The 109,579-nt window shown below is 39.6% G+C and overlaps 1 protein-coding gene across 2 annotated transcripts; it reads right to left on the bottom strand.

Annotated features, from left to right (window-relative positions):
- Nucleotides 1-291: 291 nt before the first annotated feature.
- SLC7A2 (solute carrier family 7 member 2) lies at nt 292-70,789 on the bottom strand. 2 transcript variants are annotated; one of them, XM_082863810.1, is made up of 12 exons: nt 70,683-70,789; nt 27,007-27,397; nt 26,371-26,526; nt 22,782-22,947; nt 21,489-21,622; nt 19,996-20,218; nt 17,590-17,726; nt 8,700-8,802; nt 6,092-6,297; nt 4,901-5,067; nt 4,062-4,170; nt 292-1,934 (listed from the first exon to the last, which is right to left on the bottom strand). In XM_082863810.1, exons 2-12 carry the CDS (start codon nt 27,380-27,382, stop codon nt 1,738-1,740), a joined length of 1,974 nt encoding a protein of 657 aa, XP_082719936.1. In that variant the 5' UTR covers nt 27,383-27,397; nt 70,683-70,789; the 3' UTR covers nt 292-1,737. The 2 variants fall into 2 exon arrangements, with proteins under 2 accessions (XP_082719936.1, XP_082719937.1); XM_082863811.1 differs by lacking the exons at nt 17,590-17,726; nt 70,683-70,789 and adding an exon at nt 17,983-18,122.
- Between the last annotated feature and the right edge of the window lie 38,790 nt (nt 70,790-109,579).

Genomic DNA, 109,579 nt, shown 5'->3' on the forward strand with positions numbered 1-109,579 from the left:
AAAAGCTGTCAGAAAATAAATGTTTTCCTTGCCTTTGGAGTAAGCTGGTCACCTGGGCTTGATAATGTTCTTCCTGGAAATAGAACCCATACATATGTAAGTGTTTAGACTCAGTCTCATCTAGTGAACCATATAATTATTTGTAAGAAAAATAATTAATGAGAAGCAAAACACACTGCAGATAAGTAGTCCACTATTGGAGAACCCTATAAAGTAAAATACAGTAATTATAGAATCTTACATTTAAAAACAAACTATTTACTCATACAAAGGTTATTGTGTTTCTATGGCTTTAATTCAATTTGGTTAATTTTTCAGCTTGACGTTTTAAACGATCATGTATTTTACCAAAATATTCTATTCCCCGACCACTGATGGGTTTTTGTAGAATACTAGAGCTTGTATCAATAGGTTTAGTGTGGTCATTTAAAAATAAATGAAATAAAAAGTGCTAAACAATTTATGGGATGGGGGAAGAAAAACATCCCTGTTTCCAAAAGAAACATCAGAGGCAAATTAGATCTGAACCCCTAAAATTGGGTCAAATGCACTTTAATAACCGAATAGGCACTTTAAAATCAGAATAGGGGAATTTTCGTTCCTTGTATCCCTTCACTTTTTCCTTCTTTTTTGCATATAGTAGAAAGAGAATTTGCTACTGAGTTAGAAATAAAAGTTGAACTGTGATTGTTTATTAAGTAATGGAAAAAAGTATGAACCATTCCACCAATTGTGTGATCTGGGAGATTCTACTGGCTTATTTTAACTGACTTTTAAAACAGGGGTGTTTGGGGTCTACTTGTCCAAGCACAAGTCTACTCTGATCTTCAAACATATCCTCATCTCTGCCACTTACATGAGCTTCCTGCCCATGGGGACCGCGCTCACTCTCTAGCACAAAGGGTCCCAAGTGGATCACACTACCTCTCCCAAGCCTCTGACTGGACTGGGACAGGGCAGGGGGGAATATATCATTCACAGAAGGTGAAGGCCTCACATTTAAGGACCACTGTTCCCAAAGAGGACAGTAGTTCAAAGGGGTGCCTGACATCTGATGACACAGAGGGCCACTCCTGCCCTGCGCAGCCCGGCAGACACGAACACTCCTATTGGCGAAGGTTTTAGCAAACTGTCACACCTCACGGAAGAAAAATCTGTACTAAACCCACTGCTGGCATTTGTAAGTTGTAGAAAAGGCTCATTTCCTATCCCCTCCTCTTACTCCAGACCAATGACAGACACTGTGATGGGTAAATGCATTTTTAGCATGCTCTAACTTGACATTAATAAAGCCTAATAAGGAAAAGCAACAGCTATTTCCCCAACCACACCCAGCACATACAAAATATTTTTCTATTCCGTGATTATCTCCATTTCAGTATGTGCAGTATATGCTACCGATTAATGACAACACTGGAAAAATGCAATACAATAATAGTAAAACACCAACAACTTTTAACATTGATATTCCCCAACATATACAAACATACACACACACACTCCCACAATCCCACTATCTGGGGGACATTCATCACCGAGGAGCGAGCTCAGGGTGTTTTCCCTGGATGCATAATTCACCATCTGAGGAGGTGCTGTCCAGGCGAGTAAGTATAAATTAGGGTGAACTGTGTCTGCAGCAAACCGATGACAACCTAGCATGACGATGACGTCCGTCATGGTTCACTCCATGTAGGATATGTACGTGAAGACTGTGGACCAGCTCTGCTCGTGCAGGTACTAGCATTCACTTGTCTTTTCATGGAATATGAAAGGTAAACTCAGGTTTCTTTGGTGATGGTCATTTGCTTGAATGGCAGATTTTTCTTCTGTCGCTGCATTAATGCTGTCTGAATAAATATCTTCATCGTCATCGTCATCCCTCGAATTACCCTCCAGGCTGTGTCTAATGCCATAAGCGAAGTAAATCAGGAAACCTTTTAGAGGAAAAAATCAGTGTCTTAGGTGTGTCAGAAAATGGCTGTTTGTATGTGGAAAATTCAATACAGAACTTAATAGCGCCTTTTGCCTTCTCTTTCTGTGCTGTTTTAGAAGGACGGAATGCAAGTACAGGATATCCCATAAAAGGTCCCTGGCAAACATCTTCCCAATAGAATGTGCTTCTTCCTTTTTAACCTGCAATCTTTATATGCGTGTTTTTTTCAATAAATATTTTTCAGATGTTTATGTAGAAAAAAATTTTTTTTACTTTCTCAACACTCAACACTACACTAAACAAAAGGATCTGTGGGGAAAAATCTCATATACATCCCCCCAAACAAGTGGCGGGTTAACAAAGACACAGTCAGATATTTTGGAAAGCACGCCCTGTGTGAACAGGGGACATGGGTGTGCCTTACACACGTTACTGTCACCAGGAGAGGATGGAAAACTGTGTACTAGGCCAACTGTTTATTATCAGCCATGCTGACCGGGGATCAGAGGGAAATGTTTGAAGTATTCTCGCAAGATATGTAGGCATTTTGCTGTATTGTAGCTATATTTTAAAAAATTGGTTGAGCGTTTTGGGTTGATGTGAAATGCATTATAATTTTCCCATGTAAAATCATGGGAAGCAGGCTACCAATGAGTATTTTGGTAAGTCCAGTTATTAGGAGTGATTCTATTTCCTCTCGTGTCCTTCGAGGTTTGAAGATCCAACCCTCCTTGTCCTCAAATAAAGGTACTGTTATCACCATTTTACAAAGAAACTGAGGTACAGAAGCAGGGGTATAACATGGCCTAGGTGACACAGCTAATACATGGCAGGGGTGGATTGAAACGTGGAGAGTCTGGCTCTGTAGTTCATGCTCTTCACCAAGGCCAAGTACATGATTAAACCTCAGTGAGCTACGACTTGAAGAAAGAAGCAGTGGCTTTTGGAAAGGCAGGAAGGGTAGAGAAGCTCTCCACCAGGTTACAAAGAGATTCTTCTGGACTCAGAGTAGGGGAGAGAGTTCTAGGGTCCTGTTCCCCGGGGCTTTGGGCTCAGCTTCCTGGCAGCACCTGGGGAGGTGGCGAGATCACAAAGGAATGGCTTTGTGGTACATTATGGAGGGCAGAGCCGACGGGCAAGTGATTACCGTCAGGATCCCGGCCCTGATGCAACAGAGCCACCTATCAGAAGTGGCCACAGTGACAGAGAGAATACTCCAGAGTAACCTGCATGGAGGGATAGCCTTTGATGCACCCCAATTCCTTGACACAGTGTCAGATCCCCCAAATATGGGCAAAACTCTAGTGTGGGGATGGGTGGGGATGGGCAAAACTGACTAGGTTAAATCTCCTATCAACTCAAGTGGGTTGGTAGCTTGAGACTGAAAGTAAGTTAAGTTACAGCCACAAAAGAGATTCATTCGTTCATAATAAGAGATTCATTCTTATTAAGCCAATGGGAGGACTGTCAAAAAGCATCAACTCTCAAACTCCTCAGCCCACCAAAACCAATGCAGACTTAGCTCTCATTTCTCACTGCTGCACCTTTCAGCCACTTCAGTTCATATTTTGAAAGACAGTTGGTGCTCAGTGCTTTAGTTACAACAAAGTTAAACTCTTCATTTCTAAGTCAATTTTCACATAGGAAACTGAAGAAGTCATGATGGAGAACAGTGCAGAATAGATATAAATAAGCTCACTCTTGTTATTTAATGCCAAATTCCACCCCAAGGCATTCTGATATCAGAAAAGAAATTTCTTGATATAAGCACATTCAAATTGTTGCCAGAAATCCACTGGTACTCTGGAAGGAACTGGCTTTGGAATCAGACTCTAGGGCTGCCATTTGCAATTTAGATCCCTTGACTTTTAGGGGCTTCATTTTTCTCACTCAAGAAGTTAGAAAAAATAGGACCTATAGAGTTTTACAGGGCTACTGGGAGAACTGAATTTTCCAAAAGTATCTGGAAAAGTAAGCACTCAGATGTTCTAAAAATTGGGAAAGGAAGAAACTGAAAAAAAAGTCTTTATTTCTAGGAAGGGGGAGTGGATGCATTTCTCTAATCACAGTGCATGACATTGGAAAAAGAGAGCCCACGTTCAGAAAGCAAAAACATTAAAAGACCTACCAAGCGCCATCCAAATGCTAAATCTGATCCAGGTGTCTGCACTCAACTGGACCATCAAGTAAATGTTCACCAGGATGCTGAAGGCTGGCAAAAATGGTAAGAATGGAACCTAAGGGGGGAAATATCTTCTTAAATATACTCAAATTTTGAAAGCACATTCCCCAAATTATTTCGACATGGTGGCAACTAATTTGACATACATGCTTTCACACTGTGTCAGTAAGTTTATATTCTCACAAAAAAGACAACCTGAATAAAGGCCACTCATCTTGAGAATACTAAAAGGAGCACCATATTTCACATTGTTTACTGCGGCCCAAAGCAACAGAGGATTTATCCAGCCCGCTAACACCTGCATCATCACCAAGATGCGACTGGTTTCAAGGTTTCGTTTACTTTAGGGTTTACCGGTTTAGTTCAGATATCAACAGGGCATGCCTCTGGAACTGGCTACTCATGGTATCTCAGGGGGATCCTACTCTTAGTTCAAATGGGACAAGATAATTTCACTTGCAGTGGAAGGGCTTTTGGTGGAAATAATCTTCCTGGGAGGGTACTGAATTTCCAAAATAAAATATTCTAGTTATTCTTCTGATACTTCAGAATATCGGACAAGAAATTTGTTTACTATTATATAGAATAATGTGATAGGGGCACATTCAAGTTTTTGAAAAGAATACTTTAGACAAAAAGGAGCATCTCAAAGAATTGTGACACTCTTGTTCATTGGTTAACGTCATCAGAAGTGCTTTTTTTTTTTAAAGAAACAATTCACAAAAACTAACGTACAAGAGAAAATGTGCATAATATTTAGGATCTCCAGTCCTCATGACACGTACCATAAAGGCTACTTTTTGCTGATTCTGAGGCTGCCTCCAAATGATGAGCACGATGGCAACGCAGAGAACAAGCAACAGCACAAGAAGAGCGAGGCTCCACGCTTCCAGCCTGGCAATCGTGTGGACTCCGTGCGTGGTCAAAATACTCAGGCCCAAAATGAGAAATGCTGCAGAGGTGACATGTTCGGGAAACAAAATCAGCACACGCCCTTCACTCAGACTCCTATGTTCAAAGAGTCTATTTTGATAAGACATCAAGTTCTTTCTAGATCTGCTCTGCCAAATACTAAAATTCTTCATTTTTATTCTGGGAAGAAATGGCTAATTTCCATTCTGATTTAAGAAACACGGCTCGCTTACTCATGACTGTCTCCCCTTAGAAGCCAGCCTCCCCTCTGGGCACTACCATCTTGCCTTTCGGCTCATGGGCTACAGTCTCAGATGAGATCACGTGGATTGATGGGATGTTGTCCGGGGTGGCTACTTCCCTTTTTTCAAATGGGAAAAGCAGGTCTGTTCATGTTCAGCTGTTGTAAACACTGACTGTTTATGTAAACAAATAATATATGATCTGCACCTTTTCTCCCTGTTTCAGAGAGTGACATCACCGCCCACCCACCCTTCTCTGACCATCAAGTCTGCATTAGGGGTCCCTCCTATGTGCTCTCAGAGAAACCTGTACTGCTCTTAGCTTGCCGCCAACAGTCCTGTTCTGCAAAACCCAGTGAGAGCAAGGACCATCCCTCTTGATATCCCAAGTAGCCAGCAGAGTTCTGGCCACACTAATGATGCTCAATAAGTGTTTCTGAAAATATGCATGATTACGTAACTGTGGGTGAGCAAACAGGATCTGCTATATTGCCTCGCAGTCTCCTTGGGTCTCCGTTCAGTTATTGCCAGGTGTACTTTGCTTCACACAGGAAGCACCCTCGCAGCTGACAAAATGGACCAATTTTGTACTTCTGCCACTCTCGCCTTAGGGAATTTCTTCCTTTCTTCTTCAATTACCAAGATATAAGCAATTTATCCTGCTAATATAGAGATGAGCTCAATGACCAGTGACCAGTTAGGTTCAAATTTCAGGACTGAGGATAGTGCTAACATATTCTTTCATCCTTTTTCACATCATACCTGCTCTACCTACATATACCTGCTGGGTCTTTATAATGTACACAGTTGAAGGGGACTTACCAAGGAATCCTACCAGAAAGCTCACGAGAGAAGCCGACCGTTTTGTGGGCAGAAGCGAGGGGCTGAAGAGGGTTCGCAGGCTGAAGCCCTGTCCTGGCGGCACAGTGACCTGGGACTCGCTTTTGGAGGCAGTGTTGGCACACGATCCCAGACCTTCTTTCTCAGGACAATATTTGGGCTGCTCGTAAGATAAGCCAGGCTGGTACCTATTCCAAAATAAAGGCACGTGTCTTTATTCTCAACGGACACTTGGTCCAAATGAAACGAGCATCTGAAACTCTAAGAGAGACATTTCCATTCACAGCTGGTGCTGTAAATCCACACGTCTTGTGGCTGCAGCCCCAGAATGCACTGAAGCAAGCCACACACCTGCTCAGCAGAATATCTGCAGCAACTCTGACTTTCCTCTGATAGCCACTTGATTAGAAAGTTATGTACATTAGATGCCGAAGAGAGTTACATTTTATTTTATTTTATTTTTTTAAACATCTTTATTGGGGTATAATTGCTTTACAATGGTGTGTTAGTTTCTGCTTTATAACAAAGTGAATCAGTTATACATATACATATGTTCCCATATCTCTTCCCTCTTGAGTCTCCCTCCCTCCCACCCTCCCTATCCCACCCCTCCAGGCAGTCACGAAGCACCGAGCTGATATCCCTGTGCTATGCGGCTGCTTCCCACTAGCTATCTACCTTACGTTTGTTAGTGTATATATGTCCATGCCTCTCTCTCGCTTTGTCACAGCTCACCCTTCCCCCTCCCCATATCCTCAAGTCCGTTCTCCAGTAGGTCTGTGTCTTTATTCCTGTCTTACCCCTAGGTTCTTCATGACATTTTTTTTTCTTAAATCCCATACAGAAGTGTTAGTATACGGTATTTGTCTTGCTCTTTCTGACTTACTTCACTCTGTATGACAGACTCTAGGTCTATCCACCTCATTACAAATAGCTCAATTTTGTTTCTTTTTATGGCTGAGTAATATTCCATTGTATATATGTGCCACTCTTCTTTATCCATTCATCCGATGATGGGCACTTAGGTTGTTTCCATCTCCTGGCTATTGTAAATAGAGCTGCAATGAACATTTTGGTACATGACTCTTTTTGAATTTTGGTTTTCTCAGGGTATATGCCCAGTAGTGGGATTGCTGGGTCATATGGTAGTTCTATTTATAGTTTTTTAAGGGACCTCCATACTGTTCTCCATAGTGGCTGAACCAATTCACATTCCCACCAGCAGTGCAAGAGTGTTCCCTTTTCACCACATCCTTTCCAGCATTTATTGTTTCTAGATTTTTTGATGATGGCCATTCTGACTGGTGTGAGATGATATCTCGTTGAGAGTTACATTTTAAAGTGAGGCAAGTGTGACAACAGGATGATTATTCTGGAAATATCTATGTCCAAAGGAGATGCAGTTCACAAAAACAGCACAGAAACTCTGGTTAAATATCAGCTACAGAGTAACATACAGCCTTCGGTTTGGCCTTCAAAGGCCTCACTGCAACCTGTCTCTCTGGCCTCATCTCCCTCATCTCATACAGCCACCTCCCACCCATTCTCCCCTATCACTGATCCCCTTCCCCTTTAGCTGGCATCAAGATATCAGCCTGCTTCAATTCCTAGTATCTGCCCAGTCTCCCCAGTGTGGTCTTTTCCCTCTGAGCAGCCTTTGGTTAAACTTAAAAGTAACATTTGTCCCCCATCCAAAGAAGAAATACGCTCACTGAGAAGAAAATACACAAAAAGGGGGGTACGCAGAAGAAAACTGAAGCCACCCATTACACCACTACTCATGAATCACTGCTAGCATTTTGGTACAATTTCAGCCAGGTATAAATGCAAATATGTGTATATATATGCAAAAATCATTTCTTCGTGTAAATGTATGTTACTATTTAAATAAATTCAGATGCTACATATAGCTTTGCATCCAGAAACTGATATATTTCTCCATATAATTAAATATCATTTTATTTGCTGTTAGAAGAGTCAAATGATAAATGTACCCTTCTTTATTTAACTATTCTTTTTTTTTTATTGAAGTGTAGTTGATTTACAATGTTGTGTTAGTTTCTGGTATACAGCAAAGTGTCTGTGTGTGTATATATATATATATTCTCTTTTTCATATTCTTTTCCATTATGGTTATTTTAGGAGATTGAATATAGTTCCCTGTGCTACACAGTAGGACCTTGTCGATTATCTATTTTATTAACTATTCTACTATTGATATTCAGCTTAGTTCAATTTTTTCACTATTGCATATATCTGTGTGTGCCTCTTTGATTAAATCTTTAGCATAAAAGCTTAGCAGCTGGATCACTGGGATTAAAAATATAGTATTCTTAAGTGTTTTTATACATTACGAGGACTTGTTGTTCACATAGATTAGGCCTACCTTTGGTAATTCTCAATTTTAGTTGATTCTTTGCTTACGGACCAAGTATGCTAATTATGCTTTGTACTCACGTTTGTATGTCTACGGCCTCTCACCTCTGTGAGACAGCTAGCTCCTTGAAAGCAAGGTCAGTGAGCCCTAATTTTCCCCGGGCCCCACATGACACACACTCTTCAGAACCATCCGGCAATGAGGACAACTCACCTGAGGATGAGAACACAGGCTGCGACCAGAGAGTAGGCCAGAAGGGTGCCGATGGACATCATGTCCACGAGGGCCTTCAGGTCAAAGAGAAATGCCATCACAGCTATTGGGAAAAGAGAGAACAGGGAAGAAAACAGCCTGTGAGAAAACTCCACACAGCTGATAACTTCCAAGTCAGGGATAAGTGATGGGCACTTTTTTGTTTTAGTGCCAATGGTAAGTCAAAGTGTAGTAAGCGTATTTCTCACAGTTAATGAGATGTTCTTGAGGTCATACAAACTGCTAATAGAACTTCAAAAACCCTCGGCTGTCTATCTAACAAAACACATCTACTTTGATTACTTAAAAAATATTGGCCTGACAAAGAGTGAAAATATTATATGACAGAATACTCTCCTTTGATGTTTCAGAAGGAAAACACTGCTAGGAAATACTGGCTGGCTCCTTTTTAAAAAAACATAAAAGAATGCGAACAGAAGAGCTTTCATTATAGATGTTAATCATTTTAATTCCCATCTGCACTCTGAGTTATATCTTCTACAGAATAAAATAATGTCCAATTAAATTATGTTTCTGATAGTAGCTAAATTCTACTCGGATTAAAACCACACAATCTGACTAAATTTGAGCGATCTGTGACCCATCCCCAGGCCCCAATAATGTTAAGAGGCAAAGTATAATTTATACAGTTGAATAGTCAACTTGCACTTAGCAACGTTTTTTCTCCATTGAAACATCAAAATAGTGATGATATTAACTTGAATTTACCAAATAGTTGTCCCTATCATAATAAGTAGAAAACACCACTTTCCACTCATGGGGTGTTCCAGACACCTCAGCAAGCTTTCTATCTCTATGATCTCCATTTGTCTTCAATTCAATAATCCTGTGAGACAGGGGAAATTATTTAGATTCAGCTTCATAGCTCAGTATTTGACTGTTTTTAAACAAAACCCCAGCAATTTCACATGGTTTAACTTAACCAGATTATTATCCTCTTTTTTATAGACAGGCTGACTTAACAAGGTTACAACTAGTAGGTAGAAGCGGGGTTCCAGCTAAACCAACATGCCCGTGCCCCTTCTATAATAGCACACTGTTTCTTTAAATACACCCCATGCCTTACTTTGAAAAATCTCCATTGCTAGTATAGTTATACATCAGATTAAAATTTTAATATGTTTTGTAAGAACCACAGATACCCAAAACAAGGTAGCCAAAACAGAAGAAAATGATTAATTATCCATACAAGCTCTCTGATTTAAGTTAAAAACAAGCAAAGCAAGATGTGGGACTACAGAATAACAAACTATAATATTTTAGAGCATTAAAAATGCTACAATTATCTTATTTTAATTATTAATTTCAATATCTTATTATGCTGGCAAATTAAATTCTTCCTGAAGGAAGAAGAGTACATTTAAAAAAATTCTGAATACATAGTAGAGAATTAATGGGCAAGATTTTACTGGGAAAAAAAAGCTTTTATGGAGTAAATAAAATATGTTGTTCTTTGTCAAGATTTATGAACTATCTTTAATATCATAATGCACTGTTTAATCATAAAGTGGACCTTAAATCATCTAGTGCAACCTTCATTTTATGGGGGCAGAAATCTAAGCACTGAGAAAATAAGTGATTTGACCTCCCAACCTCCCAACAAATTTGGCCCCAAAGTGCCAAATTTATTACAAAACATTATAAAGTGCAGTTGTTTAGGCAAATACTTTCTGACTCTGAAAGAATCCCATTTCATACATAATTAAGCATTAGTGTTCTCTAATCTAATTTCCCCAAAATTCAGAGCCTCAACAAAATTATCATTTTTTGGTTTGAATTTCTACTACCAAGAGTGTTTATTTATTTATTTCATCTATAAAGCTGGCTAAAGTCTTTCTCTTCCTCCATATAACAGGGGCTTTAGGCCATTCTCTTGATCTGTGAAATCTCTTTGAAAATTTCCACATGGAATAAGAATCTGGACAACTAGGGTGCCTGCTGGTTGCTGGTGGGAGACCTTGACGCCCAAGGAGATGGGTGGAACCCCCACGTGAACCGGTAGGACGTAGGGGGACTGAGGGGGGAAGAGAAGTGGAGGCCGGACAGGACCAGTGCCCTGGAGGGGTGGCTGGAAGGGGGTGGGGTTCCCACACCTGGAGGGACCCTCAGGGACTCGGATCAAGGGGGAATGTGCTAAGCATTTCCCCTGCCCAATTGGCCCGGCTCTCAGGCAGGTCCTACACCCTCAGAGGGCCCCTCCAGGCCGTGTTGCTCCTGGGGGCTAGGAGGGAGGTTGTGGGAGAACAGGAGAGGCAGGCGGGAAGGGCCCTCCAGGACCAGAGGAGCAGGAGAGGAGCGGAGGGTGTCTGCCCCTCCGACTCAGACCAAGAAGCCTGCTGTGCTCTCAGGCTGGGTCCCCCACCCTCTGAGACCAGAGGCACAGCCAGGACCTCTTCTGTTGAGCCTAAGCCCCACCCCCACAAGGGCCTTTTCCAGCTCTGTGGGTCCTAAGCATAGGCCCCATCCACTGCCAAAACCCAGCCCCTGCCTAAGTCCCGTCCCCACAGCCAAGGCCTTTTCCACCTTTTTTTTCCTCCTCTTTTTTACTATTGTGGTTCTGTTTTACCTTCCAAAAGTTGTTTCACCTATATTTTTATATTCTTTCTAACATATCTGTTAGTTTCCTAGTCTAATTTTATTTTTTACTCTTTGTTATTGTTCTCCTTTTTCTTTTTATTGCCACCCCATGCAGCTTGTGGGATCTTGGTTCATGAGCGGGGGTTGGGCTGAAGCTCCTGTGGTGGGAGCTCCAAGTCCGAACCACTGAACTAACAGAGAACCTCAGACCCCAGGGAATATTCATCAGAGTGAGGTCTCCCGGAGGTCCTCATCTCAGCACCAAGACCCAGCTCTACCCAACAGCCTACAAACGCCAGTGTTGGAAGCCTCAGGCCAAACAACCAGTAAGACAAGAACACAATCCCACCCATCAAAAAAAAAAAAAAAAAATGAGACAGCAAAAAAATATGTCACAGATGAAGGAGCAAGGTAAAAACCTACAGGACCAAATAAATGAAGAGGAAATAGGCAATCTACTTGAAAAAGAATTCAGAGTAATGAGAGTAAAGATGATCCAGAATCTCGGAAATAGAATGGAGGCACGGATTGAGAAAATACAAGAAAGGTTTCACAAAGATCTAGAAGAACTAAAGAACAAACAAACAGCGATGAACAATACAATAACTGAAATGAAAAATACACTGAAGGAATCAATAACAGAATAACTGAGGCAAAAGAATGAATAAGTGAGCTTGAAGACAGAATGGTAGAAATAACTGCTGAGGAGCAGAATCAAGAAAAAAGAATGAAAAGAATTGAAGACAATCTCAGAGACTTCTGGGACAACACTAAACGCATGAATGTTCAAATTATAGGGGTCCCAGAAGAAGAGGAAAAAAAAGGGTCTGAGAAAGTATTTGAAGAGATTATAGTGGAAAACTTCCCTAATGTAGGAAAGGAAATAGTCACCCAAGTCCAGGAAGCACAGAGAGTCCCATACAGGATAAACCCTAGGAGAAACACACCAAAACACATATTAATCAAACTGACAAAAATTAAATTCAAAGAGGAAAATATTAAAATCAGCAAGGGAAAAGCAAAAAATAACATAAAAAGGAATCCCCATAAGGTTATCAGCTGATTTTTCAGCAGAAACTCTGCAGGCCAGAAGGGAGTGGCAGGATATACTTAAAGTGATGAAACAGAAAAATCTACAACCAAGATTACTCTACCCAGCAATCATTCAGATTGAATGGAGAAATCAAAAGCTTTTCAGACAAGCAAAAGCTAAGAGAATTCAGCACCACCAAACCAGCTTTACAACAAATGCTAAAGAAACTTCTCCAGGTGGGAAAGAAAAGAGAAGAAAAAGACCCACAAAAACAAACCCAAAACAATTAAGAAAATGTAATAGGAACATACATATCGATAATAACCTTGAATGTAAATGGATTAAATGCCCTAACCAAAAGACACAGACTGGCTGAATGGATACAAAAACAAGACCCATATATATGCTGTCTACAAGAGACCCATTTCAGACCTAGGGACACACATAGACTGAAAGTGAAGGGATGGAAAAAGATATCCCATGCAAATGGAAATCAAATGAAAGCTGGAGTAGCAATACTCATAGCAGATAAAATACACTTTAAAATAAAGACTGTTATAAGAGATAAGGAAGGACACTGCACAATGATCAAGGGATCAATCCAAGAAGAAGATATAACAATTATAAATGTTTATGCACCCAACATAGGACCACCTCAATACATAAGGCAAATGCTAACAACCATGAAAGAGGAAATCGACAGTAACACAATAATAGTAGGGGACTTTAACACCTCCCACTTACACCAATGGACAGATCATCCAAACAGAAAATAACTAAGGAAACACAAGCTTTAAATGACACAACAGAGCGGATAGATTGAATTGATATTTATAGAACATTCCACCCCAAAGTGGCAGAATACATTTTCTTCTCAAGTGTACATGGAATGTTCTCCAGGATAGATCATATCTTGGGTAACAAATCAAGCCTTGGAAAATTTAAGAAAATTGAAATCATATCAAGCATCTTTTCTGACCATAATACTATGAGATTGGAAATCAATTACAGGAAAAAAACTGTAAACTACATGGAGGCTAAACAGTGCACTACTAAATCACCAAGAGAGCACTGAAGAAATCAAAGAAATGAAAAATACATAGAAACAAATGACAACAAAAACACAATGACTCAAAACCTACGGAACACAGCAAACGCAGTTCTGAGAGGAAGTTTATAGCAGTTCAATCTCACCTCAAGAAACAAGGAAAATCTCAAATAAGCAATCTAACCCTACACCTAAAGCGACTAGAGAAAGAAGAACAAAGAAAACGCAAAGTCAGTAGAAGGAAAGAAATCATAAAGATCAGAGCAGAAATAAATGGAATAGAAATGAAGGAAACAATAACAAAGATCAATAAACCTGAAAGTTGGTTCTTTGAGAAGATAAACAAAATTGATAAACCCTTAGTAGAGCTATCAAGAAAAAAAGGGAGAAGACACAATTCAATAAAATTAGAAATGAAAAAGGAGAAATCACAACTGACACCGCAGAAATACAAAGGACTATAAGAGACTGCTACAAACAACTATATGCCAATAAAATGGGCAATCATGAAGAAATGGACAAGTTCTTGGAAAGGTACTGAACCAGGAAGACTGAACCAGGAAGAATTAGAAACTATAAACAGACCTATCACAAGTAATGAAATTGAAACTGTAATTAAAAATCTTCCAACAAACAAAAGTCCAGGACCAGATGGCTTCACGGGTGAATTCTATGAAACATTTAGAGAAGAGCTAACACCGATCCTTCTCAAACTCTTCCAAAAAATTGCAGAGGAAGGAACACTCCTAAATTCTTTCTATGAAGCCACCATAACCCTGATACCAAAACCAGAAAAAGATATCACAAAAAAAAGAAAATTATAGAGCAATATCACTGATGAACATAGATGCAAAAATCTGGAACAAAATACTAGCAAACAGAATCCAACAACATATTAAAAGGATCATATACCATGATCAAGTGGGATTTATCCCAGAAATGCAAGGATTCTTCAATAAACACAAATCAATCAATGGGATAGACCACATTAACAAATTAAGGAACAAAAACCATATGATCATTTCAATAGATGCAGAAAAAGCTTTTGACAAAATTCAACACCCATTTATGATAAAAACTCTCCAGAAAATGGGCATAGAGGGAACCTACCTCAACATAATAAAGGCCATATAGGACAAACACACAGCAAACATCACACTCAATGGTGAAAAACTGAAAACATTTCCACTAAGATCAGGAACAAGACAAGGATGTCCATTCTTGCCACTCTTAGTCAACACAGTTTTGGAAGTCCTAGCCACAGCAATCAGAGAAGAAAAACAAATAAAAGGAATACAAATTGGAAAAGAAGAAGCAAAACTGTCACTGTTTGCAGGTGACATGATACTATACATAGAGAATCCTAAAGATGCCACCAGAAAACTACAAGAGCTAATCAATGAATTTTGTAAAGTTGCAGGATACAAAATTAATGCACAGAAATCTCTTGCATTCCTATACACTAATAGTGAAAAATCTGAAAGAGAAATTAAGGAAACACTCCCATTTACCACTGCAACAAAAAGAATAAAATACCTAGGAATAAACCTACCTAGGGAGACAAAAGACATGTATGCAGAAAACTATAAGACACTGATGAAAGAAATTAAAGATGATACAAATAGATGGAGAGATATAACATGTTCTTGGATTGGAAGAATCAATATTGTGAAAATGACTATACTACCCAAAGCAACCTACAGATTCAATGCAATCCCTATCAAACTACCAATGGCATTCTTTGCAGAATTAGAACAAAAAAATTTTACAATTTGTATGGAAACACAAAAGACCCCAAATAGCTAAAGCAATCTTGGGAAAGAAAACTGAGTTGGAGGAATCAGGCTCCCTGACTTAAAACTATACTACAAAGCTACAGTAATCAAGACAATATGGTACAGGCACAAAAACAGAAATATAGATCAGGATAGAAAGCCCAGAGGTAAACCCATGCAAATGTGGTCACCTAATTTACAACAAAGGAGACAAGACCATACAATGGAGGGAAGGCAGCCTCTTCAATAAGTGATGCTTGGAAAACTGGACAGCCACATGTAAAAGAATGAAATTAGAATGCTCCCTAACACCATACACAAAAATAAACTCAAAATGGATTAAAGACTTAAATGTAAGACCAGACACTATAAAACTCTTAGAGGAAAACATAGGAAAAACACTCTTTGACATAAACCACAGCAAGATCTTTTTTGACCCACCTCCTAGAATAATGGAAATAAAAACAAAAATAAACAAATGGGACCTAATGAAACTTAAAAGCTTTTGCACAGCAAAGGAAATGATAAACAAGACAAAAGGACAACCCTCAGATTGGGAGAAAATATTTGCAAATGAAACAACAGAAAAAGGATTAATCTCCAAAATATACAAACAGTTCATGGAGTTCAATATCAAAAAAACAACAACCCAATCAAAAAATGGGAAGAAGACCTAAATAGACATTTCATCAAAGAAGACATACAGATGGCCAAGAGGAATGTGAAAAGATGCTCAACATTGCTAATTATTAGAGAAATATCAAAACTACAATGAGGTATCACCTCACACCAGTCAGAATGGCCATTATCAAAAAATCTAGAAACAATAAATGCTGGAAAGGATGTGGTGAAAAGGGAACCCTCCTGCGCTGTTGGTGGGAATGTAAATTGATAAAATCACTATGGAGAACAGTATGGAGGTTCCTTAAAAAACTAAAAATAGAACTACCATATGACCCAGCAATCCCACTACTGGGCATATACCCTGAGAAAACCATAATTCAAAAAGAGTCATGTATCACAATGTTCATCGCAGCACTATTTACAATAACCAGGACATGGAAGCAACCTAAATGTCCATCAACAGATGAATGGATAAAGAATATGGGGCACATATATACAATGGAATATTACTCAGCTATAAAAATAAACGAAATTGAGTTATTTGTAGTGAGGTGGATGGATCTAGAGTCTGTCATACAGAGTGAAGTAAGTCAGAAAGAGAAAAACATATACCTTATGCTAACGCACGTATATGGAATCTAAAAAAAAATGGTGCTGATGAACCTAGTGGCAGGGCAGGAATAAAGACACAGACATAGAGAATGGACTTGAGGACACGGGGAGTGGGGGAAACTGGGGTGAAGTGAGAGAAGCATCAACATATATACACTACCAAATGTAAAATAGATAGCTAGTGGGAAGCAGTGGCATAGCACAGAGAGATCAGCTCCGTGCTTTGCGAGTACCTAGAGGGGTGGGATAGGGAGGGTGCGAAGGAAGCTCAAGAGGGAGGGGATATGGGGATATATGTATGCATATGGCTGACTCACTCTGTTGTACAACAGAAACTAACACAGCATTGTGAAGTAATTATACTCCAATAAAGACATACTAAAAAAATTTAAAAAGAACTGTGAGAAAAAAAAAGGATCTGTCCAAAAGCATTTTACGTGGATATTATGACATGCCAAAAGGTAGGCAAATGGAGTTTGTGTTGTTTTTTTTTTTAACATGACTTAATATCAAAACTGTTGAAAGGGAAAATAGATTCCTAATGGGGTTTATGACCGTATAGGTATTAGTAACTCTTCGAGAACCATGATGGCCCAGGAGGTGGGGTTAGCCACCATACTGAGGGCAGTGATAACAATGACCAAGTATAAATTATCTTTGACATTTCTTATATTTAATTAAGAATGGGTAAACTTTAGCTTTTCAAAAATCCTATGGTCGTTTAGCAATATTCAACTTAAATCCTGGACGAAAAAGAAAATATTGAATCATTATTTTTAATTAACAATTCAAGTATTAAGTAATCATTCTTTAATTAACATTTCGTGTGTCAATAAATAATTGTATGTGGTCATTCATCGATCTGAAAAGCATTTGATAGCTGACATATAGTGAAGAACCATCACAGACCTTTGCGCATTTGTTAGAAGCCCCAAAGGTTAAGATAACGAAATAGGACCAAATCCCAAAGGGTCAGTTATGAGTTTCGGTAGAGCACCGCCACCACAATTTGCAGATGTGATTCCAATGTTTATACCCTAATTTATCAGTGATTTTGTTCTTAACTTACATGCACAGCAAGCAGACCCTCTTTATAAGTCCATGCATGCGCATAAAATGCTCAAGTCCAATGTTGAAGAATCCTATGTTTGTAAAGCTTACCAGAGATGACCCCTGCAGTCAATGTGGCAGCTACTGGTGACTGCCTCTTACTCACTCTGGCAAGAAATCTAAACAGTAAACCATCCCGGGCCATGGCAAACAGAATTCGGGGCAAAGGAAACATGGAACCCAGAAGACTAGAACAGAAAAATTCATAATCCACATGTGAGTTATTACAAGTATTATTCTAGATGAGTATATACTGGTAAAGACTGGACACACTAAAGTACAGAACCTATAGCAAAAAGAGAAATTCAAAATCGGAAATATTCACAAAAAAGTTATTAATCTTTATATATATAAAAACAGAAAACGACCTAATTTTCCATTTTTTTTCCAGAATCCTCGATGAAAAAAGATCCCCCTTTACTTAATAAAAGTCAACTCTCTCACCTGCCACCGCACCCGATGATAAAGTAGCAATTATTGGTGTCTTCGTTTTGGAATTGATTTGAGCTAGACATTTGAAAAGCAACCCATCCTCCGCCATAGCATAGATTACACGAGGCATTGGGAAAATGGATCCAAGAAGACTGAATAAAAAGCAAACACATGCAGTATGGCAAACACATTCATGCAAGATTACATCCCAGAACTGAAATTAAGTAATCGCATAAAACTCAGCATCACAGCTGTGATTATGAAGTCTTGTTATTTTTAAAATGTATTATGATTGGGCATTTAAAAATAGATACCAATTAACCATTGTGCTACTTATTATTCTCTTACAGATATTTGCCCAGCACAATTATCAGACTAAAAACAATACTGCAAATAATTTGTGCAGGCCCATGATTACTACTAGATTAAAACTAAGGAATTAAGACCAAAAAAACCCCCAATTATATCATTAAAACATTTTTAACTTAGAAAATAAAATTTATAAATTGATATGTAATTACAGAAAAGATTAAGTAATTTGATTTTATAGTATAGTCACTTCATTTATTCAATAACTACACATTTTTCATATTTATTTTACCATTATTTTTCCTCATATAGTGTGATCTTTGATCAAATTAATAATTCTTAGCATCATAAGATAATCAAGACAGAAAAAGACACACAAAAAATCAACTCACTGTATATTTAGTACATAAAAACAGCCGCAATTAAACGTTAGTAACAGTGCAGTTTAAGAAAATGATTTTTTGCTTTAGATGTTTTGAATTACTTGTGTGTTTACTGGCTGCATCATTCCATACATGAATTAGTTGTAAAAAATAACCACTGAAAGAGAAAGTAAGTAAAATATATTTTTTAAATCCATCTTCTTTATCTTTTAATAAAGCTGGGTTGAGTTGGCCACAAATAAATCTTTGTCCATCTCTCTTCTAAGACCATGGTGGCAAGGTATCACCACAGTTCAGATTTCTGAAACTGTTTGAAACTATTTAGAATAAACCTCAACACTGGCAGATGGCTAAGAAACCAACAGGGGTAATTTCTAATTGCTGCTTAATATTATCTTGAATACAAAATAAAAGAGAGTTTGAGGGGAGAAAAAGCTAGGCTGATGAATTATACAAAAAAAATTCTTTTTCCAATTTCAGACTTTTAAAAAATTATTTTCACTTCAAAAAATTAGTAATCAAGCAGAGATTAATTTTTCTCTTCGTAAGAATGCTCTAAGTATAGCACACTATAAAACTCAAATGAAATATCTTATGATCACATGTTAAATTAAAATATGAGTAGCTCAGGAAACTTGAGAAACGAATCATAAAATATTAAAATAAGCAGCTACTGAAAAAAAATAAATAAAATAAGCAGCTACTGAAAATCTGAATACTTGAGATTCAACTATTCTTTTCGCATAGATTTATACAAATTTCCACCATTAACTTGAGAACAGTAATTTCCATTTCTACACCAAATTCACTCTGATCAGTGCTGACAGGAAAAACTCTCAGTGCTTCATAATAAAAAGCACATTATACTTAACAATGCCACAGCATATAGCTTCCACTCATTACAGACTTGATATCATTTTAAAAGACAGCAGAAAATGTCAAGTCTGCACATAAGGTCTCAATTGTCTGTAGCACTACAAGTAACACCAAAGCCAGCAGGGGAACATACTAGTATAAGCATTGTAAAGTTTTACAGTACATATATATATATGAATATGTATGAAATATATAATAAGTGTGTATTAATGCCATATATATCCACAGAAGCTTGGATCATCATTATCTTGAAAAACTGAGTTTTAACTGACGGGGGAAACGTTTTTATCACTTAAGATTTTGATATGGCAATTTGGGCGAACTATTCAGAGAATACAGTTGTATAATGTGTTCCTCCTATTAGGATTATTTTTAAAACATACAAAAGCAATTCTTTAGGCACTGACTACCTTTGCAGTAGCCCAGACAGCCCTGCCCCAAAGGCAATGCAACGTACCTTGTTGACAAAGCACAGAGGGAGCCTGCTGCAACGACATATTTGGCTGGACCCCATCCAACATACTCAAACGCTACAGGAAGGGGGCTTTTCTCATCGAGGAGGTAGTATGGCATCATCAGTGTTAAAGCTGCTGAGACCCCAAAATAGGCCATAAAGCAAACGAGCAGAGAAGTCACAATTCCAATAGGAATAGCTTTCTGAGGATTCCGGACTTCCTCACCTAAGGAAACATAAACGAAAGATTTGCATAGTTAATAAAACATGAATAGGTAAAACATGAATTCTTCTTCTCCTTCATAGTAATTCTACTCTGCTCTGTCCCTTCTGTTTTCTCAGCTTGCTCCATCTATGCTACATGACGTTTCTTCTCTTCTTGAGGGTCCTGTGCTGTCACATAAAGATCAAAGCCCGGGCTTCCCTGGTGGCGCAGCGGTTGAGAGTCCGCCTGCCGATGCAGGGGACGCGGGTTCGTGCCCCGGTCCGGGAGGATCCCACATGCCGCGGAGCGGCTGGGCCCGTGAGCCATGGCCGCTGAGCCTGCGCGTCCGGAGCCTGCGCGTCCGGAGCCTGTGCTCCGCAACGGGAGAGGCCACAACAGTGAGAGGCCCGCGTACCGGAAAAAAAAAAAAAAGAAAAAATAAAATAAAAAAGATCAAAGCCCAGAGGCAAGAAGAGAAAGCAAGAAATCCTGCAAGTCAGTTTCCCATTTCCAGAAAGAAAAAATATGTTATCCCAGCACTATTAAATGTTTAGGGATAGAACAGAAGTCTTAATCCATTTGGAAAATGATTCCTCCACAGAGATTACACATCATGGCATTCTGCAGGCCCTTAATTATGAAGGCTTCCATATATATGAAGACAAACTTCTACTCAGTGCATTGATTTATATTAAATTTTAGTTTTAATAAAAAACAGCACTTTTTCAATCTTTCTAATACAATTTGGCAGTTGAAACACCCAAAATATGGTCAATTATAAGGCCATGCAATAATGTGAACCCAGAGGAAGCATTTAGAGACTAATTGTAGCATGATTACTTTGTTGTACAGGATAAAGAGAAAAGAATTACCACAACGTATTTTGTCCTGTTAAAGAAGAAACAATTTAAGAGCATGATCATCGTTGTTACTCACTGTGATAGCACTTTCAGACCAAAGCACTTTCAGACCAAAGGTTAAGGGTAGTAATTATGACCAACACTTATAAAGTAGCTGACAACTTGCAAAGTATTTTTCATAATCTTAGGTACCCTTCATAACATCTGAGAGGTAGGTATTGCTCTCCTGATTTTACCAATATGGAAACCAAAGCTCAGAGAGTTTCACTAAGTTTCTTTTTATACAGCAGGTGTTACTTCTGGGTCTGGAACCAGCCCTTATTATCCCAAATTCCACTCTCTTCCCTTGAACCTCTGTTGTCACCTATGGGTACTCATGTGGTTCAAAGAACAATTTTTCCTTCGACATAGAGCTAAGAGTTTGCTCTTACCAGTTGTTGCAATGCAGTCAAATCCCACAAAGGCATAAAAGCAGGTTGCAGCCCCAGCCAAGGTTCCTGCAAAGCCATAAGGCATAAAGCCACCAGCCCCATAGATACTTGTTCCATTTTCAGAAGGTGGCTCCCTAAGGAAGAGAAGAAGCACATTGGAAAGTCATTTTCCTAGAAAACTGCTTCTTCAAGCAATTTGTCTCAAACTACAGCCTCGGAAGGTTATTGTGTTCATCAGCCCTTGGAAGCTGATGTGTACAAAACTGAAGGTAAACTCTGATTTTTTTCACCCTATCCTAGAGGATGGGGTGGTGTTCTCAATAATGGCACCCCTCTCCGGTTACCAGCACTCAACTAGAGGCTGATCTTTAGCATAAGCAGAAGACTCAGATCCACTCTGGCCGGAACTCATAGCCAGGCGGGATTTTGAGAACAGAGACCCCATATATGGGCCATGATCTGAAATAAAGACAAGAAACTTTCTCTTCTTGTGGACAGTGGGGCAGACTGTACATCTGAAAAATTTACTAAGAGGACTTTTGACAAGGTGAAATAAAATTCTCTAATCTTGATTAATAATACTGAAGTTGAATATTCTATTACATGTGAAAAATTATATAAAACCAGAGGATACTAAATTTTTGCCTCATCAGAATGGCTACAAACAACATATGTAAAGAAAAACATGTACATGTACATGACTTCATGTAATAGGCATTTTTGTAATCTTATTTACACATAGGAATATTATGCTTAAATAAATCTTAGGATGAAACCTTTCATATATAATTAATTTAATATTTGAGATTATCAGGTTTAAAGTGAAATACATAGACAATTCTGCTTATGCAATCAATAACATTCTCAAAAAAACCAGCAGGCGTGAAAATTACTACAAGGTTGAAAGGATGCAATGGAACCAAAGAGTGTCCCCAAAGGAAAAACTAAAGGATGCATGACTCAGAAATGCTCTTTGTTATTTTGAGGTGACAAATCTTTGGAGGGAAAAAACCATCCTTCCAATGGTTAGGACCTGTCCTTACTCTTCCTTAAAACTGGAGCCAGGCTTGAGATTAAGAACCAGCAACTGCATGGCTTTAAGCAGCTGCTCCGTAGTGAGCACACCTACGCATTCAGGAAGAACAGTCTTGAAACAGAACAGACCTTCAGAAAGTTCTCTGAAGCAAAAAGTTTGAGAACAGTTTTTCTAGAGGAAAATGTAACATATGACAAAAGCAAGCAAATATTTTAAAAAAACCTCAAAATAGGAGAGGAAAAACCCGAATATTTAACCTGGCACTTGCAGATATATTTTTGAGAAACTCTTCACTAATCTTCCAGTTTGCCACGTTTCCTTTCACAAACCCAGCGACCATAACAAAGAGAAGGACCAGGATATTGATGGCTGTGAAGACTTTATTCACCCAAGCAGACTCTTTTACTCCAAAAGATAAAAGACCTATGGAAAAAGAAAGGGTATTTTAGTGTTTACCTAACCTTTAGGAAAAGGCAACAGCATTTTGAGACAGTTACAAGCTTTAGGATATCCTTTCATCAGCATTCATATATTTAACTGACATTTACCCCTTTCTATTGAGAGTTCTTAGTCACCTAACTGTGAATAAAACTAACTTGATTTCAGAATGCAGACTGTGCTCATAGCCAGGAGATCCCAAACTCTCTGATAAATGAATCAATTTAGTAACTGGCTTTTATTATCAATGGGTAGGTAAAGTAACTTAATTTTAATGAAATGCTGTTCTAAAAAGCCATTCAAGGTTAATGGCTGAAGAAATTTTAAAGTAGAAGCTCAATCATATTGTCTGCCTCATATTTACAGAACACATTAAACAAAATAATGATTCAATGGTCATGACAAAAAATATTTTGTTAAATCTATTCACGTTAATAGTTTTATTTTTATATTCTGATTGTAAATGCAATCCATTTCCTATTCAAGTAACCTGAAGATACAGAAAAGAAAAAAAAAGAAAGGAAATAAAGATCAAGTGTAATTTCCTTTCCAGAATTTTGCACACACCCACACAAAGACACACAGGCACACATTTACATGTGAACAACATATAACCTCATTTTTAACAATCACAGACTCTTCTACTATATGGAGACACTATATTTTACTCCTATATTTACAGACAATCAGGTCACTGTGAGTTTCTTACAACTATAAACAGTACTGACCTAATCATCCTTTTATAAATATCTTTTTACACTTTCTAATTATTTCTTTACAATAATTTTCTATAAGGTAATACCATAACAACGGTATACACTTTATGTAAGACTTTTGGTTCACACCATCAAAACAGTCTCCAGAAAGTTTGGCCCAATTTAAATTGTCCATTTTTTCCCATTAGGCTATTCTTATTCATATTGATTTATAAGACTTATTTATACAATAATGCTATAAGCTCTCTCACTGTATATGTATAGAGCATGGTTTCCCCAATTTATCATGCACTTTTAATCTTAGTGTTGATTAAACATGTAAGAAAGTTTTAGAATATAAATTTTTCCTCCTTAGTTTCTACCTCTAGAAAGATTTTCCCTAATATTAACCCCAAAACATTCACTTTTGTTTCCTTCCAGTACTTTCATGATTATATCTATCATATCTATATCTTTAATACATCTTGTATAAGATATGAATTATGGATCGAAGAAAGTTTACTTTTTACTGTTGGGGAAATAACTGTGATGAAAGGCTTATATCACATACATACTTGCTTCTTCCCCGTATCTGTACCACCCATTGTCAAATAAGCAAAATTATCCAAGTAGAGATGAGAAAAGCTGAATTTCATTCTCCTACCTGTATAATTCCCAGAATTATACAAGAATACAACTATACTAATATAAAGGAAAACTGTATGGTCAGTACAATTATTGACTCCGTCAGTACAATTATTGACTCTGTGACTATCTGTCAGATTAGGAAACACTATATAATTCTACACCTTGGAAATATACACTATACTACTACACATTTGGGAAAATAACAAAGCCACCGCCAAGTTTTATAAAAGTTTCCCAATACCCCAAGTGCACTCTCCATTCTGAGATCCCCAACTCCCACCAGTAAATTAGCCTTCTCATCTAAATGCTGCATACACTTCCCTTGTATCTTTAATAAAACAACAGCCTCAGTTGGCAAGACATTTGGCATTACAATATGAATAAAGATTACAACAGGAGGTTTTGGTCTTTGAAGTTTCTAAGAACAAAGTTGTCATGTAATCTTAGCCTGTCCTGAAAGAAAAGACATGATGGTTGATGAACATGGGACATAAAATACAGGCCAAGGCCTGAGTCTTGCCATGGAATTTAATGACTGAAACTGTGCCATAACTACATGCTTCTCATCGTTTAGAGATTAAAGCTGAATATTTAAGGTCACTGAAACCATCCTTAAATAAAATGTGATGTAACTAATTTAATGTTAGCTAGGCGGTTGAGAAACCGAAACAAATAAAACCTATCACCTGTTGAAAAACAATTCATGCAATTTTTCTTGACATTAGAAGGAAAATGCCAAATAACTTGGACCTATAAATTTTGTTCATGTCCCTACCCATATCCCTACCTAAAACATTAAATTAATGGCTAACATTTTAAAGGGTAAAGTTATTTTTTTAATTATGTAATTTTATAAGGAAAAATTATAGAAAGATAGGGAGAAAGTAGCTAGTGACAAGGTTGGACAGGAAAGCAAGGGTCTATCAACCAGGAAACGGGAGCAAACATGGACTTTATTCTTAGTGCAATCCTTGATGGATTTAAGCAGGAGTGCCATGTAGGATGACAATCAAAATTGAAAACGCTCAAATAATTAAAACAAATATTAGGGGACAGCAGGGATGAGCTATGCCTACAAAATAAAACTGCCGGCCATCTAAGAGCTTACCATGCATCAAGCAAAAAGCCTGCACAAGATAAACATTGACGTCCTCATTTTATGGATGAACAAACTGAGTCATGGAAAGATTACGTCACTCAATGTTCTAAAGATAGTAAGTGGCAGAGTAGAATTGAAAACCTGGTCACTCTAATTCCTATGCCTTTCTAAACTATTATGCTACATAACTGATGAAACCAGGAAAATTCTAGTATCAAGTATGTTTGTCTCCATAATGTCTACATTAAAAAAAAATGACGGGTGGGGGCTTCCCTGGTGGCGCAGTGGTTGAGAGTCCGCCTGCCGATGCAGGGGACACGGGTTCGTGCCCCGGTCCGGGAAGATCCCACGTGCCGCGAAGCGGCTGGACCCGTGAGCCATGGCCGCTGAGCCTGCGCGTCCGGAGCCTGTGCTCCGCAACGGGAGAGGCCACAACAGTGAGAGGCCCGCGTACCGCAAAAAAAAAAAAAAAAATGACGGGTGGTTTGAATATGTTCCCTTTTTCAACCAGATGTCTACATTATATAGGCATAAACAGAAAGACAGAATTTCTTCTAGAAACAGTATGCTTGCAAATATCCTTAGTTGTAACTAACAAGATGAAATAAGGCCAAAAATTTTATATCCTTCCTTATTGAAGCTTTGTTGCCATTCCTGCAAATCTCCAATTAGTATTATAAAATTTATGTACTGTATCTGATTATTTAGTGCATTCCAGGTGTCACGGACTCAGAAGTACTATTTCTACCGTTCCATGTAATTTAGATTTATTTTTGAAACATACTTATCACAGAAGATAAAATGGGATTCTGGCTAGTCACAAGGCCCACAGATGTCCAATAGTAACTTATGTGTATAAGTATGCTGCCTAACCTTCGAACTCAGGTCCCAAATTCAGTGGTAACCTATTTTCCTGGGACAACTAGCCCGGCTCATCTTAGGGAGAAGTGTAATTGGTTTTCTTACCTGCTAGAAGTAATATAAGGCACACAGCAAAAAAGTCAGGATACTCTGCAAGGCCAGTATAATTCATTTTGAAGTATGTCCTGAAAAACTGACCAATCTGTTTGCTAAGAAGTTCATCAAAGGTGCCACTCCAAGCCCTTGCAACACTTGACGTTCCTTCCAAAACACAGAACGTTCAGAGAATACAAGGTCAGTGGGAGAAAATTAACATAACATCTTTTGCTACTCTATTCTAGGATAATCATGGGTTAGTTCAGACAGAATTGAACATTTTAATCACATATAAAATTATCTTGATAACTTTATAATTACACAATAGCAATGAAATGCTCAAGTCCATAATTGTGGAATCAGGCAATTTTATTTGCATTAAAGAGCTATCGTTTTTTAAGAAAGGTTTTCAAACCCACTAAGTGATGGCATATTCAGAGATGAAGCAGAATCACCAAATTTTGCCAACTAGAAGGAGACACTTTATTTAGAGATGAGAAAAATGAGACACGCAGGGATCAACAGATACATTCTGATCACCTAGTCGCTAATTAATGCAGACCTATCACAGAACCCTAAGGCCGCTGATTCAGGAGTGCCATTTCTACCATTTTACCCAATTTGGTTGATTTTTTGCAAACATACCTATCACATAAGATAAAATGAGATTCCAGCCAGTGATGAAGGCCCACAGTTCTCCGACAGTAACGTAAGTGTACAAATAGGCAGACCCAGTCTTGGGAACTCGGGCCCCAAATTCAGCATAGCATAGGCCTGCCATCACGGAAGCCAGTGCAGCGATGAGGAAGGAGACCACGATGCTGGGGCCAGAATCCGCTTTGGCAACCTCGCCAGCGAGGACGTAAACCCCGGCACCCAGAGTGCTTCCAACGCCCAGGGCAATGAGGTCCATGGTGGATAAGCAGCGGCACAGTTTGGTATCTTCTAGACTGTCCAGAGTGACGATTTTTCTCCGGATCAGACATCGCGCAAAAGACAGTGCTGCTCTGCAGGGAATCATTCTGAAGATGGCAACCTGAAGAAGAGAAGGGAGGGGGTTAAAAGCTGATCTGGAACTGTCATCCGTCCAGTTACCCTCCCAGCTTCTCCGCACAGCTGTGCCACCTGATTGCTTTTACTCCTTGCTGGAGGTGCGGCCCGGAGCAATCAGAAGGAGGGCTGAATGAGCCAAAGCTGTGATTTTCTCAGAGCTCACTCTGATGTGGCCTTTTAGAAGGATCTGCCACAAATGACTTATTTGGGGAGCAAAGGAATAGGAGCCTTGGGGGATTAAAAAGATTTGCCATTTTTGCTTGTTGTTGCAATTTTTAAGGATATGCCCATAGAAATATATTCCAAGAGATGGCTTATTTGTCGTTGCTTCAGGCAAAGGGGTAAATCACCTCATCTTTCTGGTTCTCTCTCTGTCTCTTTTCTTCAATCATTCCTTGAATTCATATTTTTTTAAGCCTTATTACACGCCAGGGATTGTGCCAAGATTATGTCTAGTATGGTGTGGAACGCTGGTATGGCCTCCAGCTTTACCAGACTTACATTCTAGGTGTTGCCTAAAAGCAGGTAAAAACGCCATCGTTATGTGGTCTACAGCTTTATCAAATATGTGTGAGCTCTGCTTTCATTTCATTGTTTCATTTTAATGTGGAGCCACTTGAACCTTTTAGAATTAAAAGAATTCCCCCCAAAACATGCTTAGAATTTTCTAAATAAAACTGCTATTCACTTATGCTTTAAGTATGCATTTGTAATAAAACACACATGCTTATTCGTATTTACTTGCAATCTCTAAATAAATAAATAAAGTCAAAGTCCATGCCAAGTTTGATATATTCTTTTTTAAATGGAATGAATAAGGTAGACAGAAGGTCTCACTCCCCATACCTTATAGGCCCAAACAACCTAACACTGAAAAAAAAAATTCATCAGGTTATAAAACGTGGATTTAGTAAGGAAAAAATACACATATTACAGTAAAAAGTCTGAAGCAAAATATACCAAAATATTAACAGTAATACTGGTAATATACAATATATATTATATAGCTAGTATGTTTCTAAATTTACCTCCAATGACTATGTACAACTTATATACAAAAGAAATATAAAAATGAAAAGGCACTATATGGCCTTGTCTATGGAGACATATAATTCAGAAGACTAAGAAATAACTGAGGAATAGGGAATATAATAATATATGCAGCTTCTCAGTCAATAAAGTTAAATGTATTTAACTTTTAGAAGTTCAGAGTCATGTTTACCCTGATTGCACAATGATCTACAGAGGCTGAATGTTATCCCTTCAATCTTGTTATACTCATTAGCAATAGCTTAAACTCATGAGATCACAGCTTGACATCTTCTCTGAAGAACTAAGGGCTTTCTATCCTATGAAATAAATCCTTGAACATTTCTCGACCTTAATCTCTATAAAAGAAAACTATTATTAAAACTTATTTCATTTAAAAACAGTAGTATAGGGCTTCCCTGGTGGCACAGTGGTTGAGAGTCCGCCTGCCGATGCAGGGGTACACGGGTTCGTGCCCCGGTCCGGGAAGATCCCACATGCCATGGAGCGGCTGGGCCCGTGAGCCATGGCCGCTGGGCCTGCGCGTCCGGAGCCTGTGCTCCGCAACGGGAGAGGCCACCACACTGAGAGGCCCGCGTACCGCAAAAAAAAAAAAAACAAATAAACAATAAATAAATAAATAAAAATAGTAGTATAATAAATTTTCTATACTGAATCTCAATGACTTACTGCTCATAAGAGAAAAACATTTCTGGGATATGCATAATCCAGTTTCATGCTAACCTTAGTATATAAAGCTAACTCACTCAACATTATTCACACATCAATATAAATGCAAGTCCTTGATGTTGAAAGCAGCTGATTCAAAGAATACAGAGAAAAATCCTAAAGAAAAATGAAAATGAGTGAAAAGTTCCTTGATAATAAAAATAAAGTTTTGCACATCATTATCGGCCACACCACCTGGCACAGTGCCAAGCATGCCACTTCACAGACACTTGTTGAAAAATTTGCAGAAACAGACGACATCTCCCATTGTGCCCATACTTGCGCTTCCAAAGTCAAATCTATCAAACTTCCATAAATCAAATGTGTATCAATTTCTACCCTTACCTAGCCCTTAAATAGCTATTTCTCATATAACACATCTAGAAGATAAGGGAGAGAAGTGTTTTGCTTAAAAAAGAATCAAGTGAAAAGTTGGAGTTATACAAAGGCCAACTGAGGTGGGAGGATGGCAGTTGAAGGGATTTATAAATGCTGACCTTCAATAATATTTAAGCATTTTTATACAACAGAGATGTGCAAAGATCAAGAATTAGGGATAACTGCCAACTGAAAAATGCTAAGAAATGAAGACCCACTGAATTTTAGTAATGATTTAAGATCATAGGAAAATGGAACATGTCATACACAACTTTAGGAGACAAGTGATGTACAGAATGAGGCACACCTGTTAGTCATTAATTAAAGAAAACACTCTTGGTAAAGTGATGGATTAACCTCACATGTTACGAATAAAAGACAAATTCTACAACTATTGCAAAGGAATCTGGAAGGAAGCAAGGAAAACTAAGAAGAAAGGGGAGTGATATGACTGTGGGTGAGCTTTTATTTATTTTTTTAATCCTTTTTTGGTAATATGGTCACCATGTTGTTTTCGAAGTTTCTAAGCCCCCCACACACAAACACAAGATAGCATAAAAATAAAAAAGAATAAGCAAGCCAACTGAAATGCTAAAAATAGTGAAAAGTTTTCTTAGTAACATTTACCCAAAATGAATAAATGAGTGACCCTCATCCTGTCAATAGAAAAGTGAATTTAATTCACTCCTTGATTACATGGGAAGCAGAACTGTTTACAGAAACATACAGCTTTAATCAGAGAAGATCTGATTGCTACTGCCTCTTTCCTATTAAAAATGGAAAGTATTTCATGTTCAGTTTTTCTGCGTTGCCCTGAGTAAATAAGTCAAAGCTGCCACTTGTCAAGCATTCATTTGCTTTTGAGTAACAGAAATGCAGACGTCAGAAACGCTTCTCTGAATTGACAGGTTAGGCAATGTCCTTGGCAAACAGCCTTAACTACGCACAACTGATAAAATACTGATTGCAAAAGCTATGATACAAAACCAACTTTGCAGAAATATAATGAGATGGGAAAAAGCAATGTAAAAAAATACTGGGTCAATTTAATGAATCGTTGTTAAATAAACATTTATTAAATCCTAGCAGGTGTATCATATAGTCAATAAAGAAAAAAGAATCCCGTGCTTTTGTTAAATATGTTTTTGTGGAGATACACTGATATATGGAAGTAGAGTGGCAACAGGAGAATGAGAAAAAATAAGATATTTGTGTCTAATGTAATATAATTTGATATTTACTTTTTTAAAATTTAGTAACTTTTCCTTTAAAGCATTTAAAAAGATATGTTCCTTATGTAAATGGTTATGACAACCTTACTCTCATTTCTAGAAGGTCCTTTCATTGCTGAAAAAAATTCACTCATACTTATTCTTTGACACATGTCTGCATTTGCTGTCCCTGCCTGGGCTCTGGTGTGTTGTCTCATCAGCAAACGACTATGCAGTGAAAATATGCAAGGATTTTGAAGGTGATTCTATTTGGTCTGGAGGACAGAGACTGTTTTCCCAAGAGCAGACAATGATCCAAACCATCATACCCACTGTCAGCTGTTGCCACCATGACCAAGGATTGGTACTGAGTATGAACCCTACATAAATGTAAGTAAAGGACAATGATGTTAGACTTTGGGAAGAGGCCCATGCAACACTCATACCCATGACCTGAACCTTAAAATATAAAACTCTAATCAACATTCCTATGAGGTCACAAATGATTCTGGTGATACTAGAAACAGACACGTATCCTTTTTCAATAAACAGTTATTTTACTAATTGCTAAGACAGTGGCCTCTCTACTGAGGCGTAAAATATGCACATATTTGCTTAGATCTGAAAATGTAATTAGCCAACAGAAAGCCTCCGAGGGATCTGCAACAGCTCAGGCAGCAGCAAAGTCTGGGAGTGGATTTAATGAGTCTGGTGATAGATCTTTCTGAGTCCCTTCCCCCATCCCCAACCCTAAGTATAACAGTTTTAAGACATCTAACTCCCCGATGGAGCCCTTATTAATTCTTGCCAGAAAGCTAAATTCCCTCCTCAGCAACTTGGAATTATCCCCTTCTCAAACTTCTTCAATCCAGGTTGTAAACTTGACCATGTAGAGTTTTAGGTCAAATAAATCCCTAGGCCTGATGATATAACAACACTATATATAGAGCAGACCTCTTTTCCACTAACCACAGAAATCTTGCAAAATCTGCTAATTACAGTCAAAAGTTGATCCTGGATTTTCACTTCGGTTCGAAAGTTGGACGTAGCATTTAGCTGCACAGAAATGCAGCTCCTCCCCTACATCAAGGCTGAAATTTCAAACTTAATCCTCGGTATCAGTATCACAGGCCCTGACAACAAATCTTACGGGAGAGAGGAGCTGCGGGGGCAGGCATTCCAACAAACCCTCACTGGGTGCTCTCCTCCGGACCCTATAACCAACTTTCCTTTCTCACGTGATTGCTGGTTTCATGGTGAGATATTTGCACTTTCTGTTTTGGGCCTGATAGGGAAAAAGGGATTAAACCATGTTAAGCCTGGAAACTTTGCCCCATTGTGTGTGTGTGTTTTCTCTGAACTAGAGCTTTGGGGTTTGCAATCTCCAAACTCAACATCAATTACATTTCTATAACTTTTTTTTTTAACATCTTTATTGGAGCATAATTGCTTTACAATTATGTAAAGGGTGTGTTAGTTGCTGCTGTATAACAAAGTGAATCAGTTATACATAAACATATATCCCCATATCTCCTCCCTCTTGCGTCTCCCTCCCTCCCACCCTCCCTATCCCACTCCTCTAGGTGGTCACAAAGCACCGAGCTGATCTTCCTGTGCTATGCAGCTGCTTCCCACTAGCTGTTTTACATTTGGTAGTGTATATATGTCCATGCCACTCTCACTTCATCCCAGCTTACCCTTCCCCCTGCCCGTGTCCTCAAGTCCATTCTCTATGTCTGCGTCTTTATTCCTGTCCTGCCCCTAGGTTCTTCAGAACCATTTTTTTAGATTCCATATATATGTGTCAGCATACGGTATTTGTTTTTCGCTTTCTGACTTACTACACTCTGTATGACAGACTCTAGGTCCATCCACCCCACTACAAATAACTCAATTTCATTTATTTTTATGGCTGAGTAATATTCCATTGTATATATGTGCCACATCTTCTTCATCCATTCATCTGTCGATGGACACTTAGGTTGCTTCCATGTCCTGGCTATTGTAAATAGAGCTGCAATGACATTTCTATAACTTTAAAGTTCAGAAAATATTTTCAAATTTTACTGTAGGCTAAATAATTTAGTGAAAGGGGAAAAAAAGATATGGACATAATACCATGGAATTATTGATCTTTCTTTCATTCCTCTTACTTTTAAGAGATTAATTTCTCATAAAATACACCAGAAGTACAATGCAGGATAAAAGATAGTCAGAAATGGTAACTGTTCACTTTGGTAGGTAAAAAACAAAAACAACAAACTTTTGCATTCAAACCTAAAACCTTTATTTTTCTGGAAAACAAAATACCCTTTCACATACATTTCACTTACATTTGGTCCAAAACTTATCTTTTCACCAAAGCAACATTTCTGAACAGTATTATCCTCCAAAGTTTTCCCCAGATAGGTGAACACAAATGCAGAAATAAGTAAAAGTGAAGGACAAAACTGAAACCACTATAAAGTCACAATCATTGTGGCAATAATATTTATGTTTCCTCCCCTTTTATATCAAAGCGGTACTACCAGGAAGTTAAACTATTTCAAGATTTCTGACACAGAATCCAGACACAGACAAGCATCTTTCTAAGGACATCCGAAGCAAACAGCTGATGGAGAATTCTAGTTTGTACAGGCAGCTGGTGCTTCAAAACACGTCAATCCATTTAGCTTTATTAAAGGCCAAATTACAGGAATAAGGCATACCTAGCTGTCTCATTCAAATAGATGCAGAGCAATTTAAAAAATTAAGCGTCCAACTTTTGTTTTAGGGTTGGAGAAGAGAGGAAGTAAAAAAAAAAAAGAAAAGAAGAAACAGAGCCCCCAGCAGCTGGGTAATCAGAGTATCTGCCCAGTCAGCGACCCACTCACAGTCAGCGATCTTGGTGGCTCGCTTCAGCCCCAGGCAGACGCCCGTTCCCATTTAGGCTGAGCAGTCTCCGGCTAATAAATCACTCCAAATGCCAGAGGGTACCACCTGTTCCCATTCTCCAAGCAGCAACTGAAGGAAGTGTCCTTGGCTAAGCCCAGTCATCCTTTGCATGCCACTTGAAACATCAAGAGATACGCTTTGCAAAGGTATTTCACACCCGTCACTACTCTACGAAGTGCTAGGCTAATAAAGAGGCTAATGTTTGTTGACCACTTACTGTGTGCTTACTAAGCCCCTTTAATTTATTCTTTCATGAACCTTCACAATATCCCTATAAGATCAGGACTCACATAGTATCGATGAGGAAACTGAGGCAGACAGAGGTCAGCCAACGTCACAGGTAGACGTGGAGCCAGGGATGAACCCAGCAGGCATGACTTTGGATCCTTTATTCACAGCCACTAGGTTGAGCTGCCATCTCGCCAGACAGCTTAGTCATTGCCCACCTGCCCACACCTCCTTGGAAGAGAATCTGCTCTCCTCATAGCACTCTCCTCCCATCCCCCAAGCCACAGGTAACCGGACCAGACACCTGACTCTGGGTTTAATAGCCAAAGGCCAGGTACACTCATTCAATATTCTTGAAAATCTGAATGACACCATTGAATGGGTCAGGTCCTTCCTGATGTTGAGTGTGTGAGCCCTCTGTATCCATTCAACAAACTTCCTGTTCACTTACTCTATTTTGAGTGATCTCTGTTCCCTGAAACCAGAGGCAACTGATGAAGGTCAAGGTGGTATCAGTAGGGCTGGCTCCAGCAACCTTTCTCCTGATTTCAACCCTTCAAATCTTCTGCTACTTCCTGCCATATCTGGTGGGTTTCCTGATAATTCCTCTTCTTTCTAGAGCAGGTGTCCTGATGGAATAACTTGAATTTGTTTATATATTTCTCCAATAAGGTACCCATAGAGTTTAATATGCATTAGGTCTGTCCTTTATGCACACGCACAGACATATATACCCTCTACCTGAGAAAGGTGACTTTATATAGAGCAGAGAAAATCTATTCTTAGACATACATCCAACCTGGGTTCCTGGTACCACTATTTCTCCAATGCCCACTACTGAGCCAGGAACATCCTCCACCTTGTCAAAGACCCAGAAATAGCAAACAGAGGCTCTATAGCGCTTACTAAGGATGTTTAAAACATTTTGTTCACCAATGAATTATAGTAGTAAACCAGTAGCAGAGCCATTATTCACCTAATGAAGGGAGGGAAAATAAAGGAAGCACTGGAAATATTTTAGCATACTCGAGAGGGTTTTTAAGAGTTTCCTGAGTCACAGAAGAGAAGTTTCTCCACACCCCTGCCTTTAGACCTTAACATTAGTGGGTTATTTTTTGTTAAAAATTGCAGATTTCCTAAAAGCACTTTTCACCCTTTTATTAGTTCCACAAATACTTCGGTGCACACCACTAGGCACTGAAACAGCCATGAACAGGCTGCCAAAATTTCTCCCCTCATGGCACTTACAGTGGAGTGGGTGGCGCAGACAGCGGCCAGTTCAATATCATGAAGCAAATGCTTCTGCACAAGGGAAGGCGAGAGGGGCCCACAGTGAAACCACACAACTCAGATTGGGACTTGAACCCAGCCAGAATTCAGACTGAGACTTGAACCCACGGTCTTTTTTTTTTTTTAACATCTTTATTGGGGTATAATTGCTTTACAATGGTGTGTTAGTTTCTGCTTTATAACAAAGTGAATCCATTATACATATACATATGTTCCCATATCTCTTCCCTCTTGTGTCTCCCTCCCTCCCACCCTCCCTATCCCACCCCTCCAGGCGGTCACAAAGCACCGAGCTGATCCACGGTCTTTTAATTGAGATCACACACCTCATCTTAGGACTTACTGAAGCTCAGGTTCTTTATGTCTCATCGCAGAAAGAATTCAGTGAGAGACAAAGTGATAGATAAGAAGTGAATTTATTTAGAGAGATACACATTCCATAGAGAGAATGAGGTCTGTCTCAAAAGGTGAGAATGGCCTTGGGAGAAACACACTCCACAGACAGAGTGTGGGCCATTTTCATCTCAGAAGGCAAGAGGGCCTGAAATATAGGTGGTTAGTTTTTATGGACTGGGTAATTTCATAGGCTAATGAGTGGGAGATTATTCCAACTATTTTGGGGAACGGGAGGGGATTTCCAGGAATTGGGCCACTGCCCACTTTTTGCCCTTTTCTGGTTGGCCTTGGAACTGTCATGGCGCTGGTGGGTGTGTCACTTGGCTAGTGTATTACAACGAGCATATAATGATGCTCAAGGTCCACTAGAAGTCAAATCTTCTGTCATCTTGGACCTAGTTGGTTCTAACCCATTTACGTCACATTCTCAAGGGCTACGTCATTCTTTCAAACGTTGTGCTCTGCCCCCTTCCCTCTTGTTTCAACAGGAGGGGCTCCTCACTCAGACTCTGACTGGGGTTCAGGTGGTCAGAGGAACTTTCCTAGAGAGAGTTATGTCTAATCTGAGGCCTTTGAAATGATGAGTTGGATTTAGCCATCTGAAGGTTCAATGGGAAGGAGGCTGGGGGGGAGTGGTGGGATGATGAGTGCTCTGAGCTGAGGGAACAGCAAATGCAGAGGCACAGAGAGTAGTTTCGTGCATATAGAGCTCAGGGGCTGGGGGAAAAGCTAGAGGGAAGTAGGGGTAAGCAGAGGCGTCCCCAGGCCATGCAGGGGGCTTGGACTTGACCCTGAGGGCAGTGGGGAATCACTGAAGGACTTTAAACCAGATACACAACTTGACAATTATTGTTCTGATTGTGTTATACGGAAGGGATGAGAAAGATCAAGACTGGAGTTAAGGGGAAGGGTAAACAGGCTACTGGGATAATCTGGGCACGAGGGACTGTGACCTGTACCCTTTTCTAGGGTAAAGGCAGTGGGGTGAAGAGACACGGATGGGCTACAGTGCCCTTTAGGAGGTGGAGGATATAGGGGTTGATGACTGTGTGGATCTGGGACCCAGAGCTGCTGGATGGTTTGTGTGCCTTATATGAGGAATTAGCAAGAAGGAGGTTCTTTCTGACCACTCTGATTTAAAGGAATGTGTGGAATTGCCATGTGGTTTCAGCAAAGCTCAGGAGAGCACAGAAGACAAGAAATCTGAGAATGATCAGCATAGAGATGATAGTTAAATAGACAGTATCACCCAGGGAGAGACTGTACAGGAGAAGGGAAGGAAAGGAAATACCAAAGATGTACACTTTTTTTTTTTTGCGGTACGCGGGCCTCTCACCGCTGTGGCCTCTCCCGTTGCAGAGCACAGGCTCCGGACGCGCAGGCTCAGCGGTCATGGCTCACGGGCCTCGCCGCTCCGCGGCATGTGGGATCTTCCCGGACTGGGGGCACGAACCCATGTCCCCTGCATCGGCAGGCAGACTCTCAACCACTGCGCCACCAGGGAAGCCCCGAGATGCACACATTTAAGGAATGGGAAGGAGGATGAGGAGTGGGAGGGGAAAGGGGAGGGGGAGGGGGATTGAGGGGAAGAAGAAGGAGAAGAAGAAGAAGAAGGAGAAGGAGAAGGAGAAGAACCACTACCATCCCCCACAGAGGAGCTGGAAAGAAGAGGCAGGAGTGACGGAAGGAACCAGGAAAAGTTCTGACCCAAAAAAGGAGTGAGCTTTCAAGAAAGAAGGAGTGGTCATCAGTGTCAGATGGTGCTCGAAATGAAAGGACAATGTTTGAACACTGCAAAATTATGGGCAGTGCGGAAATGAAAGCAATACGTTCAGGTGCCTTTTTCAAGCCAATGCCCTGAGGGGTCCATGGAATCAAGAGCGTTTTATACAGAAGAAACTTAATCTGTTTAGATACCAATGGGAAAGTGCCAAGAGAGAGAGGTTGAAAATCCAAAAGGGAGAATGGATAAAGCAAGGCTCTTGAGATGTGGAAGATTGAGATCGGTGCTGGGTTCAAGAGCTGAAATTAGGTAGAAGGAGAAATGGCATCTCCACCTTAAGAGTCAAGAAGGAGAACAGTGCGGGACGGGCCAGACAAGTTTGTAGGCTAGGCGATCGGCTGTTGAGCTCTTATTCTATTTGCAAGCTCCAGAAATCCAAACCTTATAAGGCATGTATTTTATAGATAACAATAAGAAGGGATGAAGAAATCATGTCCGAATGAGTTCAGTATAACTTTATACAAGGACAGTTTTGTTTGTGTTTTCACCATTTAAAACTTGCACTCCCATTCTAAACACAAAAAAATAAACAGATAGTAACTTTAAATATATGCTTCTACAACATAGTTACAATTTCCACGTCAATCTCTTTGAACTGTCAGAAAACTAAACACAGGAGTTTTTGGCATGATGTTTTCCCGAAACAAGGTATTCTAGATGAATGGGCTCTCTAGATTACTGACGTTTAAATCTGTATATCTTTGATGATTGTTGATCAAATCTTGCCACAATTCAGTGAACCTCCTAAACACTACTGAATTTGATGACGGCTGTCTGCTACGGTACCAGGCATGCAAGCTGCCCGTCTTTACAGGAAGGTGATTCATTCCGTATTACTTCTTAAAAAACTGTTTCATAAGACTGACAGAACTGTTTTAAAAACAAACAAATAAATACTCACTATTACCTTAATTCCAATTTTAATCCACCGTCCACACAAATTAGAATCAACTCAACGATGCCAAGGAAATCCAGATGACCTGGACGAACCCATGCTCTGTCAACAAAGAGCCACTGCTCAAGAAGTTTATTTTTACTGATTTCTGGATTAGTAGCTGAATTTCAGATTAAGATGCTAGAAGTACATTCATGGACTAGGAGGTGTGTTAAAAGTACAAGAAAGCTCTTTTTGTCTGAAGGCAAAAACTGAGAAGTCCTTTAGAACACTCTGATTTCTTCTAATCATTCTCTTTCCAGAGCCAAAGTATCCCTCTTAATTCACTTACCCCACACCCTCCTCAAAAGGCTACCTAATTTAGTTGTTAGAATGCAGCCACTTTTGTTTCAATGCTAGGCAAAATTCCTTCCATCAAACTGTGGCAGAAAAGGAATTCAACCAGAATTCACATTCGTTTTTAATTCATGTTCAAGAAATTTAGATGGATACCATGTCGAGTATACTTATGGTTTATGGTTTTGCTGTAAAGTCATTTCTTGAAAAATAGTCATTTTTGAAACTATATTTTTAATTTTGAAAAGCATGTTCTGATTTGGTACTTCTTAAAATACAGAAACAATATATCACCAGAGATTTTTATCCTTAGCATCTTGGCAGATTGTTGAAACACTGTTATTGGCTGAGAGGTTTGGAAATTCATGTTGGCTTCCAATAAATCTGAATAAAACCTTTCTATTATGTGCTCAGAGAAAGTAATTAAAACAGTGCCAGCTCTTCATCATCATGATTCAAAGCCTCTAAATTCAAGTTTAGAATATGCAAACTAAGAAGAATTTTAAAAATTAAAATAACTTGAAATGGTGAGGTCCTTAAAACTGAAGTCTGATAGTCTTGTCACATTTATATTCTACTTATTAATATGCAGTAACTACAAACAACTTCTCCAACTTAAGTTTTCACCAGATTTTTCTATTTTTATATTATTGCATAGACTGAACTCAACTGATCAGTTGCTTAATGACTGTCGATTTCTCTAAAAAAATCAAGCCTTAGAAATTAAAAAAAAAAAAGGCAATTTCTAAGTAATATTCCAGGGGGCAGGGGAGATACAGGCAGAGGGAGAAAGACAAATACAACAGACCATTATCATATAGTGTGCTTGTGGGTAAGGGAAGTCCAGGGCACTACCAGAACACACAGAAGGGAGTGCCCTGTTCAGGGGGCTGGGGTGGGTGTCAGCAGGGGAGTCTTCCTGGGGAAGCCATGATTGATCTGATTCCTTATCCATTCTTCCATTCCAGAAGTTATTTTTTTTAAAAAAGGCTGAATACCGCTTAAGGAGTCCTTAGAACAAAGAATACAAATATGAAAATCAATATTGAATTTTTCTAATAAAGAAGCAGTATCCAAAATCTTTAATATTCATTTTGAAATTGACAATTTATACAATCAGCCATTTCTTAAAGTCAGTTATTTAAAACTTCAATTTTTCTTCTCTTACTTTATTTGAAAAAACCCTTTTGGTGGGTGGGAGGGATAAATTAGGAGTTTGAGATTAACAGATACACACTACTATATATAAAACAGATAAACAAGGACCTACTATAGAGCACACGGAACTATATTCAATATCTTATAATAACCTATAATGGAAAAGAATCTGAAAAAGAATACACATATAACTGAATCATTCTGCTGTACACCTGAAACTAACACAACATTGTAAATCAACTACACTTCAATAAAAATATTTTAAAAAAAAAAAAAATTTCTTGGAAAAAGATACTGAATTTTATATAAATACTTAATAACAACTAAAGTTACTTCCCTAATAAATAGTAACCAATCCTGAAAATAATCATATTAATTTGCAAATTCTTAATCAGAAGTTCCTGGAAATATCTATCTTGATTTTTAATTTTGAATAGCAATACCTTAAATTACTATATAATTTAATATTCCTGTTATTTCATAATCTTCTAAAAACTCTATTTGGTAATCAATGATTAATAAGAGTTTTCTAAACAAACAAAGTATTTAAATAATGTGTGAAGAACGGGCTCTATAAGGAATAGGATTTATAAAAACAAAATATATGAAGCATTGTAAAACCTCCTACTATTTAAGCAGAAATTTAAAATATGTATACACATATAACTACTACTCATCAGGTTACTCAAATTTTGTTTTTCCTTTAAAGAAAAAGAAAAAAAATATGTTCTCCTTGTGATGCGAACTCTTAGGATTTACTCTTAGCAACTTTCAGATATTAATCATGTTGTACATCACATCCCTAGCACTCATCTAAAACATTCATCTTTAATCTTTTTGTTACTAAAAAATAAAACTGTAACTTGGCCCCTCTAATGGCTCTGTACTACAGTCTGGCAATGGTGTCCCTGAAGTATTAAAATAAGAAGAAGGCACTCTCCTGCTGCTTCTTTGCAAAGCAAAGAGCTGTTTCATCTGATCTTCAGAGCATTCAGCACCAAGAGGCAGAGAGAGAAATATCTCCCGTGGGGCTCTGATTCCTGCTCTGTCCAGGAAACCAGCACTGTTATTTCCCAACCCTGACTTTAAATGAAACCATACCATGCAGAGACTTGTAGATGAATTATTTTGGTCAATCAGGGCTTAGTGTCCGTAATTTTAAAATATGCTTGTAAAGGTTTATAAGTATCAGCACACTCCTAAGTAACAGAGAATTATGAAATATGCAGCATGAGCTGAATGTTAATGCTTCAAACCTATCATATCTAATCTACCGTATCTAATCGGCCTCCTGCCAACTTCTCCAACTCGAACAATCCAGCCTGGGTTTCAAAACCACCCCCCTGTCATCTGATCTCAGCCTGCCTTCCTCGCCTTATCCTTTGCTCTCCTCCACATGAATACTGTAATCCAGTTTGTCCATCAACTGCCCCTAGAATACTGCCCTCTTGTCCACACACAGGTGACAAGATTTATGGACCTGTCTGATTCTGGTTGCCCCCTTGTCCTCTAGGGAGGGTTCGGTTCCCAGGCCTTCTGAGCTACTGCAGGGACAGCAGGAAGGTTCTTTCTTGCCTGTCTGCCAGCTCCTGAGCTTTCCTTTGACTCAAGGAAGAAAAAACGCACCTTATGCTTAGCAAATATAAAGCCAAGAAGCAGGCTGATTTACATAATAAAGGGCTGGGGGTGAGAGAAGATTCCACAGCCTAGAGAGAATCCACCTGGCAGAGAGAAGTGGGGAGGAGAGGAGAGGAGGGTTTGGAGAAGTGCTGGTATGGAGTATGAGTTGGACGTCCTTCAGGAGATACAAGTGCATGTGGAAATTCCTTTCAAATATACTTTGGGCAGCTGGTCAGCGTTTCTCTGAATATGACTGACCTCCCCCACAAAAGAGTATGGCTCCCGTGGCACTCGGGTAGGAGGGACACTTGGTTTATGCTACGTGCCCTCCTATGCGCCCTCCTGCTCTCTCCCTGCCAGAGAAGGTAAAATTGCTGGTTTGGTATAAAACAAAATGTACACATTTACATACCGTCACTTCTAAATAGGATTTATTCAGCTTAACAGAAATGACTGGCAACAGATCCCTAGAAACAAATTTAATAGAACAAGTCAAGTAAGGGCAGCTGAGAGAACGTCAGAAAAGGAATGAGAGAGTTGTACCAAAGATGTGAGGTTAAGGATAACTGCTGTAATTACAGCAGAGGGTCAGGAAAGACAAATGCATCTAAATAATTCTGCAAAGTCTTCTTTGAGATATAACTGACATATAACATTGTATTACAAAGATGTTTTAAATGAATTCAGTTACTTAGTAATCTCCCAATGATATTTAATTTTAAAGCCCTTTTAATGCTCTTACTTTTTAATTATAAAGTACGAGGAAATGTATTTTAGAAATCTTAACATCACACTTGAACCCCTAGTGGATACTACACTGGGTTTCCTTTTAATGTCTTCAGAGCTCCTGGCCTCTCCCCGCCTCCCGGCTTCCTGCACAGAGGACCTTAGAGGCAAACACCCCTCACTCCCCGTTCACTGCAGTATCCCTTGCGTCTCGGACGGGTGGCCATCCTCCAGGGGCAAATACTTCTCAAGGCTCCTGCTCTCAACTTGTGTAGCTCCCACTGCTAGAAGACCCTTCTTTTACAGAGCCCTCCTGTAACTCCTACCCATTGGCCTAATTCTGCCCTAAGAATAAAGGCAGAAAGTCCTGCCATTCAAATAATTCCAAATGGCTATCATCCCAAGATTCCTCTCCATGCACATAAATACATTCATTCAAAGTACAACACTGATAAACACTAACTTAAAGTACGACACTCCCAGCAAGTCAAAGCATTCCATATGTGGTCAAGCAAGTACAGAGTCTAATTTATTACCTTCTCCATTCTATATACTTCTATCATTCTTTCTGTTTTTTTATTAGTCACCTCAAACCATGGCAACACAGTGCGCAGAGCTCCTCTGGATCTGGCGCCTCGCCATCTCCTCGGGACATCTCCTGCCTCTTCCTCATACCCTTGTGCTACGCGGGGCTTTCCTTTTAATGTCCTCAGAACTCTGAGCCTCTTACTGCGTCCAGGCTTTCTGCATAGTCGCTGCTCCTTTCTGGAAAGTTACTCTTTCTCCTCTTCTCCTGGAGACCTCCCAATCCTCCCTGACACCCTCCCCCAAGCTAAATTAGGTCACGCTATTGCTTGTGCTCACAGCACTCCGTAGTTTTGTTTTTGTTTTTTTTTTTTTGCGGTACGCGGGCCTCTCACTGTTGTGGCCTCTCCCGTTGCGGAGCACAGGATCCTGACGCGCAGGCTCAGCGGCCATGGCTCACAGGCCCAGCCGCTCCGCTGCACGTGGGATCTTCCCAGACCGGGGCACGAACCCGCGTCCCCTGCATCGGCAGGCGGGCTCTCAACAACTGCGCCACCAGGGAAGCCCTTTTTTAAAAAATTTTTATTGGAGTATAGTTGCTTTACAATGCTGTGTTAGTTTCTGCCGTACAGCAAAGTGAATCAGCTATACGTATACATATATCCCCCTCTTTTTTGGATTTCCTTTCCATTTAGGTCACCACAGAGCATTGAGTAGAGTTCCCTGTGCTATACAGTAGGTTCTCATTAGTTATCTATTTTATACATAGTATCAATAGTGTATATATGTCAGTCTCCATCTACCAATTCATCCCACCCCACCCCTTTCCCCCTTGGTATCCATACGTTTGTCTCTATGTCTGTGTCTCTATTTCTGCTTTGTAAATAAGATCGTCTATACCAATTTTTTTCAGATTCCACATACATGCGTTAATATCCGGTATCTGTTTTTCTCTTTCTGACTTACTTAATGTAAGGCCAGACACTATAAAACTCTTAAAGGAAAACATAGGCAGAACACTCTTTGACATAAATTGCAGCAAGATCTGTTTTGACTCACCTCCTAGAGTAATGAGAATAAAAACAAAAATAAATGAATGGGACCTACTTAAACTTAAGAGCTTTTGCGCAGCAAAGGAAAACATAAGCACTCTGTACTTTTACGACACTTTTTCTTTATCACAATCATACTCAGCTACCTGGAGGAACATGTTTTACTCCTTGTTATGGGTTGAACCCATTTAAAAAGAAGAGAGAGAGATGCTGAAGTCCTAAACCCTTATGCCTTATTTGGTGACATTATTTGAAAACAGGGTATTTGCTGGTGTTACCAGATTAAGATTAGATCATTAGGGTGAGTCTTAATCCAATATGACTGGTGTCCTTATAAGAAGAGGAAAATGCTGTGTGAAGACACAGACAGATGGGAAGAATGCCATGTGATGACAGAGGCAGAAATTGGAGTGACGTAGCTGCAAGCCAAGGAACACCTACAATTGAGGACCACCACCAGTAGCCAGAGGGGGAAAGAAGGGATTTTTCCCTCCACACTTCAGAGGAGCGTGGCCCTGCTGCCACCTTGATTCTGGGCTTCTAAGTTTCCAGAGCTGTGCAATGATACATTTTTGTTATTTTAAGCCACCCAGTTTGTGGTACTTTTGTAATGGCAACCCTCGGAAATGAATACACTCTTTTACTCTAAGTTTCTGGAAAGGAAGGTCTATATTTTCTTCATTTGCTGCATTCTCACTGTACTCATAGTGATTAAAATATAGAGAGGAGTGCAGTACACATTTGTTCCGTGAATGAATGACTCATACTTGGTTTCTAGTTAACTAAAACCTTGAGGTCTTTTTTTCTCAAAGACATCAACATAGACTGGTCTTCTTGATTCCATTTTATTTCATTGATTATTTTCAAACCTAAATTCAGAATTTTAAGTTTCATATTATTTGAGATTATGTGTAACATAAATCCATCCATCAGTGTATTAAGCATCTTACCTATCTTTATGTCACTGCAAATTTAACAAGAATGACTTCTACCTTAATCCAAGTAAATGATAAAAATGTGACAGGGCAAAGGACAGAGTACCATGGCATGCCACCAAGAATGTCCCTCCAAGCTGGTATCGACCCATTAATCAACACTCTAAGTATATCGTGCAAACAACTAGAGACCCACATTTCTCTCCTGCTTATCCCAAGGTTATCACAACACATGGTATTAAATGCTTTGCCGAAATGCTAACTGTTATGTTTAAACTTTTGAATTCCACCATTCTGATAACTACGTAACAAAGAGGGTACGCAGTTTGTTAGGCATAACTGTTCTTTATGAACGCACGATGCCTTTTGGGGACTGGTCACTTCTTCTCCAAACCACACCACACAGTCCTAGAATTTTTCTGGTGAACTGTATCCAGCCCCCTGATCTGTGGTTTCCAGGATCTACATTGGCCTCCGTTTTGAAGACAAGGGTTACTGTCTCTTTCTTGCTGCTCCCTTTCTTATACTTCAGGGCACCTCCAAGATGACAGATGGTGCCGCTACACTCATATCTACAAATTATTTTAATATTGCAAGATGTAATTCATCCAGGCCTGAAATTGTGAGATAGTTTAAAGCAGCTGCATTCTCTCTCACCAATTTGGACCTCAGCTTCCCTTTCAATTATGTGTTCTATCCTTCTGGTCAGAGAGCCACCCTTCTCCTAAATACACGAGCAGTTCTGCCTTCCCTCAGTCATCTATTGCTACCACTCTAAGGTCGCCCTTATTTCTCCTTCCTGATTAAATATTTCATAAAGATTCAACTCAAACATTCCTTTGCTCCTTTAAATAGATTCATACTTTATTCTTCCACCTTTGAAGTCTGAGTCCCTCAAATGAATTCCTGTGACAGCCACAATGAACCTTTCTGGTGTGTGCCCTTCTCATTCCTCACTCTGAGCATTCACTATCTGATTAGGATTTTGATTATACAATCATCCATAGGTATCTGCGGGGGATTGGTTCCAGGACCAGCCGTGATTACCCAAATCCACTGATGCGCAAGCCCCATAATCAGCCCCACGTATTCACAGGTTCCCTATTTGCGGGTTCCGCATCCGCAGACACAGAGGGCCAGCTCTACTTGTCTTTTCTTCTTTCCAAACATTATTACATACAGTCCATGAAATTATATCTGTATTTTCTCTGAGTATTTAAAAGTCTAACTTTTAAAAATCTAGAGTACGTAGACTGAGTCTGCCAGATGGCCGTTAGGGAACATTCTAAGGTTTAAACAAATAATTTCCTTGTCACCAAGAGACAAACATTTTGTGAATATCTCCAAAAAGTAGAGCTTGTGCAAATTCTGTGAACCGCCTAAGCTACTACTTGGCCTCCCTATTTCGTTTATCTTTGGTCAACAAAGACCAAGTTTGTTTAAGAATCTTTCACAGGAAGGTTTCAACGAATCCCGCTTGCGGGAAGGTCGTTGTTTGCAAGCAGCAAAACAACGTTTCGTCATCTACGGCCCTCACACCATCCAGTTGCTTAATGTACTCTGAGCACAACCTCACAGGCACCCAGCCACGAACAGAGGTGTAGAAGGCAGGGTTCTACCGTGGTCATTTGAAGGTAAGCAGCTCACTGTCGAGTTAAAACTCTGGCAAACAAACCCTCCTGGATTATCACTTGTGTCTCCCTCAGGACTTGCCTGCAGTTCTCCAAACCCGTATCTGTGTAGTGTCCTGTTTCTAGGACAGCTTTCTGGGAGTGTAAAGATAATTTATTGAGGAATCAGAAGAAAATGCAACAAATACTAACAATTACAACTATGATTTTTGGCCACTTTCTTGCTTCATATTCCAGCGCTTACTTACTTGGTTTTTGAAAAGACTTCTAAATACTTCCTTTTTCTTCAAATAGAGAAATACTTATAAGCAAAATGTTATCTCTAATGGGGCAGACTAAGGGTCCAGCACATTTAGGACACCCAGTGAAGGATATTATTCAACTTGAAAAGTCAAGGCAAACTCCTCTGGTGGGCTGAAAGGATAATAACACAACTGTAGCCAAAATATGGGGAAAATACATAGAAACATGGTTCCACGCTGCATTACAACTTTATCTAGGTGCAGGGATAGAGTCTAGTTCTGAGTCATCTTTGACTCTTGCCCCAGTCAATAATTTTTGGTAATTTCTCCACTTCCAAAAGTTAAAGTGCTATCACTGTGCACAGCCGAGGAGGCACAGGGCAACTAACCATGTGTGCTAAGAACTTGTTTCTAGTGGCATATCGTGGCTCTGTATTTTTCCCTGCTGCAAACAAACTAGAAAAAAAAAGTCAGGACTAGATGTGAACGTCACAACTATGTACATAAATGCATAAACACTTTAGCCAATTATTGTACTCATTCCTGAAGCAGGGATTGAAGAGAGAAGGGACAGACAAAATGCTTTTCATTTGCCTCTTTTCAATGGCAATAACCACAAAACAACAACTAGGATCCCCCCTTCCAGGCATCAAATAGAAATTTGAGATTATTTTGCCCTCATGTAAAATTAAACACTTTAAAAATTCTAATGAGGTCAAGTGTAATGATAATATTACCATCCACACTCATTTGATCCTATAGCTAAGTGACAAAAGCAGACTCCTAAAAACCACCCAGAGGGAAGACCTTGGGGTTTCAGAGGCAGGTGGACCAGTGTTTACTTCTTAGCCCTCATCTCCTCTCTGGTAAAATGAAGATATTCTCACAAGATGGTTTTGAGGATCAAATGAGATAATGCATGTGAAGGGCCCACTACAGAGCAGGCACTCGGTGGATGGCAGAGGCTGTTGTTAATTTATTATTATAATACAGATGAAGGACCCAAAGACATGTGTTTGACATTCATGTCTCGGAACACCAAAAAGAGTCCGTTTATAAAAGCCACTTACTTTTATTTTAAAATATTTGTAGGTACATAGAAATTAGGATTTAGAATGAAACTGATTGCCAATCCAGTGCTCTAGATTTAAAGGAGAAAACTGAGGCCCAAGGACTTTTTCTGGGCACACAGATAGCTAAGGAGACTGGCTCAGGCTTCCCCATTCCACCCTACCTCTTGGATAGGACAAAGGGAGTTAAAGTAGCCCAGCTCAGTAGCAGTTTTATGCACCTAATCAAACAGTCTCCTAGCTTATTTGTATATATAAATGCAAAACCCACCCTGGTTTTCCAAAGGAAAACCCACCCTGTTTACGTCTTCAGGGTTCTCACAGATTAAATTCAACGTAATATGTGTTCACAATCAAAAATTCCCCAATACATGCAATAAAATAAACCACTACTTTTTTTTGGGGGGGGGGAGTTCAAACAACAGAAATTAATTTTTTCACAATTGTGAGACTAGAATTCCAAGAGCAAAGTGCCAGCAGGCTTAAGCCACTACTTTTAATAGTCAGTGAAAACAACCAACAGATTTAACCCCCCTAAGTCTTCAGATACAAGAAATACCAGACAAGCGTATGGAATAACTATGCAGAAAAAGTTTAAAAAATTAAAAGATTAAATTTTTAAAATGAATCAAAACAAGAGACCACCAAAATAAAAAGGCAGATTTTTGAAAGAACTAAATAAAACTTACATAAATAAAAATATAATGGTAGAAATTAAAAACTCAGCATATGAGTTAAACAGCATATTAGAGAGAGAAAGAATTAGCAAGAGAGAATTCATGAACTAAAATGCAAGGCAATAATTACATGTAAGTTGTAGATCATAAATTCTAAGTTTTTTGTATTATTAGGGAAGAGATCTGGGAGACATTTTAAAAGTATGCATGGTAAAATTTCATATGGTCTTCACTAAAAGAACAGAAATAGAGTGCATATCATCTAAATAAGTAGAGGAAATAAACGGAATAACAAATAAAAATCCCCCAAATGCAAGAAATAATAAAAAATATAAAACATAAATTAAGATGATAGAAACATGTCTAAAAGATCAAGAATTTATAGTAAATATGATTGACTAACTTTACAGTTAAAAGTCAAAGAGTATCAGATTGGATTTTTAAAATTCCAGTAATATGTGTTATCACAGAGATACATCAAATCAAAAGAACCTGGAAGTGTTGAAAGTAGACAGAGAAAGAACAACCATGCAAGTGCCAATAATAAACAGAGACAGAAAAAACAAGCAAATAAACACTAGTAAAAAAGAAAGCCAACGTAGTTATATTAACATAAGATACAATAAACATTAAGACTAAAGGCCTTATTAGGGCCATTACACAATGTGAATAGATTCAATTGACGAGGGAGAAATTATTTTGAATTTGTATACACTAATAAAATAGCCTCAAAATACATGAAGCAAAAAGGGAGAGAACTATAGAGAGAAATTGAAAAATGCACACCTTTGGTAGGAGATTTCAACTTACCTCCCTCAATTATTGACGTTAGATATACAAAAAAAATGCTCATTACTACAAATGATTTGAACATCACAATTAATTTGACTTAATTAACATATAAACTGTAATCAGAATCTGTTACGTGTCAGCCACTGTTCTAGGCACCGGAGAAAGAGCCATGAACAAAATACAGTCCTTACCCTAATGGAAAGCACAACTTAGATGGGGAGACAATAAAAAATACAGAAAGAAATGCAGGGCACCCACACACACAGAACACTCCATCTAACGAGCAGAGAACCCACACTCTTTTCAAGTCCATAAGAAACATATATAAAAACGGATATAACTCAGACCCTAAAGTAAATCTCAACAAATTTCAAAGAAAACCAAATCATCCAAGTCTGACCACAATGCAGATTGGTCAGTTAAATCAATCACAAAGCCATTTCAAAACCAAAGCTTAGGAAATGTAACAGTATGCTGAAGAAGTTTAGAATAAAACTTTATAGCTTTCATAGAACTACAGGTTTAGAAAAATCTTGCAACTATCAAATGTCCCATTTTATGCAAAAGAACTACATATAAGCTACTCTAGTATAATTGGACTGAATTTTAAAATGTCTTCATCCCAGAACTTATCAGTTCCTTCTAGGTTTTATTCTGTTTTTATAACACTCTTCACCATTAAAAAAAAAAAAAAGAAAAACTATCCTATGTTGAAATTTTAAATCTCTTTTGCCTGTCTTCATTTCTACTTCTACTACCACAAAGTCCCTGTATTCATTATGATTTAGGTTCAGCTGGCACTGACAGAAAACCCCAGATAACAATGGTTTGGACCGGAAGCTCATTTCACTGTTGTGTATAGTAGGTCTACAGGCTGACTGCCTGGGCCCCACTGGATCAAGGGCACAAGCTGCTTCTAGCTTGTTCCCCTGGCATCCTTGCTATACAGCATTCACCTCATGGTCTAAAGGCGATCATCAAACTCCAGCCGCCACATCTGCCTTCTAGTCAGTGAGAAGTAGGAAGTGGGAAGTGTCCCAGTCAGCTTGGGCTGCATACCAAAAATACCATAGACTGGATGGCTTACACAACAAACATTTCTTTCTCACAGTCTGGAGGCTGGGAGGTCTAAGATCAAGGTGCCTGCAGATTCGGTGTCTGGTGAGGGATTCCAGCCTTCTGGTTCATCCATGGCCATCTTCTTGCCCTCACATGGCAGAAGGGACAAGGGAGCTCTCTGGAAACTCTTCTATAAGGGCATTAATCCCATTCATAAAGGTTCCATCTGCATGACCTCATCACCTTCCAAAGGCCCACTTCCTAATACCATCACCTTGGGGGTTAGGTTCTCAACATATGAATTTTGCTGGGGGGCACAAACACTCTGTCCATAGCAGAAGGGGTGAAGAGAGAACCCTTTTTTAAAGGATACTTCCTAGAAGTCACAGAGGTCACTTTTCCTTACTTGATATTAGCTAGAATTAGTCCAACACCACAGAATGCTTCAAGAGAAGCTGAGAACATAGTCTTTATTTCAGGTGTTCATGTATGGGTCCATGTATGGGAAGCAGATGTTGAGGACAAACATCTGAGAAAATGTGATAAGATATAGGAAGAATCCTGCCCAGTCCTCTCGGCCAGCTACCAGGGGGGTCAAATGAGTGCACAGTACACTTGGGTCCCAGGCCACGTGCTCAGCCCTGCTTCTCTGTGGCCAGTAAGGTTTTTAGTCTCTTAGGCCCCAAGTGTATCCTGGATCATTTTCCTCCCCTTGCCTAAGAGGTTGTGTTGCTGCAGCCATGAGAGTCTTTAAGGCACAGTCTCAATGATATTCTGAGGCTTCAGTTAGAAGAAATTCCAAATACAGTTTCCTAAGCATGGCCACTGGGTCCTATCTCCCTAAAGAAGTTGCCTGACAGAAAATTTTAAAGTGGGAAATGAAAGCATTAAGAAACTTGCCCTCACGTTCGGGTTTGATTTCTCCCTTTCACAACTGGCTACATGCTAGCAGTGCATCATTCCGGGCAGGGACACAAGTAAAAAGCTAGGCTTTCTTCAAGGCTTCTCCTCAAGTGCTCCTCCTTAGCGCCCTGTGCTAATGAGAGACATGCTGCCAGAAAGACAAAGAAAGGCCACTTCTTCCTACCGGCACCACCTCTGGGCTGGGTGTTGCCATGGCTGTCTTCACAGCGAGCAAGGTCTGACCCAGGATTCCAGAAACACTGGATGGATGGCAATTCCGTGTGGGTCAGACAGCAGAATTCCCTCGGTGTGAGTCCTTAACCAAGAAGGTTACCCAAACGAACAGGATGGAAACAATGTGCCTAGAATTAAACATCAAGAAACTATCGGCATCCTGCCAAATTAATCTGATATAAATTATTCCAGTCCTACACTATCCCTTTCCCATCAATCACAAAGAACAAACACAGGCCATTTACAAGCTCTTTTGTGTGTGGGAAAAACACAAAGCATGCCAAATGTTGCCTAAATTCTAAGGGGATTTCTCTGCACTTTTTCTGAAGTATAAACATATCTTTGACCTCCCTCTATCAAAATATACAATTTCATCTTTGGAATATATTTTTCCTAGAAGGCAAGTACTGTAAAAGCTCAAAGAGTACAAAAAAGATGAATAGGGGAAAAAATGTAGTCACCTGGCCTATATTAGCCTAATCAATAATGTCAACAAACCAGCGAGAGTAAATATCATTATGGTACTATGTGTTTTCTTTCAAAATCAAACTGTATCTGAAAAACGCCAAGCCTGAAATAGGTTTACAGAAGATCATTTCAGTAACATGCATTTTGGCTCAAGGTTAAAAATGTAAGTAACCTTAAGGCAGGTAACAGAATTGATTTGCTTTTAAGATACAAATGGCAGTTCTATGGTCACAAATCAATAATGGAGTATAAAATAAACTAACATCCTACTCTACTAAAAAATATATTCTTTTTTTTTGAAGACTTGGAATTTGCAAATATGAAAACACTAACACTGCTGCCCATGGGGACTTCATTGTTTGTGTGTGTGTGTGTGTGTGCGGGGGCAGGGGAACTTCTAATATGCCCAGTTACCTGGGTTAAAACTTCCTGTGAACACCCTTTTTATTGCTGTAACCTCAGTTCATCCATGGTCCTCACTTCACAGGAGCTCAGTTATTCCTTGTGGCAATTCAGACTCCTCACTGCCAACCGAATGACACACTCATTACCTCATTATCCAAAGTCTGAACTGAGCCAATCTGTGCCTCCGGCCTTCTCTTCCTTAGGATTAAATCAGTCAATGCAAGTAAAGTGCTTAAAACAATGCCTGGCACATAGTAGGTACTCCACAAACATTAGCTATTACTATTATTCCTCTTCTCTTCCCCTTCTCTTCCCCTCCCTCCAATTCCCCTACATTCCACCTTACTTTGGTCAAAGAGAAGCATATGCTCTTTTGCCAACAGGTCCCATACTTTTCAGGGTCCTTTGCTCACACTGTTTCCCCATCAAGAATGTCTTTTAAACCTCAACCTCTATTTGTAGATACCTCTTTACTCCTTTTTCAAGATCCTTTTCAAATCCCACCTTCTCCATGAAACTTCCGCATGATCCCTCAAACAGAACCCACATCTCCAGACAGCATTCATCACCTGTGCCCTGGACTGGAGCATCACATATATCTGCCTTATCACCCCGTCCCCAGTACAGATCTATTTGATAAGCTGCAAGGCAGAAACTTTGTTCTATGTGTCATCATATAACCCCTTTGGAAATAACCACACACCCTTGAACTGAAAAAGACGCTAAAATATGTTTAATTTTTTGAGGTGAAAGTAATTTTTGTGTTGAAAAAGTACTGGCCTTTTTACTTAAAGAACTAAAGGATGTATGTGTGTGTGTGTGTGTGTGTGTGTGTGTGTGTATTATCTATTAGAGCCAAATATACATTCTCATAAATCCCTAAGCTTGATATGACTCGGCTTTGAAATATATTTTGATGGAATGTATGCCACAAGAAGAAACTTTCTACTACTGATGATTCTTTGCTAAAACACATTTACTATTTTTTACACAAAATGTGTTTAACATTTGAAACATATTTATCATAGTCTCAGAATATCCCAAATTCTAAAATCAGTGCCAAATAGCATTCAAAACTAAATATACTACAGCTTTAATATATGTGTTTCACTAGAATAATCATTAATAATTCCTTCTTATAGAAAACTCTTCTTTTCCCCTATTCACTGTTGGAGAATAAGATGTTTCAATCTATCAAATGCTCTGCTGGTAGACAGTGACGATGGATCCATTACCAAGGTTCATAGAAGAAGCAGGGTGCTCTTCCTGGATCAGTCTAGAAGGCCTTATAGAGAAGAGGGAGAAGAGAATATTTTAAGCAATCAGAAAGAGTCAGCTTGGCAAAGTAAGTGTGAACGCTGGTTTTAGGAACCTGGCCACCCCTATTCAGAAGACCTGAGAAACTCACATCTTCTTTATATAAGTGACGTTTGAATGAATGAAGGGGACAAGATGGAGCTGCAGAGGGAAAAGTAAGAGAAACAGGGTGAAGGGTATGGAGCAGAGACAAGAAATCCACAAGGCAATCGGAAACAAGCACTTGCATACAAGGCGGTGTCAGAGGCAAAAGAAGAGCCCATAACTCCACATCCTCCATGGAGGCTGGCCTGGGGGCACAGAGCTGGAGGAGACAGGCAACTTGGAATTATCCAGGGAAGGAAAAACGCAGCATTATAAAAAAGAAGAGCGAGACTTTCTTAAAGATATTGCTTTAAGATATTGCTTAAAGACAATTCGACCATCAATTTAAAACTTAAGAAGAGTTCTGGGAATTCCTGAAATGAGATATGTTCATAAAATATACACAAACTGACACCACTAAGACTTTTTCTTTTGCTGCTACTACTGAGAGCTAACGTTTATCAAAACACCCTAGGTTTTAGGAGGTAGGCTAAGTGCATTACATACGTTAACCCAACTAAATTACCCAACAACCCAATTAGGTACGTACTATCCCTATCCCTAGCCTACACATGAGAAAACCAAAGCTTAGAGAGGTGAAGTATTAGCTAGTATGTATCAAAGTCAGGACACACAAGTCTGACTCACCACAGTAAGATATGATACTGGCATTGACCCTGTGGAAGCAATGGAGTGAAGTCTCACAATGTTTCTATTTGGTTACAGTCACTGAAGGTTTTTACTGGTTTGTGCCACCTAAAGCATGAAGTGTATCTTTCAGAGGTCAGCGTTCCCATGATGAACCTGGACCAAGGGGACAGCGCTTGGACGAGCGAAGCGCTCACCACCGCGTCCTGCAAGCGAAGCACAGGCACTCCTTTGCCAATAAACAGTCCGGTTATGAAGTACAGATTCTAAACTGAGATGAAATACTATCCAGAGCATGCCTTAAGGAAAGAAACTTGTCGCCACAGCTTGGTTCAAAGCCAATGTTAGCTAACAATTACGTCATGTAGCTCAAGATAGCTTGCTGAAGAGAAACTCAGAACCAACGGAGCTGCAGGGTACTGTTCCTTTAGTTTTGGATATGGTGGGGGGGAAAAGGAAAGAAAGAAAAAAGTTATAAATACTTGAGACTATCCTCTGGGGAGAAAAAAACTGAAAGGATTCCATTCATAAGCAAGGCCACTTACCACAGGCTTAGGGATATGAAAATAAAAAGTAATCACTGGGGTCATTCACTGCTCTTGTATTATGTTCTGGGCACTTGATATACATTATTTACTCCTCACACACCTCAGCGGAAATGTTGTCCAATCCTCAGCTGACAAAACTGAGGCTCAGAGATGTTAGGGAACTTGCTCAAAATCACAGACCTAGATTTGAACCCAAGGTCTCTGTAGCTTCAAAGTCCATGCCCTTTCCTCTATGCCACATAACCATTTCAGCACAAAGAAATGCAGAATTCTAGCTGTTCCCAGGCTCCTGGCAGCCCATCTAAGACCCAGCTGATGATGAAAGGCATCACCCAGATACCAAAAATATATTCGGCAGACTTTGGAATTTTAAAACCTCATCTCCAACAGAGTCTAACCTTCCAAACTCATGAACCACTATTACCTTAAGATTGAAAGTATAATAGTTATTAAAATATAAGCAATGGAGGGACTTCCCTGGTGGCGCAGTGGTTGAGAGTCCGCCTGCCGATGCAGGGGACACGGGTTCGTGCCCCAGTCCGGGAAGATCCCACATGCCGCGGAGCGGCTGGGCCCGTGAGCCATGGCCACTGTGCCTGCATGTCTGGAGCCTGTGCTCTGCAACGGGAGAGGCCACAGCAGTGAGAGGCCCGCATATCGCAAAAAAAAAAAAATATATATATATATATAGGCAATGGGGAAAAATTTTTAAGGACCAATTAATTAACTAGATAAGTATCATAACTGATGTCTGTATTAAAAATTCTAACATATATTAAAACTCATTTCTTCTAGCTACAAAAATTTCAAAGAATTTCATAAAAGAAGGCTTCCTGCAATAAAAAACTGAAGACTTTTACTACTTTTACAAAAACATATACCATTTTCTGAAACACTGTATTCATTTTACAATTTATCTAGTTCATTCCTTATCCATCTCTTGGGTTCTCAAATATCTCGTATTCTTAGTCCTCCCCATATGTCTGAATTCAGAACATACCCCAGAACAAATAAAGTCTTGGGCCCAGCAAATCACATCTTACATGCTTTCATTTTGCTTAGATTTTATTTCAAATGGCTTCTGATAATATCAGAGACCTTTCTCTTCTATTACCAAAAGTTTTTCTGTGGCCTCATTTTGTGCCCGGAAATAAATTGGTATAATTCAATAGAAGTCAGCATTACTCTCTCAATCCACAGAAGGAATCTGTTTGAAGGGATGAAAAGGGGGAAATGAGCAGAGATATTATATTTTTTAATACATTATTTTAAGTTTTCATATAGAATTCCCATCTTAACTTTTTTTTTTTTGGTTGTACCAGGTCTTAGTTGTGGCAGGCGGGCTCCTTAGTTGTGGCATGGGAACTCTTAGTCGTGGCATGCATGTGGGATCTAGTTCCCTGACCAGGGATAGAACCCGGGCCCCCTGCACTGGGAGCGCAGAGTTTTATCCACTGTGCCATCAGGGAAGTCCCCCATCTTAACTTCTTAAGAGCACAGAACCCGCTACTCCAATTCTTCAGTCCCCTGTTTCAAACTCCTCTTGGGTGTTGCTGTGGGGGAAGGGGTCTGAGCCCTGTTGGAAACCCTCCAAATGTAAGCTTCATGAGGGCAAGAACTTAGTTTGACTGCTTTGTTTACTGGTATATCCCAAATACCTAGAGAATGTCTGGCACGTAGCGGCCACTCAAATATCTCCTGCATGGATGGATGCTTGGCTGTAGCTGCCGTCTTTTTCTTAAATGCTGACCAAGTATGTCCAGTAAAGAGTGACCAGGGTAGGGTGAGGGGTCTGGAAGCCACGTCATGACTTGAAGGCAATTAAAGACAATGCAGGTGTTCAGGTACGATAAGCAGGGAGGCAGCTGGGCCCCAGAGAGGGAACCCTGCTCTGAGTCTAGCCAATTAGCTCTGAGAGTTACCGGCCATGTGTCTGGGCAAGTCACTGGACTCTCAGTCTTCCCATCTTGGAAAGAGATGTTACAGAAGTGATATAAGGGTTAAGTGAACAAGAAATGTGCTGGGCAAAGAGCTTTAGAAAGATAAGTTGCTCATATTTCTACATTTTGCTTCTTTTCACTCTTGGGATGGGGGAAAGCCTTAGCGAAGAGATGATAGCTTTCTTTAAATATGTGAATGGCAATGTGTAAGAAGACAATGACTCCATATTATACTAGAAGATAAAACTACAAAAAAAGGATATAATATAAAAAAGAGTAAGACACTGACCCAGTACAATGCATCACACCCTAATAAAGAGTGTTCCTGTCCATTAGAAGCTGCCTTCCAAGAAAGGTGTCAGATTTCTGTCATTTTAAAGAGAGGACAGGTGATTCAGAATGATTCAGAAATGTGAGGAACCAGGTCTAGTTAAAAGGGTATTAGCGGGCTTCCCTGGTGGCGTAGTGGTTGAGAGTCCGCCTGCTGAGGCAAAGGACGCGGGTTCGTGCCCCGGTCCGGGAGGATCCTGCGTGCCGCGGAGCGGCTGGGCGCGTGAGCTGTGGCCGCTGGGCCTGCGCGTCCGGAGCCTGTGCTCCGCAACAGAAGAGGCCGCAACAGTGAGAGGCCCGCGTACCGCAAAAAAAAAAAAAAAAAAAAAAAGGATTATTAGCTAAATTATCTGCCAGCTCAGATTCTATGATTTAATGATACAACTTCTTTTTTGTGGCTGATAAACTAAGTTTGTCATGATTCTCTGCAGATATAAACCAATAGTCAGAGAACAGGTAGTTCGTTTACACCAAAGTCCATATTGCCAAAAACCTCCCACCCCACTCAACATCCTCATCTTCCCAAAAAAGTGATAATCACGTAAGTTCACGGTGACTAGAAAATTTTAAAAACCCACAAGGTATTACACCATTACATATCCCCTATTCAGATCAAATAGATATTGATTTGGTAAACCTTTCTCAAGTTTAAAGGTTCACCTTATGCAACAAGCCTACTTTAGTATTCGCAACTGTAATTCCTCTGTCTCTCCCCTTCCCCATGTACCCCTGTATGGAATATTTAACTCTGAGTAGCGGGTAATAAAAACCTCTACCAATGTACCTACCTATCACACATAAAACAATCTTCTACAAGACCAGAAAAGCAAAGCTCTATCATTCACCCACACAGCCTAGAAAATCACAATATTAAATGCTGGGAATATTCAGATCACACACAAACAGGAGATTTTACCTTTCTCATTTCAGCAAAACTTATTAGTCTCCACTGCCTTTATCCTCACTACTGAATGCTTCCAAGACCTAAGGAAGTTGTGATTCATAATTTGAAAAAGTAGAATCTGTTTGGAGATGAGGCTTTAGTTGACCATTTTTACAAGAGAACATTTTTGGCTGAATGAAAGGATAATGAAGCTAGCCTACGAGACAAATACAAGCTCTAAGAAGCAGGGAGAGGACATTCTGCCAAGATTGAATTTTGCTTCCGCTCAGAATATCCTTAAGAGAATAGGGAAATCGGAAAACCTGAAAATTGATGGGCGTCAACTCCCATCAATAGCTACTATATGGATATTTCCCAACCTCTTTCTTTCTATGTGTCTTTTTAAGAAAGGAAAATAGATTTGGAATTGCTTCATTTGCCAGTGTGTTCTGACATATTTAAAGGGATCTAGGATACAAATATGGGTTTTCTGGGCTGCAGTCTCATTCCACAATGCGACGTTCTCACAATGTCAGGAACTCTGCTTGGTTCTGTGTAAATCTTTTATCAGTCACTCTTCCCAACTCCCAGTGTATGTTTTTGGGACACACGGTATTTTAAAATGGATTGCTCTCTGGTTCACAGTTCCCAACCATTCCTTACTATTTTGCACTAACCTGTTTCACTCATTTGTATCACATGCCTGTACCCAGGGAATTGGGAGCAAATCAACAGGAGACTCTGTGAGGTAAAGGAAGCCTCATGAATGTGCTCAGCTACTTTGCTCCCAAGCAATCCTGTAAGGGCAGAGCATGGACTCTTACAGGGAAGAATCAAGATTATTACGTGCCTTTGATATTTACATGCTGTTTGTGGGTTGAGAGAAGCCCAGGATTTTCCTTTTTGACCTACACTGTTACATAGACGTTTGGGGGATTAAGAAATTAAGGACAAAATGCTGATTGTTTTCTTCAGTTATAGATAGTCTCAACATTTTGTTTTTAAATATGAAAATATTATTATTTATGATACTAGTTAGGAAAATTTGACTCTCCTGCAGCTATGTCTGCACATGTACAATCTCCAGCTCACTCTTACATAGTACACATGCCTATGAGGAATGGTTAGGCATGGTTCTGCTTAAAATGAAATGTATAGGCTTCTTCTGAGCCTAGAATCTCATGATTTATTAAACTAGCAATGCATGTATTATGCCTTTAAAGACATGGAAAATCCAATTCAGAAAATAATTGCAGTAGAAGTTCTGTTGACAAGAATACTAGAGAAACATTACTTTCTCTGCCTTAAAACATTATTCTAGGGCTTCACTGGTGGCGCAGTGGTAGAGAGTCTGCCTGCCAATGCCGGGGACATGGGTTCGTGTCCTGGTCCGGGAAGATCCCACATGCCGTGAAGCGGCTGGGCCCGTGAGCCATGGCCGCTGAGCCTGCACGTCTGGAGCCTGTGCTCTGCAACGGGAGAGGCCACAACAGCGAGAGGCCCGTGTACCACAAAAAACAAACAAATATCATTCTACATACATCATTTTGGGGAGGGCAAAAAAATAAAGATTTTTGCATTCTTTTTTCCCCTTTTATTTCACTCAACAGAAATTATACTTAGTTCAATAAAATGAGCACCTTTCTTCCAATTCTTGAAAACAGTCTGAATTCTGATTCATGCATACAAAATTAGAAGTGAAATTATATAGCTCCACTTTACTAATTTCTCTGGTCTAATATGTAATGAATTAAAATTGTATGTGATGAAGTAAAGCCCCATTCCTAAAACAAAAGACTCTTGAACTTTCAATCACCATTGGTACCAACTACTAAGCTGCTACCTGCACTGCTCACTAGTCAAGTTACCTCCACTTCGGTAATACCATCCTGCCCACCTTAGGCCACCATCATGTACACATTTCCCACCACACACAAGCATCGACCAACAACTATGAACAGGCCGGTGATGGTGAATCAATAGAAAGTCAAATATTGGATTGCAACTCTACTAAATTCTTTCAAAATTGGGATTAGCAAAATGATGTGGGTTCTTGAAACTTTAAGGCTTAAAATCCTTATAAAAATTAATTTACTACCAGTTCTAGTAGTTCAATGAGATAAACAGTTCCTTATGCTTTCAAAGTCACTGGAACAATTTTTTTGCAAGCAGCTCATGGAACATACCCAGCATTAGCAATGCAGTTAAGAATAGAAAAATACTTTAATTCACCAGAATAACTTTTAAAATGATAATACTAGGCTGTTTGTCCTTCACATTTCTTTCTTACTCTGTAGCAAAAAAGATCAGAATAATGTAAATATGCTATTCATTATTCAGAAAGTTCATGTGATCCATTTCAGTGAGATAAAATGCACCATCAACAGAAATTTTATGCAAAGTCTGTTCTTTTTTTGTTTGGTTCACTGAACTAAGTGCAAACCATCTGTTAGCTATGATAATCAGAAAAAGCAAAAATTCAAACAGGTTTTTTTTTGAAAGATAGCACAACAGCACTCCAAACAGAACTTGTTTAAAAGCACCACTTACGAGGTATAAATCCTAATGACTTTAGATGGCTTAGAATCCATGTGTAAAGTCTTTTTATTTTTAGGTTAAGATTACATTTTTCCATTTTGGGGGCTAAAATATGCTATTTAATAAAAACTGTTCACATCACGAGCTTGTCGCTATTACTAAAATGTCTTATTCAAATATGTTAATTTCCAAGAAATTTTAAAATGAAAAACTTTCAAGTTAAAATTGCCTTTTGATTCCCACTTATAAAATTCCTACCACCTAAGTAGTGTATTATAGTGATTAGGATTTGCTTTTACACAAACGGAATGGCCTGGTATAAATGAGCGCTTTTGCTAAGTCAAAAAGCTTGAAATCACGTCTTCACTCTGCTCCTGGCTGTCCTGACCTCAGATGAGTTACAACTCTTAAGATCTCACTTTCTTAACTGTTAAAAGAGAGCTCTAAAATGTCATTCTCAGGAGGCTACTTCCTTTACAAACCTGCCTAGCACCGTGCTTGGTACACTTAGAGCCAAGAACTCAGGAACTGTCCATGACCACGGGGGCTGGAGGTGAAAGCTTCCAAACTTGAGAAACTGCCCACAAGACAGCTTTCGGTGTATTGTTAAGTTTAGGGAATGGAATACAAAACCTGCCGGCACGACAGTGTGTCACCATCCTTACAACGGTAGAACCAAACTTCCAGGATGCAGTGCCTTATTCATGTACTATCATCTAATGAAAAAATGATTTTGTTTTAAAGGTGGAACTCTAAGTTTCAGGAGAGTTTACAACAGGCACGTTTTCGAAGCTCTAGTACTACAAATTTTATCAACACCCGCTGTTGTTTCTCCACGGCCTGTAAATGCGCTTTGTGCTATTTTCTTGATGAATGCTGCACACAGATCCGACTCCACCTACACAACCACCATGTCACAAATGTAATGCATGTAAAAGAGGGCCTTTTTGCAACAAAACCTTACAGATCTTAACCACTTACCAAACAAGTTTGGCAATGGATAAGAATTTCAGTAGAGAAACCAACTTAAAAATTCTTCACTCTGCTTTGCTATTATTCATTAGGCATGCTATTAAACAAACATGACAAGTAAAAGGAAAAGCTTTCAGTTAGTTATTTTATTTTTTTGTAGTACGTGGGCCTCTCACTGTTGTGGCCTCTCCCGTTGCGGAGCACAGGCTCCGGACGCGCAGTTTCAGCGGCCATGGCTCACGGGCCCAGCCGCTCTGCGGCATGTGGGATCTTCCCAGACCAGGGCATGAACCCGTGTCCCCTGCATTGGCAGGCGGACTCCCAACCACTGCGCCACCAGGGAAGCCTTCAGTTAGTTATTTTATACTTTGAAAACTGACAAGGCTCTGCGGTGATGCTTACATCTTTATTATGACCTCTTTAGTTCTATTAAACTATAAGTTTATTACATTTCAGAGATTGCTACAAGAAGATCCATGTCAGACTGACATTGAGCCATAAGGTTGGATTTCTAATGTCACTCGAAAGGTATTCCAATTTTAGATAAGAAAAGAGAGCACTGATTATTCTTATCCATTCTTTCTTCTTCTTCCCATTTGTGTATACTTCCCATTGTGTATACATACTCAATGATCTCAGTTTAACTTAGAATCAAATTTATTTCCTGGTCCACAGGTAGACATAGACATCTGTGAATCTCAGAATTTGGAGGAAAGAATTCTGAGAATTTTGGAGGAATTTGATGCTGGTGACAATTAAAGTCCAAAGTATCCCTTCAAGGCCAGGGAACTGCTTCCACCATGGCACAAACGGGAATGGTCATCACTGCGTCATTGTCCAGGCTCTTTAACTCGGAGCACCCCACTGCCCCACCCGCCTCTGAACCCATCCTCAGCTCGTCCTCGGAGGCCACAAGCAATGTTATATCAACAAGGGGAAAGGACGTATGACCGGGACGGCCCCATCCTGCCCCAAAGTGTTCTCTCCTAAGACAGTTTTCCCACAGGTTGAAATGGCTTCTGAGTTGCAGGGTTCTTTCTTATTCTGGGCTCCAGAGACCCTAGGTGTCCACTGATTGGAATTCAGGGATTCTTGAACTCCCATGGGGTAGGGGCATTTTACATGCATATGTGTGGTTCTTCTTTCTTCTACTGAAGTATAGACATTATTAGAATCAAAAGAATTTGACATCTTTGATATCTTTGTATATCAAAGAATTCTCAGTACTACAGGACTTATACCAAAGAACTGTTAAGTGCCATTAGTTCAAATACAGTTGATCAAAACTGTATGAAACATGTCATGAAGCCTTTCGTTAGAAAAGACATATGTCAATGTAATCTTTTCTTTTTCAACCTGAATCTCTTTAGTTCTCCCACCTGATTCACTTGTCCAGTCTTTTAGGAGGTACACAGTTACATTTCACAGACTGCTTAAACAGCATGGACCTCATGTTGTAAACATTAATATGATTCTACGAAAAAGAATATGACCTTGAATTTCTGCTCCAAATGTGTCTATGTAAATTCATAGTATAGGTTAAAAAGCCAAAGAGAGAAAACTATTCACTCTGAACACCATGAAGCTCCATAGAGACTAAAGTGGGAGCTCCACCGGCCTCTCTCATTCACCTCTTCAGACACATGTTCACACGGCACGGAGCAGGTGCTCAATACTTACTCCAAGTGCTGAGACGCACTAAAAACTCAGCAGTGCCCTTTAATTTCAAAGGGATGAAAAAACTGAACTCTCAGTAAGTTTTACACTTGGATGAAGGTTGTTAGTCCTTCTGTCAACTCCTTCCTGAAAGTCCAGATCGCTGCAAAATGTCAAAAACTAAAAGCTGAAACAGCAATTTCACTTCGCCTGATTAATCATAGTCAATTTGACTTCGTTTTCTAGCATGGGCTGCCTTGGAACAAAGGTAAATTCCTAATGTCGCCAAAACACTCCAGAATGTTATTAAGCCCTTAGGATGGAGTGTCAAAGCTCACCCCAGGCTCCTTCTAAGTCTCACGAAAATATCTCCCAAACAATTGCTCAGATTACAACGGAATTAAATAAACCACTTAAATCTTTGTGTTGGATTGAAATACAAGTATAAAATTGTGTTGTTTAATATGATAATTAAAGCACATAAAAAATCTATACAGAGTAGCCTGAATTTTTTTGGACACAGGCTTTTCCCAGAGGAATTCATGTCCAAGTTGATACAAACTACAAGGAAGTTTTCATTTGGATTTTTATCAGGACAAGCACCTAAGCAAATTGCAAATATCCTGTGTACTATGAGCCCCATTGAAAAATAATAAGTATCCTTTGCTTCAAGATACCAGGAATGGGGCTTCCCTGGTGGCGCAGTGGTTGAGAGTCCGCCTGCCGATGTAGGGGACATGGTTTGTGCTCCGGTCCGGGAAGATCCCACATGCCACAGAGCGGCTGGGCCCGTGAGCTATGGCCGCTGAGCCTGCGCGTCCGCAGCCTGTGCTCTGCAACGGGAGAGGCCACAACAGTGAGAGGCCTGTGTACCGCAAAAAAAAGAAAAAAAGATACCAGGAATGTTATGGAAGTGAATATAAAGGAATTTTAGGAGGAAAAAAAATCACTGTCTAAAGAAAGCTGTCCTTCTGAACGAAAGGAAAATTTCATTCAGTACAGATGTTCTCTACTTGAAGGAAAAACACAAAGGAGACATTTGTGAAAATTTTATTTACTAATTTATTTAGGGGAAATTTAAATTTTTATTTATTCATATATCATTTTAAAATCATAATACAGTGAATATCCACCCACCACCCAACCCAAGAATCTAAAATGGGTAATATTTATTGGCCATACATGAGCCAATAATGGCATGACAAAGTGTACTGCAAACAAAGAATTATGATTAAAGGAATTCTGAGCATCTGAGGTCCATTAAACAAAAACCCTATGAAGTGATTTTTACCTAGTAGAAATGGATTCACCCCAGGAGTCCTTTAAATAAAGATTTGCCTATTACACTGAGAATGTAAATCAATTCCCTGTTCCCCCCCACACACACCACCTCTTGGGAACAATTATCAGATTTTTTTTTTAAAAGGTACATTCACGAGAGCCTGAAACCTGGAAGGTGAAGCAGTGGTACCCAGTTGCACGTCTTCATTAAAAACCCTCCTTGTACAATAGAAGAGCTATGTTGAATATGACAGTAAATATATTTTTGGTTAAATAATTTATTTTAGAACATTTTTTTCTTCTTCTAGGTCAATGGTAGGAACTGAACCGAATGTGTTTCCTTCTAACAAAAGAACTTTCCCCTCTCTAACAAGTAATAGAAAAGTATCTCTTCAGCAACCAGCATTTTTTTTATCAGTCCTTTGTCCATTCTAAACTGAAAGCCAAGACTGGAACCAACACTAACTGTAGCTGGGGACTGCTTTCCTGGATTTCAGAGGGACTCCTGCAGGAGAAGCAAAAGTGGGAGGGATGGCTGAAGACCTCTTACGATTTTTACATTCCTGACAAGGCCCCTTCTGGGTTTTAAACACACTAAGTTTGTATAAATGCACTAAACTTAACCAACATAACACTCAACTGTCAGAGTGAGAAGTTAAGATAATCTCATGTTCTTAATTTGACTGCACTTTTGGAATGACTTTATTCTTCAAATTTTCCACCTAAAATATAATCTCCTAATGTGTTTTAACTTTCCTCTAAGACCTTTCAGAATAGTTTGAATTCTCAGTTAAACATCATAATTTTCTTGAGTGTCAGGGTAATAAATGACAGACAGTTCTGCCAAATGATTAATAAGTATTATTGCCCCCTCCCAAATGCAAATTTTTGTGAATAAATGCTCAGCCAGAACTCAAGTCTAAGTGACCCAAGTTTCACCAAAGAGCAACTGGAGGAGGAAGAATGATAGTGGTTTTAACACCAATAATAGTAACTGTAATGGTGGTGACAACAGTACCTTAAATTGATGGAGCATTTAGTCTATGTCAGGAACACAACACACATTATAAAAAAGAGAAGTTTAGGGCTTCCCTGGTGGCGCAGTGGTTGGGAGTCCGCCTGCCGATGCAGGGGACACGGGTTCGTGCCCCGGTTCGGGAAGATCCCACATGCCGCGGAGCGGCTGGGCTTGTGAGCCATGGCCGCTGAGCCTGTGCGTCCGGAGCCTGTGCTCCGCAATGGGAGAGGCCACAACAGTGAGAGGCCTGTGTACCGCAAAAAAAAAAAAGTTTAGAACACACTGTTACTTCTCCTTCTGATACCTTCAGCTTTGTGTATGGCTCAATCAAATGGCAGCTTTATCATTCTCTTCCTACTGTGCGTGTACTCGTTAACTCCTTCACTGGTGGTCAAAGCCCACAGAGACAAAGTCATTGATTTATTCTTCGCTTCTCTACAGACTCTCGATCTGGGCTGTATATATTTATAACACATATTCATCCAAAATGGATTAGCTAACCTCCGATCATGGAAGACTCCAAATGGATCATCTCCTAGGATATTCTTAGAATCAAAGTCATATTTCCTATTCCAAGGGAATCCCAATGTATCAAAACAGTGTTTCAGTAATTTGTTTGTACATACAATTGCTAAAAACTATGATTTCGCATGCTAGTTTCACAAAAATCAAATTCAGCTGTTTCCACCAAATGGATGCTTTTTTTTTTTTTTTTTTTTTTAAGAAACCAGCAGGATGAATGGGGGCTGGTGAGGGAGAAAATCCAAAGGATACAGATACTTTGGAAAAATACAATTTGCATGTGATACAGAGATGACTTCCCACCCCACCACTCAAATATATTTCAAATTCTAGAGATTTTAGTGTGATTTTTTTAAAGTAGAAATCGAATTGCATTCTGAAAAATCTTCCCCGAGTTCACATTGAGGAAGTAAACAAATAAGGCTGAACATGCAAAGAGAACCAATTTTTTCCTTACGGTTCAATATATGATGACTGTTAATTCCACTAGTGACTATCACCATTATCATCGTTTACCAGATGACAGCTGGATATCCAGAGCCAAGTGAAGAAAAGAGCCTAACCCGTCAACTTTTATCTTCTAATTATCTAGATAATTATTATCTAATTTTATCTAATTCCAACTCAGATAACATCTCCCTGCCCACAAAGGAGTAGAATGAATAAAAAGTGAGCTTGAAGGTTTATGTTAAACTTGACTTTTTGAAAAGACAAGCATCTGTTTTTAAATGGAAAGATCCATTAAAATCAAAAACAAGATGGGCAACAGTAGAAGCATAAAATGAGAGCATCTTAATTACAGTTTTGTTCAGCATCCCTGGCGACATCAAGCTCTATCCACGGTGATCACTAGGTCTCCACTGGAAGGAAGTGGGCTTTGATGGCATAAACAGCATTGTATTAGGTATGACTGTATGAAGACTTAAAAGCCTTTGATGAAACCAGAGTGGGCGATGGAAAGAAAAGAATTTTCCCCACAACTGTGGGAAAAACTAGCAAGAATCAACAAGGAACATAAAAATTCTTTGTTGTGTATTGTTCATAAAATATTCCAAAAATGAATATAACATAGTCAGGGCTTTTTTTTTTTTTTTAAACTCCTAGAAGAAAGGTTATGAAATGTTCTTATCTCATCCACCTCACTGCCGAATCCCAGATGATACAAGTTCTGAACAGAGGCGCTAGTTAGTATGCAGTACTAGAATAGGTGTGAACGTATGGGTTTTATTTTTGTATTTTTTATTTTATTTTTGTAGTGGGATAAGGAGAAGGCATAAAATTAAATACATGACATTTGCAGTACTAAGTCATCACATAGGACACCCAGCTGATGTTTCAATCTTGGATGTAAGAAACTTCAAGATTTTCAACAAACCATTCATGTTTGTACACACCCAGAAAAACCAAGAACCACAGACTTTTCGGAGGAGAGATATTGGAAGTAAAAGTCTAAATATGAATAGAAGAGATGTGACCCACATATTCAAATCCAGACTTTTAAACAAAAACCACATTAACTCAAATCTTAAGTCAACACTAATTGTACTTACCAATGAGAAGGTTAACAATGGCAGCAGAGGCCATTCTCAGAAACATTTAAGGTTTAAAAGAGTCCACAAGCACTTGAAAAATAATAGCATACTGCTTGTTTCCACAGATTAATATATAACAGTTATTTTTACTAAATTGGACAAAAAAAATTAGTAGGTAAATCATGCTCTGATTATCTTAACTCAGCTAGTTAGAGCCTGATCAACTAGTTAGTCTGGTGGAAATGAACCCCCAGTTGTTGCTTTGGTTTTGTCCATAGCATCTACAACATTTCCACAGACACCACTTCTTAGAAAATAGCCAGAAATGCAATGAAAGGAAAATATAAGAGTCAGGACAAATTTGTTACTACCAGTAAAACAGAAATGCCAAAGCACATGTGCTTTTGACGATGGAACAGAAAGTAACATCATCTTCACATTTCAGAGAATGTGTTCCTTGTTTGCTTCCTGCTGTAGAGAGTACTGAAGTCATCTGTTTATAGGTGTTGTTACTTTACATAAAATTACAACAAAATAAATAACTACTCTTAAAATCCATCAATGGAGGGTTTCCGGAATATAAAAATAATTGTAGAATCTCTCCAAAATTGGAGCTGCACACTACTTTTCGATGTCTAATGCTGAGTACAGAGTAGGGACTCAGTACTTTCCAATGAAGGAATATACCTTTGAAGACAGACATACACCCTTTCTTAAAGTATTAAAATCAGTGGCCTTCACTCAACAATAAGGAGCACATGTTATGTGCCAGACATTGTATAAGCCTGTAGAATGAAAAGCTATTAAAACAGAAAACAATGAAAAGAACAATATCATTATTTTTTTTTCTTATCCAGGCTATATTTACATGGTTTTGAATATTCAGATAAAGGTGTAGGAATAAGTTAACCACTTAAGTCCTCAAAATCATTTAGACAAGAGGTATCATGTAACTGAAATCTTAGTTAACTGAGCTTTTCAGTGTTCAGTTGGGTGACAAAACATCCAAATGGGCACATGTTACTAAGTATGTGAATATTCAGAAATATACTCAACTGAAAATGTTGCTTTTGTTCTAAATGTCTGACATGCAGTAAGTCTACAAGAAGCCAGTCCATGAAATTGATGTGTTCATATCCTGTTTGGGGAAATAATAAAACAAACAGCAACCTACCGGTATCTTCAAGGTTCTGTTTTGAAAGTTGGTCACTGAAGGGCATCAAAATAAAACAAGCAGATGGCTCTGAACACTTAAAAAATACACACATGTATAGAGAGACAGATATGGATATATGGAGCAGCAAGCAAATATAACAAAACAGAAGGGAAGACAGAAACTAAGCTAAATAGAGAAATCACAAAGAAAAACTATGAGGGAGAGTCCATTCGAAAAAGTAGGGCCAAAAAAGAGAAGAAATGGCCACAGACAAGGCTCCAGGTCTGGCCAGAAGAGCCAGGAGAACCAATGATAAATTACGCAAGGCAGCCTGAGAAGAGAACAAGGTAGGCCACCTAGAAAGGAGACTAGGCACCTCCACTCTGAGAAGGTGAGCAGGTTTGCAGTAGAAAGCAAGAAACATGAACTTTAAAATCCTTCGGACACATATGTCCCAATGACAAAAACATATGAGTGTACAAGACGAAAAACTCCAGAGTATTTTCAGACTTTTAAAACTCCAACAGGTACCATGTCTTCCCTTCCAGCCTCTAAATCCAGGGATAATGATTAGAGACTTTGGAATCAAAAGGGCTTTAGTAACAGGTTAAGCTAAACGAGGCCAAGGATTCTGTGAATTGAATCCTTGCAGATACCATGCAGAGTTTTACTCTGGTTTCCAAGGCCACGGCACACCCAAAAAGACTAAGTAAGGTAAATGACATTCCCCTAATCAAGGCACAGTGCAGAAACCAAATGAGGGGCAAGGGAGGAAACCTGAAAACTCCTAATAAATAATGTGGCTTCCAGAGTCATCCAGAGTAGCTAACTAGCAGCTTTTCAGGGAGAAATAAAAATGCATATGTTCTATTTCACTGAGAAATCATTCCATGTCCAGCTTTAGTGAGATTAAAAGAAAAAAAGGATTTAATATTACAAAAAGGAAAAGGCAACCATAAACATATAATTAGTATATTCTTACCCTGTACATCTTCTAGAAGAAGATCACAAGCACAAATGTTTGCAATTTCCTGAGGAAATAATTATTATTAATGCTGAGGGGGAAGAGAAGTGACAGAGGTTCTAAAGACTGCCTAGGGCAAGAGTAAAAAAGCATCAAGTGGGAAGCCACAGACACACTGACTTCGTATCTCAAGTCCCGCCGGGATTCAGATAGCTCTACTTGAATAAAATCTGACGATATCCCCTAGTTAAAAGGATGAGTGTTTCTGTAGAAACGACTAGATAAATCTTATCCCCAGTCTAAAAACTGCTTTTTTAGGCAGTTCTGCATAAATATTTGAGAGTTTGAATATTTGAACATTTTTACTCCTGAAATCTGGGTACTGTTTGCACTTCAAAAGACTTATATAACTCTGTGAGCGGATTTCTTTTCCATATCTTTAAGATACAATCTCTGAAAATGTTAGTCCTTGGATTGGATATACGCATACCCAGAACTTGCAAAGCTCTCCGGAGGAACGGGTACTCTGGGGTTGACCGGCAGAGTTCCTAAACGTCAAGAATGGTATTTGGAGTTCAAGGTTGAAGGCGGCATGAAATAGGCTTAAAAGAGTATAGCCCATCTCAAAAGGGTTTAAAACTGCACCCCATTACTTAAAAAATACCCCAAACAGACAGCACGACGAGGCATTTTACCTGTCCTACCAGTCCCGGGCAGGTCGGGGTGTGAAAAGACTTCCAGAGCTCCGAGCGGTGTCCTATATGTAACCCAAGAGCCTCAAGCGAGCGGCAGGCGACTTCGGGGACCCGCCAGTGCGCAGGGCGGGGTGGGGAGGCCCGGCCGGTCCTCCCGCACGAGGGTGCCCAGGGCCCCTCGGGACCAGGGCGGCCAAAGGGAACCGCGGCGTCGCCGTGCCAGGCCGCCTACCGGCCCCCACGACCCGCACGGCGGCCGCGGATCCCGACGCCCTGGGGGCCGCACGGGGCGAGGCGAAGCCCGGAGCGCGGCCCCGGGACTCTCCGTCTCCGAAGGGCCGGAGTGCGGCCTCCGGGCAGCTGCGCGCAGCTGGACGCGGCCCCGGGCGCCTCCGCCCCAGCCCTATCCCTCCGGCTCGGCGCCCAGGCCGCCCCTCGCCTGCGGCCCCTCCGCGCCGCCCGACCCTCGGAAACTTACTGGGGCAGCGCGAGGGCCGCGACGAGGGGCCGGGGATGGGCGAGTGGCAGGAGAGTGTCGGGGCTCGCGGCTCGGGGAGGCTGCTGGAGCGGCCGCCGCCTCGCTGGTCCGCGCCGAGACTAGCGCCGGGGCCGCCGCGCTGCAGAAGGCGGGCTGGGCAGGTGGGCGCAGCTTGTGTAGCCGCGCCGGGGGCGGGGCCTGGCCGGGGGGCACCGCCTCCCCCTCCCCCTTCCTCCGCCTCCAGCCCCGGCGCTCGCCGACCCCCCACCCGAGCCCGCCTCCCGCCCCGACAGTCCAGGCCACGCTGCCAGCCCTCGGGGTAGGAGGGTCGGGCTGCAGCGCCGCGGAGTCTGTCTACGGCCCGGTGCACTTGGCCGTGCGCTCGGCCGGGGCTAGGCCCGTGGGCGCCGGCGGGCGGGGAGGCCGAGCTCTGCCGGGCGGCGAATTCTTGCTCTCCCTGGAGGTCCCAGCCTCAGGCGCATCTCCGAGACTGCTTCTAAGTAGAGTTCCTCTAAGTGGGATTTTTGTCCCCGATTTATTTTTTATTCTGAGAAGAATTTGCAAGTAAGAAAGTAATGATAATAAAATATGTCAAGGACCGTAATAAATAGAACCCAGATGGGCGTGCTTTGTCAAATAGTACTACTTCACCAGTAAAAACCATAAACCGTTTATTACAATGTTTAGTTGCTAGTTTGAAAATCCCGGTAATGTGAATAGGTAGTCCTGATGATTTAGGGCTGGGCTTATAAGAAAGTGACATTTGCTGTTTCTGAGAGAGTAGTAAGAGTTACATGACCAAGGTTTCTCATGCTGTGCTGTTGTTTACTTTAGGGGTCTCTGATAAGATTAAAGACACAATATGAAACTGTTCATTTTAATCCAAAAGGAGGCCAACGCTGGCACTGAATTGAACAGTGAGTATATATTATTGTTTTTGTTTGCTGGAAAGATCTACCTTATTTTGTTTAGTGTTGTGGTAAACATCTTTATTCATCTACCAGTAATGCTCTTCACTTTGGCAAAGCGCCAAATTCATATTGAAGAATTATATGTACATTTTTCATGTGATGTTCTAAATCATTCTTAACTTCTCTAAGACATGTGTTCCCAAGAGAATCTGATTAAAGATTTAGGGCTTCACTCCAGAAACTGGTCCATGTACAAAATCTCAATGACTATTTCAGAAGCCCATGTACCTCATGAAGCCATTAAGAACCCCATTAAAGAACTGGAAATCTAAATAGCAACATGGCTACAAGAGTATTATCTGTTCCAGTAAATGTCCTAAGTAATAGAGACACTGTTAATATAACTTACTTTTATAGTATAAAACGGATTCCTTATGCAAATAATTACTAATGACATTGAGGAAAATGATACGTATAGACTCTGACACCAAATTCATTCAGTCCCACAAAGGCTAAGAGGCATTGTACAGGGGGGTGAAGACTCAAGACTCAAGAGTATTTGTCTAATTTCTAAAGGTTAAGAACACAATCTAAATTCTTTTTTCTTTATAGAGATTGCTATTTTTTAATTTATGAGATTATTTCCCCTCATATTTTTATTTAAACATCGTGAAGGGACAGTCTGTTATTAGGTTGCAGAACAATGATTGGGGATAAACTTATCTATTTGACATTTAGAAACTGCCAATTTAGTCAAAATACCAATCTTTGAGTTTATCTAGTAATCTGCCCATCAGATTTTGGTACTTCCTGAAACAATACATGTGTCCGTGTGTGTGAATAATAAAAGCTATTTCATCTCTAAGCAAAAACGAACAAGTCCTTTCTAACAAGCACAATGTTTGATGAATATCTTGACACAGTAGAAGTTTTTTTTTTTTAATTAATTTATTTTATTTTTGTCTGCGTTGGGTCTTCGCTGCTGCGCGCGGGCTTTCTCTAGTTGCAGCGAGCAGGGGCTACTCTTCGTTGTGGTGCACGGGCTTCTCATTGCAGTGGCTTCTCGTTGTGGAGCACGGGCTCTAGGCACATGGGCTTCAGTAGTTGTGGCTCGTGGGCTCAGTAGTTGTGGCTCGCGGGCTCTAGAGCACAGGCTCAGTAGCTGTGGTGCACGTGCTTAGTTGCCCCACGGCATGTGGGATCTTCCTGGACCAGGGATGAACCAATGTCCCCGGCATTGGCAGGCGGATTCTTAACAACTGTGCCACCAAGAAAGTCCCACACTAAAAGTTTTGATTTATATATTCCTTTTCCTGTTTGCAATTATTTGTTATTATTTGTTATTATTTGTGAACCCCGTATCTCATCTTTGGTTATCTCTAAAATGTTAAAATGTATTTAGATGTAGAAAGAATAGAAGATCCACAGATCTAGTATGAGTCTTTAAGACTGACTCTGAGAGACAAAGGATATTAGAATAGAATATTTAGAAGTAAAATGTTTGACATAGACTAAGCTATTTTGACATCTTCATTTGCATTTCCTTTAGCACTACTCTATTCCTGCTACAGAAACAGAATTATTGTCTTCTCCCTATTTGATTAATCCTTTCATCCACCTCTGCCTCACCTGTGTGGAGTACTGTACAGTAATCACTTTTCATTTTCATCTGTCAAACTTCCTGCTTAGAAATGAAACAGAAAATCCAAGTTAGTCATTTTCAGCAGAAGGAGTAATCTAGGTTGTTGTCTTCCAAAGATTTCAGAAACATTTGTGCATGTCTGAACTCCTAAGGTTTTATGAAATTACAGGAAAGTTCAAGGGACTTTTGTAGCTCAATAAATTACACACCCTGTATCCTACACTTGCCAAACACAAGCCAGAGTAAGTCTCATATCCACAAATGAGGGATTTACTTTAACTATCAAGGCTGAATGAGTTGATTCTTATTAGTTCTAATTTTGACTCTATTATCCCCAAGCTATTTCAGCAAAGACAAAGCTAAAATCCACCAGTTTTTTTTAAATGGTTGGATACTAGATATTGAAGCTTGTTTTATAGTTGAATAAATAGGCTTGAAGGAGAAAAAAGTCTTGGATCAGAGTTCAGACCACTAGAGTTTCAAGTGCTTTCAGGCCACTGTTGTTCTCCATTTCCCTTTCAAAAACATGTAAAAAATTAAAGGTGATTTTCCACACATTCCATATTTACCCATCCCTTAAGATAAACAATAAAATATTGAAAAAAATACAATAAGCCCTTATAAGACAAATTATCTTTTAAATTTGTATTTTTCGACTTGTCTTTTAACAAAGACCAAATACTGGTTTCGCAATGGTTTTCAGTTCTGCACTGCTCTCCCTATGAATTTCCCTACATCCTGCCACTCAGCTAGTTTCTGGGTTTTCTTTACATTGGCCATTAATCAAGAATCGCCCAGAGCTCCACCCGTTCCGTGCTGGTCTCTGTTTCCTTCGGCCAGGATTCCTGCTGGGACTGTATCTGCTGAAAAAAGTCAGCCTTCTCAATCCAAACATCTTCAGTCAGCCTGTTGCTCTAAGGACTGAAAACCAGGGAGGGGGTCAGGAGAGAGCTCAGCTGATGTAAATCCTTCTCTGTCCCTCCACCTTGTCAAAGGTTCTCACTGCTCCGGCGATGGCTTCCTAACCATGTCCAGTGGACTTTTCTCAGTTTTCAACTGCCTCAGATTCTCTCCGGCTTTCTATCCTTTTGTCTGGAAATTGTTTTCCCCCTTGGCTTTCGTGATCTCTTCATTTTCTTCCTACCATCCTGACAACTTTTTGTCCTCCTTGCTAACTATGGAATTCCTAAGAATAAATTCTTGAATCATTTTATCTTCATCCACCTTCACAATCTTAGCTGTTATCCATCCCTAAGGCTCAGCCAACTTGATGGCATCTCTCCCAAAAGCTACTTTGTTAGACCTTGTCTTTGCTCCAAACTGTGTCTCTGGGGAGATAAACTTGCAAGTACTTGAAATTATATGATTGAAGAAAAATCCATCTCTTCCTTAGACTGATATCTCTCTCCAGCTTTCTTCTTACTATTTTTCTGGTACTCTTTAAGTTATACATTCTCCTGGTAATAACCTTAAATTGTTATTTACAGCTCTCTCCTTTACTTTTTTTTTTTTTTTTTTTTGCGGTACGCGGGCCTCTCACTGTTGTGGCCTCTCCCGTTGTGGAGCACAGGCTCCGGACGCGCAGGCTCAGCGGCCATGGCTCACGGGCCCAGCCGCTCCGCGGCATGTGGGATCTTCCCGGACCGGGGCACGAACCCGTGTCCCCTGCATCGGCAGGCGGACTCTCAACCACTGCCACCAGGGAAGCCCTCCTTTACTTTTTTTTATGTTCCATCAGTCACGAAGTGCTGCTACTCTTCCTCCGTTGATTCTGTATTACAGAAACAATTTTTTCTCTTGATTTCTAATCTCGGTCTCCCTAATCTCTATCCTGATCACGTTTTTTTTTTAACATCTTTATTGGAGTATAATTGCTTTACAATGGTGTGTTAGTTTCTGCCGTATAACAAAGTGAATCAGCTATACCTATACCTATATCCCCATATCCCCTCACTCTTACATCTCCCTCCCACCCACCCTCCTATCCCACCCCTCTAGGTAGTCACAGAGCACCGAGCTGATCTCCCTGTGCTATGCGGCTGCTTCCCACCAGCTATCTATTTTACATTTGGTAGCGTATATATGTCCATGTCACTCTCTCACTTCGTCCCAGCTTCCCCTTCCCCCTCCCCATGTCCTCAAGTCCATTCTCTACATCTGTGTCTTTTCTCCTGTCCTGCCCCTAGGTTCTTCAGAACCTTTTTCTTTTTTTTAGATTCCATATTATCCTTATCATGTTAAGACAAGTTACTGCAGTCTTCTCAACAACTCATGGTGTCTTCTCATCGATTATAGAATCAAACTAAACTCCTATCTTGTACAGACCCCATCAGTATATCTTCTTGACTTATCATGTGTCCAAGATGGTAGCCACTTGCCACGTGCACCTCTTGAGCACTTGATTCATGACTAACCTGAACTGAGATGTGCTGAAGAGTAAAATATACCCTGAATTTCAAAGACCATACAATCAAAGTCATGTAAAAATGGCTCACTAATAATTCTTTCACACGGATTACATGTTGAAGTAATGTTTGGGCTAGGCCATCTACATCATTGGAATTATTTTCACCTGTTTCTTTTGACTTCTTTTTCTATGTGACTGCTAGAGAATGTTAAGTTACAAACGTGGCTCACCTTGTATTTTACTGGACAGCGCTGCTTTAGACAATCAACAAGCCTGTCCTGGGCTAAGCAAGATGCAACAAATTTTTTAAAAAGCACGAATAATCCACCCCTTCACAACCCAGCTAGGGGGATGAGACATTGAAAATCAATTATTGACACCACCGGTAGGAAAACGCCAAACGACTGAAGAAGAAAATTAGCCCTGTGGAAGCTTAAAGGAGAGAAGTGGTCAGGAAGCCTTTCCTGAAGAAGTGGCATTTCAAAAGATCCTTGAAGGACAGATAGATTGCTTTTCTGAGCTGTGGAAGAAAGATAAAGCCATTCTGGGACACAGGAGGTGGGAAAGCACTGAGGAGGCTTGGGGTAAATGTGTGGACCATTGGCTGGGGTGAGTGCCATGCCCTGGAAGGGACTCAGGTCGACGCATCTCCTGTGCCTCTATGTGCCCAATCACCTCTAGGATGACCTCTTGCCTACTTTTCTCATCATTCTCTGTCCCATTGCTTCCTTCCAGGCTTTACCATACCCAGGACCTGAAGCTAGGATAAAAGTTACATGCATGTTGCCAGCCCTGCTTCTGACGAAGTTTCCAGAAAGCGTGCTCCAATGTATGCTCCCAGACAGTGGCACCGCATGGTGTTTTTGCTGAGGAAATGTTCTCCCGCACTGGGGAAACCTTTGAATGGAGGGTCCGACCCAAATAAAGAACAGAACTCAGTGTTTATTTAAATTGCCACCTATCTACGTTGGCCACCCATTCTGATTTGCCCAGGAGTGTTCCAGTTTTAGCACTAAAAGTCCCAGGACCCAGGAAACCCTTCAGTCCCAGGGAAACTGGGATGGTTGGTTCATTTTACTTACTCTGTCATGTTCCAGGTTCTGACTTTGTTTTTCCTTTTTAGTCACTACTGTGATTTCTAAGACAAAATGACAGATAGTACAATTGTGTTGAAAAAGAGTGTGGTTGCTTTCTCTGGTCACAGCAGTGCTGACTTGACAGCATTTTTTCTCAGCCTTGGTTTTGTGATGTCCTAGGAGGGGTCACAATTCTTCGTGTTAAATTCATTCAGCTTCCATTTTAAAAATACGTCACTGGATACACCCAATCAAATAGAAGGGGGATACTTCAGCTCCAAAAAGTGGGAATAGACAGAATCCTACCTGCAAGTAACCTTACCTCTTCATTGGAGCCTAATCATCCCCGTCAGTTCCCTGTTACTTCCTCCTGAGCTTCTTTCTGGGCCCTGGGAAGTCACGCTCCTCTTGTAAGTCCCATTCTTGTTTTCAAGGCCTGATAGCTAAAGGACGTCATCAATATGAAGAGAAAACACCTAGATGAGAAATTCGAGAAGCAGATGCAATTCCAAGTTCTGGCAGGAAAAGGCTTACCTGATTTAAGAAGTGTCCTCGTCCCAAAGGAATGAAGCAGCAATGGTGAATGGGTAGGTGAGAGGTTTGGACTTTTAAGATACTGACCTGAAACCTTTCAGATCATCTACACCATATATTCATAAAGCTTAGCCGCGGTAGAATCACTTACCCAAAAGTTCTTGCACAAGTCTGAAAAAATATCCAAATTCCCATTTCCACTTAGCAACCACCTCTTGCACGGTGCTGTGAATTCCAAGTTGCAAAACTTCGGTCTGAAAATGCTCATGTGGAAAATGTTACTATCTACCACCTTCCAGGGCTTCTGTGTAGCCTCATCAAAAAATTAAATACTTGGAGGTCAAACAATGAAAAGCAAATTAACCTCTGGTGGTGGGGGGAAGGGAGAGGGACAGTTGGTTCCTTGTTTAGCATGACTTTGATGTTTTACTGTCTGGCTTGGGCTCCATCCCTTAAAAGATCCATCCCTTAAAAAGCTCTATGAGTTGGTAACCTGTCCTTAAAGACCTCAGGGGATGAGAGCTTCAGAGAGTATACTTTTTTTTGTTTTTTTTTTTTTGTTTTTTTTGCTGTACGCTGGCCTCTCACTGCTGTGGCCTCTCCCCGTTGCAGAGCACAGGCTCCGGACGCGCAGGCTCAGCGGCCATGGCTCACGGGCCCAGCTGCCCCGCGGCATGCGGGATCTTCCCGGACCGGGGCACGAACCCGTGTCCCCTGCATCGGCAGGCGGACTCTCAACCACGGCGCCACCAGGAAAGCCCCAGAGAATATACTTTTAAAGCTCCCACCTCTTTTACTTTTATATTTGGATTGGCACGAATTGATACCTCTCAGCAAATTAAGCAGTCTTTTGTGCCTTTTGTATCCTAGACAGAGAGGCAGAGTCTGTTTTAATGACGAGCAGTCTGGTACGCCGAGTTTCTTCATACCAGTCAATGTTGGTTTACTCCGTCCCAGGGGGAACACCTGAGTTCTTCCTCGGTTACATAGAAGAGTTCAGAGTGCTGGCTCTCATGTGGCTTGTTCCCTAGTCTCTACTGTCAAATCTGACCGCACTAGAAACTGTGTGTATTTTCTCCAGAAGCTTTAGGGGAAATTGCGCTCTTGTGCTTTTGCATCTGGGGAGAGAGCTTGTACAGCCAGGCTAAACCTGAGAGGATCCTGGCCTAATTTGGAAGGCACTTCAGTTCTGCCTGGGTTTTCATTTTCATCTTTCCCAAAATTTAATTCTGGGGAAGAAATCATGAACTAAAAAGATATAATTACATACAGATGTGCAGTAAAAAACACAAACTAATCCTACTGGTTGCTAAGTTAGCTAAATGTATGATTTTGAGCAAAAAGTTCTCAACTGCATTTTTTTCACTTTCTTTTCCCTGTGAAGTGAGGATAATAATATTTCCTTTAACTTCTCCAAAAGATTGTGAGAGTGGTACACAGGTAAGCAAAAACACTGCGAACAAGTTAAGTCACTCATTAAGGTTTGGCATGGTTCATACCCCATCAGTCTAAAATTCAGTTCCAAATACAATTTCAAGTTAAAAATCTAACTCATTTCTCAGGCTATGCATGTAAACCACATAATGTAGCATTATCTTTAACATTACATTGAAACAAATAAAATAAAGTTTTAAATAACTGATACTTTTAAGCCAGGTTGATCTGTCCAAGCAATCTTCCAACAATAGTTCTATCTTTGGGGTCATCTTCCCTGTGTCAGCAGCAGTCATCGCCAGAGTGTGACCCATGACCTGTTAACTGGCCGAAAGGACCTCAGCCTGATGGTCATACTGCTTTCCCTTCTGTTGGCCCCTGTGTTGACCTTCTTTCTAGCCTTCTTACAGTTCAGGGAAACTTAGAGCAAAAAATAACGAGCAGAAGAAAAATAGGAGAGAAGAAAAGAAATCTTGAAATTGCAACATTTTAATTTTAAATTCTCAGTCATTTCACAGCCTATGTAGGTAAGTGATAATCATTAAAAGTATACAAAAATACATTCCCATTTATTATTAAATGCATCTAAGGATGAGTCTTAGGAAAATCTACTGGGGCCCCACTTCTAACGCTGCAATCTGAACCTCCCAGCAAGGCCAGGCCGGTAACATCAAACTTTGAGGCTAGCTGGGCATCAGACGATAGTGGGGTGGGGAGAAGGAGGCTATAGAACTGAGAAAACATTCAAATACAAAAATTTAAACACTGAGCCAGATAGGCAACACACAAATACAGGCTGAATTAGTCCCCAGGCAGGGATGCCAATTTTCCACATCTGTTCTAAAAGGTTACTCATATAACCATGCAGTCAACTGAAATTATTTATTAAAATTATTTTTTAAACCACATTCACTATAGGCATAGTGGATATTTAATTGTCTATGATTCTAGTACGTTATTTATTCCCTTTAAGGTACAGTTTCACATTTTTTTTTAAGGAAATACAAAGTTTAGTGTAAATTTCTTTCAAAAAGTTACATAAGCATATTTCCCATGAGAAACTCCACTTGTTCGTGTGGGAAACTATACAAAGGAATTTATTAGCAATAAATTGTGCATGATCATCAGAATAGCAAAGTAATCATTTTGAACTGAGTGCATATTCTAATCCTCCTGTATGAATTATGTGAATAAAATCTTTGAAGAATTGTTGAGGAGGCAATCTTGGCTAAATTGAATTTGACAGTGCCCCTTTATCTAGTTCCAATGTGATTAGACTATGGGGTGCATATAGAATCATAGAGGATACTGCTTTAAAATATGGTGCAATGAGTACATTCCAGCATTAGATAAAGCAACTCAGGACAATGAACCCTGCATTGAATAAAAGTAACTTCAACACCCACAGTGTAACGTTTCCTTTTTGGGGGGAGGAGTTCAATTTGATAGGCTGTTTCACATCATTTTATTTTTATGAAAGTTTGACAGTAATATCCAAGGAGGTAAACATTCATTTTACAACTGTATGTTTTATACCCTTAAGTTCCAGCCGGTTGTGCCCTGCATGACCCCAGGAGGTGCCATTCTTATGGACAACAATGTGAAAAGCATTCCTGGGATTCAGGCAAAGTACAATGTACACAGCCTTAAAGCAACCTCATTGAAGACTCAAGGGATAAACAAGCTGTTCTGCATAGGCATGGTTCTCAAAGACCAGAAATTTGTCCACTTAAGTACCCAAATTTAAAACAGCTGTGTGAGGCTTCCCTGGTGGCGCAGTGGTTGAGAGTCCGCTTGCCGATGCAGGGTGACACGGGTTCGTGCCTCTGTCCGGGAGGATCCCACATGCTGCGGAGCCGCTGGGCCCCTGAGCCATGGCCGCTGAGCCTGCGCGTCCGGAGCCTGTGCTCCGCAATGGGAGAGGCCACAACGGTGAGAGGCCCGCGTACCGCAAAAACAAACAAACAAACAAAAAACATCTGTGTGTATGTACATAATTGTAAATAAGCACTTTAAATGGTTTTTTTAAATCAGTGTACAACTTCCTGGATCCTTAAAGAGATGATGCAGATGAAATTTTCTTGTACCTTTGGGTCACGATTATGAGGGTGCAAATAATGAGAACACTGTTTGTAATGTGTGTTACCCCCGTGGTTATTGAAGTGTGCATAGTATTTTTAAAATGTTATGAATATGTCTTTAAAGAAAAGACAATATTCAAGGACTCTATCTTAGCTTGGATTTCCCCAGAAACCAACATGAGACAAGGATTTGACGGCAAGAAATTTATATGAAAGGAATAAGGAAATAGGGAATTAAGATGGGGGAGGGAAGTAAACTAATAAAGGGTGTTATCAAAAGCATGTTGACAAGTGGCGCTTAACCCTTTGGGAGACAGTGTAGATGATGTGTCTCAGAATTCTCATTGAGGGAGAGGGAAATCGGACACTTACACATCAATTCCATCACCTTTGATGCAGGGCTTCTCCTGGGGGCTATTAACTCTCCTCGAACATGGACAAACAGGCTGAAATAGCCAGAGAAAGCCCTACAAAGGCACATGAAGGACCTTGTCATCTCCGTCCTCATTATGTCATAGCAGCCCTGGATCCTCACGTTAATCAGAACTTCTTTCTTTGCTTATTGGTCACCTGGAATAAGAAGCTGAAAATGCCAAGGGAGAAGATGTAACTTAAGGTTCAGTGGAAACTTGCTCTGTCCCCTTATAGAAGGATCCCTCTGCCTCCCAGGAACCAGGACCCAGCATAGGCAAAGTGGTGGGAATGGGAAGCACAAATTTCCAAGTCATTCCCTGACCCATGTATTTTAAACATGAACCCTGTTGCAGGCTAACTTGTTAAATTAAATTAGGGTGTATCAGGGCTCACAGTCCCTGCATCCTACAATTCTGTGCAAGATATGACATTGTTCTTGACTTCTTACCATGGCCAGTAGAGGCATCTTTAGGAGACTTCCATTTGGCCTTTCTTAACAGATGATTTACTCTGCAGGTCAAAGAACCTGTGCGGGGTGAGGTTTTGCCAGCTCTAAGCAGAGTCATTTTGATTATGCCCTTGGGCAACACAGACGTTTCTACTTGGGTGTCCATAGATGCACTGGATCTCCTGTCAGATGAACTTGGGCCAGGACTCCAGACTCCATTTATTCTCTAGCCTCTGAGTACCCCCCACTCTAAAAAGGGGCCATGAGGTTGGCTTACATCCACCAGGATAAGTATCCTGCATCTCACAACTGGAACGTAATTCTGCTGAGGAAATATAGGAGTACACAGTACAGTTCCATCTATTCTTCCATTCAGTGTGTTTATGCCCCCAATTAAGCATGAGACGGGGACTGTGAGTCTGTTTGTCATTCCTTAGCTGCTTTCAGATCCCACGTTATCTGTCGCTCCACTGCACCAGTTACGACTCTGTGATTTGAAGGTACATATGCTTTGTACGACATGGTCTCTAAATGCAATCCGTAATTCATCCAATGCCAAGCAAAGTAGCGATCTGTTCTAGTGCTGGAGGAAAACCAATCGTGAAATAAGTAAGAGATAGTTTGTCTCATATGAGGTGACCCTTGGCATCCACCACCATCGTAAGAGATTTCCAAGGGTCATGCTTTTCCTTTGCCTTCACGCTACCCTATTTAATCTAACCCCTGAATAAGATACAGTCCCTTGTAATGTTTGCCCTTCACTGGTGTCACTTAGTAAAGAGATTTGGGGAGGAGCTAATTCTGTTTTCTCTTTGAGTGTAATATTTACCTCCAATTTTGTAGCTGGTTTGCTAAGCTTGTTGACATATCTCTGAGGCTTGCCTATTTTTTTCTCTCTAAGAAGTACAACTTTTAATATTTTTTATTTTGTTCTCTTCTCTGTCTTTAGCAATAAAATGAATCAATTTTATACTAGAAGGTATTATTTTGTGCTTGTTCTGGAAATAGGTTCACCAGAAGTATTATTGCACTTTTTCTTTTTCTTTTTTTATTTTTCATGGTATGAGAGCTTCCATGGCTTTCTTTTACTCTTTGGCAATGTTTTATGATAAACAGTGTCCTGGGCACTAGTGGTGATGGGATTGCTGGTCTAATAAAAGCATTTTCAGATATTCTTCAGTATCTTTCTTATTTCCTTCTCTTTTGTAGCTGCTTATACAAAATCACCTTTCAGATTCATTTGTTCCAACACATACTGGTTGATATTCTATATTCATGTTCATGTGTTGTGTTCCCTTTCTACACATATGGCTTGCAATTAGATGTTTTGCTTATTTTATTTTAAAATAAATCATTCTTGGGCAGTCAATCAATTTTTAGGATTGATTGTAAGAAGAAATAAAATCATCAAAGGAGAAAAGCCTATATGCACATTTTTATCTGACCCATACTCTCCCATAGAACTTCACTGGTGATAAAACAAATGAAATCTGCAGCATTTTCAATGTGCTTACAAGTATGTGCTTACAAGTATGCGAGAAGGTGAGTGGATATTCCCAAGCATGAGTTAGATAACATCTTAAGATTATTTTTATGCTATGGTTCTACTATTACCTCCAGGAAAAGAAAGCAAATGCAACCAAATGTATTACAGGACAGTGGAGAACCTGGGATTTATATTTTTGCTATTCATTGGTAAATTATACTGTTGTCATAGAACCATTGAAAGCTAGATTTGAAGTGGGTTTCTGGCATGACCCAGCACAGCTATTCCATTCTTCACAAAAGTGGGGACCTAGGTAATTTAAATGTCTTTTCCTAAAGTCATAGCCCTAGCTAGTGGTAGAGCTGGGGGTGGGGAGATACCCAAACTGAATGTTATAATTTTTTCGCTATCATTTTGCTTCTCAAAGCAAATCCCATGATGGTGCCTATAAGTAATGTAGGAAAATTCTCTGGAATTTCCCCAGTCAACTGGACGTCTTGACTTCAGGGAAGAATGCAAATGTCAGGAGAGGTCCACCACCAATGCATCACTGCTCTCGTAATAAAGGGGGCAGGTGTCCTGTGGGTCAAGGCTGAAGCACTTGGCAGGAGAGTAGTACTTGCCTCAAACACGCTTCACCACTAGACAAATACAGGATTTCAATACTTAGGACAACTTGTCCTGTAACCTTGTGATTTCAAACAGAGATGTGAGTGGAAGTGTAGGTAGAGAGACAGCAAGACAATGACTAGGCATTTGCTAAAACCATCTGTCAACTAAATGAAATGTATCAAAAACCTGTACAAACACAAAAGATAAAGTACATGGGGTACGTTATTAGAAAAGACCAATTTTCGAACATTGCTTTATCCATCTCCAATGTACTGCTTAATTTTTCTCTAAGGGATTAAAACGATGTCTTCTCAATGGTTGGGAGAGGTTAGGTTATGTCTCTATGGTTAGGTGAGGTTAATAGAGAATATTATACAAAAGGCAAAGCTTTTAATAAAACTTAAGTGAAAATGAAGCAAGGCTGAATTGTTGGCTTGTCTTTCCCATCTGGCAGCCCTGTGATTAGTGGTATCAAGGGGTGTGTGGAGGGGGTGTGTGGAGGGGTGTGTGGAGGGGTGTAGCTGGAAAGCTGCAATCATTGCTTTCTCTCTGGTGTTGACGTAGGTGTCAAAAACTGGTTGACATGCTTGATATGTTGGGCAATTCTTGTGATAACTTAGTTCAAGCTTCTGCTCTTAGGCAAACACCTAAGTGAAAAACAGACTGTAAATACCCACTAGCTGGAATGCCCAGAGGCTAATCTGGTTTTGCTCCATGTACAGTATACACTTCATCCCAGCAGATGGTCAAGATGTGGTGGTGCAGGGTGATACATTCTTTCTTATTCAGAGACCCACTGATGACAAATTCTCTCCTTTACACCGTTAGCTCTAGTTTAATGAGATCCTGAAAATAAATGTTAGGCTAACATTAAATAATGTTTCTAGGGAAATATATAAGGGGCTAAACCACTTTCCTTAAATTAAATCTTAATAGTGGTAACTTGATTTTGTGAGTGCAAAAGGGAATGCTATGACACCTCTACAAGGGTTTGAATATAAAAATTATGTTTAATCTGCTGTTACCATAGATTTAGCTATAAAAATCATTTCAAGGGCATTGTGTTGTGATGTAATGTACAACATGACAAATATAATTAATACAGCTGTATGTTACATATGGAAGTTGAGACTAGTAAATCCTGAGTTTTCATCACAGGAAAAAAAATTCTATTTCTTTAATTTAGAACCTATATGAGATGATGGATATTCACTAGATTTATTGTGATAATCACTTTATGATGTATGTAAATCAGATCATTATGCTGTACACCTTAAATTTATATAGCACTGAATGTCAATTATATCTCAATAAAACAAAAAAAAAGAACATTGTGTTTTTACACTTCTCTGGGAAAAAAGTAGACCTTTCTAAAAATAATAAAGGATACACACACAGGCAAATTTTTTTCCTTTCAGTTAATAAAAAGGAGTAATGCTATGCAATTTGAAGCACAGCTGACATATATTTGGCACTTAATAAAACTAACTTTGTAATAAATGAATAATTATTTGAGCTTTGAGGGGTTTTTTTTTCCTTCAGTAAACCTTATAATGCTTTGAAAATTCTCTTAATACAATTGCATTGGTCATCATCCAGTTCATAGAGAAATATGGAGCTTTTCAAACACCATATAAGCAGATAAAATGTACACAGTCTGCTTTCCAAGAGCTTACAGTTGGAAAGAATAGTCAATTAAATCAATATGTAGGAAAAATTCAGATATGTAAGTGTATAGCAAACTTAGGGATAATATGGCAAAATCCACATTATTGAACCTCCTTTTTTCAACACAATAGTTGATTTTATATAAATAACATTTTATTTTCCCACCCACCCATTAACCCCTAAATGAAATATAGTCAACTTCACTTCCACATAAATTAGCAAATCTGAACACAGAATCTTTTCTTTAGTTTCATGTATTCAGTAGAAAATCATAAGCAATGCAATAGTCATCCATAAAGCCCAAAGTTTAAAACAAGGGATATCCTCAAACGAGACATTAAAAAGGGGAAAAATAAAAGTCAGTGCTGTGCCACGTTTTTAGTAGAAGTCATTAAGAATACAAATGAAAAGAATTTCACCGAGTTTGGTTGAGAGAAACACTGTACCAAGTTCTTCCCAGAACATGTTTTGACAACCATGGTTGCACTTGGTTTTTGAGCTCATATGCATTACAAAGCAAATGAAATCCATATGTTTCTGATTCACTTACACTCAACTCATCAAAATGTAGTTGTAGGAGCTTCTTGATGTCTGAGCAGCTTATAAACCATACTTTGCCCTTATGAAATAGAACTCCAAGACAAAATTGGTTTGCATTTAACATATAATTATCTAAAAACTATCTGAGGAATTTCGTTCAACCCATGTGGTTTAATACATATTGTGCTATCTCTTGGAAATGAACAAGCAGTACAGGATGTTTAGCCAAATAAATCCTTATTATCCCTTCTTCCCATTGCCTTTTTGCTTCCATTGGTTTTCAAGGGAAGCAGAAGGAATTTAGCCTGCCAAGAGAAGTCTGTTCTCTCCTCAAAGAACATAATATATTCTATTAATCTTCTCTCTAATTCTTCATGTAAACAATAATGAAAAAGAAAAAAAAGAAAAAGGACTTCCATGGTGGTCCAGTGGTTAAGAATCCGCCTTCCAATGCAGGGCATAAGGGTTCGACCCCTGGTTGGGGAACTCAGATCCCACATGCCAAGGGGCAACTAAGCCACAGTTAGAGAAACCCACGCGCTGCAATGAAGAGCACTCTCACTGCAACGAAGACACAGCACAGCCAAAAAAAAAAAAAAAAAAATGTTTGTCAACTATGGAGTTAAGTAATTCTCATTCCCAGTTCTTGGTTGGACTTTTTTTTTTTTTAATATTTATTTATTTTTGGCTGCGCTTGGTCTTTGTTGCTGCGAGCAGGCTTTCTCTAGTTGCGGCGAGCGGGGGCTACTCTTCATTGTGGTGCTCAGGCTTCTCATTGCGGTGGCTTCCTTTGTTGTGGAGCACGGGCTTTAGGTGGGAGGCTTCAGAAGTTGCAGCACTTTGGGCTCAATAGTTGTGGCTCGTGGGCTCTGGAGCACAGGGTCAGTAGTTGTGGTGCACTCGGTTAGTGGCTCCGTGGCATGTGGGATCTTCCTGGACCAGGGCTCAAACCCGAGTCCCCTGCATTGGCAGGCAGATTCTTAACCACTGCGCCACCAGGGAAGCCCTCTTGGTTGGACTTTTATTCAGAGAATTTTGATCAGAGTTTGATTATTGTTTATAACGACTTGAAGTGTTAGCTCCACAAAGACAGTGACTGTGTTCTTTAGCCTTGCGTTCCCACATCTGGCACAACACCTGGCACAGAAGACTTGGTTGAAGGAATGATCATGGCAGGTCTTGTCGAGGCGACTGGTCCTTTGTTCCTTGTTCCTTAATAGAATATAAGTGGCACTACAATCAATTTATTTTAAGTAGATGTGCTTGGGGATAATATAGAGATGTAACAGTAAACCTGATACTGGGTTTTACAGAAGATTTGAAATATTTTAGCTGCTCAGATCATCAAGAATTCTTCAGGCAGCCTTTAAAGCTGCTATGTTATAACCAAAATGGGATTCAGGAGAGTCACCAAACAAAAAATCCAGTGGACAACTTTACTGTGGGGTCAGTAACATTCCGTGCTACCCCATGAGAGAAGGTCTTCTCCAGAGACAGTGCTTCTAAGGCTATGGGTTTCTCTGTCACTTCTTCACCTGCCTGGTGGGGTTGGAGTCCAGCCTCAACACAGCAATTGGTCCCCTGATACGTGGACCTTGTAGGCAAGGAATTCGTAAAATATATATTTACTAGGTTGGTCTCTTTTCTCCATTAAGCTTATTCCACAGATGACCCTGCAATTATTTTCCAGTCCCTTCTAAAGGGGATTTTGTCATTACATCCTCTCCTCTCAGCAGGGCTTAAGAAGGCAGTGAGATATAGAAAAAAAGTATTTAAGGTCAACAAACCTTAAACTGTGTAACCCTGGGTAAGTGGTTCAACCTCTCTGAGCTTCAGTTTGGTTATTTCAAAAGCAATTATAATAACTAGCTTGAGGGTTGTAATAAGAATTATACACAGTGCCTAGCACATAACTGGTTCTTATAAATATTCTTTTTTTCCTCTCTACTCTGATAGCCTGAAGAATATCATGCCTACTTGTACCCTCACACTTATTATTTCAGCTCATATTCATCAGGTACCATGAGCCAGGCAGTCTGTTAAGTAACTTAGCCATTGGAGTGAAGGAAAGGGATGTGACCATGTCCTCTTGGGGTTTCAAATTGAGTGGGAGGGAGACATTAAAAAATTACACAAATGAAGATGTATTTACAAATTGCAACATTCTGTGAAGCAAAAGTAGGGTACTGTAGGCACTGATGCTGCCAGGCACCCACTCCTACTCAACTGACTTGTTTCCAGGCAAATATCGAGATTTATAACACCCAGTGAATTTTCATGGTCCTAGCTGCAGTCACATGTGATGCTTTCCAATCGTATTAGATTTTTTTTTTTTTTTTTTTTTTTTTGGCGATAGGCGGGCCTCTCACTGTTGTGGCCTCTCCCGTTGTGGAGCACAGGCTCCAGACGTGCAGGCTCAGCAGCCATGGCTCACGGGCCCAGCCGCTCTGCGGCACGTGGGATCTTCCTGGACCGGGTCACGAACCCATGTCTCCTGCATCGGCAGGCAGACTCTCAACCACTGCACCACCAGGGAAGCCCCGTATTTGATTTTTATAGCGTTGGGAAGGATCAATACTTGTGTTTATCAGACATATAAAAACACATAAAAAAGAGTGTGGGATTCATGTTAAAGCATTAATATAAAGAGAGGCTAACATTATCATTAATGTTTATTTATTATAAATCATCAGTAGATTTGCATCTGGAAGACTGTATGACACATCTACTTACACTAGCGATATCCTATAGGCAAGATTCTTAGTGCCAACATAGAACAGAAAGTAGCCATCATATGTTATTGCCCAGGAAAGGGAGTGCTCTATTCTTCTTTTTTTCAATTTCTTGAGGTTACTTTACATATTAAAAATTGCACATATTTAATGTATACATTTTGATGAGTTTGGACATATGCATACATTTGTGATACCATCACTACAACCAAGATAATAAACATAGCCATCACCTCCAAAAGATTTCTTGTGTCCCCTTGCTTGTTTTTTGTTTGTTTGTTTAATTTTGCTTTGTTTCATGGTAGTAAGAACACTTAGCAAGAGATCTGCCTTCTTAGTAAGTTTTTAAGTGCACAGCACCACATGTTAAGCATAGGCACTAGGTTGTACAGCTGATCTCCAGAATTTATTCATCTTTTTTTTTTTTTTTTTTGTGGTACGCGGGCCTCTCACTGTTGCGGCCTCTCCCGTTGCGGAGCACAGGCTCCGGACGCGCAGGCTCAGCGGCCATGGCTCACGGGCCCAGCAGCTCCGCGGCATGTGGGATCTTCCCGGACCAGGGCACGAACCCGTGTTCCCTGCATCGGCAGGCGGACTCTCAACCACTGCGCCACCAGGGAAGCCCTATTCATCTTAATGTAACTAAAAGTTTGAACAACTTTCCATTTCCCCTCCCCACCCCACCGCCTTTTTATTCTCTGCTTCTATGAATTTGACTACTTAGATACCTCATATAGTGGCATTATCAGTATTTGTCTTTCTGTGACTGACTTATTTCACTTAGCTTAATGTCCTCCATGCTGTTGCAAATGGTAGGATTTCCTTTTTTAAGGCTGAATAAGATTCCGTTGTATGTATATACCATTTCCCTATCTATTCATCTGTTGAGGGATATTTGGGTTGTTTCCATATCTTTGCTATTGTAAAAAATGCTGCAGTGAACATGGGGATGTAGATATACCTTCGAGATAGTGAATCATCTCCTTAGGATATATACCCAGAAGTGGGATTGCTGGATCATGTGGTAGTTCTATTTTCAATTTTTTGAGGAAGCCCCATACTGTTTTCCATAGTGGTTACACCATTTTACATTCCCATCAACAGTGTTACAAAGATTCTTTCCGATTTTGTTGACAGTGATCTAGAATTCAGAAACAATGTAATGAGTGATGATGAGGGACCCAGACCAGCTCACATGGCATAGATTACCCATTGCATACCTGAATCATGATTTTTAATAGCTGTAAATTGAGTCTGAGCCCTGTGAAATGAGAAGTAGAAGATAGAACCTTCCTTCTGATGTAGGTCTGATCCCAGACCAAATTTTAAAACAGGCAACTGTGAAAGGTGCACTTTCCAGCTTGCCCCCTCTACTCCTTCTACCAAGCCCAGAGCCGTGGTGTTATCCAAAAACTATGCCCTTGAGCTTGCTCTAAGTGATAAATAGTCTAAAAATTGGGGGTGGGGTGGAATTTTATTTGTTTATTTTGAGTTAAAAAATAAAACTATATTTTAAAAGCATAGAAAATACAGAAAAGCAAGAAGTCCCAAATTTTCATCATACCAACATATATATCATTCTTCTATATTTCCATTTCCTCTTTTTTGCATAAATGTAATGCATACTCTTTGGGAGGGGGAGGGGGAGGGGAGGGGAGGGGAGGGGAAGAAGATACTTTACTATCACCACAAGACTCCCTTATATTACCCCTTTATGGCCACACCTATCTTTCCTCCCCCATCCCTAATCCCTGGTGACTCCAAATTTGTTCTCCATCCCTACAGTTATATTATTTCCCCAATGTTACATAAACAGTATCTTACAATATGTATCCTTTTGAGATTTTCTTCCACTCTGCAAAACTTCTTTGAAGTTCGTCCAACTTACTTCATGTATCAATAGTTTATAACTTTTATTTCATGGCATGCATGCACCAGTTTGTTTACCCATTCAGTCAGTGAAGGACATTTGGTTAATTTCCAGCTTTTGACTACTATGAATAAAACTGTTGTAAACATGTTTGAAGTTCTTCGTGAAAATAAGTTTCTGTTCTTGAGAATAATTGCTGGCCTGCAGGGTATTTGCATGATTAGTTTTATAAAACACTGACAAACTGTTTTCCAGAGTGGCTGTGGCATTTAACTTTTCCATCAGCAATCAATGTACGAGTGATACAGTGTCTCTGCGTCCTCTCCAGAATTTTGTGTTATCACCATTGAAAACTTTTAGCCTTTCTGATAAGTGATATCTCATTATGGTATTACTTTGCATTTTTCTAATGAGTAATAATATTGAACATCTTTTCATGTTCTTATTTGCCATCTGTATATCCTCTTTGGTGAAATGTCTAGTTATTTCTTTTGCCCATTTTCTAATTGGATTTTTTTAATGTTCAGTTTTGAGAGTTATTTATTCTAGATGCAAGTCCTTTGTTGGATGTGTGATTAGAAATATTTTCTCTAGTTGATAATTTTTATTTCTCATCTTTTTAACAGAATCTGTCACAGAAGAAAACATTTTAATTTTGATGAGGTCCAACTTATTAATTCTCCTTTTATGAATTATGCATTTATTATTTAGTCTAGAACTCTTCATCTAGTCCTCATTCCCAAAGTTTGCCTTTTCTCCCCCTTGGAAGTGTTATAGTTTTACATTTTACATTTAACTCCAGGATTCATATTGAGTCAAATTCTGTATAAGGTGTGAGGTTTAAGATATAGGTTTTTTAATTTGTTTTGTTTTTTTGCCTATGGGTGTCCAACTGCTCCAGTACCATTTATTGAGAAGGCTATATCTCCTCCATTGAATTGTTCTTGCCGCTTTGTCAAAAATAAATTGAATCCATATTTGTGTAGATCTATTTCTGGGTCCCTATTCTGTCGCACTGATTTATATGTGTCTTTGTATCTGCCAGTACCACAGTCTTGGTTACTGTAGCTATGTAGTCAGCCTTAATCTTGGGAAGTTATTTTTCCCAATATGTTCTTTCTCAAAATTGTTTTGGCCATTCTAGGGCTTTTCCCCTTTCCATGTAAATTTTAGAATAAGCTTCTCTGTGTCTATAAGAAACCTTGCTGAGATTTTGCTAGGAGTTGTGTTGAACCTATAGGTCCATTTGTAAGAATTGACATCTTTATTACTTTGAGTCTTCCAATCTTTGAACATGTATGTCTCTCCAAGTACTGAAGTCTCCTTTGATTTCTTTATTCAGCATTTTGTAATTTTCATTATCTAGATCTAATACATGTTTTCTTAGACTTATACCTAAGTATTTCATTTTGGGGGGTGCAAGTGTAAACGGTATTGCATTTTTTAGTTTAGTTTTCACTTGTTTGTTCTTAGTGTATAGAAACAATTTCTGTATGTTGATTTGTATCATGTGACTACTTAACTCACTTTTAAGTTCTAGGAGTTTTTTTGTAGATTCCTTGGCATTTTCTATGTAGACAATTCTGTTGTCTACAAATAGAGATAGTTTCATTTCTTCACTTCTAATCTGCTTGCTTTTTATTCCTCTTACTTGTATTATTATCATAGCTAGAACTTCCAGTACAATGTGGAGTAACAACGGTGAGAGTGTGCATCCTTGCCAGTTCTTGATCTTATAGGGAAAGCAATAGGTCTTTCATCATTAAATATAATGTTAGCTGTAGATTTCTTGCAGAGGCTCCTTATGAGGTTGAGGACGTTTCCCTCTATTCTCATTGTACTGAGAGTTTTTACCATGAGTCAAAGTTGAATTTTCTCAAGTGATTTTTTTTTTGCATCAATTGATATGACCATATGATTTTTCTTCTTTAGCTTATTGATATGGTAGGTTACATTGATTGATTTTCAAATATTGAACCAGCTTTATGTTCCTGGAATTAATTCTACTTAGTCTTGGTGTGTTAGTCTTTTTATACCTTGTTGAATTGCTAAAATTATGATGAGGATTTTTGCATCTAACTGCATAAGAACTATTTGTCTGCAGTTGTGTGTGTGTTGTCTTTATCTGGTTTGAGTATCAGAGTAATAACGGCCTTGTAAAAGGAATTGGGAAGTATTCCCTCCTCTTTCTGAAAGAGATTGTATAAAGTCAATGTTCATTATTTGAATGTTTGGTAAAATTTTACAGTGAAAATATCTGGGTCTGGATAGTTCTTTCTCAGGAGGATGAAAGTTACAAATTCACTTTCTTGAATACTTACAGCATTACTCAGGTTACCTGTTTCGTCTTGCGTGAATTTGGTAGTTTGTGGAGTGCACAAAACGGGGAAGGGGAAAGTATTTGGGTAAACACAGTGTTCCCACAATGTAAGGCAAACTACACCTAAAAGTCAGCCCAAACCTAAATACTCCCTAACAGATACTACTTGTTACTTTTCTCACTACTAGAGCTCCGAAGCTCACAGACTTTCTGAAGGATCCAGCTTTGAGTTATTGTTTTAACAGCACATGCAACTTGTTTAGAGCGGGTAACTGTGGCAGTAGCTACTCGTCTCTATGTGTAGTTCAGAAGTCAGTCTCCATTTTTACAAGTATAATATGTGCTGATTCAGGCCCACTACTGGTTTTGTGGCAGTACACACTCCAAGGCACATGTAAACTGAGTCATATACAGACACGGGGCAGTGACAGAACACCCAAGCCCCTGCGACACAATGAGTTAAGGTAGAGCACCCCCAAATGCCTTTGAAACAAATACATGCCTTAAAAACCAACTCTAGCGTAAATGCTCTTTATTTTCAATTTGAGAATATTGATTATGAAAAAAAAAGAAAAAAGGTTTAAATTTATTTCTCAGAGAAACTGATCTAAATGTTAAGGAAACTGCTGCTGAGTATGGGGAGAAGCAAGTCCCTGTTCTGTTTCCTCCTTCCAGCAGTGTCAGAGATCGTGGACAAGTTTCTTAGCACCACGCCCTAGGAACCACGACTGAGGTTTTTCCAATGTCTCCAGTCTCTATGGCACCCGTATTCTAGAAACAGAGTTTAGTCACTCAAACCTGTGGCTTTTTAATCATATAGTTGGCAAGGTTGCTATTGGCTGCTCACAAAGAATTCTGTCTTTTTGAAAAGCACATCTGTTGACTTAGGATGGTCTTTTCATGTTGGATTTTCATGTTTATCACTTTTTAGCAAATAGTCACAGCATGGGTATCCCCTTCAAAAACAGATCTGAACATCTACATTCACGAGGAATCAATTTGTTAAGTCTGCTGGAAGGACACAAGACCTGAGGATGTTAACCAAATCCCCAGGCCTGGTTAGGAGTGGTCATTAGACCATCAAATAATCAGGGACCCTATGATCACAAATACAAGCCAGAAACATCCCAAAGTTATCCTGACTCATGTTCCAACCATCCACCCATTACTAATCCAGTTCTTGGCCAGAATATCTTTAAGGACAGACTCTAACTTTCCTAGGTCACCATAGTGGAGATTTATTTTTTCAGTTTCAGAAGAATAAGACACTGATGAGTACTGTAACTCCAGACTACACACATTGTAGGATTTTTATCCTATAAAGTTTCACATTATAGGGATTTGGTCACCATAAGAAAATTACCGGTCTCTTAAAGCACGTATTTTATTTACATATCTGCGGTTGTATTTAAGATATTTAAGAAATAAGAATACTTAAATCAGAGATTCACTTCTAACATTTTTATTTAGACAATCTTTTGTTCTTTTCTGGACAGATGGATTATAGGCATACCTCATTTTATTGTACTTTGCTTTACTGTGTTTCACAGATATTGCTTTTTTCTTTTCTTTTTTTTTTTTTAGAAATTCAAGTCTTGTGGCAACCCTGAGTCAAGCATGTCTATCAGTGCCATCTTTTCAATAGCCCTTGCTCACTTCATGTCTCTGTGTAACATTTTGGTAATTCTTGCACTATTTCAAACTTTTTCATTGTTATTATATTTTTTATAATGATCTGTGATCAGTGATCTTTGATGTTACTATTGCAAAAAGATTATGACTCACTGAAGGCTCAGATGATAGCATTTTTTAGCAACAAAGTATTTTTTAAATTAAAGAATGCACATTGTTTTTTTAGACAATGCTATTGCATACTTAATAGACTACCGTATAGTGTAAACATAACTTTTATATGAACTGGGAAACCAAAAATTCATGGGACTCTCTTTATTGTGGTAGCCTGGAACTGAATGAACCCACAGTATCTCTGAGGTATGCCTGCCTGTATTTTGGTATTGTTTTATAAAATGAAAGTGAAAACAGTGAGACATATGTCATCTAATTTTATGAATAAATTTTATCAAATAAGCTTACAACAACAACTTAAAGTATTAAAAATATGTAGGAGTGATGACATGATAACATTGCATTCACTTCATTTTGCAGAATATGACAACTGGAAAGAAACATTGTGGGTGGGTGCAAACCCCATGATTACAGCTGCTTAAGCCCCAAACTGCAAGAAAATGGTCCCAATTTCTTCTTCCATGAAAACGTGTAGCTTGTTATCATCCTTCATTTTGAACTTCCCGAACCTTTTTCAAGTCTGCCCTTCTGTCCATATTGTGATGCCTTTCTATTTCATTCTGAGAAGCAATAAGATGTGGAGTGGAAAGATGCCTCTGATTTCCCCAGGTGAGAGAACACGCCAATGACAAAGGTTGTTCTGGTGTTTTATTTTCCCCTAAATCAGTGCTTCCCAACGTCTATGAGGATAACAATGACCAAGGCACGTGTTAAAAACACTAATTCTCAACCTTTGCCTTTGAAGAGTCTAATTCAGTAGGCTTAGGGTGGGACCCAGGGAGCTCTCATTTTAATAAGTTCCCAGGATGCTGTTACTATCAGGGCAGTTTAGGAAATGTTGAATTAAAGTAGGTTTTTTTGCACATTGCATTTCAAGAACCCCCTTTAAAGAATCAGGGCCACTGAAGGAGGCTGTGCAATTTGTTCTCCACCAGCCCTGCTGGCTAGGAGGCGCTCTCTGGCAGGAATGTGTGGGATCTGAGAAAGGAGAGCTTGTTAAATTTGTCCCCCCAGAGGAGGCGCTTTTTTCTAATTGGCACCACATTGCACCTGTGCTAGCAGCTGACTCTCATCAGAATGGCCGAGAATGCTGGTTATATATACAGATTCCTGGATTCTTACCTAATACCTATCGAAAAAGGATCTCTGGATTGGGTTGTATTTTAAACAAGCTCCCCCACTTCCCACCACTTTGACTCTAGTACGTATAAAAGTTGGAGAACCACCAACAGCTTAGACCCAAACTCAAATAGCAATCTCTTTGATAGATGTGGCTCTGTATTCTTTAATCTCTAATTTTTGAGGACCTCAGCTCCTTGGCCCAAAGGCTCTTTACCAACTCCTAATACCTTTGAATCCAGAGCCAATTTATAATAAACACTGCATACCCAAATTATGATTTCCATCACTGGAGCTCAACCACCACTACCCTGACTTGCATTGCTGTGTTAACCCAACACCTGTGTCACCCTCATTTTCCTCTTAGTTTCCACGCTTTATTGGACTCTATTCTTCATGTTTCAGTTGTACTGCAACTCATTTGAAAATGTGTCTCTATTCTCTACAAATTTTGCAAGGTCCCTGAACCCAGTCTCCTCTGATATTTCATCTGATTCCTGCCGTGTTGCTTTCCACTCCTTGATTCTCTGCAGCTCTTCCTTCTCACCACCTGATTGGCTGCTATCCACCCACAGTGCTCAGCCTCATGTAAACTCAGCACCAGAGAAGTTCCCTCTGGACATGCTGGTTTCCTTCCTGTGGGATGAACCAAACAGCTTCTTTGGATACCCACAATCGATCAAGCTGGTAGGAGCTACTCAGGTTTGGATGTCTGGGAACAGATGTTATTGAATTGGTTTTTATTTACTTTTTTATTTAGTCCTGTGATTGGCTGCTGTTGCACTAATTTTAGTCACTGCATTTCACAAGATAGTCTCTGATTTAAAGCTTAGTGAAATGAGACACGGGAGAGAGGACAAAATGAAAATCACCACAAAACTTAATCAACTTCCCCAGTCCTTATTTATCTTATAACTAGAAGTTTGTACATTTGACCACCTTCATCAAGTTCCTCCACCCTCTACCTCAGGTAACCACAAATTTGGTCTCTTTTTCTGGGTTTTGTTTTTTGCTTTGTTTTGTTTTTTTTCCCCCAATTTTATTTATTTATTTATTGATCACAGGTGGTATCTTTTTTCATTGTTTTGAATTTTTAAATTTAATTTAATTTTTTATACAGCAGGTTCTTATTCGTTATCCATTTTATACACATCAGTGTCTACATGTCAATCCCAATCTCCCAATTCATCCCCCCACCCCTCCCCCACCGCTTTCCCCCCTTGGTGTCCATACACTTGTTCTCTACATCTGTGTCTCTATTTCTGCCCTGCAAACCAGTTGTTTTGTTTTTTTTAAGAGTCCATATGTAAGTGAGATCATACAGTATTTGTCTTTCTCTGTCTGACTTATTTCACTAAGCATAATGCCCCCAAGGTTCATCTATAGTTAACCCTGCTATATGGCATATTTGAAAGTTGCTAAGAGAGTAGACCTTAAAAGTTCTCAGGAAAAGGAAAAAAAACCTTTTTTTTTGGTAACAATATGAGATAATGGATGTTAATGAAAACTATTGTGGTGATCATTTCATAGAATATGTAAGTCAAATCTTCATGCTGTACACCTTAAATTTATACACTGTCATATGTCCATCATATCTCAATAAGTCTGAAAAAACTTAAGCAACTTCATATTTGCGGGTAAACCTTACATAGTGATTTAAATTCTGCTTCCCTCTTTCTTAGAATATTTTCTAATGTTAGAATTTTAAAAAATCTGTATCCGAGGGGCTTCCCTGGTGGCGCAGTGGTTGGGGATCCGCCTGCCGGTGTAGGGGACGCAGGTTTGATCCCCGGTCCCGGGGGGATCCCGCATGCCACGAGGCGGCTGGGCCCGTGCGCCACAGCTGCTGAAGCCCGCGCGCCTGGAGCCCGTGCTCTGCAGCGGGAAAGGCCACGGTTCACCACGGCTGGGGAGGTCCCGCGTGCAGCAACGGACACACAACGCAGCCAAGGATATAAAGAAATAAATAATAAATAAATAAATAAATGCAAGTCCCTGCTCTTTGGGAAAAAAAAATCTTTATCCGAATATTTTTTCTTGATCCCTTGCCTTCCAAAGCAGTGAATGCCTATAAGTGCTAGTAAGTCTACCCACTTTAAGACACAGCGAGGAGTGCCTTTCCTAGTCTCAGATTCCTTCTCTGTATTATTGGTTACTGCTGCTGCCACGGTAACCAGGCTCCTCCCACTCCAGAATTCAGATGATTCTATTAGATGAGTTCCGGAAGGAAGACCCTTCCATTAAGGGTGATGGTCTTTAATGTGGTTTCACTTGACTTCACATAACAAGAGTCATAAATAACATTGTAGCAGATCAAAAATCACCATTTTTTAAGCTTTAAAAAATAGTTTCCCAAGGGGTAAAAGAACCTTGATTTGGGGGAAATCGTTGATTGGGAGGCAAAAAACACAACTGCAACCAATTTTTCCTAAAAGCTAATATCGTGCCACAAGGATTAGATCCACCTATGACTTGTTGTTAGTCTATGATCATTAGAAAATGACCAGTTCTGAAAGTGAAAGGATACTCATTTTATTTATGAAATGTTATTAATGAAGCACACCGTTTTATTTAATAATACAAAGTGAAGTTTTAGTCTTATAAAGCAATTCATTTCCCCCAAGAATTTGCCCCCAGAAAACTGGGTTATGGATGCATGGCTGCTGATTTTCCATGTGACTTGACTGGGCTTGAGTCATCGTTGCAAACTCTACTTAACGATGTCAAACATCTTGTGATACAAATACCCTAAAAAGGTTTGCTAATGATGCACTTTCAGTGGCCTTGGGCATGGAAATCAATAAAGGGAAATCTCTTGAAACAAAACCACCTGATGGTAGGCAACGTTCCACACATGGTAAAGTAACTGACTCACGTGACGGGAATGACACACCAGCTAGGTGGTGACTTCACAGAGGGAGAGGAAGCTTAGGCTATGTCCAGACGAGGTGTGTCATTGTCATCAAAGGAAGGGGACAAACTTATGCCAATTGCCAAATGGTGTTTTATCTCCAGGCACTATTTTCCTGTCTACCTGCCTCCTTGTATTTAAAGTTACCCAAAGAACACCTCCGGTTGAAAAAGAATTTCTCTTTTACTTGCAAAACCAAATCTATATCTGTATCTCCTTCTCTTACTCAGATAATTTGGAAAATATTTAATTGCTATTGCCCACTGTGGTAGCCTGGGTTAAGGGAGCTAGAGCAGCGGAAGGCTAGGGATCTGACGTAGCTAATACAGAGCCTGGTTCCGGTGTTTTCCCTCAGCCCTAGTGTTCTGTCCTGGAGAGAAAATAAATCAGTGCTCTAATAATAAAAGCAATTCCCCAAAGAGCTGAATTCATAACGACATAATATTTGAAAACGAGGGTTTACATTCTGAAAGCTTTAGAAAGTGATCTGGTGCCTTTCTTTGGCGGTTTAGAGAGAAGGTGAGGAGATTGACGGGAGGGTGTTGGTTAAGGGTTTTGCTGGGGTAATAGGCCCCCCGACCCCCTCCCCTGCGCTTTTTTAAGTTCAAGGTATGAAGACACATTATCTCAAATCTTAGCGGGTGGGGGTGGGGAGGCATGAAATAACGGTGAGTCCATGCTTAGTGTCAGGGTTCAGATAATATTTCAAAGTTTATGGTAAGTTCATAAACATCTGGAATCTCCCATACTGGCGTGGCTTGGTCGCAAGAAAGGCTCTCACGAGATTTTTCAGAGTTACTTCCTGCTCTAATCAGGACGTACATGTATAAATATCTTTTCCCAGTACATCTCCACTTTTGTTTCCAGGTGAAATGGGATGTGTAGATGTGATCAGAATGCAAAATGAGAAAACATATTTCACATATTTTATTAATGGAGGATTGTTTCCATAGCTTCTATCATAGGTCTTTAGTAGTCAATAAGATCTATCTGGTAATTTGTTTAAAATGTAATTTTAATCTCACTATTTATGTCTATATTTCTACATATATATGTATGTGTGTATTTACACACACAAATACATATATACGTATATAAACACACATATATACATATATACACAAACACACACATATTTACTTGTTTGTTTATGAAAAATAAGAGAGCAAGACATGGCGTTCTGGTGTTCAGAGACATAGATACACAAGTGCTACAATCCTTTTTTGTGTTTCAGGAGAAAAATGTGGTAGCACAATGTATGAGGAAATATGATTTTATCTTTAGTAAAATTCTCTATAGGAAATTATAAGGCAAATTTTAAAGCCTATTTTTCCTCTGTACCCAAAACCCAAATATATCAACTGGCTTAATAGAGGAAAAAGTAGATAAAAATAACATTTTAAATTTCTGTATTTTTCTGTAGTAGGGAGCAAATGCTTAGAACTATAGAAAATTGCAAATACTAATATTTGCAGTTTACAGGGAAAGTTCGAAACTTATACTAGAAGTTTCAAAGCCCAACTTCTGAGTGCTGAGCCTTTGCCAATATACAACATTTATTTTTGGCTCCATGCTTAAAGAGTTTGCTTATACCAAGTTTTATGTAGCCTTTGATTTTTATCCAAAAGATTTGTTCAACACCCCTAATGAGCTTCCTTTTCAGGCAGGTTAGTGGCCTTTCTATAGGGGCTGAAATGTTTGCACCAATTTGGCTCATTTTAAATAAACATATAAAACCAATGATGGTAATGGAGAGAATACACAGGAACCCAGTGCTGGGACCTCATGTCACAGCAGGAATGATTCATCAGTAAGGCAGTCAGAGTTCCCAGGGTAAATGATTTCCATTTTACCCCTGGACTAGAAGATAAGGATAGAGCTGTCTTTAAAAAAAAATTAAGTTTAAAATTTCTGACATCTTTTATTTGGTAATATCTTAGAAATACATATATATTAAACTTTATTCTTCCTAGTCCCTAAAACACTTGGGGTAGGGAGAGATCTTACGAGTAAAAGAAAACTCCCCAGGGCCAAGCATGAGGATAAGAGATTACAAAAACTTGATTATGAAGCCTAATCATATCTAGTTAATGGAGGACAAAGAAATTTCTTACGAAAAGGCAAAAATAATCAAGCTCTAATTTTATTTTATTTTAAATTTGCTGAGTCCAGTGATTCAATTTTTCTAGGGAGAAGTCTAAAAGACCCTTTACTTCTTGAATTCAATGAATAGTATGTTGTGGTTAATAATTTATTCAACAAACATATCAAAGAAGTTTGAAAACAAGCAACCATGCTAATTTAGTTTATTATCCAAAAAGTGTGGGGTTCAGTATTCAAGTAATGCTTTCAATTTAGCTAAGAATCAGATCTGAGAATGTGTAACCCGTCTACTAGAGGTGAAGGGAGCTGCACAGAAGTTCCGGCCAATCATTCGATCATTAGCTATTAGTTATCTATTTCTATGGCAAGTACCATGCTAGGCAATGGATATATAGAAATGAAGAATCAAAACTGAGTCAATAAAAAAAAAAAAAAAAAAAAACTGAGTCACTCATGGTCCAGTGAGTATCTGAATGTGTAATAGATTATTGTAATATACCATGACAAGGGCCATGTCACTCTAAGTGCTGGGCGTTCTAAGAAAACATGGGGGTCATAAGACAGTGATTGCCTCAAAGAACTGGGAAAGGCTTCAAGGATGAGGTGACCTCTGAGTTGGGTCTTGGAGGATGAGCAGGTGTGTTTCTGACATGGGGGGAGCTGGTCATTCCAGGCAAGGGAACTGCCTGTACCAAGATGTAGAGTCCTAAATTTAGCAGATCTTTTAAGAAAGCTGAATGTTGCTAGAGTGTTTTGAGCTTGTACATGAGTACAAGGGCAGGGTATAGGATACATGGGTAAATTCTCCCATGGTTTTCCTGTATCATCCTTGCCTGTTCATTCACTTTATAAAATAAGACTGAATGATCCTTAAGGTTCAAAATTTTATGATCCTATGAAAGGGAAAAAATTCTGATCTGAGTTGGAAAAAAGAGCTTGGGGGTGAACAAGGGTGTGGGATTGTTTCTATGAAAGTGAAGATTTGCAGCTGCTTCACACAAGTTACACTGAGTAAAGAGAAAAAAGGAAAAAAAAGACTTTTTTTTCTATTCTTAGTACGTTTTGACATGTGCCTCTAGCACTATTTGGAAAGAAGATGACAATTTTTCTTCCCAATAACAAATACTTCTTTTTTCATTTTCTTTTATTAGACTCCCTTGGCAAATGGAAAGTTTTTGTCCTGGTCTTGTTCTTAGACAGAAAAGCATGTATTTTAAAACTAGGCAATCTATGTCTAAGAACCAGTTTGTTGTCATTTACAGATAGGCACATGTGCAGGGAACCAGGGTCTAAGTTCTGGGCAGAGCTGCCCTGTAACGGTGTTCTTTGCAGACTTCAGACACCAAAACTGAACCTCAGGTTACTGGGATGAGAGAAACAACCTGTAAACCTGATAGGCTGTTGACAAATGAAAGAGAAACAGAAAACTATTTCCCATGTGGTACATAATCTCAATTAAAAACATAGAAGTTGAAAAAATAAGGTGTCTTATAAAAGACAAAGACATGGGATTTTTCTCACACATTCTATTGAAAATTACCATGAGCATTTATATTCATGGGGAAAGAAATGAATGTGTTGTTTATTTAAATAACTGAAATTTAACTCAAGAACACAGAGACTTAGTTTAAATTTAAACACTAGGAAAGGATAATTACTTTTCCAAATGATACTCTCTGAGAGTGTAGTTTTACAAGTAAAGGAAATCAGAAAAAAATTTTCTGATTTTTTTAAAGCTTGAATTTTAGCTAATTTCTTTTATTTTAATATCCAAAGTCCTAAAGAGTACTTGAGCTGTTTTGCTACTTTGAGATTGGTAGTTAAAGACTACTGATTGCTCTGACATAAGTAGCTTGGCCCCAATACGCTTGTACTCTCAGACAGGAAACCTTTGCATTTCCCTGTTCTCATGCCTTTCAGAGAAGCCTTCCTTCACATCTTCATCCACCCAAAGCTTAGCCACTTTTAAGATCAAATTCAAACCATCTCCCCTGTAAAATGTCCATTTGATCATCTCTGCTTGAATAGTTGCTTTCTGCTCAGAAATTCTTCACAACCTATTACCCATCACTTAACTGCCAATTAATCCCGTGCTAGCTAAACAAGCAACCATGCTAATTTAGGATAATCCCATTATTATCCTGAATCTTGTATTGTTGCCTCTCAGTAGGAGCAGGTGTTTGTGCCTAACCTCCTCAACAAGATCATTGCTCCTTGAGGACAGAGACCTTCTCTTCTTGGCGTCTTTACAGAGTTGAGTTCGGTAAATATTTGGTGATTTGTGTAATTGGATAATTCAACAAACATTTACGAGGCAGCCACCATGTGAAATGAACTAAGGCTAACAGTAAATCTAGAGTCAATAAAATGTAAAAATCTTCAGCCCATCTGTAGATGAGTCGCTAATTTCTATAAGTTATTAAGTCAGGGTCCAGACTTCTTTTTCGTTGGTGACTCCCTTGGGCCTCACATGGACCCTCCAGGTTCACATTATTCTAATTTCCCAGCAGTCCTGCTGACGTTAGCAGTCTTTTCTCTACAGTCCCTACAAAAATCTCATTTCACTTGGTTGGTTCTGATTGGATGATGAGAAAGTTTCTACTCCCCCACCCAACCTCTGGCCCCATGTATGAGTGATGGGACAGGATGAAAGTGGATGGGTTAGGGTGGTGTTGACAGAAAAACAAACCATTGTTCTGTTACCAGGACAAAAGTAAGTGAATGTTGAGTAACAAAAAAACATATATCGGCTGTAACTTTCTTGCTCACTATATAAAAGTTGATAGAAACGAATCTCTAATATAATGAAATTAATTGATTTCCTTTAAAAAGAATTTTCTTTTCTAAATTTTGTCTTAGTCCTCACCAAAAAATCCCACAACAGGAATAAAAAAAAATGTGCCAGTTTTGAGATGCTCTCAAATACAGAATACAAAAATATTGGTGCTTCTTTTTGTAACAATTTAATTTGTTTCTTAAACTTCAGTCAGGGCAAAACACTACCACCATGGAAATGCAGATTGTTTCAGGATAGGTTAAAAAAAAATTTGATACCATAGCCATTAGCCACATGTTACTATTCGAATTAAAATTAAATACAGTTAAAAGTTCAATAACATTCACATTTGTCACAGTGCAGGTGTTCAGTGGTCACGTGTGGCTAACAGGTTGGACAGTGCAGATGAAGACTATTTCCATGGTGGCAGGACATTCTATGTGCAGCAATGATTTAAACTATGATATTTATTTCCAGAATTTTATCACAGATCAGATTTTTGAAACCATCTCACATAGGACAACTTAATTAGACAGGTAAAAGCAAATTCTGAGGGAGTTACAAAGAACGCCTCATGCCTTTCACCTTAATGTCTAGATGACTCCCAGTTTTATGAGGTTGGCTGGATGCCCTTCAGTGGCTATTGTTAACTGTCCCATCCCAGTGCGGCAGTTGAGTCCTTCGTGGCTAGACCCTAGAGTCTCCAGTGAGTAGTCGGTATTCAGTCAGCTCCGTCTCCTGCTGGAATAGAGCATGCCCTCAGCCTCAGCGCAGTTACTCATGCGCTGGCTGCAGCCAAAGCAGTTTGCTCCTTCCCACTGACCCCATGGCCAACCTTCCCATTGAATCTTTTTCTTTTTTATTGAGATATAATTTACATACAACATTGTGTAAGTTTAAGGTGTTCAATGTGATGGTTCGCTCCATGCCTATATTGTGAAATGCTTACCATTGTAAGGATAGTTAACATATTCTTTACCTCACATAATCACCATCTTGTTGTCACGGTGAGAGTATTAAAGCTCTCCTCTCACAGCAACTTTCAAGTATACAATACAGTGCTGTTAGCTGTAGCTACCAAGCTGTAACTTAGACACACAGAACTTGCTCGTCTTATAACCAGAAGTATGTGCCGTTTGACTAACATCTCCCCATTTCTCCACCCTTCAGCTCCTGGCAACTACTCTGTGTTTCTATGAGTTTGATGTTTTTGATTTCACAAAGAAGTGAGATCATACAGTATTTGTCTTTTTCTGTCTGACTTATTTCACTTACTACAATGCCCTCAAGGTCCATCTATGTTGTCTCAAATGGCAGGATTTCCTTCTTTATTATGGATGAGTAATATTCTACTGTGTCTATGTACCACGTTTTCTTTACCTATTCATTTATGAATGGACATTTAGGTTGTTTCCATGTCTTGTTTGCCCATTTTAAAACATTGCTTGGTTTGTTTTCATAATACTGAGTTTTGAGAGTGTCTTATATAGAAGTCCTAGATACAAATCCTTTATCAGATATATGATTTGTAAATATTTTCTTCCAGTCAGTGGCTTGTCTTCTCACCCTCTTGAGATGTCTTTCAATGAGCAGAAGTTTCTTGATTTTTGATAAAGTCCAATTTATGTTTTTTTTTTAATGGATTGTTGTGCTTTTGGTGTTATCTGTAAGAAAACTTTTGCTCAACCTGAGGTCACAAAGATTTTCTCCTATGTTTTCTACTAGAAGTTTTATAGTTTTACGTTTTACATTTAAATCTATGATCCATTTTGAGGTGAATGATGTGAAATATGAATCACAGTTTATTTTTGCATGTGGATATCCAGTTTTTCTAGCACCATTTGTTGAAGATTATCCTTTCGCCACAGAATTGCTTTTGTTCTTTTGCTGAAAATCAACTGACTATATATGTGTGGGTCTATTTCTGGACCCTGTATTTTGTTTACTCTATTTGTCTATTCTTAAACTGATACGTTGTTTTGATTACTTGCGGTTTTACAATTTTGAAGTTAAATACTATAAATCCTCCAAACTGGTTCTTATTTTTTAAAATTGTTTTGGCAGCTCTAGGTCCTTTGCATCTCCATGTGAATTGTAAAAGCAGTTTGTGAATTATACAGAAACAACCTGCTAGAATTTTGACTGGGATTGCTCTGAATCTGTACATACATTTGGGGAGAAACATTATAATAATATCAAGTCCTCCAATCCATGAAGACAGTATAACCCTCCATTTATCTAGGTCTTCTTTAATTTCCTTCGGCAATGTTTATAGTTCACAGTGTACAGGGGTTGCACATTTTTTTGGTTAGATTTATCCCTATTTAACATTTTAAATGTATTTTAAATGGTATTATTTTTAATTTCCAATTATTGGTTGCTAGCATGTAGAAATACAATTGATTTTTGTATTGATCTTCTATCCTTGCTAAGGATACTTGTACTAAGTACCCTTAGCATAATTGCTAAGCTTACTTGTTAGTTCTTATAGTTTTTTGTAGGTTCCATAGGATTTTCTGTGTATAAAATCATGTTGGTTGCAAATAAATAAGTTAACTTCTTCCTTTTCAATCTGGGCATCTTTTTTTTTGCGTTACGCGGGCCTCTCGCTGTTGTGGCCTCTCCTGTTGGGGAGCACAGGCTCCGGACATGCAGGCTCAGCGGCCATGGCTCACAGGCCCAGCCGCTCCGCGGCATGTAGCATCTTCCTGGACCGGGGCACGAACCCGTGTCCCCTGCATTGGCAGGCGGACTCTCAACCACTGCGCCACCAGGGAAGCCCTAAATGTGGGCATCTTTGAATTCTTCTCCTTGCCTTATTGCACTGGCTAGAATCTCTAATACAATGGTGAACAACAGTGGTGAGAGTGCACATCCTTGACTTGCTTCTGATCTTAGGGAGAAAGCTTTCAGTCTTTCATCATCAAGTATGACATTAGCTGTAGTTTTTTGTAGATGCCCTTTGTCAAATGGAGGAAGTTCCCTTCCATTTTCAGTTTGCTGAGAGTTTTGTTGTTTTTAAATCAGGAATGGATGTTGGTTTCTGTCAAATGATTTTTCTGTATCTATTGAGATGACTATATGTGTTTTTTTTCTAATTATACGATAAATTACATTGATTTTTGATTTAAAAAAAACTTGACTACCTGGGGAAAATAGAGTTTTTATTTATTTTTAATTTAATTTTTATTTTCTATTCGAGTATAGTTGATAAATAGGGTTTTTAAAACAGAGAAATCAAGTTGGATTTGAGTTTAATCTACTTGACTGCCTAGTTATCATAGCACAGTTTATTAACTTATGAAAGATTATTTTTCTAACTATGATTGTTTTCAAAAACTCTCAAAAATTGTTAATTTTCAGAGTGAAATGATATTGAAATAGATAAAATTTGTAATGATAATTGGATTACTAAGGTTAAATGCAATGTATTCTATTCTTTAGTCTTTTTATTTTATTTTTTAAATTATTTTTATTTATCTATTTATTTATTTTTTGCGGTACACGGGCCTCTCACTGCTGTGGCCTCTCCCATCGCGGAGCACAGGCTCCGGACACGCAGGCTCAGTGGCCATGGCTCACGGGCCCAACCACTCCGCGGCATGTGGGATCTTCCCGAACCGGGGCACGAACCCGTGTCCCCTGCATTGGCAGGCGGACTCTCAACCACTGTGCCACCAGGGAAGCCCTCTTTAGTCATTAGTCTTTATGATTGTGTTCAAAAACTCTCAAAAATTGTTAATTTTCAGAGTGAAATGATCTTGAAATAGATAAAATTTGTAACTCTAATTGGATTACCAAGGTTAAATGCAATGTGTTCTATTCTTTAGTCTTTTTAGAAATGAGAAAATATTTGAAGTGTCTACTTTTCATGAGCTGTTAGGCATTTCCAAACACATTATTTTTCAGTGTAGGGTGAAGTGTTTTGTGTGGTTCCATCCATTTACACAACTCTCTTTCCCCTTCTCTATTTTGTGAGAACATTGGTTGGGAACTATCATAAATCAACTCCCTTTTGGAGTCATTTTCCTCAGAGGAGGTTGCAGGAACACTGCTCTGGGTGACCCTGGTAGTCCACAGAGAGGGAACATGAAAGAATTAAACAGTAATACCACCCATCAGCTACTGCTCCCAGAGAGATGCACAGGAAATGTTCCTGATCAAATTTCACTTGAAACTCAGAGCAGGAAATGACTGTTCCCATTAGAGGGGAATTAAAAGATTCCCTCAGGCCTCAAAGGCAGTGAGGTTGATTGTGCCACTCAGCAAGTTGCCAACGTGAGAAGGCAGATAATGAGCCTCTGGCTGGAGACACCGAGCCCATCTGCCGTTTCATTAACCAGTAAACCAGGTGGGGCAGGCTGGAAGGAATCCAAGCCTTTGGAAGCAATGGCGTGATCGAGACTTCATCCTCAAGGAAGTTAAGCAACTTCTTAAGCAAAGACTAGGAATATTGGCAATACAATGGCAGGACTTCAGAGCAGGGAAGCAGGGTGCAAATATTGCCCGTACAGTTTCCGACCTATGTTTCCTTCTATTTTCTTTCTGGGCCTCCTTCAGTTTTCTTGTGTTATCGTTAGGTGACATACGTAAGGCAACTAGCTCGTTACTGGTACATAGTTGTAAAAGGAGAAAGATGCCATTCATAACCTAGGTGACTTCTAGGGACGGATTTTGCTCCATGGAAAGATGCTTCACGTTACCTGAGACTTAACTGGCTTGTGTGTGATGAGATGAGGAGCTGGTGTTGACTTGCTCTGCGCGTTGCGGGAGCAGAACTTGGAGTTCCCAAGGCAAACTGGGTGGAAAGGAACAGAGAAGTGAATGTGAGTAGAGAAATCCAGAAGGAAGAAGAAAGGCTGGGTGAAGGGCCAGGGAGAAACCCCAGAGTGAATGCCATGGTACTTCAACAGCAGGAATGCCTGATGTTTGGAGTAAAAATTGTATACACCTTCCTCATATATTGCACAGATACGCAAAATTGGAACTTTCTTCATTTCTCTATACCTGAACTAAATTTTGAGTCCCCTTTTTAATGGGTAGCGACAAGATAATCTTCTGATTCAGTGTTAGCTCAGATACTGAGGGTTGAAACTCCATAGATTATGGCTGTCACTTCAATCATTTCCTATTCTTCCTCAACTCTTTCCTCCTTTCTGCCCAGGAGGTAAGCTAAGTTCCAGAATGAAGTGACTTTAACAATCATCCAGGTCAGGGGAAGAGGATGTCTAGTCCTCAATCATCCCGTATCCATCTCTGGCAGCCCCTGAGCTGCACCTTCTCCCACCAGCCTCCGGATGCACCTTCTACTGCTTGTTCTGAAGTGACCACTGTCCTCCCAATAACCCTCCTGATGATCTGTTCAATGCAGGCCACTCCGGGTCCTGCTCACTGGGGCATAGATCCCAGATTCCTTCACGCCCCTTGGCGTGAGTGTCACTCCCACCCCCCTTTCAGGGGCCACAGTAAATTTGTGTTGCTGTCCCCATATCACCCTGGTGGCCCCTGAGGCTGCCCTTGGGCCAGATGTCTGGGCATTTTTCAGATTTTGCTGGTGCCAGTTTCTTTAAGAGACTCGCAGACTTCCCATATTATGCTTTGAGAGGGAAGGTCTAGTCCTTTCCTGCCTTGGGCTCTCTAAACCCATCTTGGATTTCCAGTTGTCTTCGCCACCTGGACTCAGCCTAGGCAGGGAGTGAGGCCAGGGTCCAGGAGCACCAAATACTCACAAACTCACACTCCCGCTCTTCTCTCCCCTTTGAAGTTCTTTCCCTCGACAAGAAAAGTCTTTCATCCTCTTCTTGTGTGGCTGAATATGGACTCTTCATCTTTCTCCTCCCCATATATTGTTTGAGGGTAAACTTTATGTCTTCCTCCCTCAGACTTTGGATCTTAACAATTAAAGCTAAGTTTCTGGAATTGAGAAAACATTTTTTTCCCAGGTATTGTGGCTCTCAGCTCAACTCTCTGCTACACAAGGGCTTTTGGGGTCTAGCTTTTATCTGAC

The sequence above is a fragment of the Leucopleurus acutus genome (genome assembly GCF_964270905.1).
Source record: "Leucopleurus acutus genome assembly, chromosome: 21".
Lineage (NCBI taxonomy): Eukaryota > Metazoa > Chordata > Mammalia > Artiodactyla > Delphinidae > Leucopleurus > Leucopleurus acutus.

Coding starts and splice junctions, on each gene's coding strand:
- SLC7A2 (XM_082863811.1), bottom strand. CDS start 27,382: ATGATTCCCTGCAGAGCAGCACTGTCTTTTGCGCGATGTCTGATCCGG. Junction 20,219..21,488: donor TGACTGCATTGCAACAACTG/GTAAGAGCAAAC, acceptor ATGTTTCCTTAG/GTGAGGAAGTCCGGAATCCT. Junction 18,123..19,995: donor CTCTGTGCTTTGTCAACAAG/GTACGTTGCATT, acceptor CTTTTTATTCAG/TCTTCTTGGATCCATTTTCC.